General features: G+C 38.6%; 10 protein-coding genes, 1 non-coding gene and 1 pseudogene across 20 annotated transcripts; 7 read left to right on the top strand and 5 right to left on the bottom strand.

Annotated features, from left to right (window-relative positions):
* The first annotated feature begins 8,453 nt into the window (after positions 1–8,453).
* On the top strand, positions 8,454–24,927 carry LOC126803224 (callose synthase 2). 2 transcript variants are annotated; one of them, XM_050531002.1, is made up of 43 exons: positions 8,454–8,620; positions 8,740–8,946; positions 9,039–9,139; positions 9,442–9,560; positions 9,660–9,753; positions 9,856–9,969; positions 10,055–10,171; positions 10,260–10,352; positions 10,444–10,535; positions 10,769–10,895; positions 12,272–12,409; positions 12,506–12,582; positions 12,661–12,754; positions 13,536–13,658; positions 13,751–13,868; positions 14,385–14,719; positions 14,800–14,852; positions 14,954–15,014; positions 15,621–15,702; positions 15,791–15,840; positions 15,932–16,018; positions 16,648–16,785; positions 16,907–17,001; positions 17,088–17,172; positions 17,255–17,421; positions 17,545–17,668; positions 17,748–17,848; positions 17,936–18,065; positions 18,784–18,935; positions 19,239–19,348; positions 19,451–19,576; positions 19,668–19,736; positions 19,822–20,005; positions 20,635–20,794; positions 21,086–21,205; positions 21,785–21,900; positions 22,009–22,092; positions 22,421–22,533; positions 22,614–22,843; positions 22,930–23,724; positions 23,838–23,888; positions 24,108–24,293; positions 24,431–24,927. In XM_050531002.1, exons 2-43 carry the CDS (start codon positions 8,757–8,759, stop codon positions 24,677–24,679), a joined length of 5,850 nt encoding a protein of 1,949 aa, XP_050386959.1. In that variant the 5' UTR covers positions 8,454–8,620; positions 8,740–8,756; the 3' UTR covers positions 24,680–24,927. The 2 variants fall into 2 exon arrangements, with proteins under 2 accessions (XP_050386959.1, XP_050386960.1); XM_050531003.1 differs by lacking the exons at positions 22,614–22,843; positions 22,930–23,724; positions 23,838–23,888; positions 24,108–24,293; positions 24,431–24,927 and having other exon boundaries at positions 21,785–21,896.
* A 2,791-nt stretch (positions 24,928–27,718) lies between these two features.
* Positions 27,719–29,253, top strand: LOC126802733 (uncharacterized). The gene has a single exon (XM_050530416.1). The coding sequence runs from the start codon at positions 27,843–27,845 to the stop codon at positions 29,091–29,093; it is 1,251 nt and encodes a 416-aa protein (XP_050386373.1). The 5' UTR covers positions 27,719–27,842; the 3' UTR covers positions 29,094–29,253.
* Positions 29,254–45,918: 16,665 nt separating this feature from the next.
* Positions 45,919–48,493, top strand: LOC126802485 (uncharacterized). Of its 3 annotated transcripts, XR_007672962.1 has the most exons (3): positions 45,994–46,054; positions 46,370–47,902; positions 48,160–48,493. XR_007672962.1 is itself a non-coding variant. In XM_050530123.1 (2 exons), the coding sequence occupies exon 2, from the start codon at positions 46,398–46,400 to the stop codon at positions 47,664–47,666; it is 1,269 nt and encodes a 422-aa protein (XP_050386080.1). In that variant the 5' UTR covers positions 45,919–46,054; positions 46,355–46,397; the 3' UTR covers positions 47,667–48,072. The 3 variants fall into 3 exon arrangements, 2 of the variants coding, with proteins under 2 accessions (XP_050386080.1, XP_050386081.1); XM_050530123.1 differs by lacking the exon at positions 48,160–48,493 and having other exon boundaries at positions 45,919–46,054; positions 46,355–48,072; XM_050530124.1 differs by lacking the exon at positions 48,160–48,493 and having other exon boundaries at positions 46,370–48,072.
* Positions 48,494–48,689: 196 nt separating this feature from the next.
* On the bottom strand, positions 48,690–54,261 carry LOC126802837 (uncharacterized). Of its 2 annotated transcripts, none has more exons than XM_050530548.1 (7): positions 54,004–54,261; positions 53,842–53,885; positions 53,728–53,761; positions 53,479–53,556; positions 51,944–52,051; positions 49,756–49,835; positions 48,690–49,018 (listed from the first exon to the last, which is right to left on the bottom strand). In XM_050530548.1, exons 1-7 carry the CDS (start codon positions 54,220–54,222, stop codon positions 48,910–48,912), a joined length of 672 nt encoding a protein of 223 aa, XP_050386505.1. In that variant the 5' UTR covers positions 54,223–54,261; the 3' UTR covers positions 48,690–48,909. The 2 variants fall into 2 exon arrangements, with proteins under 2 accessions (XP_050386505.1, XP_050386504.1); XM_050530547.1 differs by having other exon boundaries at positions 53,959–54,261.
* Positions 54,262–54,405: 144 nt separating this feature from the next.
* LOC126803312 (protein N-terminal asparagine amidohydrolase) lies at positions 54,406–57,209 on the top strand. The gene is made up of 9 exons (XM_050531097.1): positions 54,406–54,462; positions 54,607–54,783; positions 54,961–55,025; positions 55,106–55,205; positions 55,312–55,350; positions 55,454–55,642; positions 56,074–56,252; positions 56,367–56,486; positions 56,914–57,209. Exons 1-9 carry the CDS (start codon positions 54,406–54,408, stop codon positions 57,032–57,034), a joined length of 1,047 nt encoding a protein of 348 aa, XP_050387054.1. The 3' UTR covers positions 57,035–57,209.
* A 587-nt stretch (positions 57,210–57,796) lies between these two features.
* LOC126803311 (uncharacterized) lies at positions 57,797–60,759 on the top strand. The gene is made up of 3 exons (XM_050531096.1): positions 57,797–58,397; positions 58,471–58,828; positions 59,413–60,759. The coding sequence occupies exons 1-3, from the start codon at positions 58,018–58,020 to the stop codon at positions 60,508–60,510; spliced, it is 1,836 nt and encodes a 611-aa protein (XP_050387053.1). The 5' UTR covers positions 57,797–58,017; the 3' UTR covers positions 60,511–60,759.
* A 436-nt stretch (positions 60,760–61,195) lies between these two features.
* On the bottom strand, positions 61,196–69,168 carry LOC126803308 (protein EMSY-LIKE 3). 5 transcript variants are annotated; one of them, XR_007673105.1, is made up of 10 exons: positions 66,149–66,299; positions 65,321–65,529; positions 65,115–65,224; positions 64,742–64,994; positions 64,432–64,653; positions 64,244–64,312; positions 62,200–62,442; positions 62,043–62,107; positions 61,865–61,928; positions 61,196–61,606 (listed from the first exon to the last, which is right to left on the bottom strand). XR_007673105.1 is itself a non-coding variant. In XM_050531092.1 (10 exons), exons 2-10 carry the CDS (start codon positions 65,423–65,425, stop codon positions 61,563–61,565), a joined length of 1,179 nt encoding a protein of 392 aa, XP_050387049.1. In that variant the 5' UTR covers positions 65,426–65,529; positions 66,596–66,737; the 3' UTR covers positions 61,196–61,562. The 5 variants fall into 5 exon arrangements, 3 of the variants coding, with proteins under 3 accessions (XP_050387049.1, XP_050387047.1, XP_050387048.1); XM_050531092.1 differs by lacking the exon at positions 66,149–66,299 and adding an exon at positions 66,596–66,737 and having other exon boundaries at positions 62,043–62,111; XM_050531090.1 differs by having other exon boundaries at positions 62,043–62,111.
* Positions 69,169–69,780: 612 nt separating this feature from the next.
* On the bottom strand, positions 69,781–73,394 carry LOC126803310 (uncharacterized). 2 transcript variants are annotated; one of them, XM_050531095.1, is made up of 8 exons: positions 73,255–73,394; positions 72,427–72,919; positions 72,136–72,301; positions 72,001–72,051; positions 71,720–71,902; positions 71,501–71,594; positions 70,528–71,234; positions 69,781–70,440 (listed from the first exon to the last, which is right to left on the bottom strand). In XM_050531095.1, exons 2-8 carry the CDS (start codon positions 72,888–72,890, stop codon positions 70,081–70,083), a joined length of 2,025 nt encoding a protein of 674 aa, XP_050387052.1. In that variant the 5' UTR covers positions 72,891–72,919; positions 73,255–73,394; the 3' UTR covers positions 69,781–70,080. The 2 variants fall into 2 exon arrangements, with proteins under 2 accessions (XP_050387052.1, XP_050387050.1); XM_050531093.1 differs by having other exon boundaries at positions 69,781–70,443.
* A 1,915-nt stretch (positions 73,395–75,309) lies between these two features.
* On the top strand, positions 75,310–77,306 carry LOC126802560 (protein FAR1-RELATED SEQUENCE 7-like). Its single transcript, XM_050530201.1, has 2 exons — positions 75,310–75,947; positions 76,349–77,306. The coding sequence occupies exons 1-2, from the start codon at positions 75,310–75,312 to the stop codon at positions 77,304–77,306; spliced, it is 1,596 nt and encodes a 531-aa protein (XP_050386158.1).
* An 8,725-nt stretch (positions 77,307–86,031) lies between these two features.
* LOC126803313 (uncharacterized) lies at positions 86,032–93,089 on the bottom strand. The gene is made up of 7 exons (XM_050531098.1): positions 92,468–93,089; positions 87,458–87,527; positions 87,290–87,361; positions 87,094–87,204; positions 86,850–86,990; positions 86,590–86,760; positions 86,032–86,474 (listed from the first exon to the last, which is right to left on the bottom strand). Exons 3-7 carry the CDS (start codon positions 87,347–87,349, stop codon positions 86,253–86,255), a joined length of 705 nt encoding a protein of 234 aa, XP_050387055.1. The 5' UTR covers positions 87,350–87,361; positions 87,458–87,527; positions 92,468–93,089; the 3' UTR covers positions 86,032–86,252.
* A 3,521-nt stretch (positions 93,090–96,610) lies between these two features.
* Positions 96,611–99,648, top strand: LOC126802564 (protein AGENET DOMAIN (AGD)-CONTAINING P1-like; annotated as a pseudogene).
* Positions 99,649–116,040: 16,392 nt separating this feature from the next.
* LOC126804285 (small nucleolar RNA R71) lies at positions 116,041–116,147 on the bottom strand. The gene has a single exon (XR_007673238.1). It is a non-coding gene; the product is annotated as a small nucleolar RNA R71 (small nucleolar RNA).
* Between the last annotated feature and the right edge of the window lie 3,963 nt (positions 116,148–120,110).

Here is a 120,110-nt window from a genome sequence, read left to right on the forward strand (position 1 = left end):
CTACAATCTTTATAGACAAAGTATTGTAAAAAATCAAAAACGAACAAACCCGTGGACTAGAGTTGCGAGAATCACACGTTGTAGGAACCTTGGAGGTGTGTCTTCAATGGTGATTTCGGTGGAGATGAAATTTGTATATGAGGGAGAATGGCTTGCTGTTTTGATGAAGGATGTTTGAGGTAGTATTTTGGTAGAGATTTGGCTCTTAAATGCAAAGGAGAAGTGATTTTATTTGAGAGATACAACCATGTATATATACATGAAAGAATGAGGGTAGTTGCATCTTTCCTCATATTATAATGTCATGCTTTAATCCCTTAAATCATGGCAAGTTTTATTCCCTAAAACATGCCATGTTTTATTTCCTAAAACATGCCATGTTTTATTCCCTAAATCATGTCATGTTTTATGCCTTTAATGATCATCTTTCATTTAATTGTTGCATGACTTGGCTCCATCTCTTTTTCTATAATTATCTCTTCAATCCAATCTGAAAAATAAGAAAATAAAATCATAAGTAAGAGATAATTAGTTTCAAAACCTAACAAGGATTCCTAGTCAAACTAGGACTATAGACCAATTATGCGTTTTAACTCATGTAAGCACAAAAATGCATCTAATACCGCCCAAGACTCTTACTACGACTCAATAACTCAATAGTACAACAATAAGGGCTAAGTAAAGTACAAATTAAGGTAAAAACATGTTAAGAACGTCGCACAAAGTGCTCCTATCAACTACCCGACACTTGGCTTTTGCTAGTCTCTTAGCAAAACAAAACTAAATAAGACACTATTGTCCCTAAATGATTGCCTCAGAATCTCAAAACACATAGCTTTCAAGTTTAAGCATTTGAATGTAAGCACATAAATTCCAAGTTTCATAAACATGCTTCATAGTATGAATAAGTCAGATACGAGATAATAAGCATTTAATATGTTTAGTCAATCCAATCCATCTCACAAGACATACTCTATTCTTTTCACTCAGATTCATGGTTATCATTCACACACAAGTATATGCAAGAGAAAAGATATTAAGGCATGAAATAACTTACATATTTCAAAAAATGAAAACACTTTGTGAATAATAGAGGAAAACCTCATTTAACAACTAAGTGCACAAATGGACCAAAACCATATGCTCAACTCTTGTGATCATCTCCACAAACTAAGATTTGCTCATTTTAAGAATCATTAGGATCATTAGATAAGGTAAATGTTTAGGCTTAGCTAAAGGCATGGAATATCAAGGAATCACAAAGATAATCCTATAGACTTAGCAAAGTAAACATCATCCTTATGACACAACACACCATCGGGGGCCGAATATAACAAGTTGGACACAATTATCATTCTAACCACAAAGTGAACATGGAAAAAGGTCAAGTAAAAATTTTAGACCTTCAATTACAACTCAACTCCAAATCACAAATGGAAGACAACATATAATTTTTTTTCTTTTCTTGCCAAGTTCATCATTCATTTATTTTCTTGTTTTTTTTCAAATGTGTTCCACCCCACACTTATTTCATGGATCATCATAACATCATCTGAACAAGAATTCTGCCAAGTCTATAGGATAATATAGATGTAACTATACTAAACATGGAGATAACATAGGTGATGAAGAAAAGGCTTAATATAGGCTCAAATGGGGTTCAACTAAGGGGTCCCAAACCTGGCACATAAAAGGATACATGGATGTTTGGCTAAAGTGGTGGTAATCTTAGAAATGATCCATAAATCCCTTTCAAAATCAGAGCATTTTATGACTTAAAAGTTTCAACAATCACAAAAGATGAGTTCTAGTAAATTTTAGAGTCCATTAAAAGCTATGGCACATAGTCATTGAATATGCAAAGAATAATGAGGTTAATGAAAACCACGAAATTAAACGAATAAACATGCTTTAATCCCTAAATCATGGCAAGTTTTATTCCCTAAATCATGCCATGTTTTATGCATTTAATGATCATCTTTCATTTAATTGTTACATGACTTGGCTCCATCACTTTTTCTTTAATTATCTCTTAAATCCAATCTGAAAAATAAGAAAATAAAATCATAAGTAAGAGATAATTAGTTTCAAAACCTAACAAGGATTCCTAGTCAAACAAGGACTCTAGACCAATTATGCGTTTTAACCCATGTAAGCACAAAAATGCATCTAATACCGCCCAAGACTCTTACTACGACTCAATGAATCAATAGTACAACAATAAGGGCTAAGTAAAGTACAAATTGAGGTAAAAACATGTTAAGAACGTCTCACAAAGTGCTCATATCACACCTCTTATGTTCTAGATTAACAAGTCTTGCATCGTGAAGAAAAAAGTCTGCATCTAGCGAGTCCAACGTCTGCTCTAGCTTCTGTTGTTCTTTCTTCAAGTTCTCAAGGGACTCAAGCATAGACTGACGCTGATCAAAAGTATTTTGTCGAATTTCTTGGGTGTCGTGATTTCGGACTCTGTCTCTGCTAATTTTTGGGCACTTGTGCCCATGGAGCATTTGTGAGTGCATGCAAGTCTTGCCGAGTCATACAGGGTAGCGCTTGTCATCAACTGCTCCAATTTGTTTTTTATTGTTGATGGGTCGACTTCATATTTGCTAAGTTCATTTGTCAACATATCAAACTCATTCTTCCTAACAATAATCATCTTCAGAGAATACGTCGCTATCAAGCCTTCTATCTTTGCACAAACTTCCGCAGCTGCTTACATGCGGATATCGTGGAGTCATTGACTTGTATCCACTACCTCAATATCGCACACAGAAGCTTTAGGAAATATTGTTCTTTCTGAAGGCTTTGTACTCCTCGTCGCCATGGACAAACCTGCATATATGAAGAAAAAAAAACTGGATGAGCATAAATTATTGAAGAAATAAGGGAAAATAGTATATAAATATATTCGCGTGTACCTCTCTGGTCAACTGGCTGTGGTTCACTCTCCTTTCGACGTACTTCTTTTTCTAAGAGAGTATTAGCTGCACACTCCTCAAAAGGAAATTCAACGCCGTCACCTGAGCAGACTTCATCAAAATAACTGATATCTTCAAGCTGGGAGGAACAAAATTGGATCAAGTCGGCAATAAGTGAACTGTTGAATATGATACATTCAACATGACTAAATGGGACAAGTACAAAAGCGAATACAATAATTTTTTTTAAGGGAATACCTCAACATGCGCGGGCACGAGTTTTGAAGGACCAGGAGCATCCACACGAAAATTGCCGCCAAGATCAAAATTGGCATTGGGATTGTAGTAAATAAGGACAAGATCAGCATCATCCCTCTTTTGACGTTTGAAGTGCACGTCAGTATGGGCACTACTGCTACTTCCGCTACGCCTTTTGGATGTAGCAACCTTCTCCTTCGGCTTGGGGTGAGAATCTGATGAATCTCCGATTCCTTCCAAAACTGGAGGTGGTGGAACCTAATCGTTATCAACCGGGGGCAAAGCTTCGGCGGAAACCAAAATTTAAAGAGGAGTTGTCGCACAGTCGTCTCCTTTAGCTTTTGGAGGCTCTTGTTGTGGCAAATTCACAATGGGTATCTTCATAGGCTTCATCAACGCACGATGATGAACTTTAAACCACCATTGGACGTAGTCCTGAGTAACCATAAACTTCGTGATGTCGCTTTTCATAGGCAGGATTGCCTCACCCTTTGTGCCAAGGTTCGTAAAACTATCCCAAAAATAGTATGTCTGAACCAAAGTTACAGCCCGACGATCTCCGTGGGAACCTCCGGGAACACCTTGAACATATCCGAATTGTCGGCTGAATCGTTGAGGACTATATGGTTCGACTACTCGCCAACTATCTTGCCGTAAGGACACAAATCCGGAGCGAAGACTAATGAGATATGCAGAATCCGAAGCGAAGACTAATGAGATATGCAGAATCCGAAGGAGAGGCTCCGTGGGTGTCAACGATCAGTTTGCACACACTTGAGACTTTGCCAAATCGTTCCATCTGCACAACATCACAAGCAGTGAACAAGGCACGAGCCTGCCCATCCTCGAAATGTCTTGCCAAAAATTCCCCTAAAATATGGACCATCAAGGACCTGAAGCTTTCTGGATGTCGAGAGAATAAATGGGTGCCGAAATATTCACCCAACCACCCATACAAGTAATGAAAAGGAAGCGCAGTTGGACAGCATCCTGGATCATTAGAGACAGATATGGCATTCAAACCCTAATATATATTCGCCAATACGGGAACCACCAGACAATAGTTTTGACCTCGGGACATTCTGCGAGCAATCTTAAAAACTCCCGGACGAATAAAACCTGCATCATTCTTCGGGAATAAGAATAAACAAAGCCAACACGCATAAAAGGCAGAAAGGTAAACATATTCCATGCTTGCTTCTTCTACGCCTAGATCCTCGAATGGTGAAAGGTCTTCCAGAGTTCGCTGGCGAATCCCCGGAATGGCGCCAGATGGATTGTGAGTACTAGTGGGTGCATCCCTCTTGTTTTGTGTACTCTTGGTGGGAGGTCTTTTGTATCTCATCTGGCCTTTATATCAATACCGTATTCCATTCTTTACTCTTTGCAGAAAACTCACCAATGGGTGGAACGACTTCGTCATAAAACCTTCAAAGGATAGGCAAGCCTCCAATATGCTCAAGGTCCAAAAGAGATATAGACATCTCCCCTTGCGATGTGTGCGAGTGTTTATAGCAGGGCACCAATATTCACAAAAAGCTCGCATCACGGGAGCAACACGATCATGGCTGAATAATGACACAAACACTGCTCAATAGAGGCATGCCTTCTTGATGTGGTCTTTGTTTCGGTTTAATACATCTTCTACCCACTCCCAGTAGCACTCTATATAGGTAAAGCCGCCGGTAGTTTTGAAACGCACCCCATTTCACGGAGTTGTTGGATATAGAGTCGTTGAGAAGCTTGAATGACATCGTAGGAGCATCTTTTTCACGATGTACAGACTTCAACATCAAAACGTCTGAACTTAGCTCCTTGTTGCTTGACTTGGGTGATTGGAAGCTGGCTTCTTGGCGATTCACTGCGTAAGTCCACTGCGAGACGGGAGTTAAGCTGCTATAGAATGGAGCTTTAAAGGCGAATGGCCCAGTGAGAGAGGGATATGTAGTTAAGGTGGTGTCGTCATGTTGCTCATCTTCAACATCGTCGAGGATAGTGATCGTCCCATCCTTCAAACTCCTGAAAGCCACCATGTTGAATGTGATGCGTAATGCGTAAAGCCTAAAACGCTTTTATTGAGTGCTGTCTAGTCTATGAATTGAGAGTAGTCAAGCGATTAGGTCGTTTACGTTCTTCAAACTCTTGAAAGCCGTCATGGTGAATGTGATGCGTAAAGTCTAAAACGCTTTTATTGAGTGTTGTCAAGTCTATGAAATGAGAACAGTCAAGCGATTAGGTCGTTTACGTTCTTCAAGTTTGCCAGAAATCAACGCGTTTCAAACGCAGTCAAATGGCTAGATCGACCGCGACTCTCAAATTGTTGTCAAAATCCTACAAAAAAAAATATAAAAAAGGGGTCAAAATCAGACCATGATACTCCTTCAAAAAAAGTGATGGCCTCATTGTCATGGGATGCAGCAGTTTCTAGGACAAAGAAATATTCTTTTGCCCAGACTAAACAAAAAAAAAGGTTATGAAATGAACTCATTGTGTTATGTGAAATGAGCTCATTATGTTCTACTTAAGTTTGATTTAGCAGCTTGGCAACCTTCATTTGCATCCGGCTCTTTTTCCGGACTATTTGTTCCACGACCCGATTCTTCACCCGACCAACGCCCGCGACGTCAGATGAAGAAGGACATGATCAGGGAGGAGATTCTTACGGCGCGGCGGCGGGTTCTCGAAGCCAAGGTCAGGAGAGAGCTCATGTTGGAGCGAGAGCTCGCCTTGAACAAAGTTGACGAAGACGGCGGCGATGGGCTCGGGTTTGAGGACTCGTTCGGGCCAGTCTTTCGACCCTCGCTTCGGGTTTAGCTCTTGGAGTAGTTCACCGTTGGCTATGTTGCCGCTGCTGCCGGAACCTGAGCTGGAGAAGGTGGAGGTCAACAAGGAGTTGACCCCGGCGGCTAGTTCTCCAGAGCCGAACAAGGAGAAGGAGGAGCTCAACAAGGGGAGGTTGATCATTCTGGCAAAACCGAACCCAAACCTTTCTGGACTGAAATGGAAATTACTGCCATCAGAGGGTCTTAATGAGTTACATCGATATACTATGAAAAAAAAAAAGATACGCGAGGAGCTACCTGAGGAACAATGGAGTTGTGCTCTATGTCAAATGACTGTAACAAATGAGAAAACATTTGAAGGTCATTTGAATGGCAGGAAGCGTAAGGCCAGCGAAAGACGGCTTGGATCTGAAAAACTAGGAAATAGCTCCAGTAACGCATCAAAATTAAAGAATGATAGTTCTGAGCTTAAAGTGCTAGAGACAACTTATGCTGCAAGCTCACAAATAGGGGGCCAAAGAAAGGTGTTTGCTCGACCCTAACAAAGCCGGTGATGGTTCAGACAAGAAGGGTACAATCTGTTTCCCTTTTGTGAACTTCTTACTGCGCGATAATGAAGCAATAAGGTTTGCATGATCTCCTTATTTTCAGTAAGCAAAGAGAAGTATTCCTAATAATTCCGGACACAACCATAGATCACAAGTCAAGGCAGGAGCTATCTTCATCAACGACCACGCAACAAGAGTCCAAGAGGGGTGTTGGCACGCCAGCGTCGACATCTTGTCTTCTTGAACACTAAAAAAGGGATAATTTGCATATGGTCCAAGTTGTTACACAATATCAAGGATAGCTATATAGTCATTAACAATAACACGACTCCAATAATCGTAAACCAGCTCGGCAACACATATCGATTAGCTTGACAAAGCTTCCTTATTGTCATATTGAACTAGCAGCTAGGTAGTCATTTTCGGTAATAAAGAGAGATGATAAACCCAGTTAGCTAAGTCTTGGTCATACATGGTACATGTAAATCGCATTGCCTCATTGTTTATCCTTTCCCTCTTATCTATTTTTCGATGGATTAATTAACTACACTCTTTAGTAGCTACTTTCGTGAGATGACAGACTTTATCTTGTTCATCACGTATAGCATACCTAACTTGGCTTTTGATTTTGCTTCATTTCATCAAATTAAAAACAAAATAAAAAATTCATCTGACGAAAAGATTCGATCATCCGACATCACTCTTTTATTATATCTTGATGACTCCACTCTGATCTTCTTTGTCCATGTACAGTAATACTATTTAACCAGTGACATAAAGATGTACTCGAAGCCTTAGGGTTGTTGTTGTTTTGAAAGAAAGAAAGAAAATAAAAAGGACGCGCAATTCCTTTTCTTTGCTGTTTGCTAGCTTTTTACGGTCACTATCCATCTTTGTTTGGCAGGCAGAAGTGCAGGATTAAAGTAAGTTCCTAGTGGAGGCTTTTAATTCATACTTGATTTGAGAACTAATTAGTTTGTTACAAGTCACTCTTAGGCTTTTCATTATTTTTCTTCTTCTATATTGTTTTGGTTGTTTTTGACAAACTCGTTAGGCAGTCAGTCGCCTGAATCATGAACTATCATTTTACACCTAGGTCAGGGTTTCCGGTTAAACCATTTCTTTGATCGTTGCCGCCGACCACAATGATCAAGTCGGTACGGTTTTGGTTTCATTAGTAGTTTCCTGGTCTTTTATTGCATATATTACCACAGGGTTTGGTTGGGAGGTTGTCACAGCATTAATATGATGACAATCCATATGCATTGCCATTGGCATGAAAGAAGAAAAACGTCCAGTTCATCCCTGCCCCAAGAAAGAATGAAAGTAAAGGAGCGATGCTGCAAAAAATATAGATTTGCAAATAGGACCAAGCTAGGGTGGTGGCCGGTTGTGGTCCAGATGCCACACATATTCGTTGATTGATAGTTAGTTTTAAATGTAGTTTCCCCCTTAGGATCGGAGGTAACGTCATCTTAGTACATATACTTTCAACTTCATCAAATAACCCTTTGAGCCCTCTAGCCAATAGTAGTTTTCAGTCCAATTTCGACGTTAATTTTGAATGATCTTTTTATGATATGTAAACTAACGTCCAATTTAAATTAAAAAACGAGTCACATTACCTGAATTAACTTCCAATTTAGACGGAGAATGAACATGATAGATTTGGCGGCAATTAAAGAGGAAACTAAAAATTTAGATGGGGTAATAGTACCCCAAACCTTAAGAAGACCCTTATTATCATTATAAGTTTACATTGATGGAAATGGTTTTCTGAGCTAAAACCAGAGCAAGTTCGCGATCTCCTCCACTGGATCAAAAACCCCGAAGAAAAGGAACGAGGAGCAGGCAGTCTTTTCTGATTGGCTGGTGCCTAGTTTTTCCAAGTGTGTGCAGTGCACGTGCATCTCTCCTATATACTTGTTTTATGTTGATTGGGTCTTCTTTGTAGTCTCGACCTTTTCTTCCGAAAGCTACAGAGACCCTTGCTTGCTCCTACTACCACCACCACCACCCAGATCACCTTCTCTCCTTCATTTCTAACCTCCCAGATCATCATCGTCATCATCATATGGCGAGGTGCGTCTCCATCTAACCCAACAGCCAGGTACGTATTTGAGTCAGTCTTGTAAACAAAACGCTCGGACCATACTGAGCTCGTGTGCTCACATTTCTCAGTACCAACCAAACTACTGCGTTTGATTTCATTGTTTTCATGGGTTAAAGACTTGCTTAGGGAAGACATGGCATATAGACGGGCTGGGTTCGACCAGCAGCAGCCGCAGAGGCGGATTCTGCGGACTCAGACTGCCGGAAGCTTCGGGGAGCCTATGCTCGACAGTGAGGTGGTGCCTTCTTCTCTCGTCGACATCGCCCCTATTCTCCGTGTTGCAAATGAAGTCGAATCTAGGAACGCCAGAGTTGCCTATCTCTGTGAGTTGCTAGCTTCTCTTTCTGTTTATCTTGTTACAGCGCATTTGTGTATGCAAATTCACACCTTTTGCATCTGTTGTGCTTGTGATTAGGTCGGTTTTATGCATTTGAGAAAGCTCACAGACTTGATCCCACATCTAGTGGCCGTGGTGTTCGCCAGTTTAAAACTGCACTTCTTCAACGTCTAGAGAGGGTATAACCTTCGATTTACCTATTCCTTATGCCTCATGTCTTCAATTAATTAACAAATGAACAAGGAGATAGACAAAATCTAGATGAGAAATGTCTAGTGTTCGGAAAAGTGAATGGATACATCTTTTAATGAGACTGTCCAAGGATAAGTGCCATCTTTCCGAGAAGAATACCTACCTCGTTCTATTCTTCTGCTTCTTTTTTCTTTTTTTTATCAATTTTGTTTTGATAGTTTTGATGGCAGAACTCTATCAGGATATTGGGTTTCAACAAAGATATTACCTATGATTTTGTTCTCTATAGGAAAATGAAACGACATTGGTAGGACGAGCAAAGAGTGATGCTCGTGAAATGCAGAGTTTTTATCGAGACTACTACACAAAATACATTCAAGCTTTGAATGCTGCTGATAAAGCTGATCGGTATGTTTGTAAGAGTGTTTCCGTGTGGGTATTCATGATTGAAAGTTGCTACGGTGCATTATACTTGGCTTTCTAAAGTATTTCAATGTCCTAATGCAGTGCACAACTGACAAAGGCATACCAAACTGCTGCTGTTTTATTTGAGGTTTTGAAGGCTGTCAATCAGACAGAGGCTGTTGAAGTTGCTGAGGAGGTGAATTTCCGTACTTATGATCTTTGTTTACTCGATACTAATCTTCCTTGGCACTTTCTTCCTTCCAAGTGAATAAAAATAATTAATTTGTTCCTACTGTAGATTTTGGAAGCTCACACTAAGGTTGAAGAAAAACAACAGATATATCTACCGTACAATATTCTTCCTCTTGATCCTGATAGTAAAAATCAGGAGGCAATCATGAAATATCCCGAGGTTTCAACCATCTTGATTTTGAAGGTCTATGCTCTATGTCTTTAGATTATAGGTGAAAAGCATCGTCTCTTTTATTTCTTTCCAGATTCATGCTACTGTTGCTGCACTCCGAAACACCAGGGGTCTACCCTGGCCGAAGGACTACAAAAAGAAAGTTGATGAAGACATTCTTGATTGGCTTCAGGCTATGTTTGGTTTTCAGGTGAGATTACTTACCAGACCAGTGGTGATATACTTATTAGATTCTCATGTTTAATCAACAAGCTTTGCGCAATTCATAAAATGTGCAGAAGGATAGTGTCGCCAATCAAAGGGAGCACTTGATTCTCTTGGTTGCTAATGTTCACATACGGCAATCACCAAAACTTGATCAGCCGCCCAAGGTTATTATTCTAACTCAGTTATATTTTCACTTTCTGATATTTTTCTTTACTTTTTGAGGCTAACTTACTCTAAATGGGCCGTGCTGCATAGTTGGATGATCGTGCATTAACGATAGTGATGAAGAAACTTTTCAAAAACTACAAAAAATGGTGCAAGTACTTGGGTCGCAAAAGCAGTCTTTGGTGAGGAATCATATTTGACATGAAGTAATTTAACATGATATATTAAAATATTCATTTAGAAACGGATAAATACTGTTCATATATGGCTTGAATATATTTGATCATTTAGCTATAGTCCTATAAGAAGGAGAATTGCCTTTCAAAAAAAAGAAGAAGAAGAAAGCTTGGGCTCTGATTGTTCAGTTGTGTTGTGTTTCATATTCGTAACTCAAAAGGCTAATTGTAACTGGCAGGTTGCCAACTATTCAGCAGGAAATACAGCAACGGAAATTACTATACATGGGTTTATATCTTCTTATATGGGGAGAGGCTGCCAACTTGAGATTCATGCCAGAATGCCTTTGCTACATTTATCATCATGTGAGTCTTAAGAAGTCTTTTTTTTTTTGGGTGAAATATAGGAATCACATTCACGGTTGAATCTTAGCACTCATACACACCTGATCATAGCATTCACTTACTAAGACTTTAAACTAAACACAGATGGTTACACCTTTTCTCTTCACACTGTTGTCATATATTATAACATAAGGCCCTTATGAAATTCTAGGAAATTTCTGACTTAACCTCCTTCTCAAACCCATATAAACTTTTTGTTTCTTTGAATCCAGTCAATAAAGGAAGGTCATGGTTTTCTCATCCTTCATGACTCTTTGTATTCAAGGTTTTTTAATATCAGTTGTTTAGATATTCTCATTTTGAGATTCTTAAGTTGATTAGCAATGTTCAATAGATATATCAATGTGGAAACATTAATGAAGTACCTAAAGTTGTAATTGTGAACATGGTAACTATATAGCTCTTTAAAGATTGGTCTACTGATCGCTGGGTAGCTTGTCTATGAGTGTGAATGAATGTCAAAGCCAAAGGTTTGTCATCACTTTTTGCTTATTCTATTTTGGTATCCGATCAATATTATCAAAAAAATTTCTTGTTTGGTCTGAAGGTATTATAGCTATGGAAATTACTGCGAAAGTATGAACAGGTTTGATGCATATTCCAAATTCAGTCAAAATATTGTCAAAGCCTCTTCTGTTAGTGGTATAGAACTATACATGTATGTAGGCATATGCATGTGCATGTGCATGCGCACGCACACACACGCGTTCTGCGTATTGATGTAAAGTTGTAAACTGACTAAACTCTGTACATTTCCTTTACTAGTCACGTATTCTACCTAGGGGTAGTCTTGGGAGAGATCAATGTATTGTTACAATGTCCAAACTTACAAGTTGTTAACTACTGTTAGTTGTGGGAAATGGGTAGGATAGACTGATGTAAGCATTATGGAGGTGTTGTTCGAAACCTCTTTCTACATTACTCATTCAGATTGGACTGGAGCCTTTCGTTGTCCATTGTAGTGGACATCTTGTCCTTGGTTTCTTGTGGTCTAATAAATTTACATATCAGAAATGAATGTTTGGGAAGGTAATAGTAAATTGTCCTCTAGTCTGTATTTTTGAAATTAATACCTCAGCATGTTCACAAGAATTTGCTTAACCAGTATCATAGATATCTCAAGCCAAACGCACACATGTGCTATAGACTTATTCAGTTCCAAAAGTAGAAATTATCAGTTTAGATCATGCATGTGTACTTATATATGTAGTGTAAAGCATACATTATTTCTGACCAAAGTGAAGATAAGCGTTTGTGATTCATCCAAGCCATTAATCTGATGAACCCTTGTTTAATTTTTTATCAATTTGTTTAATGTTGTTCCTTTCTCTTTGCAGATGGCATTTGAATTATACGGAATGCTAGCTGGGAGTGTTAGTCCAATGACAGGTGAGCACATAAAGCCAGCCTACGGTGGTGATAAGGAGGTCTTTTTGGAGAAAGTAGTAACTCCGATATATGATACTATAGCACAGGTGTGTGTTTTGCTACTTTGGCTAATAATGTAGTTCCTTACCTTTGACATTCTCTTACTTCAAAGCCTTGATATTTGCTCTGATTGTCCTTTGCAGGAGGCTAAAAGGAGCAAAGGAGGAAAATCAAAGCATTCTCAGTGGAGAAATTATGATGACTTGAATGAATACTTCTGGTACGTGATTTTCTGTGTTTTTGCTGGTGCCCCATACAAGACTAGATGCCACAATTTTTGGTTGGTGTTGAACTGCAGGTCAGTTGATTGTTTTAAGCTAGGTTGGCCTATGCGTGCTGATGCCGATTTCTTTTACCAGCCTAGTAAAGAGCCTGAACATGACAAAGAGAAGGTCTGTTTTAAACTTGTAATTGTAGATACTAAGTAATTGTTTTTTGACCTCCTTGTTGTTGATGATATTTATCACCATAGACTTCATGAACTCCAGTCCTCTTATATATATGGTCAAGTTATATACCTTCTACCAATTTTTTTATTAAATTTGGTTCACACATCTGCTTCAATAAAAGTTGGAACTTGGATTGGGTCATCTACATCTGACAGGTGTTTGAGGAATTATTCAAAGCCATAATTATTTTGTAGGCGTATATTTCAAATGTTGAGATACCATTTTGCATAATATCACCATTAGTTTGAGCTCTTTGAGATCTAGCAAAACAAGACTCTTATCTCTGTGGTATCCTTTGATGGAAAAAGAAAGAAAGAATGGAGGGATTGTTTCACCTACACTGTATCCCTTATTTGACATGACAAATTACGTCTACTTGTTGATTCCTATTCCCCAGCTTTTATTGACGTTCAATTTAAAAGTATATGTAGTTCTTAAGTATGCACTCCTAAAAATATGCATGTGGCTCACACTTTTGACAATTACTCATACTATATGATGTCACATATCAGAATTAATATTAACCAAATATCATATTTCTACTTGTTATCTAAAGAAAAAGTTCAGGTACTTTTATGTTGTAGTGTACTTTGGACCAAGTCAGTTGATGCAAAAAAAAAAGGGGGGGGGGGGGGAATAAAAAAACTCGAAAGATGAACATGTTATAGCCTATCTTTTTGTTTAGATTTTTGCTTTTTGATTTTGGAAAGTTTATGATTTTCAGAAAAACAAACCATACACTGGGCATCGATGGATTGGCAAAGTTAATTTTGTCGAAATTCGTTCATTTTGGCACATTTTCAGAAGTTTTGATAGAATGTGGAGCTTTTATATATTGAGTTTACAGGTATTTATTTAACTAGTTTTGTTATCCCAGTTGTTTCTCTGCTAATTTTTGTTAAATCTTGAGACTTACACAGAAAATATGATCTCTTTTAGGCAATGATCATAGTTGCTTGGAATGGGTCAGGGAACTTAAGTGCAGTCTTTGAGGGTGTTGTCTTTAAAAAAGTACTGAGTATCTTCATAACTGCGGCAATATTGAAGCTTGCACAAGGTATATAAATACATTCGACCTTACTCCACGCTCCTAGTCTCCTGCCCATACTGGATTTTTGTTTTTACTTGGGCAATGTATACTGAAATTTTAATTCCCCCTACATTTGATATTTAGTAATTATCTCAGTGTTGAAATATCATATTAGTTCTACATGTGCTAAAAAATCTCAACATTGTTGATTCCGACGGTTTAAGTAGTTGACAGATACAATATCAACTGAAATTTCTTGAAGAAAGTTGACAAATCTGCTCTGTAATGCCTGTTTCGATAACTCTGAATACGAGCTTTCTCATCAGTCATCAGATAGTTGTAAGGCTGTGAGGTTCCACACCATAAGAAATTTGATCCGTAACAAATTTAACCTGTGAGAGGTTCAATTGGTGTCTATTCTTATTTCACTAATGTGTTTACCTTTGATGAAAAGAAGATATTAACTAGGTTTTCTGCAGAATTGCTGCTATATACCAACTAATTTAACTTTCACTGTCCTGTCTTTACTGTCCATTTTTTCAGCTGTTCTCGATCTAATTCTGAGCTGGAAGGCTAGGCGAAGCATGTCACCTGTTGTCAGGCTAAGATATGTCCTCAAAGCTGTCTCAGCTGCAGCCTGGGTCATTGTTTTACCCGTGACTTATGCGTTTAGTTGGAAAAACCCAGGGGGTTTTGCACAGACCATTCGGGGTTGGTTTGGCAATGGTCCAACTTCATCTTCTTTGTTCATTTTGGCTATTGTTGTCTACTTATCTCCAAACATGCTCTCAACATTGTTGTTCATGTTTCCATTTCTTCGCCGGCATCTTGAAAGATCAAACTATAAGATTATGATGCTGATGATGTGGTGGTCTCAGGTATGAAAATATATATAAGTATCTATGTATTTTCCCTCGCTAAAGTCTGATGCATTCTTATTATATCTTAAATTCTGTAGCCTCGGCTTTATGTTGGAAGAGGAATGCATGAAAGTGCTTTTTCCCTTTTCAAGTAAGCAAATATGTTTTTATTTTCTGCCTACTGTATGGATGAATTTAGCTAAGATGCTGTGGCTGATGATTATTTTAGCTACTGATGGCTTTTGAATGTAGGTATACCCTATTTTGGGTTCTCCTGCTTGTTTCAAAATTAGCCTTTAGTTACTTTGTTGAGGTATTTTCTCTTATCCATGTTCAGTTTACAAGCATCAGCAGTTAGGCACCGCTGCTTCTGCAGTTTATAGAATTATATATTATTACTATACTCAGCTCTAAATGATTGCTCTAGTGATGCAATGATTATCGACACACTTCCCTGTTTGACTTTTAGTTTTGAGGATGTAATGCTAGTGATAATTAAAAAGCATTTTATTATCATGAAATTGTGTAAAACCATGTGTAACACCATTCATAAGGTAACCTGAATTTCTGAGTAATTGCCCGTAAAAAAAAATATTCCTGTATCCTTAAATCATGAAAGTACCCTTTATAAATGTGTCCCTTAATTGATTACCATCACCTGCCTTTCTTTCTTTTTTAAAATAAATCTTCTGCGTCACTAACTCTCATCTGGGAGTACTTTATGCCTAAAATAATATCAGAATATCAAATAATTAGAAAGCAATCATATAGAAAAGCTTACAACATTGTCGCATATCTTAGTTTTAAATCTGTGGGCTAAGTTGAGTTTTTACTGATGCTTCCAAATGGTCAGGTAATCTTATCTTGAATTGTTAGGATAATTAGTTTAATTAAATTTGTTTGTTTTTCTTTCTTGCAGATTAGGCCTCTGGTAAAACCAACTAAAGATATTATGAGAGTGCACATTCAGACCTATGAATGGCATGAGTTTTTTCCTCGAGGTAACTGCATGCATTAAGAAACTTCCTTATGCTCTTTACAAGTTAATGATGTCATCAGTTGACATTTTTCGGCATTTGACTTTTACAGCCAAGAATAACATTGGTGTAGTGGTTGCACTCTGGGCTCCAATTGTTCTTGTATGTCGGTGTTTATGTCATTATCAGTTCTGTCTTTCTTTGATTATTCTGTCAGACTAAGTTAACTGTTTTTTTTTTTCATTTTCATTAGGTCTACTTTATGGATACTCAAATTTGGTATGCCATCTTCTCCACAATATATGGAGGTTTATATGGTGCATTTCGCAGGCTTGGAGAGGTTAGTATACGGTTATTTCTTTTACATATCTGACTTGTCCATGTACTTGGTACACTGGTGAAAACATCTGTAGGAAGTTGATAACAGGAAATCAACAAGAGGCAATTATCATTTTTTTTAAAACGTCCCGGTGAGTTGAACAGAAAATTTTAACCTGGGTGCAAGTAGAAGCTTGAGTTATTTGTGCTGACGACCTATGGATTTGTTGTCCATACAATTACTCCTTTCCCATTGTATTTCTACATTATTCAATTTTATAGACGAGAGTCACGTGACGATGGTACATTGTCAATATATATTGTTTGAAGTGCTTACAAATGATTCAACATGGAAGTGAAACACCAGTAATCATGAAGAGTAGTGTGCATTCCTTTTGTACAAGCACATGACACTTTAAACTACTTTCTAAGTTATAATCTTATAGACAACTGAATAGGGTCTTTAATTTAATTTCTTTTATTCAACGCGGTGAAAGCAGATGATAGTTTCCTTCACTTTCCATATTTACACTAAATATTATGTGAAGTTGTTCTCTAGGCTAAGATATATTCTATAGTCTACTTTCATGCCTTGCCCAAAATGTAGGTTGTTTGAACTTACCTACATGACAAGATGTTTGTTTCTTTCAGATTCGGACTCTAGAGTTGTTGAGAAGCCGATTTGAATCACTGCCCGGTGCTTTTAATGATTCCTTGATTCCTAAGGAGAAAAAAGAGAATACTAAGAAGAAGGGACTAAAAGCCTTGTTCTTTCGTAAATTTGATAAGGTCTGTTACTGTTCTGCAGCAGAAGCCACAAATATTGTTAATGACTACCATTTTACAATTGTGCACGATTCTCTGTAGATCACTATATCATCAGTTGAATATAATTGGTTGATTGTTTCAGATCCCATCTAACAAGGAGAAGGCGGCCGCGAAATTTGCGCAGATGTGGAACGAAATAATCAGTAGTTTCAGAGCAGAGGATCTAATAAGTGATAGGTAAAATAATGCAGCATAAACACACATTTTCCTTAACTTTGATGTATGTTGAGTTATAATCTCTACTTGTTGGACTTTCTTTGCAGGGAAATGAACCTATTGCTTGTCCCATATGGGGCTGATCCAGACATGAACCTCATCCAGTGGCCTCCGTTTCTGCTTGCTAGCAAGGTCTATCTTATACTGAGTAAATTCCTATAATGAGTCTTACCAAGGAAAATATATATATTCACATTTTGTACTAGTTCTGCAGATCCCTATAGCACTTGATATGGCTAAAGACAGCAAAGATAAAGATAGTGAGCTGAAAAAGCGAATGAATACAGACAAGGACAGTTATATGCGTTGTGCTGTTAGAGAGTGCTATCTTTCTTGTAGAAGTATCATCAATGTTTTAGTTCGTGGAGAACGTGAAAAGATGTTAGTACAATACTACTTGGGTCCTACATTAATTCAGAAGAAAACAAAAAGGAAGTCATTGCCATAGTTGATATTTTTCATGATATTATAAATGATATTTTTCATGATATTTTTCTGGTACAGGATTATAAATGAAATCTATGCCATAGTTGATAATCATATAGAAAAAGGAACACTGACAAAGGAAGTTAAATTGAGTGCTCTCCCAAGCCTTCACGAACAATTTGTTCAGCTTATTAAATATCTGGTATTATTCTTTCATAGTTAACTTTGACATACTTCGTTCTATAACTTTATAGCCAACCATAATTTTCTGATGAGTACAGTTGGACAACAAAAGGGAGGACAAGGACCAGGTTGTAATTGTTTTGCTTAACATGTTAGAAGTTGTGACAAGGGACCTAATTGTTGATGATGAAATTCCCAGGTAAATGATTATGTTTTAACTTTCCATTTTATTAACGTATTGGTTGCCCAAACTTCTCATTCTTGTATTATTTTTCTTTCTTCATAGCTTGCTAGATTCAAACCATGGTGGATCCTATGGAAAAGAGGAGGGAATGAGGCCCCTTGATCAGCGAGATACATACTTCGGCACACTGAATTTCCCAGTGACTCCACAAACAGAGGCTTGGAAAGAAAAGGTGAGTCTATAAGTACAGAAAACAACAACTGTCTCGGATTTGCGTGTCCGATGTACTAGATGGTCTGATTGTGTTTCAGATGTGAACTTACACCCGATATTTCTATCCCAGTAGATCTTTTGTTTACATCTGTTTAGTCCCTTTCTTTTCTTAGAATAATATATTATCCCTAATTGTAGCACTATTTATGACTAATCTTATTTATGTTAGATAATAGAATCATGAATTAGAAAATCTAAGCCTTGTAAAGTCACATGTAAGATCCCGACCCTCACGACCTGTTACCTTTTGTTTTGGGTTGGATGGATTTGGTGACCCCTGATTTCATCCAATTGCATCCCAATGTGCCATTTGTTGATGTGTATGTGGCGCATGCGTGTATGCGATTGTATTGTGTCTATGACCTGATTTAGTCCGAGGAGGGAGGTTATTGCACTTGCAACCAGATGTGTAAACGTATATGAGGGAGAATATTGGAGAATAATCTCACATTGAAAGTCACAAAATGACGTATAAAAATTTGAGCCTCATCACCACCTAGTGCTGAACTGCTGATTGATTTTGGGTTGGATTGTTCCAACAATGTTTCTTGTGGTCCCAGCCTTTTATTTTTCAGAGATTATTTATCAGTCCTAAAAGCTTTTCTATTTGCTTTTTAATTTCTGATATATATTGTTGTGTGTAATTGTCTTGTTTATGTGAGTCCTTTCTTTTATAGATCCGAAGAGTTCATCTATTGCTTACGGAGAAGGAGTCTGCTATGGATGTTCCATCTAACTTGGAAGCAAGAAGGCGCATGTCTTTTTTTTCCAACTCGTTGTTTATGGACATGCCTGATGCACCCAAAGTTCGAAATATGCTTTCATTCTCGTAGGTTCTATCTCACTATTAAAAGTTTCTCATTATCTCAGTTCTCTTTTCACTGGCTACTGTCTTATGAAGATACTTCAGTATTTAATCAAATTGTACGTGCTCACATCCACCAATAAGAATAGATCAATCTTTTTTTTTTAATATTTTTTTAAATTGATGATCTGACTACTGGTTTTACAAAGGAAAAAAGTTTGTGCTAATTGTTGGTCTCATGTATATACTGCTTCATATGGCCGATTTGGGACAATCACTTTTCCCTTTTTAAACCCTGACATAATTTACTTGTAACTACTTGATTAGGGTATTGACACCGTACCATTCAGAAGAAGTTCTTTTCTCCATAAATCACCTGGAAGAGGAGAACGATGATGGTGTCTCTATTCTTTTCTATTTGCAAAAGATCTTTCCAGGTTAAATCTTGTCTATTTATCTCATTTTCATCAGTTCTATTCATTATTTTTATATCCTGTGTTTTGTGAAGAAAATAATCTTCAATCCATTATTTCTTACAGATGAATGGACTAACTTTCTTGAACGTGTCAAATGTAAACCTGAAGAGGATCTAAGAGGTAATGAAGACTTGGAAGAGCAACTCCGCCTATGGGCATCCTATCGAGGTCAAACATTGACCAAAACGGGTATAAGCAGATCCCCCTCCTTCTCATTGTAACTTGATTTGATTTCTATGTAAGATTATGAGTTTTGTTTTCTTTTGTTCTCTTCAATAAGTACGAGGTATGATGTATTACCGGAAAGCGCTAGAACTTCAGGCCTTCCTGGATATGGCAAAAGATGAAGGTACTAAGACTCGGATTGTTCTAAGTTCTTACGATCTTCTCATCTTTAGCTTTGTAAAACTTAATCTTGTTTCTTTATTATTCAGATCTAATGGAAGGGTATAAGGCTGCTGAATCGACAATTGAGGAACATTCAAAGGCCTCGCTGTTGCAACAATGTCAAGCAGTAGTTGACATGAAATTCTCATATGTTGTTTCCTGCCAACAGTATGGAATTCATAAGCGATCCGGAAATGCTCGTGCCAAAGACATTTTGAAACTCATGGCAACGTATGATCTTCAATTTTTATATTCCTTTTCATTTGAAATGTATGCTAATCAAGTCTTCATGCCAAGTGGTTATTGACTTATCATAGGGGTACCTTTTTCCTTAAGAGGCAAAGCTTCTTGTTTCACAAGTATTTATAACTATTTGACAAAAAAAGAGGATGAGTTAAAATGGTAGATGACAAAAAAAATTATTTATTTATTCTTTAGTCTTGCTTAATTTACTCAATTGTCAACATTGTACTTACAGATGCTAGTCCACACTCCTTTATGTGTTCCACATAAGGGCAGGTCTTGACAGTTCAATTTAGGAACGGAACACATATTTATCTGTAAAAGCATTGGGGTGTAGTGGATGACTTGTTTGTAGTACGGATGACAGCCCTTACTTTTATCCCTGTGTCATTATGAATTTAGTTTGTTAACTGGAACATACGTACTTAGTATATGACAGTCTTCCACTTGCTCTCCTCGTTACTGCCACCAAAAAGAAGAAAAAAAGTTTTTATCTTCATTTAATATAGTAAAATAGACTTTCTTGTTATTTAAGAATGCAAATAGCATGCTAGAAAAGAGTCTAATTGATTCTACAAGCAAAAGAGCAATTAAATGTCTTTGTGTTCCTGTTGCAGTTACCCGTCTCTTCGGGTAGCTTACATTGACGAGGTTGAGAAAACTAGTGAAGACAAATCCAAAAAAATGGTTAGGAAGGTCTACTATTCAGCTCTTGTAAAGGCGGCTCCTTCCACCAAGTCAATTGATTCTTCTGATCCAGTTCAGAGACTGGACCAGGTAATAATTCGAATTCTGTTTAATAATGAAGACTAAACAGTAGTTCAATACTTAAACTCTATATGTTAGATCTTGCTATTGCAAGTAATTTCTGTATTAGGAATTGTCCTTTAGCAGGACTACTATTGTGTTGTTCCTTTTTGGAAGATGTTATCCACTAAGATAATTTTTGCTTTACTCAGAGAAATAATTTATCCATATCAGTGCAATGATATACTATTCTAATATTGCAACCCTCTTTGGTAGACAACTGTTCATTTACAATAATTTTTTTTTAATCTCCTTGTGCAGGATATTTATCGGATAAAGCTTCCTGGACCGGCAATACTGGGAGAAGGAAAGCCAGAAAATCAAAATCATGCCATTATTTTCACACGTGGAGAAGGCTTGCAAACAATAGATATGAACCAGGTATACAATATCTTTCACACGACAATCACTACATTAGTTATATTTTTAGTTACAAGAAAAATGTAAATTCAATTACCAAATGTATGAAGCATGACTCATGAACTGTGTGTGACAATTGCATGGCTGAAACTAGTGGCTAATTGTTTTTGCCCCATACTATAGAAGCTTTATCATCATTTCAGTTCATGCTAAGTTCAGTACTTGTAGTAACTAGTTACGATGTAGTGACACATGCATGAGTATAAAGTTGTGACACAGGTCCATAATAGTGACACACTTGGCTATGAGTAGGGACTCTGTATGGTGTCCTAATGGGGTAACTCTGATGTATAATGTAATGCGAAGAAAGGTCGCTATTCTGGGATGGAATTGTAACTGATTTTTTCAAGTTTTATTTCCTCTTTGTCCAAATTCGAGCAAGTCAATGACTTTGTCTGTTAGGGGAAATGGGCATGATAATGAGGGGTTATTGGCAACAGTGTGTGTGTAGTTGAATGTATTGTCTGAGAAAGAGAAGATTTAGGGGCTGATAATGCCAGGTTTCCTTGCCTAACTAAATTGTTGTATTTAACTCAACAGGATAACTATTTGGAAGAAGCATTCAAAATGAGGAACTTGCTGGAAGAATTTCTCCAAGAACATGATGGTAGACCTCCAACGATACTTGGGCTTAGGGAGCATATATTTACAGGCAGGTCAGAATCTGAAGTGCTTGTTCATTAGGAACACCCCCCCCCCCCCTCCCGAACCCCCCAAAAAAAAAGTTTTGTGTTTTTTCTTATCATGTCCTTTCTTTGTTGCAGTGTGTCATCTCTTGCATGGTTTATGTCAAATCAGGAGACTAGTTTTGTAACTATTGGGCAGAGATTGTTGGCTAGCCCTCTGAGGTAAGAGTTCCTCAATTTTCCTGTCTGTATTATGTTCTGATATAAATGCTTCTTTTTCCACTGAAAACAAATGCATGAAATAATTATGGAGAGACATGAAGTTTTAGCTGTTGTAATCAATGGGTTCGTAGAACAAATTTACAGGCTCAGATTCTTTTTTTGGAAGGCAGTTAGTAAGTTCTATGCACGTTTTCCATACTCAAAATTCGGAACGGCATAACACAATGAAACTAAAATATTTTCTGCATTATATTACTATTCCATTGTCTGCATTTTTCTCAAAGCTTTGCCCTGTGCTGAATATCATCAATTTTGTTGCTATGTTCAGAGTTAGGTTCCATTATGGCCATCCAGATGTATTCGACAGACTGTTTCATCTTACCAGAGGGGGTGTGAGCAAAGCTTCTAGAGTGATCAACTTAAGCGAGGACATATTTGCAGGCATTCTCATTGCTCTGAGACTTTCAAGTCCTTATTTTTAGATTGACAATGTACCAATTTTTAAAATCTATGCTGTACAGGTTTCAATTCTACCTTACGTGATGGCAAAGTCACTCATAATGAATATATACAAGTTGGTAAAGGAAGGGATGTCGGCCTCAACCAGATCTCCATTTTTGAGGCAAAAATAGCTAATGGGAACGGTGAGCAGACACTGAGCCGTGACATCTACAGGCTTGGACACAGATTTGATTTCTTTCGAATGTTGTCTTGCTATTTCACCACAATTGGTTTCTACTTTAGCACCTTGGTATGCGTAAAATATCTCTTTTTCTTCATTTACAAAACAATATAATTCTTCCAGCGATCTGAAATATCTCTTTTATGGCTTAACAGTTGACGGTGCTTACGGTTTATGTGTTTCTCTACGGTCGCCTTTATCTGGTTCTGAGCGGACTGGAAAAAGCGCTGAGTACTCAAAAAGCTATTAGAGACAATAAGCCTCTTCAAGTGGCCCTTGCTTCTCAATCTGTAGTGCAAATTGGTTTTTTGATGGCCTTGCCTATGATTATGGAAATTGGATTGGAAAAGGGGTTCCGTACTGCACTAAGTGATTTTATATTGATGCAATTACAATTGGCCCCTGTATTTTTTACATTTTCACTTGGTACGAAGACCCACTATTACGGCAAGACTTTGCTTCATGGAGGTGCAGAGTACAGAGGAACTGGTCGTAGCTTTGTTGTATTTCACGCCAAATTTGCTGATAACTACAGACTCTACTCCCGAAGCCATTTTGTCAAGGGCATTGAGCTTTTGATTCTGCTTGTTGTGTACCATATATTTGGTCGTTCATATAGAAGTGGAGTTGTATATATTCTCATCACCATACAAATATGGTTTATGGTTGGAACGTGGCTTTTTGCTCCTTTCCTGTTCAACCCATCAGGGTTTGAGTGGCAAAAGATAGTCGATGACTGGACAGATTGGAAGAAGTGGATAAGCAATCATGGAGGGATCGGAGTATCTCCAGAAAAAAGTTGGGAATCCTGGTGGGAAAAGGAACATGAGCATCTTCGCTACTCTGGGATGCGTGGTATCATTACTGAGATATTGTTAGCATTGCGCTTCTTCATCTACCAGTTTGGGCTTGTATATCACCTCAACATTACAAAGAACAAAAGTATCCTGGTATATTTGAGTAGCTTTTATGCATTTTCACCTTTAAAAATAATGCTAACTATCTGTGTATAGTAATGATGTGGGTGGAAATATAATTTGCTTCTGAATGAGCATGCGCGCAGGTATATGGTGGTTCTTGGCTGGTGATCATCGCTGTTTTGTTTCTGATGAAGGTTAGTACTGGCAATTTAGTCCTCTTAATTTTCGATCTTGTCAACACACACACATGCATATAATATATATTTTATATTAGCACTAAACACAAAATTATTAAGAGATCAGGAAATGAAGACCTGTCATCATCTCGGCTTCATATGTTATGTTATGTTATGTCATGTTATGTTCAAATCTTTAACAATAAAATGTCATTTTATTATCTTAATAAATTTCAGGCTGTGTCTGCTGGAAGGCGAAGATTAAGTGCAGACTTTCAGCTTTTATTTCGACTTGTTAAGGGATGTATATTTATTATACTCGTATCAGTCTTTGTCATCTTAGTAGTGCTCACCCAAATGACGGTGAAGGATGCCATAGTCTGCATTCTGGCCTTTATGCCAACTGGATGGGGAATGCTTTTGGTCAGTAAATCATTTTGATTTAATTTGTTTTCATTGTCTTTGCCATTAAGTTATGCGTCCGTGTCAGAATTTTAATTTTTACCTTATTGTGTTCTTTCTCTTTGATTGTTCTTCTGATTCTTTTTCTTTTCTTACAGATTGCACAGGCTTGCAAGAAACCAATTAAACGAGCAGGATTTTGGCAATCGGTTCAAACAATTGCTCGTGGTTACGAAATTATCATGGGTTTACTTTTATTTACCCCAGTAGCATTCTTGGCCTGGTTCCCTTTTGTGTCTGAGTTCCAAACGCGAATGCTGTTCAACCAAGCATTCAGTAGAGGTTTACAGATTTCACGTATTCTTGGAGGTCCGAGGAAGGGTCCCAACGCCAGCAATAATGAATAGTAGCATAAAAAATTGCGGCGTCAATTATCTCAATGTACATATAAAATATCTCCAGTCCGGCATTGCTAACTCAGATTATTCATTCACAAATGGCTTTTGTCAAACAGTAATTTCTGTGTATTTAGAATGAATAGGTATAGGTATATGCATGTTAATCAAGCTCTAAACCTTCAGAACTTCAGTTGATTGATTGATTTGTGTGTGTGTGTGTGTATGCACGTACAAATAAGTAGTTTGTATTTGTTTCATTGTTGAATGAGTAGATGCATCGAAAGCTTAGTGGATGCTCATACGAAAGAAATTAAACTAACATCTCTCTAGATTACTTTACTGTGAACTTGCAGGCAATGGCAGTTATTTTGCATTATGGTGGTATTCGTTAATAGACTTGGGTGTTGTTTCTTGTTGCTTGCTTATATTTTCCTTTGGTAAGGTCTTGGTTCGGCTCCTCATCCCTTGATTCTTTGATTCCCTGTTTTGTTGATAAAATTGTGCTGTGAGTTTCTCGGCCTCCTCTCTTTCGTGATTGTGGATGGGTTGGCTTTCGCATATGAATTATCCTCAACTTGTGTAATACATAAAAGGTCGAGAAATAAAAAGTACAGTGTAAAAATAAAAGGAAGCAAGCATTATTAAGGAGTTCATAAATCATAAACCCTGGATTGATGAGCAACACATCAAACTGATTGTGATGGTGTTTAATCATTCATGTTGTCATGATGATCATCAGCTTGCCTTTCTTTTTTTATTGACTGGGTAAACAGAGCCGTGGGTTATTGCCTCATTGGCGTTCTGTATGTGATCCTGATATATGATTTGTTGACTATTTATACATGCATAATTCATCGAAACTTATTCCCCCACGGCTGTGGAGGTAATCTGGTCCTAAATAGACTTGATTTGAGGGCTGGATTAATTTGGTTGGTGTCTCATTTTTCGGTTTAGACTTGGGGCTGATGGAGTCAATCGAGGCATGATTGATCAAATATATCATTGATATGTTTTATGATATTATCCTTTTTTCGTCAACTAAATTCATTTGATTCTCAGCTTTGTTATAATTTTTTTGGAAATTAAATATGAAGATGTGAATGGGATTGGGATGTGAATATGATGTTTTTGGTTGATTAGGCGCGGACGTGAACGTCGTCAACGTCAATTTATGACATCCAGGCATCATGCCTTTCAGCCTTTCATTCATTTCATTTAACGCGCATTCCATCTCTTCCCTCGCCCAAAATGTTGACCGCCATTTCCATCACACATACAGTCCATTAGTCAAGGATTATATTCAGTTTACCCCATGAGGCTTTGAGTTTCGGGGTAACATTATGTTAGTATCCAAAATTTTAATTTCATCAGAATACCCCCCTGGATTTTCTAATTACAGTCAACTGTGTCCAATCCGTCCAAATGGGAAGCCAATTTAGGCAATGTGACTCATTTTCAAAGCTAAATTGGTGGTTAACTCGGACAATATATTATATGCATTTACCCCATTGCTCAGTATCATTTGGTTTAGTGGCATAATTGTTTTTATTAAGTAGGAGGTCGTGAGTTTGACTTACAACACTCGTTGACCATTTCAATCGTTTACCCGCTAAAAAATATATATTGTATGCATTTTTATATCATTAAATGATTATTTTAACCCTTAAAATGGGTCTTATTGTCAAAAGTTACAGTTGAAATTAGACAGAAAATGAGCAAATTAACATGATTGACTGAAATTAGAGAGCTCAAGAGTTAATTTGATGACATTGAAAGTATATGTACTAACATAATATTCCCTCCAATCCACAAAGGAGTAAACTGAATTTGATCCATTAGTTAATTACTTAAATCACATACGGTCTTGCCCTTAATAAAAAAGAACAAATGAAATTGCTGGTAAATCTGAGAATAAAGATAATATGGAAAACTTTGATTCACACTAAAAATTTTACTTCAAAAGTTTAATTACTATCATGGCTAACGCAGTGCTCGGTCTTCACTAAAAAAAAACGTAATATTCCGTTGTTGACGGGCGATGTCATTGCATGCTTCCTACTGGCATGGTCTCTCATTGTTAAGTGGAAAGTTGTGAGTTCAACTCATGAATAGTAAGTATCACAAGAATTTAATCACTACAAAAAATATTCACAAAACCCACATCTCTTCTTAATCGTGGGTGTAGCCCAATTAGCCACAAATATAGAGTAAAATCTCTATAAATTAATATGCTCGGAACTGAGAAAATTTATTATTTTAGCGATATATTAATATATCGATTAATTAATAACTTATTAATTTATCAATGTATAATAAATATTTTCTTTCATTTTTTCAAATGAAAAAGTTTTACTTTTTGTTCATGCACCATATTGTTGAATGTAACATAGATATTGTTCAAAATATTATATTGTTCGATATATTATTTTATTTTATTTGATGATAATTAAATCAATAAAAAATTTCAATGAAATCCTCATAAATGTAAAATTTATTATATAAACTATGTCATTATTAATTTATATATTCGATAGAGTCTATATGAATTCTCAAATTTCTATTATCTTAAAAATTTAGTGAAATATTAATTTAAATATTAATTTAACACGTTCGTCCCGAGTCGGGACCGATAAAAAATATTATTTTAATGAGGTTATTAATTAATTGAATATTAATTAACGAGGTTGTATTGTATATGGCCATTGGGGACCTCCACATTGTAGCTACATTTTCTCAATTCAGTCAATTGTGTTTGATACTGCCGCGGCCTTTGGTCCATTATCTCACATTTGCGGATGGTTCGAAAAATATATAAGCTCTACAGCTAGGTGATGATTGACTTGAAGTATGAAGTCTTGCCCCTTGGAGTCAAGCTAGGTTCATGCACGCATGTTCTTGGAAATTATTGGAAACAACTATATATTCCACCAGCCCCACTCCCCTCATTTTCCAAATTGACGAGGAAATATGTCACTAAAATTATACGTTGACTTGGTTAAGCATACCTAGGGTAAAATCATTTGCAGGCATACATAGGGTAATATATATCATTTGCAGGATATACATGCATGTCGAATATATATATAAAACTAGAGGTGAACCAGTTCAGACGTACGTCAGAGAGTCAGAGAGATCAGATTGATCAGAAAGAGGGGAGGAATAGGAGACATCGATGAAGACTGGTGCTCAAACTCACCATGTTCAACATTTCAGCCACCAACATCCCTTGAAGCTTTCGAATCACCCAAGCCATGTTGCAAGCTTATGTGCAGGTTGCAAGCTCATCTGTGCCGGCTCAGCTGGATCAATCTACACTTGCAGTGCTGGTTGCAATTACTTCCTCCACACGTCATGCGCGCAAATGCCTCAGCAAATGACACACCCGTTTGATCAAAACCATGTCCTCACTCTTCTTCCGATCCCTGCATACCCTGGAGGCGAATTCAGATGTAATGCTTGTTGGAAGGATGGCAGCGGGTTTTCCTACCACTGCGGACCTTGCGACATTGACCTCCACATGAACTGCGCTTCGATGCCGCTATCTCTTCCTCCCCATCAGCAGTTCCACCATCCTCACCAACTCAATCTCACCTTCTCGATGCAACCTGGTTCTCCCAACTCATTCATGTGTGATATATGCAACAACGCTGGGCACAAAGAGTGGTTCTACTGGTGCGTTCCTTGTGATTTCACTGCGCATTTGGGCTGTGCAAGGTCAAAACCAAGACCCAGTATTCCCGTCATGCCCAACTTTGCACCATCACCAACATATGCTGGGCAACCTCCTGTCGATGCCAGTATTCCCGTCATGCCCAACTTCGCACCATCAACAACATATGCTAGGCAACCTCCTGTCGATACCAGTATTCCCGTCATGCCCAACTTTGCACCATCAACAACATATGCTAGGCAACCTCCTGTCGATGCCAGTATTCCCGTCATGCCCAACTTTGCACCATCAACAACATATGCTAGGCAACCTCCTGTCCATGCCAGTATTCCCGTCATGCCCAACTTTGCACCATCAACAACATATGCTAGGCAACCTCCTGTCGTTGCCAGTATTTCCGTCATGCCCAACTTTGCACCATCAATAACATATGCTAAACAACCTCCTGCCCTTGGTAGAATTATAAATAATAGTTTTACGAACCTTCATGGTCAGGTAAATGGCTTAACCAAGACAGTCATCCAATCTTTGGTTGGTAGGGGAGGGGGTGATGGCTCCTCTTTTAGCATTCTTTTCGATGGTTCCGGCTTTCAGCAGGGAAATGGCTTAGACCAGACAGTAACGCCGGATATCTTCGATAGTGGCGGTAGCACCGGCTCTTCTGGTTTCGACTTTGGTACTACTGATTTTGGAAGCAGTGCAATTGGTGGATTAGGAGATCTAATTAGTAACAGTCTCGACTTGTTTGGATAAAACAAATATCTCAACTTCATGTTTTCATGACGGGTTCAGACAGAAACTATTAATTAAGCATGTAGTGTCTTTTTCACCGTTATATAATCATTAATATGCATGCAGTTTGTTTATCAGTTATGAACACGAATAATTTATATAAATATTTGAATTTGGATCACCACGCCATCTTGACACTAACGCGACCAACTCCATTCGGTTCGTCGCCTAAGATATTCTTATGCGACGGAAATAATAATTATTGCATGCATTCACAAATTCGTCGCTTTAGAGGATTTTAGGGGACGAATATATCACCATGTCGCTTAAGATAAACTTAGGCGACCAACATATGATCTCTTCGGTTAAGATAAACTTAGGCGACGAACGTTTCCTTTTTTGTCGCTTAAGTCTTTTAAGCTACTTTAAGAGGCTGGTCTTTAAAGCATAACTCAAAACTGGATATGAAAAATGTCAGAGAAATGCAGCTGCTATATTTACTGTTCACAGAGAGAAATTTTCGATTTGAGAGTTGAAAGCTTGTTCTTTTCTCTTCTCTCATTGAATTGAGTTAGGTTAGTATGAAATCTATATCTTTCTCCATCCTTTTTACCGTATTTGATGTTTATTAGAGGTTGCATTTTGTGTTTGGAAATTTAAGTATTCTTGAGGTTCATTGTAGAAAGCATTTTGTGATTTTGTATTAGCTTTAGTGTAAATAAGTCACTTTAATTTGTGTTAAAATTTGTGTTTGGTTCGTAAATATATGTTGGATTTAGTGTTGGAAGTGGGTTTATAAATTATAACTCTAAGTTTTGTGTTTTGAGTATGATTAATTTTGTATATGATTATGAATTTAGTTAATTAGATTTAGGGTTAGATTTCTTATTTGCTTTTAGATTTAATTAGTGTTGATTTATGTGTGAATGTGGTTTTCATGTGTTTTTGTTTTGAATTTATTTATTTTGTATGTATTTATTAATCGGATGAATATGTGTGAGTACATCAACTCTCACAATAATTCACCGGTTTGCTTTTAGCTTAAAATTCCCGTTCGAGAATCACTTGTACGACATTTGATTCTTGAATTGTCCCATTTTTGGACAGTTTGAGAGAACATGACTTTGTTGGGCAAGCTTGCACTTCATGTGGTTTCATTTTCGGTTATGGGTAAAGATTTCGGCAGGATCTCCCTATATTGTTCCCCGAGTGCAAACTAGGTTTATATATTTTTGCACTTGGGGAACTGTAGGGAGATGCTGTCGAAATTTTCCCAAAACCAAAAGCAAAACACATGAAGGCAAGAAGCTTAACAAAGAAAGTGTTCTTCCGAATGAGATATGACCCTAACTGGAGGCATAAGGTGAAGATGAACATCAAGTATTTTGTATATTGTATTGTTTCCTAACTTAGTGCGTTTGTATTATTTTTGTTATGACAGAAAAAATGGACAAGAGTTGGATGCAATATTGCTGCACTCACCCGAAGTACCTTGAGGGGATCCACCAATTTGTCAACTGGGTCATGGATACTGCTAATGGGAAGATGTTTCATAGTTGCCCGTGCACCGTTTGTCATAACAATCGAGATCCAGTTGATATTAACCATGTGTGCACACTTGTCTTATTACGATATGTCGCCTAATTATACAGTATGAGACAAACACGGTGAAATATCAAATGAGTCGAGAATTGATGAGCTTCAAAGACAAATCCTACCTAGAGTAAAGAGCATCTTCTAGTGGTGGTGTTGGTTCTTCCATGAATCCCACCATGGACATTTTGCATGATTTTTTTCCTTATTATGCTGGATACGAGCAAACTTTTGGTGATGACCCCAGTAATAATGGTAACCCTAATTTTGATAATATCGTAGATGATGATTACTAGAAGTTTTCCAGACTTTTTACAAGAAGAACAGATCCCATTGTATCCTGAGAGTACCAAGACTGTTTTGGGTGCTATCTTAAATGCAATGAAAATGAAAGTGGAAAATGGATGGTCAGATAAAAGTATTCACGACCTTTTTAATTATATTAGAGGTTTGCTTCCTCCTGAACACAATTATCCTCTTAATTTTGGAAGGATGAAAAATATTTGTAGGGACATTGGTCTGGGTTATGAGAGTATTGATGCATGTGAGTATAATTGTGTGTTGTTTTATAAAACATATGTTGAATATGATGAGTGTCCCATATGCCACACTTCAAGATGGATGCCACGTGAAGGTAGGAGGAACAATAAATTTTCAGGAAAGTCCTCCATTACTTTCCTTTGACTCCTAGGTTGAAGCATCTGCACATGTCGCCAAATACTGCAAAGGCAATGCGGTGGCATGAAGAGAGGAATGCAGATAATGACTGGCTGAAACATCCCTCAGATGGGGAGGCATGGCTACATTTTGACATAACATTTCCTGATTTTGCCAATGACGTGAGAAACGTGCAACTCAGACTAGCAACCAATGGTTTCAATCCTTTTGGAACAATGGGAACTTTACATAGCACCTGGCCTATTGTTGTAATGGCGTATAATTTACCTCCCTCAATGTGTATGAAGAAAGAATATAACATGCTGACTCTGTTGATCCTCAGTCCAAAGTCACCTGGAAAGTGTCTTAGTGTGTTCATGGAGCCTTTAATTGACGAGCTTCTAAAGTTATGGGAAACTGGAGTTCTTACTGTTGATAGACATGACCAATCTACTTTCATGATGAGAGCAGCCATTTTGTGAACCATTAGTGACTTTCCAGGTTTAGGGATGTTGGCAAGCTCACCGACCCATGGGTACAAGACGTGTCCTATTTGTTTGGATGATGTTAGCTTAGCTCATATATGTGGGAGGATGGCATACGAGGTCACCGTAGATGGCTACCCAAAACCATCCTTGGCGGTCCGCTGGCCAGGCATTCAATGGGTTTAGTGAGCATAGGCCAATACCCCGTTCTTTGTTCGGGGAGGAAATTTTGGCAAAAATCAACAGTCACAAGTACCCTACGCTTAACTTGCATGATGCATTCAAGACTCCTTATACTCTTAGGAACAGAGTATGTTGGAATCACAAGTGCATGTTTTGAAGGCTGCCTTATTGGAAATTAATTAAAGTTAGCTACATCTTCGATGTCATGCACATTGAAAAAAATGTGTGGGACAACATCATTGGAACTTCTTGGTATTGAAGGAAAGTCTAAGGACGGTCCAAAAGCTCGTGCTGCTTTAGAAAAAAGGGTTGTGCGGAAAAATCAGTGGGAAAGGGCCAATAGACTTCCTCATGCACCATTATTGGCGAAGCCAAAATTTAAAATGGAGATATTTGAATGGTTCCATGATCTGAAGTACCCTGATGGTTATGCCGGGAGTTTGAGGAGTAAAGTTAACTTACGTGACAAAAAGTTTCATGGATTGAAAACCCACGATTGCCATGTAATGCTTCACCATCTTCTTCTAATTGTTATTTGACCGTTATTACCAGAGAACGCCATCAAGCCTTTAGTAGCACTATCTAGATGGTTTCAAAAATTATGTGCTAGAGAGTTGAAAAAGGAAGATGCCAGGCTAATGGAATATGAGATAGTCCAGATTCTCTATTAGTTTGAGATGATTTTTCCTCCACATTTCTTTACATTCATGGTTCATGTCATGGTTCACCTTCCTGAACAAGTGTTGTTAAACGGTCATATGCATTTTACCTGAATGTTTCCCATAGAACGGTATGATGTTAATTTTTAAGAGTTTTATATAATGGACTAACTAATTCGATGTCATACTAAATATTTTCTTTTACATGCAACTTGGGACTTATAAAAAATCGGTTAATAATACATGTTACCCAGAAAAGTTGTATTTCTGAGCGATATATTACATGGGAGCTAGTGACCTACTACAATTGACACATGCTATCCAAAGGATTTCTAGAGGACGCAAATATTTCGAATGCACCCCAGAATAGTATTTCAGTTGTTTCTGAACTTGTGCTGCCGAATAACCCACTACATGACAGAACATAAAAAAAAAGGTTTAAGGAACGATATCCACTTCATGATGAGAAAGCACGTAGGAAGCATTTTCATTCTTATTTCCTCAAATGGGTATGCTATTAAGTTTTTTTGGACTTACAAAATTATGTGATCATTATGGTACAATCTAACTTACATTAAAAAAATCTCTGTTACAGGTCTCAAATCTATATGTCAGTGGGCATGAGTACTTAAAACCAGAGGTACTGAGATTAGCCCAAAGACCACAAAATCACCATGTTTATTCAGCATGTTATGTGAACGGGGTCAAGTTTATATCATGGCAAATTGATCAAAATTTGCAGACCCAAAATAGTGGAGTCATGGTAGAGACAGTGTTCGACAATCACTACTACTGAATTCTTGAGTATGTTGTCGAATTGCTATACACAGACCGGATGCCAGTTGTGTTGTTCAAATGTAAATGATACGACACTGACCCTAATAGTGGGAGCATTAAGTTAGATCATGGCTTGTTATCAGTGGATACAAACACTAGTTGGTATGAGGATTCGCCTTTTACTCTGGCAAGCACGGAAAAACAAGTGTTCTATGTAGACGATCTGAAGGCGGGTGAGGCTTGGAAGGTAGTTAATGTTATGTCACATAGAAATGTGTACAATGCTAGTATACTTGCAACACACAACGATGAGAGACCTCCTATCGGGAATCAAGTTGAATAACCTTATCAAGAGCCCGTCCTGCAAACAATTTCGCTATATAGTGGAGTTTTCAATCTTAGCATTGATCTGGATCGTTATAAAACACAAAATGGTGAAGAAAAAGAAGAAGCTGGTGATGATGATGATGATGACGAAAAACATTATATCGGATATGTATGTATAAACTAGATGAATGTGTGCTAATGTAATTTGAATTCTATCTTGCTTTAATTTGAGGTAACCAGACCTTATAAAAATTTGAGTGTGATGAAATTGTGCTTATAAATCCATTGGTAGTTCAATTCCATCACTAAACCTCACAAAGTCGTCGTCTCAATATTAAAGCCATGAATACATTATATACTCGCCGTTGCTCCTCTTTGCGCCAAAAATTCGTGAAATTTTGAAATAGTTCTACATAAGATGATGATGATGATGACGACAAAATTTTTATCAGATATGTATGTATAAACTAGATGAATGTGTGCTAATGTCATTTGAATTCTACTTTGCTTTAATTGAGGTAACCAGAACTTATAAAAATTTGAGTGTGATGAAATTGTGCTTATAAATCCTTTGGTAGTTTAATTCCATCACTAAACCTCACAAAGTCGTCGCCTCAATATTAAAGTCATGAATACATTATATACTCGCCGCTACTCTTCTTTGTGCCAAAAATTCGCGAAATGTTTAAATAGTTTTACATAAGGCGGCGAGATATTGCAGTTCTCGTTGCTTTAGTCTAAATAATTGCGCGCACACCAATCCGCCAAAAATTTCACAAATTATTTGAATGAATTTGGAAATTTAACTAGGCGACAATATTTTTCGTTATCACATCGCATTATAATTATCATATAAAGAGATAACCCTCAACAGTCCACACCCCTTCTCATTTCGCACCAGAATTCTATCTTACTTTAGATCCCCACACCCATCCTCAAATTCTCTCCGCCGCTTCCATATCCCCTCTCTCTTCTCATCTTCGCCGCTCCTATATCCCCTCTATCTTCTCATCTCTGTTGCCCCAATTAACATCGGCGATGGCTCGGGGTAAATCGAAGTGAGCAGCCGCCTCACAAGCTCGACTAGAAGATGTCGCATTAGAAGCTGAACTTGCCGCCTCCGATCTCCCACAAGCCGCCTTAACTGAGGAAGGAGCCGCTCTTTCTCTTCCACTGCCTCCACCACTTGGATTAGGGAACACCATCATTGGAACCATGCCTTCTCCTCCGCCGGCTTCGACAAGCCTAAAAACATTTGATCTAAAGATATAGGAGCTGCAATTGGTTTGAGATCCCCTTCTTTAACAATTTCTTTAATTTGCTTATGATATTCTAATTTTGATTGCGAGATGTTGTTTATGTTTTAGGGTTTAATCCCAGTTTGAGATTGTTGATTAATTTTGATTTTGATCAGTGTGTAAAGTTAGTGATTTGTTATATATATTGTTATTATGAGTTGGTGTTATTGCAGTGTTTCTATGTATATTGAGGAAATTGTTATCAAAGTAATCTGATGTTATATATAAGTGAATTGGCTTTTGACATTGATATATATAAATGTGTTTGACACATACTCTTTCAGCAGGGGCATGTTATTGGTGAATTTGTTCATGCTTATTAATGTTGTAGAGGCATGTATAAGTGGAACTGAACTTGTCTAACTCTCAGTACTAAATGTCATGTGCAGATGGCAATATTCGGAAACATGGAATTGTGGTGAGCAACAAGATGGAACACATAGTGAAGATTATGGGACACAGGCTCACGCTTCAATGGTCAAATTTCCACTCCGGACCTCACTTGAAAAATAACCGCAGCGTCCTCTCCCACGACATTGACTGTTGTGTCAAGGCACGTGTGATAATGCTTGCGCCGACATTTTTTGAGCTACAACGTCACCAAAGGAAAATGGTTGACAATTATTTGAAGGTCTGCCTTTTTAATTTCATTGTGTCTAGTCTCTCTGTAATTATATGGTTGGTACTAATGTGGATGTTTGTTGGTATTCTAGACTTATTATGATATACCGGCCTCGGATACGGAAATGTGGAACTTTATTGACAAGTTGGCCTATCAGAGGTACAAGGACTGGAAGCACGATTGCAAGAAGCATTTCAATCTCTCGAAGGATGAAGTTTCTCTAGAATTTGTGCATCGTCCAAATCAGTGGAGCTACTTGTGCCAACACTTCAGGGATCCTGATTTTTTGGTAATTTTATCTCACTAATTTCATTGAATTTTTTGAAAATTATTTTAAAACCTGAATTGTGTTCTAACTGCTTTAGTTTTTATTTTTTTAGGCTTTGTGCGCGCAGAACCAGGCTAATCAGACAAAGAACACCAACCCTATCAACCACTACTCAGGGTCGCTCCCTATGAGTTTTAGAGAAAGTGCCCACTTAGAGAAAGGACATCCGGCTGCGTACGTTGTGGGTTTTCTGGATTCTTACCTACCTAGTAAGAACGGAAAGGAAAAAATGGTGAGTGTTGTGATCTTGGTAGGCTTAAACACCAAAAGTGTGACTGTTTTGAATGTGATATTGGATTAAATTCAGTTCATATTTTAAGTTGATGAGGTGACTGTTTGAAAGGAAAAATATGAAAGACAAAAACATTTAAAGTTCATGATTTGTTTACATGTTGTATAATTAGTAAAATATTTATTTATGTCCGGAAAAAGTTAAGAGGAAGCTTGATGACCTTCTAGGAGCACTTGAAGAGGCAGCCCCGGGGACTGTTGAAAATGAGCCGATCCCTGATGACGAACAAGAGGACATGATCACGGAGGTCATGGGAAAATCGAAGGGGACAAGAATTATTGGTAATTATGTCTTTTGGGAATTTCAGGTTTTCACAAAGTTATTGCTTTTTTGTTTAATATATATTCTTCTCTAACATGTGATATCTGTTACTTAATGTTGGTTGCGCCCTGATTAGTTTAGATTTTGTTACTTAATATTTGTTATAATGATAGGAGTGGGAGCAGCCCTTAAACGGGCCCTAAAATGACGAGGGGGAGGATGGACGATGAAACTGAAGAGCGAGTGCAGTAGGCCGAAGAAAAAGCTAACCGGGCTGAACTGCAAAACCAAGAGACCATGGAGGAAATGGCAAGGCTAAAGGAGGAAAATCAAGGCTTCCGAGGCCGTCTTCAAGCGTTGGAGGCAATGATCGTGAGTATGCAAGCTTCACAAGTGCAAAATGGTTGAGGTAGCTGCTAATCAGTACGAGGTTGTGTTTTTCAGGCACTCTGTGATCTGTTATGAATGGATGTATGAGAATATGACTTTTATAATCTAATCCCTGAAACTAGCTATTTTGTTGGGAATATGACTTATGTATAAGCTTGACATTAATTGATGCAAGGAGTTTTATTTTATAACTTTGAGAATCTTGTTCAGTTGGATTGTTATGAAATGCATGTTATGATGTTTATATAATTATATCATGGTAATTTTTTTGACAACTAAAATTAACTAAGGCTACAGAAAAAACATGTTCCATCGCTTTAATTTTCAATAATTCTCGTCGCTTTAACATTAAGAGACAGACAATACCGGTTGCCTTAACTATGTTTTAAGAGATAAACTTTATTGTTTCGTCGCATAAGTCTTAAGAGATGAAGTTCGGTCATCGCATAAGTCTTACGAGATGAAGTTTGGTTCATCGCATTAGTTCCACTTACGCGACGTGTTTTGTTTAAGTCGTCGCATAAGTTCTTACGAGACGGTGATAAGGCGACGAGAAATTCGTTTCGTAAGTCTTAGGCGACGTATTCGGTGCCTAAGACGACCAACTGAGTTCGTCTTAAGATTGTAACTGGCGTAGTGGATTAGTACATCGATTTGATTCAGTTTGGTTCGTACCTTAACAATTTGTAATTGGGAATTAGAAGCACACGCATACATAGACATCCAACTTTGGATTTTTACGATACATTGAGATTAAAAGTTACTAGGTCCAACTATATATCACATTTTAGTGATTCTCATTAGAAACAGTCCCAACAAAATAAAGCTAATAACTTTAAACAAGATCAACGCTCCAACAAAACAAAGCTAATAACTTCAAATGATGATGGAAAAGATGTGTCTGCTAGAAATTCTTAGCCGTCCGCTGGCTCCTTTCGAAAGGAGGTGGTTGTGACTTCTAGTCACGTACATCTTCCTCATTGCAATGTTCTTCTTCGATCATTGCTTCTATTCCTTTCTTAATTTGGTTCTCGATCATCAAACGGCATATCCTTGGTCTAGATGACAGGATGTGCGATTCTACTCAGATGCGTATGCATGCTTTATGTTTTAAACCCTCCGCCAGTCCGCCCTAAGTCCCTAACCTTGCCTTAAGCCTAACGATTCGGTTTTGAATGGGCTTTGAAACAGAATGGGTCGTGCTTTGCCCCACAGGTCCACAAGACCAACATGTCGCCAAATAGGGTTCTAAGCCTTTTGGTGGTACAACTAACATAGTCCATACTCCATAGTAACACATATAGACCTAATCTGAACGTTGAGAGCATACCCTGCCTACCACGAGCTCAGGGACCTGATATTAGGACTGACGACCATAAACCACTATGATCCACCTAATACATGATCCTAGTAGCACAGTAAGCACACAACTTCCTTACATAGAGATATAAAGTTTATAAACAACGGGTTGGAACCAAGTTAGTATGTAGAAACCTTCAGCTGGACCTCACATCTGGACCATTAGGCATATAACATAAGTGATACAACTCTTGTTTCATAACAGAACAAGGTAAAACCTCCCATCTATCCCAACGCCCATCCAACCAGCAGAAGTTTGCGATAACCTCGATTTAGTTTTTTGGGGTTCTCGGAGCTCCATTGAAAGAACCTTTGAGAAACATCTTACTTGTGAACAATGTGGTACATGGAATTACCATTTACCTAATCCCCTCCTTTTTTTTTTTTTGCAAAAAATATTAAACTTGTTAGACAATGATTATTCATTAAGATGGAAAACGCCCATGAGCTCCAAATTTAGGGGAAACTTTTTTACTAGCTAGCAAGAGTTTGGAATTTCTCACCGGTCCTAAACATTGGCAAGCCTTATATTGATCAAATCATTAACATGGTATGGCCTTGTGATCTTCAACCAAATGGAACCATGCAATATAATACACAACTGTTTCTAATGCTAAAAACCCTAGGATGACAAACAAATTAGAACCAAACAATATTTACTAATACTAACTTTAGGGCCAGCCCTAATATTTTCGAGGCTCTAGGCGGCGGAAAGTTACATGGAGCTCCTAGGACTACTGTAATATTATTTTTATTTTCTATTTTAAAAAAATGGTCAAAAGATAATTGATATAAGTATCACTACTATATATAAATTTATGTAACTCTGCAAACAAATTGCAGCTAACGTGACTGTATTGACAATCGAAATCAACATTCTGTATGACATTTTGATAGCGAATAAAATACTTTAGAAGCTTGAATGTTGTTGAATTATGAGAGATTAAATTGATTCTTTATTATGGAAAATATTTTTATTTTTATTTGAACAAAGATTTTTTTGATTAAAAGTCAACAAAAAAAAAGGTTAAAATATAAAATAAGTAAAAAAAAACAAAACAATACTCAAAGTGCTCAATGTGGGATGTGACAGTGTAATGACATACAACAACTGGGTCCCATAATTATAAAACTATCTCTAAAGAAAAGTTATTAGACACTTTATAAATGTATGTATAATTAATTAATTATAAGATTAAACTATAGCCTAGAGCCAGTGCCTTTACAAATGGGGGCTCTAGGTAAGCCTATAGCCAGAGCCAGGTTTGCTGGCTAACTTATTAATGTCCATAAAATGTCGGAATCACCTCATATAGTAGGATCACTCACCTTAGACAGAGCTGTAATCAAAGGACCTAAAGCATTAGTAGGAACCAAAAACTTATCATTATATGCATCTTACATTTGCCCGGGACCTTCGAAAACCAAATTTGTTTTCAAACTTGTCCACCCCCAGTCATATCCGAACCAGACCCCCGATCCTAATTCAATTATCGAGCTAACAGATAAGCATACTTAGTAGTAAATCTGCCTTTCTTATCGTAATGCCAAACTAACTTATCCAGCTTAGACCACATACTCAATTTAATGGACAACACAACCTCTGTATCAAGGTAATCAAAAACCTCCTCCAACTTATATTTATACCAAACCGAAGAAGGCAAAATGAATTCACTAACCTTAGTATCCATAGAGGAAGAAAAGACCCGAACCGGCCTAAAATCACAGGGCCGTGGGAGCCATGGCTTAGAGAAGGCTCTAATAAAGCACCCATCCCCCACCTACCATCTAGTTGCATTGACTAGTAAGTCACGCGCGACAAAGATACCTTTCCAACTGCATGATTAGGAGCATTCCAATAATCACAAGAAGAAAAGTACCTTTCTTTCAACAAATAAGCCACAAAAGACCGAAATGTTTTCACAACCCGCCACCCTTTCTTAGCAAGCAGAGCCAAGTTATGAGCATACATATCCCGAAACCCTATACACCCCTCTTCCTTGGGCCGACACAACTAATTCCAAGACATCCAATGGATCTTCTTCTCATTCTATTTACTACTCTACCATAATTTAGCACACATCTAATTGAGAGAATGACATAAACCTTTTGATAATAAAAATCAACTCATAAAATAAGAAGGCAAGGCATGAGCTACAATTCCAATGAGAAGATCCCTACTAATGTGATTCCCGCAAGTATACAGGGTGGATGTAATATGGTATATGGAAGAGAGGGGTTGTCATTCCCACGAGGATATTAGCTTAATTCAAAGTATAAAAACTTAAATTACTCACTACTAAAAACACCAAAAACAAGAAACACACAAGAATAAAAGCAAACGAAGTGACTCGTAATAAAATTGTTCTTATGATTCGGGTTTTGAAAGACTTTAATATAACAAGAAAATAACTAAAAAAATAAAATTAACAAATGTGAAAACACAATAAATCTAAAAATCAGAAGTGATCATATTATGATGATGAACCTAGGGTGTCGGAATCAACCACAAGCAATCATATTTACGCTCAGGTGTAATTAATAGATTCTTTCTTTTCTCTAGATGACAACTATGTTAGGTTAATATTTACCTAGTAATGTTTGCCTTATTCTTATTCTTTTACTTTATCTTTTTGTATATTTATCTATTTCTTATTACGTTTCCTACTCATGTTAGGAAAATGTGCAAATGATTGGCAACACGTCAAAATGAGTGGATTTAGGGTATATTCTGGAATGAAAGTTTCAAGCCAAAAAGAGCAAATGTGGAGATTTCACAAGAAGACAAAACTCAACGCCGGAAATGCTGGTCAAACTCCGGCGATGAGAAGGTGGTTACCGGAAATGGTAGTGGCTAAAGCCAATAAGTCAATGGAGCATCGATTGTGGATTTAAATTTAAATTCAAATTCAAAATAGAAGAAGCAAATGAAGGAGACCATTTCAAGAACAAGATCCACAATTTTTACTTTTACCATTGTCCACCATATCTAGTCATTCATCCCATTACATCTCCGCACTTCATTTGTGACCCTAAGGCCTTTAAATACCATCCTTCTCCCAAAAAATGGACTGCACCCTTTACCATACTAAAACTTAATCAAAACTTCATCTTTTCCATAGTTTTAACATAGTTTTCTTAGGCCTAAGTCATAGATATCAAGTTGTGTAGAGAGACCTGTAAAGTGTCTTGGGTTTTCACAAAAAATCAAAGATAATTTACACCTTTGATCAATCACAAACTTGTTTCATAGATTTGGGTTGAAGTAAAGAGTTGTGATAGTGTGAGGGTTTTACCAAAACCATACTCACTTCACTTTCTTCATCTTCTACTCATAGTTATCCTCAACCCTTGTTCTTTGTTCCTAGATTGTGTAGGTAAAGTATGGTGTTCATAGAGTTCTTTCTTTGTTAGAACCCATTAATATCATACTTAGAAGCACTTTCTTTTTTATTATATCTTTGTGGGTAGTGAACTTTTAAAGGTACGATTTGATATCATTTGTACCAAACTCTTGGTAATCTCTTCTCTCTTTACTCTACTTCTCTTTTGATGTATTTTATTTTCAAGGGTTTGTTGTATTTAATGGGTTGTGAGTAGTTGGATTTGAGGCTAGGCTAGCCCTAGCCAAACTCATGTGCTAATGAATTCATTTTACTCTTAATTGATGTTGATGCATGTTGAATCTATGGGCTTCTACACTTAAAATGCTTACTAAATGTGTTGCTAGTTTTGTCACCTAGAAACATGTTTAGGTAATTAATGAATAGAAACTTGAACTTGACAACTTCTTGAATATGTGAGCATGGGTAACCTTTAGATGGTGGCTTAGTGTTTCTTACGGGAAATATTAAGTTGCTTGGATTTGTTACCTTGAACTTAATGCTTGTGTCATGAGTGTAATTACTCTAAGGGAGTGTTATGCTTGTGGTACATAGCCCACTTGTATTATAAGGTAATATAATTGGGACTAAGGTTGTGTGATTTAATTTAGCTCCAAAAGACTTTGTTAAATTGCATGATTAGTTGGTTTCTTGGTAGCTTCACCAAAGCACTAGGGGGAAGTTTGTCAAACATGTTCATGCATTAATCTTGAGTTACATTTGTGCATGAGTAAGGCTAGGTTCAATTCCTAAGTCTCTACTTCTCTTTTGATTTTATCTCTACATTTATCTTTCTCGTTGTTTTTGTGTAATAATTAGTTTGCTTAGTTTATTTCTAAAATCAACCACGCCGTTTCGCTACCACTTGTTAATATCATCTCCATTACTCTTAGCTTCCAAAGGGCTAAGGTTGTGAACTTGTAAAAAGTTAGAATGCATATTTTTCTAGTTTTTTTTTTTTGCGAAAATCTAGTTAGAGTTGAGTTTCCCCCAATCCTTGGGGTACGATACTCTACACTTTCTCTTACTAAAACTTGACTTCATATACTTGGGAGTAGGTAACTTCACACACAAATACACATAATCATACTTAAGTGATGCAACCAACAAACTCTTGTATCTATGTCGTTCTCAGGTACTCTAGACCATAGTTTTCCTTAAGTGTATGATGCTCTCCCTCTCTGGTAAATGTCGTATATCCTAGCTATGCAGTCTATCCTTCTTAGGTATAAATTTAACATGCAAGACTCATTACGATTTAGAAAACAAGAAAATCAAGCAAACCATCATTCTCTCTCAAGTAACAATGTAATTCACCACACTTAATCACAAGAAGCTACATAAATTATATTGCATCTCTGCTTCAAATTATCTTCGAATTACTATATGCAAAGCCCTAAGGTGATCAATAAAAGAACTTAAACATAAAACATACAATTCAAATAATGATCAAGCATTCATCTAAAAGAAATCAGAAACCCATCAATTAAACATCAAAGTCGTAAATCATCATGCTAGGACCTCATCCTCGCCCTAGAAAAGAAGTTTAGCTACTCATGTTCTTATAAAACATAGCAAAAATACTTAAAAACATAAAACAAATTTTATGAATGAAGATGGAAGGACGTTATTGTGGCAGCATCGCTTTGTCTTAGTTTGGTATGGAATGGTGTGGTCTGGGTGTCTTGTCAAAATCTTCTATATATATGCATAATTTCCTTCTTGCTTTAGGCTTTGAGAAATCTGACTCCAATAAGGTAATGTAGCACGTCTAAAACTCTATGGCAACATGATTTGGCTCTTAGGCAGTCCACAATAATGTCTTAATTTTCTTGGAATTTTGCCAAGTCATTCAAGCCTTCAAAACTCGAGCTCATGGAACACATAGCAGATTCACGCGTAACCTGAACTACTTGTACCCAAACTGCCATTTCTCGCTCTAGGAATATCGGAATCACGAATCGTAAAATTCTCCAGAAAGTAGACATATAAGCCTTTCGTTTGATATAAGACACGTTCTCTGGTTCCTTCTGGATTAGTAAGTTTAATCCTCAAAGTCAGCAGTTCCACATAGACTACTACTATTTCAGCATCATGAATTTTCTCTTCAATGTATTCCCTCTTGTTTTGCTACTTTTTCCTCATATTTTCTCTTCACACCTATAAGACACTAAGCTAAGTAAAATAACTAAAAACAAGAAGAACTAAACATGCATATCACAATTAAGAGGCATAAAAGCATAGCACATTATGAACATATCACCTACTTTTTTTCGCAATAACGATTTTTCTAATATATTTTTTTCAAACAAGGATGAATATTATTTAATTAAAATGTACATAGAGAGATGCAAAAACATCAAAGAAGACATAGTGAGATGCACAAACGCATCAAAGTTAACTGAAAGAGCGAAAACTCGTAACTAGATGGACAAACACATCAAGGGGTAAAAGTAACCGGAACCATGTGACTTGATGCACTAAGGCATCACTGCACATATGTCAAAAAAAAAACAGTGTAACCATAACCATAACCAAGGAGATCGGGAACCAATAAGAGTGACATAAACTCAAGTGTTAGAAATCGACCTATCAAGAATAGAACCAATCCAAAAACAATATGAGCAGTTGTTTTGGAAGCAAAGTCTAAACCCTAAACCCTAAAAATAGTGTAACCGTAACCGTAACCATAACCGTAACCATAACCAAGGAGATCGGGAACCAATAAGAGTGACATAAACTCAAGTATTAGAAATCGACCTATCAAGAATAGAACCAATCCCAAAACAATATGAGTAGCGGTTTCGGAAGCAAACTCTGAATACGGGTGCGTCTTGGATTCCAAATACGAATCCAAATTGACTCGAAAACAGGTGAAGAACCAGACGAGGCAAAACCATAATAGCCTCACACAAAGAACCTAGACAATTGGGCTTCCAAGAAATGGCACAAAGGAAAGTACTCAAGCCATCCCCACGGTTGGGCACTCGAGCATCTTTCCCGCACCGATTTTTCTGATCTTTATATTGCCATGTCTCAAAATCTGGGTTATAAGTGAAAGAGTTTTTTTCACCAACAGTCCCTCAACTCTGGTGTACCTACTAATGTGATACCTCAACTCTTAATCGTACCAATGTGATACCCAGACTCTAGTATTGCTATCATTGAAGTACTTCCGTCAGTTTTTTTCAACTTCTCCGTCATCTTGGTGACGTGGCAAGTACGTGAGGCCCATAAAGAGGGTTAAAAGACAAAATTAACCCCATCTAAGAGGAGCAATGTTTTTCCCGCCCTTTACCTTGAGAAAGACACCCAACAATTCCAATTTTGGCGCCAATTTTCCCTCCATACTCCTTAATTTGTGTCTCTTATCTAAACTAAATAACTACCGCCAACCAGTCGACCACAATCTGATAAAACCTAGACCAATCTCATTTTCTATTTTTACCCTAGCACTTATTAAACTAACAGAATAAATATAGAAATTTATATGGAACATCTCATTTCCACAATCTCATAAGAATATAGAAACACATAACTTAACGAAATTCAAATACATGTTTAAGTACCATTATTTCTTACAAGCAAAAATCATGGCAAATCAACATAAAAGGTGGCAACTAATGGTACTTAAACATGTATTTGAATTTCGTTAAGTTATGTGTTTCTATATTCTTATGAGATTGTGGAAATGAGATGTTCCATATAAATTTCTATATTTATTCTGTTAGTTTAACATGTGCTAGGGTAAAAATAGAAAATGAGATTGATCTAGGTTTGATCAGATTGTGGTCGACTGGTTGGCGGTAGTTATTTAGTTAGATAAGAGACACAAATTAAGGAGTAGGGTGGGAAAATTGGCGCCAAAATTGGAATTGTTGGGTGTCTTTCTCAAGGTAAAGGGCGTGAAAAATATTGCTCCTCTCAGATGGGGTTAATTTTGTCTTTTAACCCTCTTTATAGGCCTCACGTACTTGCCACGTCACCAAAGATGACGGAGAAGTTGAAAAAAACTGACGGAAGTACTTCAATGATAGCAATACTAGAGTCTGGGTATCACATTGGTACGATTAAGAGTTGAGGTATCACATTGGTAGGTACACCAGAATTGAGGGACTGTTGTTGATGAAAAAAACTCCAAGTGAAAAGATAATATTATGCTATCTTTAAAAAAAAAAAAAAAAAGATACGGCGTCCTATGATCTTGGCTGAGTTGGCTCCAGCAGCATATTCTCCAGTGACCGAGTCGCCTGTGCCCTTGGCGCCTCTCTTATAACGCATTTAACACAGCAGACGAAGAAGAAGAAGAAGCCACCTGAACACAGACTGGGCCGATCTGAACACCCATCTCCGTTTTCTGATGCCCAGGTTAATTCAATTCCTCCTTCTTTCTTTCTTTAATGCTTCCCTTTATCTATCTATGATATCCTAAATTCTACATAATCTCACTATGATAATTTGCGGGTGGAAATTTCTTGATTCTTGTTTGCCCTCAACTTTTCCATGCTTGTAATTTTCTTGTACTATTCGATTTAACACAACAGTATGAGCCTTCAGTTCTTCACGAATTTTTATTCTTATTTTTTCGGGTTGAGAAAAGAACAATTGGTACCCTAAATAAAATTGTGAATTCATTAGTAGTCTAAATTGAAAGACATTCCTTGGCAGGAATTTATTGATTAGATAGAGTAGATCACTGGATTGGTCTGCAATGGAGAATGAACAAGTTATGATCTTGGATTTGAACCAACAACCTCATGATTCTGCCACCGGCTTAGACTCCATACTGAATGAACTAGAATCTGCCCATGGACGCATTGAAGAGCGTATCAGACAGCTCGAAGCAGTCACCGTTAGGCAGCGTCGCCGGTGGAGACAATCCCTTGTTCCCCCTCAAGTTATCAATATCACTCCACCTGCTCCTACACCAAACCAACAGCACATTCAGACTGCGCTTCATGATGATGCCACAACAGGAGAGACCGCAAAAACCAACATACCTGAGAGTACCCATTTGATAGCCAAGGCACTCGCATCGGATACAAATCCTAAGAGGGTAGAGCCTTGTGTAGGGAGCTTCTTCGACTGTAATATATGCTTGGGTATGGCTACAGATCCTATTTTAACCTGCTGCGGTCATTTGTTTTGTTGGCCATGCTTCTATCAGTTGTCTTATGCCGATTCAATTGCAAAAGAATGCCCTGTCTGCAAAGGCGAAGTTTCAGACGCAAGTATTATTCCAGTTTATGGGCATGGTGATTGTAAGAGTTCCCGAAACTCGAAGGAATCTGTTTCTGTGGCCCCTCCTAGGCCCCGTGCAGCCAGGATTGAGGGTGTGAGGCAGCAGATCATCAGGCGAGGGCCATCTTCTATAATTGAGCACAGGATTCAGCTACTTAGAAACTTAGTTGCAATGGGGGAGGGAAGACAGACACAGGATCTTTTTGGTTCACATACCAATGCAATGGCTGAAAGAAATAGTGTCTTTCCCAGCCGGTATACATCACCCGCCGCAGAGGCATCAAGCACCCGGCAACATGATACACTTCAAGTTTCAAGATTATTGATGCATAGAGCTGCTTCAGTGTCTTCCCTTTCATCAGCACTGAATACTGCAATGGATTCTGCTGAAAGATTAGTTGAGGATCTCGAGGCATTTAGCAATGATCCCTGGATGAGAAGAAACCGCCAGCAATCTCCAAGTCATGATAATGGAGTTACATCTTCAAATATTGCTATAATTATACAACCAGAAAACCTGACATCTGATACAGCCACTGAAATCAATTCAGATGTGCTTCCAGCTGCTTCCTTTTTAAGGAGTTTTCCTGCCAGTGCGGGCTTGCAGGACCAGACACTGAATTCAGAAACAAGTTCAACAGTCCGATCTTCATCTTCGAGGAGAAGAAGTTTTCAGAGAGGCTCTGGTGTGATTATTAATCAGCATTCATCCGAACCTAGAAGGAGGAGGTTGAGATGAAGCAGTGATCCATCTCATTCGAAGGAGGAGGTTCCTTATGTTTTAGATACTTCTTCATACGGCTGTGCATGCCAAGTTGCCAACCATGTTGAAATTCTAACTGCTGTTAAAAGTAACTGTGAATACCTGTTGTATAAAGGATACTCCAATGTGATTATATCTCGGCTATTAATAACGGCAGAGTACTGTCCTCCTTTCCATTCCAAAGAATTGAAGCCATGTAACAGGTCATATAGGTAAAGCTTTATCTTCTAGTTTGATGTCTTTGTATGTGTCTTTTCAAGTCTTGGTATATCTAGGCAAGCTTTTTATAAATATGAGCTATGTAATCTCACTATATACTCGATTTTTGCTTATCATCACAAGTCCAAATTTTAAAGCTGTGGGCGAATCATTATCCTGGAAACTGCTTTGTCTATTTTCTTGAGGTGACTTGCTGCTTTTAAATGTTTTTTTAGAGATAATTTTTGAATTACTGTTGCTCTAACATCAGGCAGTGCTGCATAGACAAACCCGCAAGATCATTTGGATTAAGAAACAGAGAGACGTCGGACGTGCTGATGGGTATAATTACAGCGAGTCTAGGATTGCCAATATTCAACAAAGATGGCTCTCTCTCTATATATATGGTTATTATTCAGAGAATCATCGGCTGTTTAATGGTAAACATGATGAACTAACAAATTTGATAGTACCAGCTGGTATGCAAGACTGGTTCAGTACTTCAGTTGATTAGTTTGATGTGTATTCTTATCAGCACTACTTGTGTATTCCTTACTGCAGAGTGAATTAGTAGTGTAGTTGTGAATCAGACGTCCATATTTAATTCATGGATTCTGCTGAGTGAGTCGCATGTGCATACTCTGGCATCAGTATAAGTCTTTCGTTAGTAAAACCGCTTTGCTTTTCTGGATGCTTCCAGTTCACTTACGAAATGCTTTCGGTTACTTCCTCCAATGCACCACGCCCCCGCGCGCACCCCTATCTACAGTATTCGGGACTGATGACACTGGTATACGCCTTCAATCAAATTATACTCTTTAAGGCAGTTGACACAATGTTGCACCTGATCAGTTCTCAAGGTGCTGCCCAACACATTGAGATATCATTGTTCATGTTTAAGAGCATTACTGTTTCTATTACTCCAAAGTGAATACAACAAACCAAACAACAAAACAAATTTATACAGCGAAAGGCACAATCCTACTTAATGTTTAATGAAGTCTTATCAAGTTTGCATACATTAATTTCCAGCTGCTAGATCATGGCGGACCTGTTCTGCATGTGGAGGAAGAAGAAGAGCAAGCCTAGACTTGTACCTAGCAATGCGTCGCAAGCGTTCTTCTCTTAATCTGCAAGTAAAATACCAAATATACGTTCAGCATTTACATTATGTATTACCCGTGGAAATATATTCATGCATTTCCTTTCCAAAGCATTGCACAGCACAACTTTTTCCTTTTGACCAAGTGATAACAGGGTATCATATGTGCTCATATGGTACACAATATATGGATGTAGTGACGTTCCATACATATAAAGTTCTAAAAGGAATAAAGCATTCAGAGTCTGATAACATTGAATAACAAAAGATTTTGATTGTAAATTTGTAATTTACAACCTTAACAGGCGTCAGACCTTAGTGAATCGTTGAATAAGACACCATGCGAAAACTTTTCATTACTAAAAAAAGGCACAAGTGGGGGGCCCAAAGAAAACCTATATAAACTAACAGTCCATTTTTTTCTCACTTCACAAAGCCATCTAGGATGAGCTATTTCAATCGAAACTGGAAGTCAAGCATCAATTTAAAAAGCAACAACTCTCCCCCCTTCACTGTTTTTTTTTCCGTTGTGAAAGAAAAGAGTCTTTGCAATCAACAGAAGGACCCTACCGTTCACTGTTCTACGGCCCAAGATCTTGAATAGGAGAGGATATTAATTTATGCTTTGTAACCAGAAACATCATCAAAGGGACCTAGTTCAGTTAAGCTATGAACTTTTAAGTATGTCTATTTTTTAAGAAAAATTAATCAAATGATCAGCCATAAGTCAGCTTGTGTAAGAATCAGAGGGTATAAGACACTTACCGTGCTCGAACCTTTTTAGCACGTTTGACATGTCTTTTTAACAGATCTTCTGGTGATACATGTTCAAGGGATTCCTCATCCTGAAAGCACCAACAAGGAAACTTGTCTCACAAATAGATCTAATTGGTGTTAAAAAGTGCTATGGATGATGATACTAAAAATTCCTAAGTTATAGAATCTACCTTTTAATTATTTTGCCCTTTGGATATAAATTTCAATAGGTTCCCTATATTCCAGATATCCATTGTAAAACTCTTTTTATGGGTAAAGATGAACCAGATGTCATGCTGTCAAAAACTACAAGCAGAATCATGTAGCTTTAGCGCACTATCCTGTGAACCTTACCCAACTGGGGTGGGCAAATGGAAGAACTTACAACCCTCCCAACTTGACAAAAAAAAAACATTGAGATATGAATGCATTCATGTTAGCATATCTATCTGTATACCAATTTATATTTTTCATTCTCTTAGACAAGAAATTAACGTGGCATAGAGTACTTGAAACATTAATTCAAGATGTCAACAGATTTCATGTTTATATTAAACTCAGACATGAGCCAGAAAAGAATTGAGTTTCCAGCGGTTCTGAACAGTACCTTTAAATTAGAAGGTATTTACTAGGGGTGGACACGCAAACCCGAAAACCGAAAAAAACCACATCCAAACCCAAACCGAATCCGAAAAAACCGAAAAAAAAAACCGAACCGAACCGATTATGTTTGAATTGGGTTTTGAGTTCAGTCCTTCATAAACCGAACCGATCCAAATAACCCGAAGTCAACGGTCAATGTCATCATTTTGATATATTTTTACTTTTTAATTTAAAAATAGAACAAAACTAAAGTCAGCGTAAACCTAATTGACATAATCAATCTTGCCGCCTCTCTCGTCTCTCAGAAAAAAAAAAACTTATGACCCTCTCACTTTCTAAATTCTCACTCCTTAGTTTAACGCTCATACTACAAATTCACTTCAATCTGCAATACCAGTCCACATAGCTCCTCCCTCGACCTCTATCTCATGTCGCCTCTCTTTGTATCTTGACTCTATAATTGAATTTTTTGATCAATGATTCTGATAATGTTTCATATCCTGTAAGTTCGTCTCCGATTTTAACGCAATAGTGTTTTTTGTACTTGAGCTAAATATGGATTATGGAGATGTTAGAATTAATTAGACTTAGAATAATCAATTGGACCTTTTATTTTTGATATTGACGTTAAAATTTGTACTTCAAAATTAATGTTTGATATTACGTATTTTACGTACGGGTAAAACCGAAAAAAAAAACGAACCGAACTGAATTGTACGGGTTGGATTGTGGGTCACAATCTCTAAAATGAGGAAACCGAACCGAACTGAATTTAAAAATTGGGTTGGGTTATGGGTTTTGCCCAAAACCGAACCGCATTGACCAGTGTCCAACCCTAGTATTTACAAAGCAGAAAAAAGTTGCTTGATAAATTGACCTAGGGTTCTGATACTGAGATCAAAGGAGCACTAAGAAAGTGAGCAAAAATTTAACAGACCAACTCGGCATTTGGCTTATGCTGCTGGTCTAAAATCACTATTATTTAAATACTTATAATTTCAATATATATATATATATATATATATATATATATATATATATTGTCCTAAATTTAAGGGCCATCAAATTCAAATGTTTCAAGAAATCAATTCAGGTTGGACAAGTTCTTGACTAAGTTTGGAGAAACCTTTACATGCACTTGTAACAGTTATGCAAGACCAATGTCCCAAGGGTTAATAAGAGTCTGCAACTAAATTTTGAATACTAAATTCATCCAGCATTCATCATCATTACTCATCAAACATAAGTGTCCTAAACCCTTTTAATACACTTAATATATTTTCTAAGGCTTCAGGGAAAAAAGTACTGTAAAAGAACATACGTGTATGTTGCTAGTTTGATTTTTTTTTCCCGAAAAAAAACTCATTCAGTTTGATATTGTGCAATAACATTGGCTAAAGTATTTTAATAAAAGGACACTGATGAATTAAAATAATTAATGAAAAATGTGTAATATCATATTTGAAAGTGCTAAACTAAAATCATGCAAAGCTGTTAAGGTCTACCTTGATCTCATACCCTTTTTAATTCTTTTTGCTATTTTGTATCAGTTCAAAAACTATCACTTGATAAAAGAAAGTCATAAGAATCCAACCTTGGCTTCATTGTCTTCTTTTTTATCTTCCTTCTTTTCCTGAGTAGCACTTGCCATAGATATGGGTAAAGGTTTTGGAAGAGACCTCGTAGCATCTCCATACTGTGTCTGCGAACACATTTAACATCCTTACAGAATTAAGGGAAAAGCCTTGATAAAGAAAAATAAAGAGGTAAATTAAAAATTAAAAAAAAAACAAAAAGAATAATGATAGTCCCCACATTTATAAGTCTGAAATGCAAAGTGAAAGCCCAAAGCAGATTGATATCCCATATATTACAATAAGAGCTACAAGACAGGAAAGCATGACTCTTATAACAATTTAGAGATTTGAGTAAACTTTTCAGTTGATATCACACAACCCTCTACAATTTGAAACATCTGTTATGAAGGGTGGGCATATAGTGTAGACACCCCTAGATCTTACTTGATACTTTTATGATATAAGCAAAGCTTATAGATGAACTTGAAAACAGAAACACAGTACACATAGCAATTTATAGAGACTCAGCAATGCTTACGTCCTTTGTGTGATCCCTCCTGAGAATCACTAGCACTAAGGAGCATAACAACTTTATTACAAGTACTTATTTAAAGGGGCTGCTGATACAACATGGTTTACGAATCCTAAACCTAATAGACTAAGTCTATTCTACAAATTCTAATAGAACCTTAAAAAGACCAACTTTCCTAGAACTTATAGAAAAACTGCAGAGCTGTCCTCTTTCTATTCTAAACTCGGATTAGCCTACTGAATCCTACTGTTCCAGATTTTATCAATGAACCATAAACACAACAGAGCATTTTTATTTCCCATTCGTGGTAAAAATATATCCTACTTTTGCATAACAAACATCTGCTTCATATGACCTGAAGTGGTGGCGTAAAGCACGCTTGCATCAAAGTATTGTGAATCAATAAAGGAAAAAGAACAAATAAATGGAGGAAACAAAACAAAACACAAAAGAACAGAGAAATGACAAGTTTCACTACAGGTGGCTTGGGTTCTAAGAATCAAATAATAGAGGACGGTGATGATAATATATTTGGGTGATCCCATCAAGTTTCAGATACAAGTTCAATTAGACAAATGCGCATTTGAGTTGGTTATATCTTGTGATCTAATGCGCACCCGCATTGTACACCTCCCAGATGGAAGTATATGGTTATCTGCCAACCGCTTCATGCATAAGCCCATCACGCTATTGCCTCTGGAAACATTGCTTATGACATAGATACTATTTCTTAAGATTGGATTACTAATTCTTGGGGAGTTAGCATGGTATTAGACTGGGAATTCAAAAGATGACATGAGAAAGTGTTATTTCATTGAACATTCATCTTTAAACCTAATATATTTGCAAAGCCTATCTTAAGTTGTACTAGTGGTTTAAGTTTTACTGAGTGTTGGTTTAAAATAAACACAAATTTCAGGCTGTTGAAGATCAATGAGTGTTAGACTCACTAGCAAAAAGGCAATCTACAAACTAGAGCATGCAACTGAAATTGACTTTTTTAGTAAATAGGACACCAACCTGACTTTCTTCAGGAGTACCATTCCTCAACCACGACCGACAAAGCATATACAGAGAAGCTCCATCCGTTATCCTGACCTGCAAACATAATTCAATGCAATGACCAAAGGAAAGTCCTATTATCCACATAATATCGATTACTTGTGCCTACGAAGTCAAACTGATTAATCTCAGGGAGATATAAAGCAGGGATGATTACACTACCAACCTAGCAATCGTTAAAAAGAAAAAAGAGAGTGTGTTGCTTACTTTGCGGTCTTGAATGACGAACTGACTGTCATCCCTGGAAAAGAAAACAAGTTAGGTCAGTAAATATAAATATAAATCATGCAACAGACATATGCACAATCGAAAGCAGAAAACCTAATGATGCCGTTGGTGTCGGGAACCGAAGAGGGAGGAGCAACCTGATCAGCCGAAAGAGAGAGGCATGAGTTCAGTGAATGAATAAATCAGGAAAAAAAGAAGAGAGAAAAGTACCGGGAGGCCGGAGAAGCGAAGCTCGGGAGTGGAAGAGAGCTTAACTGGAGGCGGCGGAAGAGGAGATTGGAACGCGGCAGGGTGAGGAGGACGAGGACGAGGATGAGGCTGAAAATTGAGGGGAGGGCGGCCAGAGGGGTAGAAAAGTGCGCCAGGTGAAGACTGCGCCCGAATTGGGACTGTGTACATGTGAGCAGGACCCGGCGGGGCAGGAGCTATGGGTCTCAGCGGCCGCCCGGCGGCGTGGTTGGGATCTACAGCCATGCTTTTCGTCGCTCACTGCCGGGGAATTGCTTGGGAATGTAATTGGGGTTTTAGGCTAAAAGGGAGAGCTAGATTTTTTTAATATATGGTCGGCCATTTATGGGCTGAAATATTCGGGTTTAGGCCCAATGAGGTTATCAGATATGGAAAACCCGAGTCAGATACTGCTGCTAACTCTGAATCATGATCTTGGTAGGTGGACTGCCTTTCCCTTCCGAACCATCTTCTTCATCGCCTCAGGTACTGCCTCTCTCTCTCTCTCTCTCTCTTTCTTCCAGATTCCCAGCTGCCCATCTCAAAGCTGCAGTGGTTTATTATGTTTGTGTTGCTTTGCTGAGAGAGAATGAGTGATGCTTGTTGTGGTTTGGATGTCTAACTTGGTAGGGATGGGACGGCCTCCAAGCTTTGTTGGATGACCCGTCCTTGGAATCTGCCTCCAATGCATTCAAGGCCATCCCAGAAAGGAAGTTCTCTAAGCCTCAAGATGATTCTGATGCAGAGAGGAGATGGGTCTATGTCTTCCAAAGAGAATATGCAACTGTTGACCCTGCACATGTCCATGTATTGTGCTAATTAGTAAACTCATTTCTGTTTCTATTTTTTTTTTAATCTATGTGACTCTGCATTTAGCTTGCTGCTTTGTGGTAGTTGAACTTGTTGAATAAGAGATGATTCTAAATCGTTATCTTTCACTTCACTGACATACAAGAATTTCTTGTCAATCTTCTGCACGGAAAGTTTGTTGGCACTGATGAAGCAACAACCTGTATTGGTCTTGCCATCCGTAACCCGGATAATGGAATGTAAGTATTACAGATATAATGTACTTACATTCGACCTACTTCAGACACTTCTTTCTCATTTTCTCATCTTTTGTCTGCAGGACATCGGTTGCACATTTGGACTCTCCAACAGTTGTGGATACAGGTCTCGATCAGATGATGTCGCTACTTGTGCAACACAATAAGGACGTGGAGTTGGATGTATTCTCTATCTCCAAGAGTGTTTTGCGTCAATGATATATATTCTCGGGTTGGTCTTATACCATGTATCACAGATTAACAAATTTCGCATGTCTAAAAATTGCAGGTGCATCTAGTCGGTGGATTTGAAGATGTTTCACCTAATGTTTGGCCCGACATCCTCTACTTTGTTATTGATTTTCCTGCGATGTAGTTTTCGACACTGAGAGACCATAGTTGAAGCTGAAATGTTTTGAACTTTTGTGCAGCATGGTAACTGTACTAGATCAGAAAATCAGGAAAAGTTGGATGGCTATTCATTTCCTTTAGGTGCCAAAATTATTGAAACATTATGGAAGAGACTGGAGAAATTTCACATTCGAACTCTGTGCATTCTTCGGCATAACACTAGAAGGGATCCTCAGGGAAATGCATACCCAATTTTCCATGGGTTCACGGTAAGCTTCAGTTTCCTGATCTGCTTTATAATTAGTGTAGAGTACTTGTACAATTGAGATATTTTGAATATAGATGAATTATTTAGGTTTATGAAGCAATCTTCTGCTTTCGTCTTTAGGGTGTATATACAGCAAGGTGTATTATAATTGTTTAGAAAATTGAACTCCCTGCATTTATGAACATATCTATGTATATATGTGCATAGTGTTTACGTATAATTCATATTCAGCTGGGGTTCGCCAGCATTGATTATTGAATGTGCCAACTGCTTATGATGTTCTCAATATCCCATTATATATGTGTATATAAGTAAAATATATATATACACACACCACACGCACGCACGCGCGCGCGTATATTTGTGTGCGAGTGTGTGTCAAGTTCTATTTAATTTCCTATGTTTCTTCATCAACTTCTTGCTCCTTTTCAGATTAGCACTTCCACTGGATCCATTATTCCTGCTAGCTTTGACGAAACCTCAAGATGTCCTGATGAAATTGTCAGGAGAATTAGAGTCTCTGCATGTTATGAGGACTCCAGATGGAAAGGAAGGTTATTGGAAACATATGAAACTCAAACTGATCGGTTTAAAATAGTTCCATGCTGCTGGTAAGGAGTTCTTACTCTAGGAGCTGTATAAGTTTTGCATCATGCTGAAGTGTGTGGTCATCCTTGACATAATGCACTCATGATTTCCCCATCTTTTTTTCTCTATAAATGTAGGACCCTGCATCAGTCACATATTGCATCGAATCTACAAAATTATTCAGATTTGGAAATCCTCCTTATGTGTTCTACTTCACCCTTTGCTGAGGCACCAGATTTTGTGAAAAATCTCAGAAGGTAAGTACTCCCAAGATTGGTGCTGCTTTTCAGTTTTATGGTCTTCAGTCTTCTCTTATCCAAGTTTGAAATTTACACGTGCAAAACAAGCAGATATTTAGTACTGCACCATAGGAGAAAAAACAAGAAAACAAGGAAGATGTGTGTCTCTCCAAATCAATAATAGATTACAAATAGGGGTTGGGTACTAACTCTGCAGCATTGTAGGCTACAAGTGTAGTATTGATGCTCTTCAGTTATATGAGTTACTCCAAGTTTAATCATTTTATTATCTGCTTGTGGCAATATGGTGTGGTAGTCTATAAATTCCCCCTCGTAAGCATATTTCAACCCATCTAGAGTTTTAGATGTTGGTGTAGTTTGGAAATGAAGTTGTACAGTGGATGGAGAGCTACAATTCAACACGTCTTTTGTTTATGTTCTTCAGGGGGTGGGACTACTTGAAAGAGTACCCAGATTGGAGAGAAACCTTTCCTATGAAGCAGCCACGCATATTTGAGAGGACTGCTGAGGGAGGCTGGAAAAGCCAAAAGTTGCAGATACCATGAAGCTTAATGCTCAACAGGAGCAGCATTTCAGTTTCAGCTGCTTAATTAAGTTCTGTTCGTCAGACGTGACACAAAAACAAAATCTGGATAGCAAGTATGTATAAATTCAATTGCAGCATTGGAGTTATGAACCTGATGGCAAATATGTATGATTCAATTGCAGCATTCGTCAGTAGTTTAGGCGCATTTTATCTTTTTTTTTTTGCTTTTTCTTTTTTGGTTAGTAGGAGCATTTTATCAATGTCAAGAATATAGACGGTTCAAAGATGTGGACACCACGGTTCAAATCCCAGCAGCTCCCTTTCATTACCAGAAGAAATATGTGGACACCAAGAGCGAACTACAACTAGTCCCAAGACATGGGTCTAACATTCCAAGTGCTCGCAGTAGCAATATAATCGCTACCACCAGGGTCCATGGACCCATGGGCCAACAAGTGGGAGCCCAGTATATATCCAGGTTGAATATGGGTTCATTATTCACAAAAAGTACACGTTTTGGGCCAGATCCGACCCGACCCGCGGCCGGCCTTGTTTAGCCCCAATTCTTACCTGAGTGGCTGATTATGGTATAAATAATAAATAAATAAATAAAGTTCAGATATAGACCGGGGTAGTAGGGGTAATATGGTCAGTTAGTATTTAGGGAGTACACAGTTGCGTGCTGGGGATCAGTTATCTAGGCGTGCCTACATGATCTCTATCCATCCCTCTCTATATATAACCATCAGAATAGAAACAGTAGAATTGCACAAACACAAGTACACAACCCACCCAATCCAAGGGGGAGGAGAAGAACGAAATCGGCTCATCTGTGTATTAGTTATATTAGTAGTATCATAAGGTAGGTAGGAGGTGCTTATTTGATAGTTAAATCCAAAAGGAACAAAAGAAAAGAAAAGAAAATAAAAGAAAAGAGAAAGGAGAAAGCAGAGACTATTATTTGAAAGCAGAAAATGGAGGGATGAGAATTAGACTCGTCGGATGGAACAATATCAACAGCAACAACACGGAGGAGCTGACATATCGTCGATGCTGATGAAAGGTGGCGGCACTAGTGGCAGTGGTGGAGGAGGAGAGAAGGAGTCGTGGGGGACGTGGGAGGAGCTTTTGCTAGCATGCGCGGTGAAGCGTCACGGCGTCGACGACTGGGAGTCGGTGGCGATGGAAGTCCAAGGGAAGACGTCTCTCCCTCAACTCCACACCACCGCCTACAACTGCAAGCGAAAGTATCACGACCTCCAACGCCGCTTCCACCAAGCCGACGACGATCCTGATCCTACTATCCCCTGGCTCCCCCACCTCAAAAACCTACGCCTCGCTCAGCTTCGTCAGGACCTCCATCGCTACGACGTCTCTATCATGTCTGTGTTCTTTAATTATTACTTTCGGTTTTCACGTAAGGGTTTCAGATCTGATTCGATTTTGGAATGTCAGGTCGTTGCAGTTGAAGGTCAAGAGGTTAGAGGAAGGAGAGAAAGTCGATGAAGACCCCAAACCAGATCTGGAGGAACAGGACTCCAAACGACGCCCCAAGGGCCACTCTGGCTCCGACTCGGACAAGGGAAGCTGCGAGACCGTCGCCAAGAAGCGGCGGCGGCAAGAGAGAGGTGAGTCCGGAAGTAGTGAGGCGCAAAGTTCGGCGAGCTTGACGCGGAAACGACGTCGCGAATTGGAGTCGCAAGATCAACCTAACGAACAAGTTACGGAGAAATCAGAGCCGTTGGCTGCCATTCTGCAGATGATCCGAGCGCATCAGCATGGCTCTTTGTTCGAGCGGCGGCTTACAAGCCAGGTTAGCTTCTTTTTTTTATTTCGTGGATTTAAAATAAACTGCGACACTGCATGGGCACCAAACAAACAAAATCCCTTTAACATCGTAAGAAATTACAATATTGTTTTCATTTTTACAGACTAGATTGTTGCTCTGAGCAAGGACGCGTCGTTTTTATTTTTTAATCTTCAAACGTAAAGGGTAAGAAAGAAAAGAAAACGAAAAGACCGACTTGGTTTAGCACCCACCACGTGTTCATGATGTTGCCCAATTTATGAGACCCCACTTGAAAATGGCCCTTCTTGTTCCTAAATATTAAGTTGCATGGTAGGTCTTGTTCGTTCCCAGGTATTAAGTTGCATGCACAACCCTCGTTAGTGTGCACCTCAATTACCGTTGGTCACATAAGTAGTGTCAGTTTGGTAGCTATGGATTTTGTATGCTACTCTTGGAGCACAACAGGATTTTTTTATTTTCTCAAGGGTATTTCCCCAAGTGGTATAAGAGTACGTACAAGACTAATAAACGAAAAATTAGAATCTGTTAAAAAAAAAACTTGATGCGCGTATGAAAGTATTTGAGAACAAATGGACGGACGTGTGCAGGAGAGTGACGAGTACAATAGTTTAGTTCAACAGCATGTGGACCTAGAAACAGTACAAGCAAAGCTCCAAAGCCAAAAGGATTCCTCATCCTACAACTCTAGTTCTACGCTCACATTCTACCGAGATCTCCTCCTCCTTTTCACCAACGCCGTCGTTTTCTTCCCCAAATCCTCCATTCAATCCGTCGCTGCGCACCAGCTCCGCCGCCTTGTGTTGAGCGAGATGAAGAAGAGTAATCTTATCACGCCTGACCCTTCATCTGGGCGGTCAGACTCCATGCCCTCCCAAGCAACAGTGCCAACTGTTGCCGGAGCCCCGTTACCGAAACACGAGCTTGAGAGATCAGACTCGCTGCTTGCTAAACACAAGTCAACAACACCCATCATTGTCTGCCGCAAACGAAGCTCTATCTCATCAAAGCCTTCTACCGTTGCTCGTAAGGCTAGTGCCACCACTGATCACCCAGCAACAGAAGCGCCACCAAATAACAGTAAGAAGCCCTCCGATTCAAATAATACCGAGGAAGATAATAGATTGGCTGCTGCTGCTACAACAAAAGAGAAGCCTGTAACTGGAACCAGAAGCTCAAGAAGGACAACAACTACTCATCGTGACAATAATGCCAACGCTTCCTCCGCCAAGAAAAAAGATTCGAGCCCTGCACAAACTCCCAAAGCAGCTAAGAAGAGGAAAACCCCTGAGCCAGCGACAGCCTCAGATAAAAAGAGAAGTGGAGCTGCAGCAGCAGCCGATTTCCTGAAAAGAATAAAGCGTAATTCTCCTGCGCAGCAGAAATCAAAAGCCAAGAGTGGGACTGGCACCAGTACAAGTAGTAGAGGTGCAGAGCAGAAGAAGAGAGGAGGTAATAAGGCTGACAATGTTAAGGAAAGGGTGTCAAGGCAAAGTGGTGGTGAAAATAAGAAACAAGCGAAAGAAGAAAGCAGCCCATCCAAGCGAAGTGTAGGAAGACCGTCCAAGAAGGCAGCCGAGACGTCAGCCGCTGCCGATGTAGTTTCACCAAAGCGATCCAGGGAAAATGGGGGGAAGCAGCAGCAGCAAGAAGCGTCTAAGCAGCCCAAAAAACGATCTAGAAGATAAACTGGCCAGAAAAGAGAAACGTTCGTCATGCATGCATGGCTATTTCGCAGTCTTGTGTATACTGTACAACATTAGTGATTCCAAGATAGGAATATATGATAGCTTAGTGTATTCCTAGTTTTGTTACTTTTGGCACTAGAATAGCAATTGTATGACTTGAAACGTCCTTTTTCTTGTAGCTACGCTTCGCTTTTGCCCTCATCTGTGTGTGTAAACCATGTACAATAGTGTTCTTGTTTATAATTATGACGGTAACCGTGTAGGCGTGTATTGTGTACACACTGGTTTTAAACCAATTTAACAGAATGAAAAACTCAACAAACATGACTACACAAATGACGTTCGTATATGAGGAAGCAAAGTAATTCAAACAACATTTTCATTCATTGCTCATTGCTGCTCTAGCTGGCTGATTTGCGATACACACCCAAGTACCTAACATGTTCATCGTCAGACCTTCCCCTCCAGAAACTTGATTAATAACATTTGCATCATAAGTTTACTTGTAATCGAAGAAACAAATTTACTCCAGAAAAAAAAAACGGAGCTCTGCTGTCCTCAAAGTTGGTTAAAATGGACAGTTTAAGCAAAAGCTCCAAATTGGTCCACTGGAAAAAAATTGTAGTCACTTCAAAGAATCCCGGAAATATTGCTTATGCAATGTATGCGATTATGTTCATGAGTGTGCAAGAAAAGAAGGGAGGGTCGTAGATTATTTATACAAGAACAATCACAGCAAGCACACTGATCGATCACTAATAATGAAATAATGTTACACGAGCATCAGCCTTTACCTAGGTTGTTAATTCCTCCTGCTATTCCTATAAAATCAACTACTATTACCCAATCTACAGTACCTCATTCTACAATATTGCCTGTATATCCTGACGACGCCTGAGCCCAGAGTTCTTACATGTTGGGGTGATTGTAATAATAACAACAAAAGAGTGGACCTTCAAACCCGACCGCTTTCTTTCGCTTCTGGCATCCTTGTAATTTGCTTCTTACTAACAATAATATGCACTTTGCAGCTTCAACCTTTTCTATCATTCTCAATCCATTGGTTGCCCACGTAAGAATTGGTGGCTACCCTCAGCTGTATATAGGCAAAAGTCCAAGATGAGGCATCAAGTACGGGGTAAAGTTTTTTTTTTTTTTTTTTTGAATAGGGGGAAAAGTAAGTTATAAAAACAAAGTGTGCTAATTACTAATAGATGTGGTTGACTCGTTTTTGGGCACGCACAAGCGCACAGATTGATAGAATATCTTTCTCAACATACTATAATTGGTGGATAATTATATATTATATGCAGCAAGGTAGCTCAGAAGAAGAAAACGAGACAAGCATAGTTACCACTTTCACCATCAGAAATATCTGTGAGCTTTGCAATTGCATCAATAAGGGCTTGCTCATGTTCCTGCTCAGTCAGTTAAGAGGTCAGTTGTGAAAATAAGGAGTGTGATGAATAAATATGAACCTAAGGAGTGTGATGAATAAATATGAACCTAAGGGGTACTGAAATCATCCTTACTTTCAAAACTTTCTTTGCCTTTTCAATCTCAACAGGGTCTGGATGATTTGCACCAAAGACTCTCTCTACCTGTCCAAATTTTTGCACAAAATGAAATTTCTGGCAATGAAACCAACAGATGCATTGACCATAAAGGGATACACCTGTTTCCACTAACCTCCTTTATCAAAGTATCTGTGTTTAGTAACTGTATATCATCTGGCACCTTCTTTCCAATGCCATTATGTGATGGGAGAAAATCTTTTCTTGATTGTCCCTTTCGGATTCCTCTACCTCTTCCAGAACCTGGAACACTGTCACGGCCCGCAGCTCTATTCATCCCATGCCCTGATCCACCATAACCCCCACGTTGAGAGATACCAGGATCATCGTCTACCCATTGAATATCCTCAGGGGATATCTGCAATCGAAGTTATAGCCAAATTAAAGAAGCATGTAAAAGTTCTGGAATTAATCTCATAATAATGGAGAAACTAAATTTCACGCAAGGCACAAGCAAATAATTTCTGCCTTATTGGCTAGGTGAGGATAATAACACTAGGGAGCAACATCTCAGCAAGAAACAATCAATAACATAGACATAAAAGCTGTATGATTAGGCAGGAATGATCTATTTGAGTGCTGGGCTAAGTACTCCCAAAGAAACTCTTTATACGCTATTGGAAATTCAACGAGAAAGCTGTCTACAAAGACTCCAAAGATAGCTAGATATACTAGGCTACAACCATCCTAATAAAAGCATAGATAAATGATAATAAAGACCCAAAACAGCAGGAATATACAAAGACACAATACAGCAGTATGTGATAATAAACCCCTAATTCAATTTAGCAGTTTTATTCTTTTTTGGTTCCTGCATCAAAATTATTATCACTAAAACATGGTACAAGTTGTCAGGACTTCTATAAAGTTGTCATGAGAATGAACAATATTGAAAGCAAAATAGTTTAATCATGGTAGGTGTTATATATGGATGAATCCAATGAGTACACATTGTTTGGGAATCATTCTTCAAACATGTTGAAACACAAGAGCTGAAAATACCCAAAAACAGCTAAAGAAATAAAAAGACAACAGCATATCCCCAAGTAAGGCTTGCATAAATGATTGTGGTTTTATGGGGTTCGAAAGGCAAAAACATATAGCAAGGTGTTTTTGCTCTTGCAGGCAAATGCCTTTTGCAGCATGATTACTAGTAAAAATATGATGAAAATTATGGACAGCAGCAGGGATCTACCAAAGAGTGGTGAGAGGCAGACTGAATGTTCATGGTTTGAACAGCACTGGGTTTAAATATGAAACTAACCAAAAAAGTGGTGCGTATTAGAAAGGTCGGTTTTCTTATTTTATTAAATTTTTCATAACAGAACACCACTACCTTCCATTTCATAAAAAAAGAGCACCACTACCCAGACAATACAGGGTTAGAAGAATTTCAGGTCGATGGCTTGCTTCAATGTGATCTGAGGTTTGAACGCCCTAACCATACCTACCTAGCTATTTGGTAGAGTTTCCTTGTCTCCTCAAGATTCTAGATTTCAGCAAATTTTCAGGCCCAGGTTGTGAAGTGTGTTTGGTGGTCCGAGGTATTAAATAAAACGTTGCATATGGCCAGGGTTCCATATCTAAAGTAAAAAAGAAAAATTCAAGTAAAAGGAGTTAAAGATTACAGAGAACAAGACACCTCAACAAACATATTTCCCTGTAGTGAATATTCTTGTCCCCAGACCCTAATGTGCGCCCCAAACTTCCTTGTCATTGATCTTTACTAGTTGGTTGCTTTGATTATATTAGGGTTTTCTCTATTGTGTAAGCAATTTTGGATGACCAATACAGAACTACAGATGTTGATGGAATTGTTGGACTGAATATTCTTCAAAATTCTGATAAAGAGGAGAGATTCTTGAGAGGTGTATGTGAATTAGATTTAACTCCAATTAGAGAGAAGTGAGCCGTAAAGGTTAAAAGAGAGATAGAGAACCAACATGGTGGGGATATTTTGGATAGACTTAAATTATTAAGAAAATACAAGGGGTGTGTCAATAACACCACCCAAATATATAGGCCGTATTCTGAAATAACTTGCGGCTACATGAATTGTAGCTTTAATGCGAAATTGCATAGTATGTAATTAATATGACACAATGGGATGAAAGAAATATATTACTTCAGACCCCACTTGGACAAAGAAGCAAACATACCTCTGATAGATTAACCCATTCAAACGATTCAGTAGCAGAATTCAAATCGTAGACTAGTGCATGCAATCCCTGACAAAGGATTATAAATGAAGGAGGATTAAAAAACAAAAAAGTCAGGTATGTGACTTTACACAACTTCATAACAGCTGAACTATTTTCTCAACAAGAACTATAAAAGCCAAACATACCTCAGCTGCATTATAGTCAGTTATAACAGCTTCATAAAAGCTGTTGTCCGCAGGCCACCGAGTCCTAACTTTTTTCCCAATGAAAGGATTAAGTGTCCCTCCTTCCACATGCTCATTCCTAATTGCACCAGAAGAGACTCTATTAGAAACTTGACCCCTTCCTGAAGAAGGGTGCGGCTTTATTGAAGAAGCACCAGGTAAAATTTGACCCTGCAAACAATACTTGACATAAGCAAAACAACCTATTACATACATAACTTCAAAAAGAAAAGTTATGTTTAACTCCAGTTATAAATAATCTTTAACTCACAGATTTATGTTTCTTGCCCTTGGCTACTGGGGCTGGGACTGGGACAGATCCTCTCTTAGATGGCTGGTGGGATGTTGTTGATGGCTGTGGAAGAAATGGTGGTGAAGGGGCTACAAAGGATTGTGAATGTATTGATTGTGTCGTCTTCTGTTTCTTCCGAGATGCAGAAACAGTAGGACTCGGCAATGGATCATGAACACCTTGTACAGTATTAAGCATGCCCAGTTGAGCCCCACCTCCCTGTCTCCACTCCCTGGTGAGGTCACCAAAAACATCACCAATTAAACGGCAAAAGAAACCAAGTAACAAAATATTAAGAGATGTCTGAAATTTAACTTAAATAACCAAAGCTAGATTCATATATTTATCAAACCTTATCCGCTGTAGAACATCATCTGCATTAACCCGTCCCAGAAGCTCTCTGTGCTCCTCATTCGACAACCTCAACTCCTTTCTAAGTTCTGTTATCAAACTTTCCTTTTCCTACAGAAAATACATTTCATGCAGAAATCATTATAAACCTGATCAAACATATAAAAGTTCTTAGACCAATGAAAAAAAAGAGAACGAAAAAAGTACCCAAGTAATTTGATCAGCTTGAGCTTTAAAGGCTCTTAGAAGGGAACTGTATGCTTCTTTCTCAAGCTGATGAATTTGTGCTTCCATGCTAGTTTCACCATACATCCTAGAATACGGAACTGAACCGACAGCAGATCTTCCATTCCCTGCAACACGACCCCCTCTAGGAATTCTATTTTGATGTGATGGAGGAAGATCGTCATCAGTTCCTGTATATAATTTTTTAAGGCAACATACGATCAATAATAAATCATCGAAATAGACTTCCTACGTTACTGTACTTATCTACACTGTTTGCTAGGCATGGCAAACCAACGATCCGGTTGTACATAAAATGAATGCAACCCATATGTACTGTATTGTCCTTAGTACAAATGTAGATGGTAAGAAGTTAAATGACGCACAAGACTTGTAGAACTAGATGTACAAATTCTGGGAAAGACAAGAAGTAACAGAATTGGCAACGGCAACTAAACTGAACATAACCAGCACATTTCGAGGTTCAATCTTGGATCATAACTAGCTCACCTTGTTATTTTCAGCTTCTGATTTCTCTGTTTCTTTTACTCAAAGAAAAGAAGAACAAAATGATTACTGTGTAAAGCCAACTAAACCCTACTAAACGAAAGCAGAAATGCAGATTTGAAACCCCTACATCCTCTTGAGAAACGCAAAAGAGCACGAATTGGGCATATCAGGAAGGAATCTAGGAATCAAACAAGAAGTGAACCGCAGCCTCCCAAACTCAAGAAATGGAAACCCTAAAATTAGAAAATCGTCAAAAGGTGGAGGGGCAGAAACCCAATGAATGGGAACAAGTGAACTCACCGCTGCTATCGTAAGGCTGGTGGTCCATGGGCAGTTGCGGTACCCAAATCCAAACTGAGGAAGGAAGGAAGGAAGGAAGGAAAAAGTTTATTTATTTTTGGTTGCGGAGAGTTACAGTTTTTTACCGGAAAAGATCTCGACTGATGATTTCTATCTACTGCTATTGAATGCTTCTTTCTATTCAATTTTGCTTCTTGTTTTTTGATGAGTTTGTTCTTGGATACAGTTGACAGGATATTTTCTCGTCTTAGTTTAAATTGTGTCACTTAATTTTTATCAAGTTTCGAATTCCAACAAAATGAAGCCATTTGAAACACATGCTCATAACGAAATAATAAAATCAGCGAGTAACGAACTTATCACGGCTCATTCGTTAGATTTCATTGAATGAGTAGATGATTTTTGTTTGCATAATTAATATTTAGAAATTAATTTAATATCCAATACCTGGATGCGCGCGTAAAACAAATAGTTTGGACCTAAATTTTTCCCGTCGGTAAACTTAATACATTGCGGTGAAGAAACAACTACGAAATACGGTAAATTTCAGCATCTTGAACTAAAAGGAGAGGGACTTGGAGGTACGGACACATCAACCACTCCTTCAAGCATTTGTGTAACCTTCTTCATGGTGGGTCTCAAAGATGGATCCTCTTGTATGCACCAAATTGCCACCATTACCAGCCTCTCCAGCCTTTTCATGTCATTTCTGGCCTCCTCATCGTCCTCCATCAACTCGTTTAATCTCCTTTGCTTGTAGCAATCGTAAACCCAGTCCGTAAGTATCACTTCTTCTTCATTTTCCCTTTCCATTTCAAAGCCCCTCCTGCAACAGATAATCTCCAACAGCATCACCCCATAACTGTAAACATCGACCTTTGCAGTAACTGGAGTATTTCTGAACCATTCTGGTGCAACATACCCTTTGGTCCCTCTGATGACTGTATGAGTCAGTGTTTGATCACTCAGCAGAAGCTTGGCCAAGCCGAAGTCCGAAATCCTTGCTGTAAATGAATCGTCGAGAAGTATGTTGGGGGGTTTGATATCACAGTGGATGATCTGAGTGCTACACTCGTCGTGTAAGTACATTAGTCCTCTAGCAATACCAAACGCAATTTGGATTCTCTTGTTCCAATCAGGCCTTGATATCCCAAACAGAAAGCTAGCCAGTGTTCCATTGCTCATAAACTCATAGACCAAGAGTTTATTTGCCCCTTCATCACAGAAGCCAAGCAATCTGACGAGGTTTTTGTGATGCGTCCTGGCTATTGCCCCCGCTTCTGTTTTGAATTCCTTTTCCTTGTCACCTTCTTGTGCCATCTTGTCCAACTTCTTGATTGCCACATAGTTTGTTGAGTTCAGATAGGATATGACTCCCTTATACACAGTACCAAAAGCCCCTCTTCCAAGTTCTTCTCTGAAACCATCAGTGGCATCCTCGAGCTCTTTGTAAGTGAAAGCTCGTAGATTTGCTTCCATAATACTGGATGTTCCAGGAGTAACCCTATGTGCCTTGCGGTATGCATAGAAAAGAAGCAAAGCAATTGCTGCGACAAATAGAAAGTTGAGAAACACAGAGCTACCTAGAAGGAGTGCTACTACTAAGACAAGAGTTTTCTGATCTTTCTTATCTGTATTTGATCCTTGAGATGCAGGATTTTCAGACAAAGCATCAGTTTTTGGTAACTTGATGAGCGCCTTGCCGTACTTACTCCAGTCTTGCCTTCCATTCGAGAGTGGCAGCTTCTTTTTAATGCAGTTGCCGTCGAATATAACAGCCACAACACAGTTACAGTCCTCGAGGCATGACCTGCGACACTCATCTTCACCAAATGGCTGCAATACGTCATAGTTTGCAGAATCAGGCCAGAACGTATTTGCAACCTCACGGATCACATACACATCTTGTAGCTTTGAGTCATCTAGTTCACAACTCTGCGCTCTATCTTGTCTGCAGCCCCACATCTTATTATTGGGATCTATAGCAGAAAAGCCGGGAATGCATTCACAAATTGGCCTTGTGTTGAGGTCAAGTCTGCAGTAAGTGTTATATCCGCATGGCCCCCCGCCCAAATCGCGAGCAATCGACGAGAAGCAAATGTTGCTTGGGATAGACCACAAAGTTGACCAGGATCCCCAACTCCCATTTTTTGGATGAGCATATTGAGTAAAAAGGCCATCCCAGTCTAGTGTTGCTCTGAAGTAGTAATCTCTTGATGGGGATGTCAGATTGTCTGAGAAGGTTACTACATTTCCATTCTTCAAAACAACACCGATTCGACCCGACTCATTGAAGGCTAGATGATGACCAGTGTTGTTTCCATGATGTACTTCAGATGTTTCGCTGATGAAGTATTGTGGATATGCGTAGTCCGTAGGCAAGGCTATGGTATACAGCTCAAGCGTACCGGCTGGTCTAAACTGGAGTTGAAACTTGCCCCTTGCGTATCTACTTGGACTCTGCCTAGAGGTGAGCTTGTCACCTATTTCCAACACTTGTGTTGGTAAAATGGTGTCTCTGAGGTCTTTGAAGCTCTGCCACAAAGGAGCCGACTTCTGATCAGCAAGAACAAAGTTACCTGAGTCGAGCATGGCAGCATAAGCGACTCCACTGATAACCGACGGGGGCCAGATTTCTTCTTTCTTAGGGCCGGTGAGCTTGAACTCACCATCCTTTGTGAGCTCCACTATGGATCCTTTTGGTGCTGGATTGTCTCCATTTGCATACCAAACAATGGTCTTTTCTGGAATCTTGTTATACCAAATGGCAAGCAAGAAGAGGTCCTGATCACCAAGGCGGCGAAATCCAAACGCAAACTCCCCGGAGGGCGATTGCCGCGACACAGACTCGTCTGATGCAATAAGGGACCATCCCAAGCTAATATTTGCAGTTTGAGCTGCAGCTACAGAAAACTGTTGGACGATCAGGTAAAGGCCAAGTAGGTGGAGAAAGGAGAGGGCCATCTGAGCTTAGGCGATGCAAAATGGTAATCTTGTTTGACAACAAGGGAACTATAAGACGCTACTAGCTCACAGCATGACCTAGTTTGAAAATTACTAGCCAATTACTTATAATTTTGCAAGTTGTCTGTCTGGATATGAATCAGTCAAAAACTCTTAACAGTCTGTGTGGTTTGAACACGCGTATTGACTATTGCGTATTTGATCACGGTCTTCTGAGCTCTTTTAAAATTCCAACTGTACAGACTAGAGAGGCATTTATGTTTAGTTCTACTCTTCCAGAATCCAGACACGAATAACACGCAAGACTTGCTTGTGTTTCGATGGAGGGTGTAATGTTGGTTGCGTCTCCTTCGTGCCATAGATGGTGACTTCCAAAGCCATAATTTTTTTTTTACCAACACAACGTTTAAGAAGGTCCAGAATTTTGGAGTAGCTGTGTCGCTTGTCAATTGGTGACAGCATCAAAATCACAACAGAGAATTCTATTTGCAACTCTAACAGAATATCAAGTGGTATGTTATTAGTGTACCTGTCAATAGTAAGAGCCATTAAGGATTATGTATGAACCATTACAGACTAATAAAATGTTCTTATGAAATTAACTGAAACCCACATATCCGCTAACTCAAGTTTTGACAAAAGAATTACAGCTATCAGGCAAATATATATTCATCAGAGATGGGAACCTATAAAACAGATTATTGTCATAGCCAACAATTCACATATGCAGCTTAGTATACACTTGAAGTCTGTTACTTGGTCCAGATAAACATGTGTACATGTTCTACAACAGAAGAGGTATCACAAATTCTATAAAACACAGAGCACTCAAAAGCACAACTCAAATTCAAATCAAAGGCATGCACCACTTTGCTTTCCACCCTCACTTGCCTCCGGGAATGTTGCAACAACAAATGTCAGGGTTGTCATCAAACCTCCTGACAGAAAGTACACCAGATGGCTCTCTATTAGAAACCAGCCCATCCAGCAGGTTGAGAAGCTGGCTTGCTCTCCATAGCCTTAGCGTCACCAAAACGCTGAGACATATTTCCTTCACCCATAGGTCTTGATATCTGAGCACTTCCAGTGGGCACAGCAGAAAAGCTCTCTGTTCCAAAACCCCACGACTCAACACCAGTATTTACTTGAGTCGTAGCTTGCTTGTTCTGCTGACCATTTCTTGTCCTGACAGATTTGACACTGTTGTCTGATGAAGAAGCCTGTGGTGGTTCTGCAAACGGCTGCCATGACTTTGCTTCTGGACTCGGAGTTTTCCTGTCAGATTTATTCTGCTGGAGTTCATAAATGGTTCCTTCTATCTCCTTCCTCTGCTGCAAGCATGATACTTTTGATTAAATAGGTAATCATGCAATAGACAGGATACCATAAAAAGTCAAATCAGTTGAAAACAATACCGGTGGGGTTGCAGATGACTGAATGCCAGGTGAGGTTTGATTTCTCAAAGCATCTTTATTCGGTGACGGTGTTCTAGCTGCAAGCATCTGCTTAAGCTCCTGCAACTCTTGCCTTTGAGATCGGCAGATGGCTGATAGCTTTTCAAATTTGGAAGTTATTTCAGCCTTTTCTAAGTTGGCTTGGCTCAGCTTCTCCTTCAATCTCTCTACTGCAGTTCCTAAGGCTTCTTCTTTTCCTGATTTACTATTACCAGTTCCAATGCTGAGTTTAGTAGTATCAAAATCAGCAACAAAGGAGCTAAATGCATCATCTTGAAAACTAGTTGCATTTTCAGGCTTGGATGCCTTCGGCCTCTCAGCACCATGGTTGGTATCCTTCTGGAAGAAATTTATTTCAATGTCCTTTGGAATTCCATCTTCATGCTTGTGCGGTGCAGCATATGGTGGAGTATTTTCCACTTTTGCACGAGAACCATTCTTGGGTGAAGGATGAGTAGAATCATCAAACTTAGGTATACTCTTTTCTTCAGTAACAAGCAACTCCTCAGCATGCTGAGTGGACCAGAATGCACCAAGTGGCCCTCCACCTCCCGCCTTGGCCATATTTGACAGTTGTGATGGATTTCTAGCTGATTCTCCCACCGCAGGTGGTGGGGGTGGGCTTCTGCGAGGCATTTCCGGGGACTTGTTTGCGGGCCTTGAAGAACCTGCAGATTTGAGGTGAAATTGTCACTTCTGAACAGAAAGCTTCAAATATATTAATAATTTCTTTGGTTGCAATTAGTATTTTAATGTAATTTTAGTGTAAAGTATCAAGACACGAAAAAAATAAACCCAGGTTTTCTTAGAAACCGGAAAGGCTAGATGTAAGGTCTACACTTCATTTCAAGTACTTAGAGGAGCAAAAAGCAAATCCATACCAACGAGAGAAGTTGTAGCTGCATATATGGCTAACAAGTGATGCTATGCTCACCTTCATGTTTTCCAGAACAAAGCATTTCAGGTTGCACATCAGGTAACGGCTTCTGTAAACCCACTGGTAACAGCTCATTAACACGAAACCACACCTGTCACAGAACAAGGAATCAGTAAACAGTATTAGAATCTCCACACCTATTGTTGCATGGACTCGATTGATCTAAAACTAACCTAAAGTCATGGAGATGAATGGCCAATCAAGCAAAGCGCTTGCCTGCGTGATGTCTGGTCTGTCGTCTGGTGATGCCTGAAGCATGTCTTTGATGAGATCTGTAATCGATGAGCTGTATTTAGGTAACTCCGGAATGCGATAGTTTCCATTTAAGATCTGCAGCTTTGACTCTCCATCGAATGCACTTTTGAAGTAGCAAATGCGGAAGAGAAGGCAGCCAAGAGCCTGCAAATGGTGGTGTTGTGTCGGCTCCAGTTAACATCATAATGTAAGTGTCAAACTATTCAGAATCACTACAGAGCTGGAGGACCCAATCAACTTACCCATATGTCCACTTTCTCATTGATGAGTTCTCTCCGAAATAGATCCCACATCTAATTGAAAAGGTGGAAAAAATCAATACAACATTTAAAAATTATAAGTGACTATGAAACATTGAAAATCAAGGCATACTCCACCTCAGGGGCCCTGTAGGCAGGTGTTGTGTGCTTTCTGATAATGTCTTCTTCAATACCCATTTCTTCAGGCTTCTCGAAGCGCTTGTGGTTGGTGGAAGTGCTTCCAAAATCACACAATTTCCATAGTCCATCTGACCCCAACAGAAGATTTTCTGCTTTTAAATCCCTGAAAATGCATATCGATCATTAGATACCAACTGTTAAGAGTTCACAGGAATTACATGAACATAAACTTAAAATAGACTATAGTGGGAAAAGGAAAGTAGGAAGATACAAGTCGTAACATGGTACCTATGAGCAATGGGAGGGGACTGCATGTGCATTGCAAAAACTGCGGTACACACATCTCTGAAGATAGAGAGGACCTGATTCTCATCAAAAAACCCAGCTCCTCGGTTATCCAGTACAGTAACCAGAGACTTGTCACAATATTCCATGACAAGTAGGGCCTCCTTAGTGCGGCCCGAATCCATGATGGCGTGGGCATAGAGAGTGACAACATTGGGATGTCCTCTGAGCACCTTCATGACGGAGATTTCCTTCATGACCAAGTCGAGCAGCTCTTCGTCATTACAAATGATGTGCTTCAAAGCATACTGCTTTGAGGTATGGACAAGGTCCCGGGCCAAGTAAACGCAAGAGAACCCTCCTTCAGCAATGACATTCCTCACATGAATCTTGAGTGTCCCAACGTCGAGAGAGCGGCCTTCAAGACCAGCTGGCTCCTTGTGCATAAAAGGCTTGAACCTCCACATTGCGGGTGGTTGGAACAGAATGAAACGCTCTGAAGGAAACAAGCAATAGTGTACACATGATGAACCCAGTGACAATGCAATTCTTAGAGCATCTAAAGTTGTGATCTTGATTGCAGAAAACCAATAAGAATGTAAAGCCAATCACTGTTTGATACAGATTCTCAATATCAACAATCTTTCTACATAAAAGATGAGACCTTGAAACCTAACAAGAATCGATTTTGATTATTACATACATCAAAAGGCCCTGAAAAGCTAGATAGTTTGAATCAAAGTAATAGACAAATGTACGGATCTGTTTGTAACCAACAAGAGGAAAGAAAAAGAAGCAGATCTGGAAGATGAAGGAATTGCAAGATTGTACCTTGGAAGTAGAAATGGAAGCAGAAGGTGCAGAGAGAGATCTATGAGAATGTGAGACAGATTACGTGCTGATCCAGACTCTCTTCTTCTTCTTTGAAACGAAGAAACAGAGAAAGAGCCTTTTCTCCAACCCAAAAATCCCAATAGTTTAATAATGAAGGATTAAATATATGTGAAAATGGAGAGGGGAGAGAATAAGGTGGGACGGCAAATGGAGATGGCTGCTCTCACTGGGCCTATCTCTCTCTGTCTGGGCTGGACAGATGAATATTATTGTATTTTCTGTTGTTCCTTCATGGTGTAGCTCCTTTTGACAATGGCCTGCCGCTCTTCTTTTGACACTAGCTTTGTGCTTTGTACACGTGCAATGCAGATGTTTAGGGTAATCTTCTTGTGTAATTTTATTTAGGAACATTCTGTCGCCCTACCTCCGAGAGCCGAAGTCGTACCTCCGAGAGCCGGAGCAAATTTTTAATACGCGGCAAAGGGTCATTCGAGAAAACAATCGTGGTGGAACCCAGGTCGTTAACCTGCATACGTTAATAAGGGTGGGTGTGGTGCACGTGGTTTGGGTAAATGAAAGGGGGGTAATTCTCATGTTAGTCTGACTTTGACTTTGACCAAGATGAATATGTCTGACCATGATTTAGTCAACGGTCCACACGTGCTAAGTCTTTTGCTGTTTAGGTATAGGTAACGAGTTTTTTAAAAGGCAGCCGCAAAGCACCATGTACTGTTTATGGGGATCAGATTGATGTTTAGGTATAGTGTTTGAATATACTGGAAATGCTCATTTCTCACATTTCTCCTTCATTTATGGGGATCAGATTGTTTTGATTTCCCGAGCATTATCCGATTGTTGTTAGGGCCTGAAAAATTTACTGGTTTCCTCGTATCCGCCATGGACAAGAGAGGTTAGTATGATATAAATTCCCATTTTGGTTGAGAACTCGTGGTTCTGCAAATTAAGTTTGAATATATGATTTTGTAGTTGTTTAGAAATTGTAGTTATATCATAGTAGTTATTGATTTTATGGAAATTAAATGTGCATTTGTGAATTTAGAATTGTATAGTTATGCGGGAGGTGATGGAGGAGGTTGGTGATGGAAGTCTTCGTTTTAACGAAGAGGGATACTTCACTCCACTGTTCTTAGACGACGAGGACAATGACGGTGGAAATGTGGTGGAGGATATGAAAAGTGTCGAGCAGGATGAATCTGAATGTACCGGTAATGAAGATAGCGATTGTGCTAGAGACGAGGGAGGGAAACAAACCAAAGATGGGTATCACGAAAGATATGTCAGGTGTGATGACCCTGAAGAGTTGGAAGAAATCGGGCGGAAATTAGCCAAAGAACTCCTTAATTCGGAGATTTCGTTTGAAGATCTATGCCCATTGATATCAGATAGCATGTGGTGTTCAAGTCTGAAGGGTAGGGATGTGAAGACGCTGAGTATGCGTGACTTTGATGACATAAGTTTTCCAATTGTGAAGGAGGCTGAAAAATTCTTCTACTACTACGCTTTCATGATTGGTTTCAGCGTGAAGAGGTTCAGAAGGGAAAAACGCGTTGTTGATGAGTGTGAAACAACATGGAGAAGGAGCTGGGCATGTTCTAAAGAGGGGCACTGCAATAGCAAGAAGAAACCAAAGCATGTTGTTGTTGGTCTGATCCCATACAACGGTGATGAAGCTTCAGAAGATGAGGACACTTACTTTGTCGGGAAGAAGAAGAAAAAGAAGGGGGTGCCAAGGGGAACCAAGTATACTAGGACCAACTGTAAAGCCATCTTCATCGTGAAGCTGGATGTGGAGACCAAACAATACCGTGTTTTTAGATTTGATACTACTCATAACCATGGGCTTGCAGCTGTATCAGAGAGACATTTTCTTCGCTCATTCCGGGAAGTATCTAGTGAGGACTTACTTGAGGTGCAAGCGCTGCAGTCTACTGATTTGGGTGTTAGTTCCGCGTTTGATTTTATGGTGGGGGTAGGCCATTAGTTGGATATTTGATCAAGGACTTGTATAACAAACTGGACCGGTATAGGAGAATGAATTCAGAACTTGGTGATGCAGAGGCTGCAATGAACTGGTTACGGATTAAAGGCAGGGAAGATCCCAACTTTTTCTGCAGGTATAGCAAAGACGGAGAGGGCAGACTAGCCACACTGTTTTGGAGGGTCAATGCTTCTTATTTAGACTACAAAGCATTCAGTGATGTTTTGATCATAGATAGCACCTATAAAACAAACATATATGAGATGCCTCTTGTTTTGTTCGTAGGCATCAATAACCACCGAGGAAGTGTGATATTTGGTTGTGGTCTTCTGTGCAATGAGAAGGAGCATACGTTCAGCTGGTTGATTGAGAGATTCATGTCATCGATGGATAATGTGGCTCCGATAACAGTTGTTGTAGACGATGATGAAAGGCTACACAAGGCACTGCACACGCACATGCCATCCGCGAGGCAAATGCTGTGTTCCTGGCACATAGGCCGGAATGTGGGTCAAAATGTCAAGAACCTGAAAGTGCAGAAAGTTCTTGGAAAACTCATATATGCATCATATAGTATTGAAGAATGGGATCTGATATGGGATAACTTGATAGCGGAACATGGGTTGGCGGACAACGAATGGTTTAAATCATTGCATGGTAGGCGCGAGAGATGGGCTGAGGCATTTTTCAGGTAAATATTAATCAATGCGGATATATTTCTTGTTTGAATTGACCTAGTTGGATTAATGATTGTTGTAGTAACAGAAGGTTGTTTGTTAAATATTGTAGGAAGAGAATGTTGGCATAGTTAATTTAGAAATAGGAAGAGAGTGTGAAGTTTAAATGTAATGGAATTTTGAAATTGATTACATTAAAAGTTAGAATGCACAAGTTTTATAATCCTGTATTTTGATAGCATGTAAATAAGCAGAAATCAGATTTCGCAATAAGGTGCATATAGAATTAGGAACTATTAGTATACTAAGGTAAGGTGACTTGTTAGAAAATGAATAATTTGATTTTTGTTTGAATTTAATGACTATTCTTCCGAGTGAGTATATTTTATTGGAGACATAAATCATATTTTTGCAGGGCACATCATTGTGCCGAAGTGTGCAGCACACAACGCTGTGAGGGTATGAACAATAAGATCATGACGAAAGTCGGTCAATTCACAAAGCTCGTGGAGTTTGTACCAAGGTTATACCATAGTTTTGGCCGACTGAGAGACCGTTATTTGTTGGATGACTTCAAGTCCCGAAACCACCTCAGACAATTTGAGCTTACCATGAAGGGTATAGAGGAACAAGTATTTAATATCTTCACCGATGATATTTATCTTGTGATTAGGGGGCAGATGGTTTTTGAGAATCAATTCATTGTATCCAGCCGTATTGATTACGAGGATTCAAGAAATCTGACTCTTTATGTAACACAGTACGGTGTGGAGGATAGGTGTTGGTTAGTTACCTACGTTGGCCGGCCAGAGGATGAAGATGGGGATAATTATACATGTTCATGCCAACTGTTTGAATCAGATGGAATACCATGTTGCCACATTTTCTGTGTTTTTAAATGGGAGGGTGTTCAGAATTATCCTAAATCTCTGATTTGCCAAAGGTGGAAAAAAGACGCAGGAAAGAAGGCATGTATTGATAAGGTGGTGATGGATAATGAATTTGGTGAATCTCAGGCATGTAGGTATGCGAAGTTAATTGGCATAGCTAAAAGAGCTTGTTACAATATGTCACTGACAAATGAAGGTTTTGAGACCGGTGTTGGTGAGTTGAACAGTCTTGTAGGGAAACATTATGCTGCAACCCGTGTGAAAAAAGCAAGGCTTAACCCTGACGACAATGAGAATGTTGTGATGGATCCTGTTGTATCTAGAACCAAAGGCACGCATGGCCACAAAGCAGCAGAAGGTAATGTGAACAGAAATGAGGGAGTCGGGGAGGGTCCTAGATGCGGTGAGTGCCATAATCATGGTCATAATAGGCGCACATGTCCTGATATTGTGAAGGGGGATGCAAGCAAAGGTCGAGGATGAAGGGCACAAACTAAATCTGCGACTATGTCGCAGCCATGTACTGACACAGAAACAGGAGGGCTCTCAGAATCAAACGTTCAACAGTCTGTTTTGAATGGTAACAATATGGAACGTCCCCGTACAGGTCAGAATTCTCAGATGTCATCACAATCTCGGCTGCACTCTGATGGTGTGGGAGGGATTGGTTATGCAAACTTCCCTAATGTGAACTCGCAGGCTAGCGATTCACACAATGGTAATCCATATTTGGGGTGATGAGGTTGTCCTTCATTTAATTTTTTGTGATCACATAGCGACGAGGGGGCGTTGGTGTGTTGAATATTGTTGTGTGAAACATGTGTTTTGTTTATGTCTCCTCTGTCATTGGTTGTACTATTAGTTAGTTAGGCAGTTAGGTGAGCTGTAACTGTTATTACTTCCCCTCCAGTTGGGATGGCCGGATTCAAGTATGGTACATTTAGGAGCCATTTAGGAACTCATCCTCGTCATTATTTCCGCAATTTGATTATGTATCTGCAGTATGTCGTACCCTGCTTCCTTGTCATTATCTCAGATGAATGTTTGTGTTTTCACATCCCATTCCAGAGTTCAGGAGGTCTTAAGTAGTTGTTATTTCATCCCTCCTTATTTGGTATGCTCCCATGTCTGCAATGAAGTCTTGGTCGGTTAAGGGAGCTCTTTAGACATGATTTATGCCGTGTAGTAAAGTGGTGCAATATTGGTACCACATATTTGGGACCTCTGTAGACATTCATATTGTTATCTTACTCTTGACTGAAAAATATATCATGGAAGCAACATGCTTAGATAGACAGGTCAGACGCAACTTTACTTGAAAATACAATGATGTTTGAATGCAGGAATACACATAAGTAACAACCACAGTTTAGAGAGCTAACATGACATTCTTCTTGCTCCAAATCCTTCCTTGCTCCACATGAGCATACGGTGTTGTAGGCAGCCCGGGAAAAACATCTCCTGTTAGGCTGTCGAACTACAAAATAACAACACTCTCTGCTCACTGGAGTCATACATGATTACCAATTGGAATAGTGTTCAAAATAAGCAAACCTAGGTTTCTAAGTTTTAGAACTACATAATAAGAAGCAGGCACTGCAAAAGTGAGGACCACATGTCCAAATCCATCCACTCATGCCCAATTTATCAATTCATGCCCTCCCACCCCCTGTAGTGTGAGAAAAATGAAATTCGTTCGCCATCTGGGCGACAAGATCATGTATACTACTTGCAGGTGACTTCATGCACTGCAATAGAAGAGAGGCTCTGTGTTCCTCCAAGTTGTACTATCAGCACAATAATCCACCGTTAGGAGTTATGAAATTCCACAAGCACAGTAATAAGACAATAACTACAAATGACAGGAAACGTATGAAGGGAGATTGTAATACCGGATTCCACCACTCAGTTCCATAAAATTGCATATGTCCAATCACAAACATCCCACACTCTGCCTTCCCCTCCTGTGATGGAGCAATTTCAGGGAACATTATTTCAAATACCTGAAAGTCTGGTCGACAGTATTCCCCCGTCCTCCTTGAAGTCATGAATATCGTGGAGGTAATATGGCTCAGCTAAACACCAGGAAAAAAAACAATTTATACTATTTATGTAGGTTAGTTATCCCCAATAACCACATCTAACAAGATTTTAGCCTTACTAACCACATTCCTAGCCATCTCTATCGATGTCTCCTCACTGAGGAATCCTCTAACGCTGTCCCATATCTCCGCCACCTTCCTTCTGATGTCTACTACCACCAGCCACCAATGCCCCCCTCTTTTCCGCAAGGTGCATTGGGATAAAAATCTACTTTAAAATAAGAGTTGAAGTAGTAAGTGAACAATGTTCCATTTTCAGTCGACATATAATTCTTAACACATGGAACATACTAACCAGATCACAACTGTCTATGCGATTGTCAAACCTAAACAAGTTGCACACTGCCCTTGTTTCCATTGCCAAATCCAAGTACTCCTCATTGGTCTGACGCACTTGGTTTGCTTGCAGCTGTGCACACCGAGATGTTCAATTAGGATCAATCCAATATTACAACCATTTTTCATTTAATAGGTTTGAATTACATACCCAGAAATATGTAGGCAGGTACCAAGCGCGCGGGTTTGTCCTGTGACATGAAATCAGCTGCGAAGTTTATGACCTGCAAACATGGAAGTAACAATCCTTAACAAACTCCAAGCACAGACAAGGTCTCCCACATGGCCTCCCACAGACCACAACAATAAACAACACTTATTGAAAAATCAGCAACTTACTTCCATGCGAACACATGTTTTTGGAGCCAGACACGTCAGGTCCTTCCTCAGTAAAATTTCCCTCCCTTCACCACACTCTGCCATTGGAATCCTGCATATGGAGTGTATGTAGATATGATTCATTCTGAACATCATAATATAAATAATTTATATTTTAATTAGGGTTGTTGCTCACTTGTCCTCCTCTGGGGTTGTTAGTTTGTCATTCATGAATACATAATTGACCAATCGTAAGTCTGTTTGTGGGAGGGGCGGTTGAGTTTGTAAGGCCCGGCTCTGAAGCGGTTGATAACTATTCCAGTGTCATACCTAGGTACTTGAGTTGAAACTTGCACCGGACTTGTTCTCCTATTAGGTGCCCCAAACATTGCACTGTTGTACATCATTCTCACATGTCCTCTTGGAATTGGAACCACCACCCTCTCAACAACATCCTTTTTTTTAGCCAATGTTTCCCCCAGTTCTTGGTATCCCAGCGGAGTACTTGATGTTTCTGATAAAGCTTGGCAAGATTTGGGCGGTGTTGGTGCTCCTTTTGCACAATCCAGCTGCAAATAATGTCAGAAACAATAGGCCCACTTACAAGGTGATAAATACATGATAATTCAGAAAAAATGCACCTCGTTTGCAGCATAGTTAGGAATAAATATATGGAGTGTCAATAGAAAATGATGTTCAATTAGGAAAAATACTGACCGAAAGTCTCCTCGCACAATTTGGTTTAGAGGTGGCCGCTCCACTTTCTCCATGTTTTCCTTTACCCCCCTTCACAGCATCCATCTTTCCCTCAATCCGTCCTTCATTCACACCATTGTTGTTTCCACATTTTGGGACTTTGTCGGTTTCACAGGTCTTTCGTTTCCTTTTAGAAAGTTCATTCCTTCCATTCTCATCTTCCTCTAACAGACTCTTCAATACCCTGCTCACACATTCATCGCGAATTTGGTCTATATCTGCATCCCACATTTGAACAGCCTCTCTCACTTCACGGCATTCAGGCAAGTATTGTTCAAACAGTTCAGCCATCCTCATCACAGTCTCCCTGACTTCAGACATTTCTCTCTTTGTCTCATAAATATCTTCGTGCAACGCCGGCCTAATCCCAATTCCATACCCTATTTCAGAGGAGTCTGGTTCATATGTGAGGTTTGCAGCTATTGTTTTTTCTTCACGACAATTGGGGCACTAAATCCACCGTGCTCTCTCACTCGTCCAACAACTTCTTCAAGATCAACTATTGTCCAGGCTGCAATTGGAACAATGCCTCTGTACAACTTCCCAAATCCCCTCCCAACGATATCGAGATACAATAGTTGGAAAAAGAGCATGCAGCCAGACACGAACTCTGCTTCATCGTTCCTATACAGGGCAACCCTTCAAATATGCATTGCAACGCATATGATGCCCAGTTTTTGTCTCGAATTTTATCAGTTAGTTCGAGGCAGGTGACCAGCGAAGTATTGACTTTGTCATCAATGTTGGGACACAGAATTGTTGTAATTGCAAACAGAGCGTATGCTAGTTGAAATAAGGCATCGACGCTGGCCTTGTTAAGGATAATGTAGATTAGCCCTTCAAGCCCCAGATTTCCATCAGAATCACAATATTGGCTAGAGAATATTTCGTTGGTGTAGTCAGCCTCAACTGGCTCAACAGGGCTTCCTCCATCCACAATGCCCATGACTCTGCTGAACTGAGCAGCATTCAAACTGTAGTCGACATCACAAATTTTCACCGTCCTATTTTTAAGGTCCACTGCTTTGAAGCAATGCGTCCACATTGGTTGATTCAGTACATCCATTTTGATATCCTGCAGGTGGCCCATTCCGATGTGGTTGATGGCTTCAATCTTGTACACAAGTAAACGAGATACGACGGCGATAAACTTTCCGGGGTCGCAACGGGTTTTAAGCACCAGTGCTTCCTGTTAAACGAAAAAATGAAAACTTAATAAGTCAGCGACTTTGAAGGTTTTTGAAAAGATTCAAACAACAAACCCGCCAAAATTTATAATATACTTCCCACCCGCATAAAACCGGCCCATTTTGGGCCAAACATCGATGTAGCCCAACGAATAATAGGGGGCCTTAAAAGTTTTAGGCCTGACCTTCTTCATGCACTCGATGCCATAGGATCTTGTAGGCCTGCATACAACAATAAGTTAGTTCAAATAATTTGTGGGCCTTCACGTAACCAAAGACCACAACAAAAGTTTCTGATTAACTATCTCAGCATTTGAGTTCACACTAACCTTGGAACTTCGACTGGAATTAATCGATCAGCCACATAACCCATATAATCGCTCCCCTCACTCATCTTCAGATCAATGGTTTCTGCATGTCATACACAATTAATTAGTCAACGAAATAATTAGTTTCTGATAAAGAATGTAAATCCTAATACCATCATTCAGCCCAACCAACCAACCCTCCCCCACCCCACCCCCCAAAAATAGTAGTGTTATTATCCTCGTCCCCTAACAATGATAAAACCCTAACCACGATTTGTGACAAAACCCTATCGTTGACAACTACCATGTACACAGATCTGTAATGAGTTGGGACTTGGGAGAATATATTCTATTTTCCTTTTAAGTAAAAGTAGGATACGAAGAAGACGACACAATCCAATAGCAGCTTGCTATTAGATAATCTCCATTGCGAGGACAATCACCCTCATGACCCAACTGGAGGGAGAAGATTGATCAGAGCCCTATTTCTACAACCCCCTCCCCGTGACTCTTTTCTTCTGACTGAACAAATATATGCAGATGTTCCACCCTACACTCATTCACTCTTTCCTCCCACCTCTGCAGCTACAACCAACCAAAGCAATACGATAGAACATGAATGACTAATCAGAAAGAAAGTTTGAGGGTTCCAAGATTGAGGCAGCCTATAAGCTAAAATCGTTTGAATTGTATTTTGGAATCCGGATTCAATGGAGACCTGCCACGTGTTATTAGGGTAACTCCATCCAAGGGAAGCGGTTCATTCCCGCTGAAAAATGTTACCACCCTCCCACTTGATTCCAGTAAATCAAATCATGCCCAGCTGATTGATGTTCAAAACTGGATCTCTGGAACATGGTTAGAATCCGATAATCTAAGGGAACCAGGTGAATTCTAGTTCTTTCACGGGGTATAAGGGAATCCCTTTATTCCCGATGCATACTCCCCCCTATCGGGGTCCACCCCTCGTCCACTAGTGTCATTGTCAAACCAAATCAAATGACGTCGAAGGACTGTCATTTGCACAGGAAGAGACATTGAATGCTTTACGCTTTGCGGTCTGCAGTTCCCCTTTGCATGTCGTTGTCGTTATACAAGGGAATATATATTTCACTTGCAGGAGAGAGGGGGTGTCTTTGAAGGATATGGACGCATTATTAGAGGGAGGGTGGGGATTGGGACGCTATAAGTTCGACATCTTTAAACGCCAGCACCCTCCTCAGTTGAAGGTCCATCAAAGGCATTTCCTTTGCCATATTAACGTCTGAGTCATCCACAACTCTGCTCTTAAATAGCGGGAATTCATAACACCTCAACTACTATGTTTCGATCCTAACTTCCCCTCATCAACAGGTACGAAATATAACAATTGTAACCGTAGTTTGTGGACGCTCTTTTGTGCCTCCCTCTTCGGAGCCTTTTATAGTCTTATTCAACTGTCTCCTCTTATTATCCTTAAAGTCATAAGGATATGGCCCTCAACTGTAAGGCGGTTCATATTTCTAAATTTTTTTTAGGAAATGGTGTTTGCATACTACGTCGTTTGGGTTGGAAAGAAACCGGGTATTTACAATACGTGGGGTGAATGCAAGCGTAACACGGACGGGTTTGTCAGGCCGATTTACAAGGGTTACAATATTTTAGATGAAGCATTGGTGGCAATAAGATCACCACCACCACATGCCGCATACGTGCGTCCACCAAATTGGCCCTTCTCTGTTCCCATAGAGGCGGCATAACTAATTGAATGCAACTTCAAACGGGATCAAACTTCAAATACATCTGCCTCTTCCTCGACAGTGAAGGCAACCTATGAAGGAAATGGGAAGAAAGTAACCATGGAGGGAAGTGCTAGCGATGTCTCCTTGCTTATGAAACAACTAAAATTGTGAAAAATGTACGCGGTTATATATATGTTGTTGTTTGATACTTTAATGTCTTAGTTGATATGGTACCACATATTTACTTCTAAATCTGGAGTTCATCTATATGTATATATATATATATTCTTAATTATTCCTAAATTAAAATAGGCGGGCCGTTGTGATTCTACCATATGATTGAAAAATCTGAGTCATTTTGGGCTGGGGATAAACATATTCTAAATGGATAAGTTAATTCAACAAGTCCCAACCGGAATCGAATGGTTCAAAAATGGGTTTATATGTTGAATGAACCGCGTATAAACGGAACTGACCGAATATATTTATACGTATTCAAAATAATTTATAAATTAACAAAAATATAATAAATATATTGTTTACATGTAATATAACAAGTTCTTAGTTTGCTACATTGGTACCTTACATTGTCGGCCTTTGAGAGATAGGGGTTCGACTCCCGCCTCATGCAAATTTTAAGCAAAATTTAAAATTTTCAAGCAATTGGGTCGAATTGTACACATGTGTACTTGGGCTGGGGCTATTTGGGAACAAGTTTCAACATCGGAGAGTATGATAATAAAAAAATAACACTAATGCGTCCTATGGCGGAAGCCAATTTCGGGATGCATGTGCCGAACCCATTCACATTAACATGCGACATCATTATGGAGAACCACTTACTACGCTCTCATATCGTACCCCGTTTCCAGAGGGCCCGATCAATGGTTTTATCTAATAGGAAAAAAATGTATTTAGATTCAATTTCAACGCACTTTCAAATCAGCTTCTCCCAATGGTCCAAAGGTGACCAATTTTTTTACCAGGTGCATCAAAATATGCATCAATCACATCTAACGGTTCTATTGAAAATCATCAGAGGTTAGGTAAGTTCATCACCAAGGTCTCACAACTAACATGTCATAACATTGAACTCATGTTAAGTACCGTTAAGTATCAAGGTCGCCCTTTGTGAATTGGGACTATGAGAGAAAAAAATATATATATAATTGGGACTATGTGGGACAATTACGATTAACAATCTAACACTCGGATGTCATCCATACATGTATTTAGACATTTGGTTAAAATTTATCTTATTTTGAGATAACTTTGGGCCCATGAAATTACACAAATTTCACTTACGCAATAAAATTGTATACACATGTCTTAACTTTGAATTTATTGAAACAATATATTACCTCAATTGTATACCATAAAATTGCTTTGATTCTATACAATTTAATATTAAATGATAAAACAATTACTGTAATAATAATAAATCTCTAAATAACTTATTTTTAATAATAATAATTAAAATACATAAACCAAAAGTTCATTATTAGTGTATTTTGTTAACTACATTAAATTGTTCATTCTAAAAAAAACTACATTAATTAAGTTCTATATTATATAGACTTCAATTATTTGTTGTTCATGCATGAGTTCGGCCCACATCTTACAGAATCCATCATAATTCAGGGCCAATCCGTTAAAAACACTTGCACTGACAGGGTGTATCCCACTCCTCCCACTTCCGCCAAACAACTCCCCTCTCTAACAACCTAATAACCACTCTGACCATGGGTTCCAAGCGGATGGCGGGTAAAAGGGGCCGGACGTGTTTTCACTGACAGGAAACTACACTATGGGGACGGCCAACAAGGGGATCAATATCCAGAGAAAGAGTAGGCCGGTTCAAGAGGAACAATTGGTAGAAGATGGAACGCCGGATTCTAAACGAATGAAGTGTCATAACGATGACGACGACTTCACCGAACAATCATTGACAGAGTTTTATAACCAGAATGGGGGGAGGCCTTTAAAGTGGCTGCAAACGTCATTGTCTTTTGATACTAAGAAAATTCTGCAAGTTGTAAGTGGTGTGAGCCTAATTCATGGTCTTTTCAAGATCTCACCTTATCGAGTTAATTAGGGTGCAATCAGAGACGGGCATGTGGGTGGTAAACAAAAACAATGGGACGAGATGGTTGACTGAAACGAGAAACTACAGCTTTGCTTCAGCTCCCGACTCTGGGTTGTGCAAAGTCATAAAATTTCCTTCGGAACGCTCCTTCGTTGTGAGGTACGGAGGCTATTAGTTTGGGCCATGTGTTCGACCCGTTTGTTGTTTTAGGGCCTATGTAAATCAGGTTTATGTATTATGAATGCAATATTGCAATTGACGGCCCATATTAATGGAGCCCAAGCCCATTACTGAAAACGCATCCAATTTCAATCTACCGTCATAATACTATCAAAGTTCTTATGTCGCTCGCTCCACGGCCTCGCTCTACATCTAATAAGTGGCAACATTAATCCACCATAACCACACACTGAATTAAGCCATTTATTCATACAAACTTGTGTCTGCAGGGTTTTCATACATACTAACGTTCAAGTTTTGATCATAGTACAAAAGAGGAAAACCACATAATAGTATAACAGTTTCAGTTGTCTACCTCCGGGACAATTCAAACATCTGACAACCATATTATGTTACGCCAGTTTATAATCAACATGGATTGGTGGTTGCAAATAGTCACCATCGCGCTGGAACACGAGGTTTGAACTTTTTTGACAATGGAGGAATTCTACCACCCTCCCCACCCCCTGTTGATACTTTGTCATGGGGAGCAATTGCTTCAGCCGCCCTCTCCTTTTGTTCCTTGTACAGATTAGCCCATACAGATCCAACATATTCATTCAACGGGTGGCCAACTATTTCAAGAGCTATCCTAACCCTCTGATCACCGGGGTTGAACTGAAAAAGGAAATTCCAAACTACCTAAGTTAAAAACAGAACACAGGACAACTGAACAACAATAACTCCCAAAGTAACAAAACAACACTTATACCAACTTCATAAGAACACTCACCCCGTCATACCACCGCTTCCCGTAGTGCTGCATATTCCTAATCACATATATGCCCGACTCCTCCTTCTTCCTCTGAATTGGGCAGCTGGTCGGGTATTGGAAGACAAAGACAGACGGCAGATCAGGACTTCTATTAAAGTCCTCCGCGAAGATTTGTCGAAACAGATCAATCTGCATTTTTTTATAACATTGAGACTTTTAAGATCAAAGGTAACAAAAGGCGTTGGACTAAGGAAAAGTGGCCATGCAAATAATCATACAGTGCATTTTGCATATTCCTCTTGCCGCTTCTTCATCGATAAATCAATGTTGCTGTCCCATATTTCACATTCACCTTCAGCGACATTCAGAACCGCAAGATACCAGTGGTCCTCCACTTTATCATGGATGGGAATGAATACCTTCATGTAATAAAATGGATACTATGAATTATATACCATCTAATATACAATAAAATAATGAACATGATCAATCACTCCTTATAACCAAAAACACACTTCCTACCTTTTTGCATTCATGAAGACGTCCTCTGAACCTCTGCATACTGGGTATGTCAGTCATCGAGGCCACATGGCCGTCAAAAATTGTCTGCCTACCAAGGCTGGTTGCATGATCCTGCGTCATAAGTGCCATTTATTCATTTTGCGTAGGACGCAATTTCAATAGGAACAAGGAATGCCAAATATAAAATTTTACAAACTGAATATGAGGTTGGGAGAAACCAACAATCCGTGCTGTTTGCATATGACATGGCCCCCATTAGATTAATTATCTACATCAGTTGAAAATAATAGGTCAAAATCATTTCACATTGTACCCGCTTTACCTACACCGGTTACCGCAATCATAATACTAACTTAGACGTTACCTGACTATTGATCGAGTGTTCAGGACATAAGCATTTCAAATCTTGCCCGCAGACACTAAATTCACCACACCTGCTATTGTAGCATGGTTCTCAGCATGGTTCTATGTATGGTCTGATTGATTCATAGATTCATGGATCTGTTTTACTTTAGTTGGTTCACCTGCTGTTTACTGTGCAAGCATGGGTTTAATTTCTGCCCGTTAGCTTTAGTTTAGGAGAAATAGTGTTCTTTGCTTGTATATAAATATTGTTCATTGTATATCCAGTTTTGCATCTTAATACAACAAAGAGAAAATTGCTCCATATGCCTTTGTTCATGCTTATGGATTTCAACATGGTATCAGAACATGAACTTTAAGTATCCTGCCTCTGCATATCCTCTTCTTCTTCTCCTAAGTGTATTTGCAAGTTCCCTTATTTCTCCAGTTTCAAATGACAGAAAGTTCTTCATTTTCGGAAGAAAATCCATTTGCTTCTCTCAACAACTCCATTTCAAACATGACTGATGTTGGAGACAATACAAATCTCAGATTGTGTTCGACCTTGCTGTCCGAACATAACTATATTTCCTGGTCTAGAGCTATTATATTAGCTCTTGGGGGAAAACGCAAGCTTGGTTATGTCCTTGGCACTATTACTGTGCCAGAAGAAGGTTCTGCAAGTTATGATGATTGGTTGGCTAAAGATAGATTAGTGATGTCCTGGGTTCTTAACTCAATGGAGCCCCAATTAGCTCAAATATTCAATTATTCAGAGTCTTCCATGCATCTTTGGACTAATGTTAAGGAGATGTATGGAAACTTGAATAACTCTGTTAGGGTTTTCCAATTAAAAAGGGATATTGCTAACTTGCAACAAGATGACCTCTATGTGGAATGAGTTGGATCTGTATCGACCTCATACTACAGATACAACAACTTTGGTCAAGAGAGCTGAAGAGGATAAGATTTTTCAACTGTTGGCAAATCTGAGTCCAGACTATGAGGATTTAAGGAGCCATATTCTCATGAATCCAGAGTTACCTTCATTTAGAGCTGTTTGTTCTACAGTGCAGAGAGAGGAACTTCGAAGGAAAGTGATGAACTCTGAAATCAACAACAATCTTGCACATTCAAGGGCGTATGCTGTCTCTCAAAAATACAATGGAGTGAAATCATACAAAGGAAAACGCAGTGAGCTGAAATGCACTCATTGTGATGCCACTAACCATGCTAAGGAAACATGTTGGATCCTACATCCTGAGCTGAAGGTAAAATTCAACAAGGACAGAGAAAATAGAAAGAATCCGAAAGGGTGGAACACCAATTTTTCCAAAGCAAATCTTGCTACTACTGATGTGGCCTCTTCTTCATCAACTCATTCGAATGGTCTGTTGAATTTTACATCCAACCCTACTGCACTCATCAATGATTTTGCATCATTCTTGCAACAAAAACAAACCTTGGTATCTCAAGGAGCTTCTTCTTCTGGAAATGGTTCCCATACTGCCTTGCTTGGGAAGTTTGCAGGATTTCTAGCTGATTCTGACAGTGTCAAGGATGATAGTATTCCAGGTATTATGTCTGCCTTTAAAACTGCACTTGATGTGAATATTGAGCATGAATATTGGGTTATTGATTCTGGAGCCACAAATCACATGACTAATCATCTTGAAAGCCTACATGATTTTGAAAAAGTGTCCTCATCTGTATCTGTTGCTAATGGCAAAGGTAGGAAAAGGAAAAATTCACTTGTTTTCTAATCACATCAAATCTGATGCTTTATACATCCCCTCTTTTCCCTTCCAATTATTGTCTGTTGGAAAGATTACTAGAGCCTTAAACTGTCTAGCCATTTTTTCACCTAATGGTGTCTTTTTCAGGATATTACCACCAAGAAGAAGATTGGTGAAGGTTTTTTCTTAAATGGCCTGTATTACATATCTACGAAAATACAGGCCTTCCAAGTCAGTGCTTGTAGTGTCTCTAGTCATCAACTGTGGCATCAACGTCTAACTCATCCTTTTGAAAAAGTGATGTCCATTTTGTTCCCTGCCTTGAACCAAGAAAGCAAGCATTGTGAAGTTTGTCATATGTCCAAAATTTCTAGATTACCTTTTAGTTCCTCTGTGTCTAGATCTTGTAATCCATTTGAAATCATCCACTCTGATATTTGGGGACCTATCATGCAATCCTTTGATGGATATACGTATTTTGTAACCTTCATTGATGATTTTACAAGGATTACTTGGGGGTATTTGCTTAAACACAAGAGTGAAGTATACGACTTTTTCAAGAATTTCCATAATCTTGTTAGTACTCAATTTTCATCAAAAATTAAAATTCATTGATCTGATAATGGCTCAGAATACATGTCTCATAAAATGTCCAATTTTTTGGAGCAATTTGGCATCATTCATCAAACAAGCTGTGTTGGCACTCCTCAACAAAATGGCACTGCAGAAAGGAAAAATAGAGATTTACTGGAAAAAACTCGAGCTATTATGTTTCATGCTAATGTTCCCAAGAAGTACTGGTCTCAAGCTGTGCTCACTACCACATATTTGATAAATCGGTTGCCAAGTAGAGTGTTAGGCTCTAAGTCACCTTTGGAAGTCTTGAAAAATCAGAAAATTGATCTATCTCATCTAAAAGTGTTTGGTTGTGTCTGTTATGTGCATGTTCAAGATACACATCGAGGAAAAATTGGACCCTAGAGCAATTAAGTGCCTTTTTCTAGGGTACTCATCAACTCAGAAGGGTTATTATTGTTACAACTTGGCCACAAGAAAAATGATTGTTTCCCGAGATGTAAAATTTGATGAGTCAGTGAACTATTTTACAGAGAAATTGGGAGTTCATGGACAGGGGGAGTTCTATCAAGATTTATTTCCTTCAATTAATATTTCTACAGAAACTAATGCTCTCACAGATTCTGCAATTGAAATTAATGCAGTTAATCATAATGGAGATGTTCAAGCCACTAACCATGAGCAAGTTCATCATGATGAATTTGCAGATCAAGTTGAACTCGTTGTTAATGAGGATTCCCCTCCTCCTGTGTTTCATGCTGGTCCTAGGAGAAATCCCATCAGAACTAGAAATGCACCTGCTAAATTCAAGGATTATGTTGCATATACTTCCAAATATCATGTTTCAGATTTTGTGAATTATGACAAGTTGTCCCCTACCTATGCAGCCTTTCTCAGTTCCTTGGACAAATTTCATGAGCCTTGAAATTTTCAAGAAGCTGTTGAACATGAAAATTAGCAGAAAGCTATGCAAGATGAGTTAACTGCCCTTGAAAACAACAAGACCTGGAGCATTGTGAAGCTTCCTGAGGGAAAAAAAGCTGTTGGCAGCAGATGGATCTACAAGAACAAACTTCATGCTGATGGAACCTTGGAGAGGCATAAAGCACGACTAGTAGCTCGTGGTTTCACTCAAACATATGGAGTGGACTACAAGGAAACCTTTGCACCAGTTGCAAAGATGAATACAGTGAGAGTTTTGTTGTCTGTTGCAGTTAATAAAAATTGGTCTTTACATCAAATGGATGTAAAGAATGCTTTTTTGAATGGTGAATTACAAGAAGAGGTGTATATGAGATTGCCTCCTGGACATCCACAAGCTACTGATCCAAGCTTGGTCTGCAGACTGCATAAAGCTATTTATGGCTTGAAACAGTCACCTAGAGCATGGTATGCAAAGCTCAGTTCAGTTCTTGAAGGAGTAGGGTTTTCTAGAAGCAATGCAGACTCTTCATTGTTCATTCGAGATGGTTTACATGGAAAGCTGATGGTTCTTATATATGTGGATGATTTGATTATTACTGGTGATAATTGTGATGCAATTTTATCTCTCAAGCAGTCACTTCAAGAAAAATTTGCAATGAAAGACTTGGGAGTTCTCAAGTATTTCCTTGGTATTGAAATGGCATCTTCTCACAAGGGTTTATTTCTTAATCAGCGAAAGTATGTGCTAGATCTTCTTGCTGAAGCAGATGTTCTTGATTGCAAACCAGCTAGAACCCCCCTTGCAAGCAAACTCATTCTTGACTCTCCTGGAAATTCTCTCTCTAACTTGCAGGATTATCAAAGGTTAGTTGGAAAACTCATTTACCTTACAATTACTCGTCCTGATATCTCCTATGTTGTGAGCATTGTTAGCCAATTCATGCATGCCCCAACTGACCACCATTTGAGAATTGTGAAACGCATTCTAAGATATTTGAAAGGCTCCATTGGTAGAGGAATTATTCTCAGGTGCAATGATCATACATATATAGTTGGTTTTGTTGATGCTGATTGGGCAGGGAATGCACTTGATCGAAAAAGTACTACTGGCTTCTGCACCTTTGTAGGTGGAAATTTAGTAACATGGAGAAGCAAGAAGCAGGGTGTTGTAGCTCGATCCAGTGCAGAGGCCGAATATAGAGCAATGGCATCTGCAGCTTGTGAATTAATTTGGTTAAAAGGTCTCCTAGCTGATTTAGGTTTTCCTACTTGCAAGCATATCTCTCTTCATTGTGATAATCAAGCTGCCATGCATATAGCATCCAATCCAGTGTTTCATGAGCGCTTAAACATATTGAAGTTGACTGCCACTATATTAGAAATTAGGTACAAGCTCAAGTAATTGAAACTAGATATACTCGCAGTAAAGAACAACTAGCTGACATTTTCACCAAGTCCTTGCCTTCTGATCAATATCAGCTCATCTTAAGCAAGCTTGGCTCAATTAATATCTTTGAGCCAGCTTGAGGGGGAGTATTGCAGCATGGTTCTCAGCATGGTTCTATGTATGGTCTGATTGATTCATAGATTCATGGATCTGTTTTACTTTAGTTGGTTCACCTGCTGTTTATTGTGTAGGCATGGGTTTAATTTCTGCCTGTTAGCTTTAGTTTAGGAGAAATAGTGTTCTTTGCTTGTATATAAATATTGTTCATTGTATATCCAGTTTTGCATCTTAATACAACAAAGAGAAAATTGCTCTATATGCTTTTGTTCATGCCTATGGATTTCTACACCAGCCTATCTCATGACTGAAAACAAAACCAACAATTAACTAATATAAGGATAATGTTATTCACACCTTACACGAAATCACGTGAAGGGTTATAGATGCAACAAGGCAATCAGAGGAACGTTATATGGAAGTACACAAAATAAATAACACAAACATCATATACATGTTAATAATCAGTACTGGTCCTCATAACGTCTCCCGACATAGTATACTAACATTAAAACCCTTTACGCACAACAAATTAACACTGGGTCAGTAACATATTATACTGAAAAAAATACCCTTAACTCTAAAATTACTTAACTATACTCAGTGACTTACATGGTGATTCAAGTAATAACAAATTTAGTTAATACACTATTGCATGCATCGTTACAAGTTAATTTCATCAAATCAACCACACAGCTAGACATTCTCACAATTAATAGACATACCTGGCTGAAGCCCCCAGCTCCACGCCCTTTTCTGCCAAATAGGTACGCCAGCAGCTCCCTGGTTTTGGGTGAAAGATCGTTTATACCGCGAATCAATCTGCTTCCCGGGAGTTTAATGTGCTCCGCCGTCACTTTCCCATAACCAGACCTCGAAAATTCTTCTCTACACCTCTTCTATTAACGCACTTTCTCCCGACCTTGGTGCTCGTCAGCCTACAAGAAATTACATTTTTCATCATTATGCTCTGCCAAAACATTGAGCAGACATCGGATAACTCAGGTCACCACTGCATGTTATACATCTTCCTTTATAATTAGTTTAAATGAAAAAACAAATTTAACTTACAGCGCCTATGTCGGCAGACTCATCAACTGGACTTCCACATCGTCCAGTACTGGCACCATTTTGCTTCTCGACAACGACAGTCTTCACTTTCCTTACTAGATCACTCATCCCTTCCTCTGTCCTCAAATTACAAACAGTGCTCCTCATGGATTTCAAGAAGTCGGCCATTTTAACAATTTCTGGAAGTACATCGTACAAAATTGTTTCCAAACTTCCAACTGCAGTTTGTACATCCCCCATCTCGGACTTCAATTCGCCCATGTCGTCAACAACATTAGTTTTCAAACCAGTACTGTAATCCACAGAACCGGAATATTCACACGATCTGCCTCCACAGTGTCTGCGGCTCACCCAAACACCCTCAGTCGCATAAAATCCACCAGCTTCTTCTATCCTCTGGTACATTCTCTCACACTCATATTGGCCCCAGGACAAAACAGGTAGACAAATTGTGGGAATAACCAACGTTCTCTCACCAAGTACACTGAGGTAGAAAAGCTGCAGAAAAATCAAACAACCACCTACGTGAATTGGTTCACCACTCTGATACGCACTCACTCCCTCAACCAACTTTGAAAATACAAACCCTGCCTAGTTATGGGTCCTAATCAGACCTGGATTCTTCAATGGCACCATCAGTCTACGATCTACATAACCTGGTCTTGAGGGACAGAACACAGTGGCAAGGGCATAAAGCGCAAAACAAACCTTCCACAACTCTTCGTCATCATAAGTGAACAAAACCATACCCCTCAATTTCTTCAAAGATATATCAGTATCATCGCCGCACATCCTTCTCTTCAAATCAGATAAAACCTCATCATCACTTGAGCAGTTCATATCCACTTCGGTGCCCCTACACCGCAGTCCCATCACGTGTTTCACGTCCTTGGCATTGATGGAAAGGTTGCGCCCATGTATCTTAACCGTCGAATTCGTAACGTCAAAATTTGACAATAACATTTTGCATAGTTCAACGTTCAGCTTAATACTTCTCACTATGTGAACCGGTCTGAAACCCATCTCTTCGATTTCAAGAATCATGTAGTTCGGTATGCGGGCAACTACGCGTTCAAACTCTTGTAGATCACAACATGAGATTATTGGAATGTCGGACTCACATGGATGCCCTTCACTCCCCTTCCCGCCCAACAATACTTCATTCGACACATCTTCGGACAACCATATCTGCATAAACACATAAAAAAAATCAACTGATTTCACAATCCGGCTAAATCATTTTGTTCCCATTTAACAGTTCTCAAAATCCACTTTCATATACCTCTTCTTCTAATGGAGAATGTACCTCCTCATACCTGCGTTGATCTGAACCCACAGACCTGCAATAGTTTTCACGTGCAAAATCAATTATAATACCCAAAATCGACACTTTACTCACACAAATTGGGAATTGCAGATTCCGACTTACCACCCACTTCCGCCTCGACACTGCCTTTCATAAGAGCTTTCACAGCGCGGTCTCTTTCCTTCCGTATCTCGAATCGAAACATCTGAATCGCAATTATTTCGCCACATTACTTTGTAATCCAGATCTGGGTTTGAGTTCCACTTCTATCTCTATCTAAATGGGATACTTCGGGTTAGGGTTCCCTTCGACGATCCCACGTGCGGGAAAAAAACGTGCGCAGTGCGTGATTGTTTTTTCAGTTTCGACAAAGTAACTGATGAGGTTTCACCCCAGTTACTGTTGCTAACTGACACATTGACGCCGTCCACTAAAAACACTTGGGCTCTCAGAGGTCAGGCCTATTCCAGAACGCACCTTTTATTTAATACCAAAGATATTTCTGGCAAAATATGTTGTTGAAGCATTTGAGTTTGTATCTAATTGTTCCTCTATCTATTTTTGAGAGCAAGATAACAGCTGGGCGGATTTTCCAGTTCTTAATTTGGTGAATTTGTGAGATGCTGATTTTATAATAGTAGAGCCGAGCGTTGTGCAATCTTAATTTTTCTCGTACAAAACGAATAAAGATGAATTGTTTGTTCTCAAACATCTGATTATTATGTGCTCAGCAAAACAGTTGAACCAATGACGTTAGGTCATTAACCGTATTGCGTTCTCTTACTTGTCATGTTAAGAGAAATGTCGGTATCGACTTAACTATATTCCCAATTACTTGATCTCTGAAATGTCGATATCTAGACCAAAATAATTAAAATCATGAAGTTCTAAGAACTTTTGAGTAACAACAAATAACCTAAGGTCAATGTTGGTAGCCTTAGATTACTAAGGAATCACTTCACACAAATACCTGCAAAGAACTTGTTATCTCTCACAGAATATGCAACGATATGTCGGTCATATACATATTCAAGATAATATAATCCTAAAACATGCATCAAAGTATCAACCCAATGAGACATGCAATAGAATTATCAATGAACAATCAGTGAAGAAATTCTCATCTAAAATTATATAAATCAATTGGAGTTTGAAATCGAAGACATATCTAGAGATTAAATTAGTCCATAACTATGAAGGAATTTAGTTACACATCATCACGAATAAAAGCATCAAAGAATACATGAGAGATGAATTAAAGGAGAAGAGACCGAATTTCCTTTTTCTTGTGGAGGCTTGATGCGATTTTAGCACCTTGAGGAGATGTGTATTGTAGCTTGAGGAGATTGAAGGTGACTTCGCTTCGGCTCTCCATGTCCGTCTTCTCTCATTTTTCTTCTTTTCTCTCTCTTTCTCTTGGTTGGTTGTGGAAAAATGGTGTGTATGAAGATGGTGGTGATGGATGTTTTTATAGATAAGAATGACGGTGGAAAAAGTAGAGAAAAGTGAGAAATAATGATGTAGTGATTGAGGTGAGTGATCATGGAAAGAAGTAGGTGATAAAAGAGGAAATGAGTGATAATGGAGAAGTGAATGATGACTAGGTAATGATGGACCTATAGGTGATGATTACACCCAAAATCAAATTAGATTTTTGCATAATATATGTGTGGATTTATGGATAATGGAGAGCCATGATTTTTGTGAGAAATAGAGAACAATGGTGTGGTTAAATCTCAACTAAAAAAATGAGATCTAGTTGTGATAGAACAATATGGTGCTCGGAAAATTACTGAAATTTCACATTTTTTCTCTTTTTATCAAGATATTCGAGTTAGGAATTTAATTTCCCTATCTTTCTTCTCTCTTCTTCTTTATTCCACTTCATAATATCTAAAAACAAATAAATTTAATTAAAAATATAAAAAATTATAATAATTAAATAAAAATAATAATTAACATAAATATGTGACTACCTCCAACGAGAAAAAAATGTCAACTTGAGTTCAGAACATTACAAAACTGAAAAAAAAAAACAATTGATTAATGATTCAAATCATGAGCATTACAAAACTGCTGTTCGTAAAACATGTCAACTAGACTTCAGAAACATCCGCAGCAGTACATAACCCCACTCTTCTACTCGCCGGAACATAAAAAAGCCCAATTTCCGGCAAAATGAGGAAGCTGAAGCAGGCGATCGCCCTCTCTCTCTTGTGCCCATTTCAGCCGCGGCTCGAAAGTCGAGGTTCGCCAAGATCAAGGTGCATGGTTTCCCTCTCAAATCGTCGTCCCGGTCTCGAACCCATCGACGCTTCAAATCCTGAGGCTCGTGTTCTGCTGCAGTACGACACTACTCTGGTCTCCAAAGCCGCCGACGGAGGACAATGCCGATCAGGGGTTTGAGAAGCCTGACGTGGTCGACGCATTTTATGTGGAGGGGTGGTGATGACTGATGAATGTTGATGGAAACAAGTATACGGTGGGGTTTAAGAGCCCGGCGGATTTGCTAGAGGTTGGGCGCGTGGAGCTGCGGCGGCATTGGGATTGCTATGGCGGCGAGTGGGTGAGGGCGGAGAAGGAGGTAGGTGAATTGGGTTTGGTTTGATTTTGGTAATGCATGTAGGATTTGGGGTTGATCTTGGGGTTTATGCATATGCATGTCCTCTAATTTGGGTTTATTTTTGGTTTTTATTTATGTTGATCATATGTTTAAGCTTTTGTGATGAGTTTAAGAACCCAGATGCTAGTCATGCTACCGTGCTGGATTAGCATTTTTAACATTTCTTGGTAAATATGATTGATGATTTGATGAAGCACACTTGTGATTCTGTTACAGTGAGCTTTGATTAATGATGTAATAGTCGGAAAAAAATTTCGATGTGCCATGTTTGTTTATTTTAATTGGTTTGTGATTTGTAAGGAAAGATGATCAACTATAGTTGGATTAGCAGTTGGCATGAGTGTCTTGGATCAACTATAGATTGGTGTACCAAATTCGGGATTTTACTCGGTGCGGATTGAATGATGATGGGATGGTAGAAATTAGTGTTTAATGTCATGTTTATTTATCAATTTCACTAATTGTGTAGATGATGCTGCAATTGCATGTCAGCCCCGGGGATGATGTTGAAGTGAACCTGTCTTAAGACCCTTTATGGGGTGCTTGGATACCGGCAAATTATGTAGGTCCATTAGGGGGGGGGGGGATTCTTTCTTGGTCCGTTGCGAGAGTGCAAATAACGGTGATGGAAATGGCTTTATTAAAAAGCAGTTGTATCCCACTATCAGATTCGACCTCCCCCTCCACAGCAAGCGGATAGAGCTTTTGAGTTGATGTCACTAGTGGATGCATACCATGGAATGAGTTGGTGGGTTGGAGATATTACAAAAGTTCTTACATGGGGAAGTTTGTTGTCAAATTCAGATACACAAAGCAGGAGAAGGGATTCAGTCCATCGGACCTGAGACACCACAGGGAACGGACTGGTAACAAATGGCTGACTGACACTAATTAAGGCATATATGTTTGTTTTCCCTCGATTCATATGGGGATTCATGGCTGTGTTTATTATATCTGAAACACTCTTTCTGACCCTAGTTTTTTGGACAAAGGGAAGGATGATGCCAATGATATCTGTCAGTTCATCATTTCAGCCTTTTCTTTTGGGTTAGCATCATCATGCAATGTGATTCATGAAGTTCAGCACTTGAAGAACGTAATTTTTAGGATCAAATTGCAAAACCAAAGACTGAAGTGTGGAGAGGTAAGTTAACTTCAAAACCAAAACTGTGTTGTTATTTAGGATCAAATTCCTGAATGTTCTTTTAGGTTTATACAAAGTCAAAAGTTAAATCCTGCCCTCCTAAACTTCATTAATTTTCCCATTTCATGAATTTATAACTTGATGGTATGTTCCTTTTGCAGAAAAACAACAGGTCGGGCAACTGGATGGTGAAGGTCATGAAACAATCAGTTTTGTAAAAAAAACGGGTAGACGACAAAAATCAAAAGTTGATAGCCCACCGAAATTGCATGGTAAAATGTCCAAAATCCCTCATTTCGTGACTGACTGACCGTATGTGAAATTCTCTCTCTCTCTCTCTCTCTCTCTCTCTCTGTATATATATACATTCAAACATACTTAGGCGTGCTGTAGTTCATAAGATAAAACTTTGTATGTTTAATTTTTCAGTCCAGAAGAGCAGTGCAATTGACAATGGACAGATTCTTGAAGTTAACGGAATTGAATCTTCTGGAATTGGGTCAGAAAATGAAGTAATGGGGGGATCACATGCTAGAAGCTCATGTCTGATTGCTATGGAGGCAAGTCAATGTTTCACGTAACCAGAGATATAGAATACAGGAGAGCATTCTTTTACAACCTAATAGGCCATCAGTAGAGCTGAAATTAGAATCACAAAAAGTATAGGAAAGGGAAAACAAAAGCTGCTATTTTTTTTCACTGTTTGTGATGTTTGATCTTTACTCATGCAGGACAAGCAACAACATAAAGAAGATGGAGTATAATAGTGAAGATAAACCTGCCTTAGTTGCCAAACACTCAAAACATCGAACAACAGGTTTGTAATTAATGCCGGAGCTACATAATCCTCGCTAAATGAGTATACATGTAGAGAGTTTCAATCTCTACTTCACATTCTTTCTCAAACTTTCAGGTTCTGAAGAATCAGTAAGAAATGGCGTAGCTGTTGCTTCTGCGAAAGTTCAGCTGGCTGTGTCTGGAAAACCTGCAAAGGCACCTGATCATGATCAGGCTTTGTTTATAAAGAAAGGGGATTCTACAATTACCATTGAGGGATCAAGTAAGATATTTTTAACTTTATATAGATTTCTTTATCGTTACTTATTTATGTACTAACATCATATTTGGTTACCCTGATGGCACTCCCACTGCGAAAATGCAGTAGGTGGAAGAGAGACTCAAACTGGAGTTAAAGGTAAGGTGGATCAAGAAGACGATCCAAATTTGTCTAATGTGAAAAGTATTCCGCTTTGGGCAAATATTGAACTCGAGAACGGGAGCAAGCTTGTGAGCCTTGGATTGATTCGAAAGCTGGCCACTTATAGGTAGGGGAAATTGTTTTTAAACAATTGGGGCTCTGTTTTTCTTAAAGTAAATTCATTTGTTGGTTTTACCAAACGCAGAATTTTTAACTTTCTGAACCTATTGATTCCTTTAACCATTTGCATGGTTTTCTATGTTTATTTGAGTTTAAGAGGCTGATTTATTTGAGATTTTTGTTGGCAAAGGATGGTTATTTCTTTTGTTAAACGAAAATTATGTATGCTATGTTTTCATGTCTACATAAATGACTGCTTTATTTTTTTTTAATTTTAAAAGAATAAGGAAAATTACTGGCTTGTATTTGTTGGTTTAAGAAAAAGGAAGAGGCAAGTATGTAGCTTAAATTATGATTGTGGAATGAGAAAGGTCGGGCACAATGACCCGTTAACTTTGAGATGAATGGGGATAATGGCCCAAATTCCCCGAGGAAGCCCTTTGTGCGGGCGTGAATGATGATGAACTATTGAATAAAAAATTTATGCTACACTCTGTTAATGTTTGAGGTTTGTGATTTACGTTTTATCTGAACTTGAGTTAAAATAAGTTACTTAACATTCTATTGCTACTGTTCTGCCAAGTTGGAGCTGGAAATGAGTTTTATTTATAAGTGAAAATTTTAAGAATAGTATATAAAATATTACTGAATTAAGGTTACCTAACTTTCGATACTATCACAATGCTACGTGAACTATAGAAAGAGTTGGTTTATACAGAAATTGACTTGGTTTACATACAGGCAGTTAACTCCTTGTTTACGGAGTATGCCATTATCATCTAAGTGAAGGGTAAGCACGTATTTTGGCATTCCTAACTCATTATTCTCCTCCTCCACCGTTTAGTTCTGCTACTCTGACCAAGCATCCTCTCAGGCAGAGATCGAGCCCCCAGTCATATCCTCCGACACCCAACCGTGATCCTCTTCAAAACTTTAGCCTCACCCACACCAACCGCGTGACCATTCACGACTCCATCTTCGTACATCACCGCTAAGGTCGCAGACACCGAGTCCCCTTGAATTGTATTTTGTTTCTTGTTCAAGATATAACGGAACCCCACCCTACGTCTTTGATTCCGCTTCGTGGTCTACCTATGCAATCTCTGATCTCTCTCTTCATTTGATATTGTTGCGTTCTTTTGCTTTACAGATTGGGGATGTGGAGCAAGAGAGGAAGATACAACACCCATCCTGAGTAGCTTTGGAATCTACATGAAGGATGTTGTCTATTGGATCATTGGATGATTGGGTAAACTACTAATTGGAAGGTAGGACGACTATGGAGGTGTAATCATCCATATGGATGATGAGTCTATGCACTCTAATTGTTTCATCTCTAACCTTTGCAATTGCAATTTGTAAATTTAACAGCTTCAGGGATCACTATGATATTTCAAACCATAATTCTAAAATTATGATGCAGTATATGAATTCTAGTGGTGGTAGTACATGTCTGTAGTTCCCTCCCTTTTGTTAATTGTTATACTTCCATCCAATGTTCTAAATATCCCGATATATCATCGATATATTCCTGATACTAAGAAAACGATACGATAAGTTGCTTATCGGTCTATTATATCGGTCAACTTGAAATTTTTTTTTTTAAAAACCATGTCGTTTTGAAAAAATAATTTAAAGAAAATGAAAGTTTTGTCGATAGCATTCGATGACGAGAGAGTTTATGATAAATGATCACCTCTATTTTTATTAATTAATACTATTTATGTATTTTAATTGTCAAAATAATCAAATATTTTTTTATGAATTTTATTTAGTATATTTACTTCTATAAGTTTTAATTTTTCAAGTTTATTTAGTATATTTTGATGTATATGTTTATAAATATATTAAATTTAATTAAAAATTAGCAAAAATGATAAATCCGATATATCTCGATATATCCCCGTTATATAATTATTTTACAAAATTGATACGATGCCGATAACCGCTATTTAGACCATTGCTTCAATCCTTTCTTATTCTACAACTGGAAACCGATGAATAGGGGGATTGCAGCCAATATTACTAGAATCTCATGCGAGACTGTATATACTCTCACTGAGAATGCCACATACAATTCAAAATTGGTGTTTCCTAAATCTCTCCTAATCAACCAAAACAGAGAGACTGGGTTCGGGACTACTTTTACATGGAAATCCTCATTGAAGAGACGAAGAGACGAGTATACCCCTAGAAAATATGACGGAAAACATATAAACAGATGGAAAATATAGAAACTGACAGAAAAGTTAACAGATGTACATATATTGGGTCTAGTTTTAAACTTCACGTATTATTGTGATAGTTTTAAAAATCAAGTAATCTCAATTCTCAGCAATCAATACTTTATATATTATTCTTAAAATTTTCTCTATTTATAATGTTTTGGTGTAACTTAATGTCACACTCCGGGATCATTTCCGGGACCGAAATGCAACAGTATTCGCCGTAGCCCCGAATTATTAAGTAACCAATAAACTTTTATGTATCACTATACCAAAATCAGCAATACAAAGGCAAAATAAGAGGATTTACTACCTCAGTGACCTATGGAAGGCAGACTGCGCAACACTTCCCGACGTCGTCCCGAGCTGTTGTTCCTCCTCCAAAGCCTCCCCGGAGGTCTGCTATTGCCCAGGAGTTCCATCTCCTCCCCAAGCTCAGAGATAAATTGTCAAAGAGACGAGGTCGACAAAAGGAGTCCGAGAGGCTCTCCGGAGCTCGAAATATCGCCGGAATCCTTAAGATCACACCGACTGTCCTCCCCTCAATTCGTTCTCAATCGATTTCAAATCTCACATACAATTTAGGGGTTTTGTAGAGGAAAGGGAGAGGAATATTTTGGTGTTGGAACGCCAACCCAGTTCGCCCGGAAGGCGGCGGCGCACGGCGGCAAAGCCGCTGTGGTTTTTAGGTTGAAGGGGAAGAGGGAGAGACCGAGTGGAGAGAGAGAGAGAGAGAGAGAGAGAGAGAGAGAGAGGAAGAAGCGAAAAAAAAAGGGCTGAGGCCTCTTTAAATGAAAATGGACGGCCAAGATTAATTCACCTAAAACCAACGGTCTTGATATAAAAACAGAAATAAAGGGAAATTTGCAAATACAATTTAATAGTCGAGTGTCGAAAAAATATTTTCTAAATACTCTCGCGCTCGTGTCGACGTGTAACTTAAACAAAAATATTTAACTACAAATTTGATATCGCGAAAAAATGTCGGTTAGCGTAGTCTATATATCGGAAAATGACGAAAATTTTCAGAAGCTCACACTCTACCCCCCCTTAAAAAAACTTTCGTCCCGAAATTTCCCCAAAAGTAGGAAAAATGAGGTACTCTCCTTGAACTCAAGCTCCAAGTAATCGCTTGTAGGTTGCATCTCTAAACTTCCACTAGTGCGTTTACGCGACTTGTTTAGAGAAAGTGCTCTGCTATCTATCTCAAACAAAAGCATGTGGCATTTACCGCGTAATACTCTTGTGGTACCCTGACCCGGATTAATAGAGATTAATAGGAATCAAGGTGTTCAAATGTACTACGGTGTCAGACACGAGCTTCACCGTAATATAAATTACAGTGCCAAACACGGGCATCATCGTAATGATAAATATAAACTACGGTGTCAGACATGATCTTCACCGTAATATAAACTACGGCTACGGTGCTAGACACGGACATCACCGTAATGATAAATATAAACTACGGTGCCAGACACGGGTTTCACCGTAAATATAAACCATGGTGCTAGACAAGGGCATCACCGTAATGATAAATATAAACTACGGTGCCAAACACGGGATTCACCGTAATGATAAATATAAACTACGGTGCAAGACACAGGCTTCATCGTAAATATAAACCACGGTGCCAGACACGGGTTTCACCGTAAATATAAACCATGGTGCTAGATAAGGGCATCACCGTAATGATAAATATAAACTACGGTGCCAAACACGGGCTTCACCGTAAAAATAAACTACGGTGCCAGGCACAGGCTTCACCGTTTTTTTGTGACATTTCAAGTAAATTATTCAACCAATAAATTGCACTATATGTGATATTACACATATTATTCTATAAGGTGAGGAGTTGTAACTTAATACATTATCTATACAGTTATATGATCTTTGTCATACCTGACAAAGAAGTAAAGTCTCATACTAAAGCTTACCAATTGTTACCTTATTGGTTGTAGCATCCCCCACACAGAACACCCAAGGAATAGGAAAGGTCTTGGATACCCAAAAGCAGCTAACATACCCTTTCTGCTCGACCAAGCTAAAATAGCAGCAAAAGGAATGCAAAAATATGACAAATAATTTACTTACGCAGAATCAAATACATGACAGTTCACTTACTATAGTACATGGGTGCACTTAATTACAATATCAACTATTCATATACAACTGAAATACCTTCCGGTAGTTGTAAACTTAATTCCACAAAAGCAATAAACCAAGTTTGTAATACCGAAACATAGAGCAGCAAAAACACAGTTTACTGAACACATATGGTACACAACTGATATCATCTTCCCAGTCCTATGCAAATTACGCAGAACCTTGAATTAAGGACTTACCAATAAAGATCATACCTATGAAGAACCCTATAGCTTTGCAGACTTGGATCCAGGCTTTTAATATGATGGTTACTGCAAAATTCTACAGAGTATAGGTTTCTTCTAAAGGTAAGATAATCTAAGCAGACTATCTACATACACAAATATTAACCAATTAACCAACCAAGAGTATATTAACACAGTAACGGCTATGAAAGTGAAGTAGAAATCAAATATTAATGACAATTTGTAGAGCAAAATTGTCTGGTACAATGCACAGTAGGCATTTACTAGCTAGCTTATACCACCAATGTGCTCCTTAGCTTTGTTTAAGCCACGTTGTTTCAAAATAGAAGCCCTGAAACACTACATGGTTTGAGTGAACTTGGTATGTAGTTATCTCACAACATAAATGTTAAATGATCCGAAACTCATCACACAAAATCATGAGCAAAGTGAAGGCAACTGACTTAGGTAAAGACAGAATAAATCGCATACTCATCATTTCAAACAAGAAACTTCAAACATCAAACATATATAAATCCACTTTTTCTTTCCTGTAAGCCATCAAGATGATTAGAACATAGTGTATCGAGTTCAATCACAGAACTATGGTATCGACCATGACAAGGAATAGCTATACAACATATCAAGAACACCAATTAGATATATGGGTAGCTATAGAGTTAACTCTCTTTAATTGTCCTTTGATTAACAATAGAAAGAAGTCAATTACTCATTTTGTTCCCTGGCCAAGCTTTAATTGACCATGTCCAATACCTCAAACTAAAGTTCCAATAGCTTAATCTTAATACCTAAAACTGATTGTCAAAATTTGACATCAAACCTGATAAAAAAGGAAATTGCATACTACAATCAATAGAACACATACCATAAATGCATATCCTAGCCTCCGTACTTGATAACCACAAACATACTGTAGACACATGAAATTTAATGAAGTAAATTATCTTCGTTAAATAATTAAATCGACCAAGAGCCCGACAAAATTGCACACGTGGCCAAAAAGTCAACAAAGTTTGTGCAGATCCAAATAAAACTCGTGTCAGCACATAAACGGATGATCGTAATTGAAGCTACGTGATTCTGTTTTGCATCAGAAAATTGAATGTTATTGACGATTCGAAATGGTAATCGGACATTTAATTAAATTAATAAATTCCTTAACGGTCATAATTAAATCAATTATTTTTTGTTTGATTTAGTTATGAGAATAACTAATTTTAAATTAATCGGAAAATACATATTGATTTAATTATACAATTAAAGAATTTATTATTTTAGTGTCATTAAAATATTATACAAAATAGAAACTTTGACACTATAAATAGCCCTTCAACATGAAGAGGACGAGGAGGATTTTTGAGACTTGAGAAGAGGAGAGAAAATCACTTGAGCAAGCTCACTCTCGACAAATCCTGAAGTCTCTCAAGTCCACGAAGATTATCAAATCCACGAAGAATCGTCAAGCCACCAAATCGCTCGTTCTTCATCAAATCCAAATCCAACCTCAAGTCCACGAAGAATCATCAAGCGGCCAAATCGCTCGTTCTTCATCAAATCCAAATCCAACCTCAAGTCCACGAAGAATCATTAAGCGGCCAAATCGCTCGTTCTTCATCAAATCCAAATCCAATCCAAACTCAAGTCCACGAAGAATCATCAAGCGGCCAAATCGCTCGTTCTTCATCAAATCAAATCCAAATCAAACTCAAATCCTCAAGATCAAGTGCATGTCACCCTTGAGCCAAATCACATACGGAGATAGAATCAGAGGAGTTCACCAAAGATTGTAACCCCGCGCTTGATATTCAATAAATTACATTTTATTTGTACACGTGTCTGCATTCTTGTTTGTTTTCAGATTCGCGTTCTACACATACAATACCAATATCAGAGAACAGAAACTGAAAACAGAAAATTCAACATCCTTACAGCCCTCTCAATTGTTGCAATTACGTCTCTGCTAGATTACATGAATACACACATAATAGTCCTCTCTGCAAAGTCTCTTTGTCATCAAGAAAATCATACAGACAATAATCTTTCTCACAAGGACAAAAGTATCAGGGGCAAGATAATAAACCAAAATAGATGATTGATAGATTGGAATCAAATTTCAAAGTCAAGGCCCCAACTAGCTAGCAAACCAAAATACTGCTAACAAGATCATATCGATATACCTAAACTCCATACATGCATGCAGGTATCCAACACCCAAATGCTCAAACTCCCAATGAATCAAAAACAAAAGAAAGCTATCACTCATCAATTTGAATCACACAATACTCCCAAAACACAAACTAAGAAAAAAACAACATGGTCCGAGGGGTGAACCCGCTCTGATACCAAGTAAATACTGTCACACCCCCGGACCATTTCCAGGACCAAAATGCAACAGTTTTCGCCGTAGCCCCGAATTATTAAGCAACCAACAAACTTTTATGCATCACCATATACCAAAATCAGCAACACAAAGACAAAATAAGAGGATTTACTACCTCAGTGACCTATGGAAGGCAGACTGCGCAACACTTCCCGACGTTGTCCCGAGATACTGTTCGTCCTCCAAAGCCTCCCCGGAGGTCTGCTACTACCCATGAGTTCCATCTCCTCCCCAAGCTCAGAGATAAATTATCAGAGAGACGAGGTCGACAAAAGGAGTCCGAGAGGCTCTCCGAAACTCGAAATCTCGCCGAAATCCTTAAGATCACACCGACTGTCCTCCCCTCAATTTGTTCTCAATCGATCTCAAATCTCACATGCAAATTAGGGGTTTTGTAGAGGAAAGGGAGAGGAATATTTTGGTGGTGGCGCGCCGACCCAGTTCGGCTGGAAGGCGGCAAAGCCGCTGTAGTTTCTGGGTTGAAGGGGAAGAGGGAGAGACCGAGCGGAGAGAGAGCGAGAGGAAGAAGCGAAAAAAAATGGACTGAGGCCTCTTTAAATGAAAATGGATGGCCCAGATTAATCCACCTAAAACCAACGGTCTTGATATAAAAACTTAAATAAAGAGAAAACTGCAAATACGATTTAATAGTCATTAACTTCTCAAATGCGTAGAAAGTTAACCGAGTGTCGAAAAAATATTATGTGAATACTCTCGTGCTCATGTTAACATGTAACTTAAACAAAAATATTATACTACAAATTTGATATCGCGAAAAAATGTCGGTTAGCGTGTTCTATATATCGGAAAATGACGAAACATTTCAGGGGCTCACACGTAATGATCGAGATTTTTGGAAGGGTCGATCATCAAGAGATTTGATTATGGTTCTTATTGTTTGCTTCTTTTTATGATCTTTGGATATGGTATTGGAATTTTAAATTTCTAGAGCTTTCAAGCATGCACTGTCGCATTGTTTTTTATTTTTAGAATCGACGATTTTGTCATATATAAAAAAGTATGAGGTAAGATGAACATGGAACACCCTCTAAGATTTCAAAACAATTGAACCATGCGAGCTAAATAAGAAAATACATCTAACTCAATGCTACAGATCATCAATGAGAAGGCACCAGAACCAGTAACTAAATGGCCAAATCAACTAAATGTGAGACTACTCACTTATTATCATATTAGGGCCATCCTGCTCAGAGGAGATAACCTGGCAAGATCTAACAAGAACCCTCCCTACAATGAGGGGGAGTCCCTTGCAAGGACCGTAGAACAGACCTCTCCAGGGTCTTCAATATTCCCATCCTCCGAAAGCATGGACCTAATCTCAATCTCACTTGTACGAGCCCAATCCCAACTCGAAGTTGCCATCACAAGGAAATCAACCACCACCGTAGTCAACCCCGAGGCTCCAACCAAATCGCCAAGATTTGAAAGCACGCGAGCCGGCTCTGCATCTAGAAAACTCATTGACATTCTTATCGCGCCTTTAAAACCCCAAATCCCATCGGTTGGATCAGGATCTTGCTGAAGCATCCATGTTAGCCGCCCAAACACAGAAGCAACTTTGTTCGAATCGGGATATGCCTCCACCTCCATGACCGTGGCCTGGAGAGAGGAAGAAGAAGAGAGGAGGAGGTTGCCACCCTTCCGATGCTAGAATCCAGCCAAAGCTATCATCACTATAATCGTTGCCACCATCGCTGACCCAAAACCCGTTACCACCACCAAAGAAAAGGAGAGCGGCTAGGGTTAGGGAGAGATAAAGCCTCATGATTTCTTAAGGAATATTTTGTTAATCAAACACTGACACATTGTTATTATCATCGTTTACCTTAAAAAAATTTGAGTATTAGATTTTGATTTCCCTTTTCTTATTCCCTTTCTTTATTGTTGAACTATGTTGGTTGTTTATCTAGCAATCAAAAGGTAGCTAAATACAACAAGTTAAACCCTGCAAGTGTACATATCCAGGCATAATATAGCAAATAAGCAGGGGTCGAATCCACAGAGACTTCGTATCAATTGTGCTAATCAATTGTAATAACTAACCAAACAACTAACTTAACGCGCGCACACACACAATCTGGGGTGTTTTGGTTTGAGTTCTTGAAACTAAAAACAAAATAATAAATCAAATGAACAAATTCAACTGTGAGACAAACAATAAAGTGAATTAGCTAGGACTTCTATCCACCACCAAACTTGTAATTAGTCACAATAAGAATGAAAAAATCAAAACATATATTTATGGTGAAAACATTCACAACCAAGTCATGACATCTAACTATAGTTACTTTATTCTCTCTTGCTTCCTACATTCCGTGTATGACATTGTATACCTCAAAATGATAAAAATTCGAACTCGAAAATTCAAATGATAAAAATTCGAATTCGAAGCCATGAAAACTCTAAAACAATCTCAAATATATTGAAATCATCTTATAAGCACAATGTATCGAAACTGAGTACACAGTACGACTCAATCGACTTGAATAATAGATAACCAGTTTATACCTCAGTATTATAACCAATGGAAATGTAAAACTCACTCAATCCTCACCACAAACAGAAGAAAGAAATCTTCAGAGTAAGCCCTCAAAATCTGCTAATCCCCACCTGCATAACTATCCCCTACACCATCGAATTGGTGCACCGGGATTGTAAACACAAACCCGGTAAGCTTTTCAGCCCGTATGAGTAAATCAACAGTATAACACACGTTGCATACAAAAGAAAATACTGATGACATTTAAAGATAAATGTACTCGTAAAACATTGAACGACCCATCTGATTGTCCAATAACATATGAAAATATAGGTACTCATGAAACATTGGGCAATCCATCTGTTTACCCAAATTACGTTTAAAATAAGGGTACTCATGAGACCGAGGTACTCATCTGTTGCCCCTCATGCAGTACGCCGACAGATAATGGGCAACTAATCTGTTACCCAATATCACACAAAAAATATGGGTACTCATGAGACCCAGGCAACCCATCGGTTACCCCTCATGCAGTACACCGACAGACAGACTAGAGCTCTAACTGAATCGTAACAGACACCCGGCCAAGGCTCGGTTCCGACTACTGCCACCAACATTCGAAGACCAGAAAACATTTTAACAAGACTCAATGTTAAAACTGCGTACAATATAACAATCAACACATGTTTATTGTACTACAACCAAGCAACTCTTGCTCAATAATATAAATATAGTTGCCACAGTACAAACTCATTTGGAAGTAAGAACGTAACAATATATAATATAGCAACACATATATATGTATCATAATTACCATTTTATACACATACACAACCACTATATTATATACATGTCATAGTTCGATCTTTTAAGAAAACATAAATGTGACTCACCGCCAAGGGTAGACTCGTCATAGTGAGATTTACTCACATTCACCATAGTCCATAATCGCTAAAATATTTTTAAAATCATTTATTAAAATAGCGTTTCACTTACCCATTAACCGTGGACGATCAAGTTTTCCGACCACCACCAATGACCACCAAATTTTACCAGGTTTCACTAAGTTCACTGTTCACAATTATTGTTCATGTGCCACCACCATTTTCGGACCATCACCAATGACCACCAAATTTCACCACCACAATCTAAATGACATTCCTAACAACTTTCTAGTTCAACACAAAGTCCAATTCCGAGCCTAAACACTTCAATTTAAAAAAAAAAAACTAAAAACCCCCATTTTAAAACCTAGGATTTCTTTTTCTTCGATTCTCCTAGCACAAAATAATTTGGGTTAAATATTTTGGACGGTTTGTAGTATGGAATGAGACCTTCAAAATGAGACAATAATCTCACCGATTGGTGGCCGGAGGAGGGTGATCCGGCGATGTGAAGCTCAGCAAACTGTGCACTTTCGGGGGAACTTTCAGAGAACGCAATCAACAGAGAACGCAACAACTTTTCAAACGGGACAAGTGCGCCGGTCTATGGTGGCCGGACGGCGGAGATCTGGCAGCCCAAAGTCGGTCGCTCGGGAAGAAATTTCTGGATTTTCGGGTGAACAGTACCGATCATAATTTCTGATTTTTCTCCCTTTTTTCTCTTTAATTCCCCTATTTATACTATTTTCCAAAAATTTCCAAATACCTTTTGATTCGTAACTTCTTCATACGAACTCTGATTTAGGCGTGCCGCGTGTCCACGAATTCGTATTGACGAACTCTACGATTTTCATGAGTGAAGTTTTCTGAGATTCATAACGGATAAAAGTCAACTCTTGAACCGTCACGGTAACGTTTATGTGTATAAATCGATCGAACACTTTCGTTTTCTCCCTCGTACTATATAATTGGATCACCACCAATTTAAATATCTCCAAAAAATAATTAGAAAATAATTATAAATTTATGGGATATTACAGACATCTACAACATAATTTATATCTTCAAATGCAACTTAGCATGGCATCTACTCAAGCTATCAAATGAAAACTCATTAAGCTCTAAGAGAATCTGAATGTCACAAGAACCCCAATACATGATTACTGTAATTGAAATACAAGAATTGATTTCCCAATGAATACTACAAACAATTCAATTGTTGCGGAATAGAGCATAATAACATGATTAATTAGTTATACTCTTCAACATATTAATCTAATTCAAGCTTCTAAGATGCGCCCATACATAGAAACACAAACAAGATTGCAATTTAATTAAGAGAAATCAAAATCACCAAACAAATATAAAACTGAAATTCATCTTAATTATGAATTGAAAACATGTCTGGGGCAGTAAAGCCCTAACTACAAACGAGTTTAGCTACTCATGACTAAATGAAATTTAGAAACATGAATCTAAAGTAAAGAAATTGAAAGATGAGCAGAATATAAGAACCTGGAATCCTTGAAGCATTTATTTTTCTTCTCTTCAGTTTTTTCTTCTTCTCTTTCTCTCCCAAAACTCTGATTATATAGAAGAAGTGGAGTAATTGCAATTGAACTTTTTCCCATTCATTCATCATGAAAGTTTTAGTTTTCCTTTTCAATTTCGTCAGTTTCGGTTTCTTGTAACTCTTGTCTTCAATTCCTTATCAATTATCTAAGTTGGAAACCCACCCAATTGCCCCACTCTATCTAATTGATCAAAACTTTAAGTGAAAGATTGATTGTTGTGGCTATTTCTGAGAAGAGAAAAGAAGAAGCAAAGTTTGGTTTGATGGCTGCAGAGGAGATGAACAGAAGAGAAGGAAAAATGTTTCTCTCCTCTTTCTGTTGAATAATTACCAATGAGTTGGCTGCACCATTTGGACTTAAAAGTCCAACTTAATAACCCTACTCCAACTTCAATCAGCCCATTATTATCCAATTTCGTAACTCTTCTGGCAGCTGATCTCCAAGTGATTAAAATGCCATAACTCTTCCTCTACGAAACTCCAAATCAGGAACCATAAAATACTCTAGAAAGTTAACATCGGTATCTTTGTAATTGTATAAGGCTCATTTGCTGATTCCATCTTGACTTCTCACAGTAATTCGGCAAAGTTGACTGTTCAGAAAGGGTAGATTCTCACAAATGCTTTTTTTTTTTTGCTCTTTTTCATTCTATGACTACATAAACACTAAATACCATTAAAACACAATAAAATGCTTAAGAACATGCACATGTCCAAGAATTAGAGTATCTAAATGTGTCAAATAATGAACACATCAAACTCATCTTATCAAATCTTATCTGCACAAATGGATCTCTGATTATCATTATCCATTACAAGTCCCTTGTCAAACACTGGAAATAACTCTTCCACTTGTAAAGTATTCTTCGAGGCAAAGTCTATTGTGTCATTCATTGTTGAAGAAACAAAGTTTATGGTTTAGTTTGGTTAGCTCAGTTGACTTAGTTTGGTAGTTACTAGCCTTTGAGTTTTAGCTGTCAGATGTGATGTTCTCTTTTTCATCCAATCAGCTTCTGTTTTTTATGTCTGCAGAGTCCCCATGCTGCCTCCTGCCTTAATCTTGGCACCCATGTGTGGTGCCTTTCTAGCTTCTAGTTTTAGTGTTGTAGCTTGTACATTGTGTTATTTATACACATACTCTCTCAATTGTAAATCATCAAGAATATATCAGAAAAAGATATTTTCTCTGCATCATTTCTGTTCTTGCTCTCAATTTCTTCATTCATCAACAGCTTTATTGAAAAATTATCTACAAGGAAGCGTAACCCCTCTCTTTCTGTTTTACAAGATTGGTTACAGGAAAGAAAACCCTCCCTTCTCTAAATTTACTTTCTCTAGCTTAATGAAAATAAAAGTCTATATGATGCTCCTTTTATTCTCTCTCTACCATGTCTTACTCACAGTGAATGAACCTTTTACTTCAACCAAATACCATCTGCATTTTGCTGAACATAAAGACCTTGTTCTTTCTTTTTATTTATCTTCCTACCAAGTTTTAATCTCAGTTAATCATCCTTACATTTGACGTTTAGTTACCCCGTGTTGAGTGATCTAGCGGCGACTAATATATCTATTATTTTCTGTTCATTCTCCTCAAATGAAAGGATCCTGAAATTTTGGTAATGATAGGAGCACAAAGTGTGACGGTCTTAATGTTTATATGTCATATTCTTATGCTTTGTTACTTCTTATTTAGTTGTTTTAGGTTCATATTTGTCATTTGTATGTTCTAAGTAGAGCTGTGCCGAAATTGAATGAATTGATGATGAAATTGTGCTAAGTGTTAGAAATCCTTATTGAGCTAGGATTCCTTACTCGACTAGGACTCTACTTTTCTATTCCTTAATCGTCGATTTTTTTCAGGAAAGACAAATCATACTTGGAAATGAAGTAGTGATGCCGTGATGCATTCCTAGTGAGACAAGAAAATCATATCCGAGTTGAAGAAGGAGAAGAAGAGGCCGGCCTAACTATTCCTAGTTGAACAAAGAGAGATGCCGTGCAGCCCATATGTGTTCTCCCTATTGGATTTGGTTTCCCACATCAAGTTGGATTTAGAGTACATGAATCAAAGTCCATAACAAATAAGATTTCAGCTTCCCAATTGGATTCTACCTCTTTAAGGGACGGCAAGAGGGCTTCATTGACTCCTATTTATAGAGGCTCGGCCTCCCCTCATCCACCAAGAAATCCTAAAACCGAAATTCATCCTTTTTCCATCCTTTGGATTCGAAGCAAGTAGCCTAGGATCTTCGTTTGCTTGGAATAAACCCCGTAGGATTATTTCAAAGTGTAACTCTATGATCTTCATGTTTTATTTCGGTTTTATATGTTCTTGTTCTTGGATGATTTCTGTTTTTGTTTTGTTAAAGTTTAATTCAATCTTGTCTATGAGATAGTTGTGACTTTCGAATTGTGTAATGATATGAAGATTTCGATTTCTCTTCAATGATTTCTGTTATGATGTCGTGCGTTCTTGTTCTATGTTCTTGATTAAATTTCGGTGTGTTTTTATATTGCATGTGTGATTAAGATAAGTAGTTGATGTTGCATATGTTAATCATTTAAAGTTAGTAACGATTATGATACAAGTAGTGGATTAATTGTTCTTTGGTTTTTCGACCGAATTTGATTCTAAGTTCGGCATTGGATAGGTACTTAAAACATGTTGATTTCTCTATGTGATATGTAATTGCATGATGAATTGATATGTTAGATTTCGTAGCAAGACAAGTAGTTAAGCTCGAATGTATCCATGTATTAGGAAACAAGTAGGAACTTGACGCATGATCGAACTTAGTTTGAACCTTGATACCTACGGCATGAACATGATTGAGAATAAAATTCGATGGCTTTGTTCTTACATGATTTGTTTGGTGATTGCTTATGTGTTGGTTGGTTGATCACATGTATATATTAGTTTAGGTTTTATTCTCTGTTTTTATCTTTCAATCCGATCATATAAATCAAATCCTTTATATCTTTATGATTCGTGTTAATTGATGTGATCCTAAGCCCTGGCTGGATCTCCGGTTTGTGAACGATACCCTCTTGCTTTATACTACTAATGATGCGTACAAGGTTAAATATTGATGTCGAGTAATCGAGCAATCCATCAAATGGCGCCGTTGCCGGGGATCCATAGAGATGGATCCCTAACTTTTAATTTCGAATTCATTGTTTATAGTGTACAATTGTATATTCTTATCTTGTTTCGTTGTACATATAGTAAATATATCTTAGGTTTTTGTTTTGGTGCTTGAGTGAATGATTGTTGTAGGTTGTAAATCGAACGGAATAGGTAAAGTCCCTTTTGTTAATATTAGCCTTAACCCTTCATGCTAGCTCTCGGGTTTGCATGAGGTTGAAGACGGGTTTTATTAACACTTGGATATTTTTCTAACACACAAGGTTAAGTCCAGCTGAGTAAGGGGCACACTGTCTTATTACTCTGGTGCATGGGACCAAAATTGGATCTCAGAGAACTATTGACTGACATACATCTCGGTGATGGAGTCGATAGGGAGTTCGCTCTCCGTAGTTCAACAAAAGAGTCCTACCATGTTCACTATCTCTAATTGAGCTACACGGCCTTTTGAAACAAAGACTTGATCTTGTGTCTAGGCATCCATACTTAGGCCGCACGTCCACCTTGGTTTACAACTTAGAATCAATCGATCATTCAATCATTGAAACAGCAAAAAGAACTTGTGAATTGTATGAACTTTTGTGAACGTAAAGAACTAACTCTTTGTAAACTTGACAATATAGTACTGTGCCTCTTCCATAAGTGTGTGTGTGTGTGTGTGTGTGTGTATGACTAAGGGAAGGCACAATTTGTATGTGTTCATTGTGTATTCTTCAATGCTAACTCTTTAACTTTCGTGTCACAGGAACTATGCATGTCCGAAATATCTAAGAAAACACAAGAGCTTAAAGATCGAATTCAAGCACTTAGAGATTTAAACAACTCTTTCACGAGTGGACCCTAGGATTTTGAAACATCTCCAAGCAATTCAATCTTAAACTCTTAACCTAGATCAGAAGAAGAGGAGGATCTTTCCTTCCCCTTTATCTTCAATTTAGAGCTAGACACAATTGTGGACCGTGACATAATTCATGTTGGTGCTCCAATGGCACTCAAGAATGCGTTCATTCCCACCACCCCTGAATCACCTTCATGCATTGCTTTCACTCCACCTGATGAAGCTAACTTCTCCATTCCAGTTCAATTGCTCGGGCAGCTACCTAAGTACTCTAGTTCCTCAATGGAAGACCCTAATGTTCACCTTAGGGAGTTCTTGGACATTTTCAAGCTCCGATCGATTCATCATTTTTCTCAAGAAGGCTTGAGGTTGCTTTTGTTTCCATTTACCCTTAAGGATGATGCTAAGCGTTGGTTGTACTCTTTGCCTGCAAGAATCATAACCACATGGGACGAAATGACTAGGAGGTTCTTGAAGCAATTCTTCCCTGCTCAACTCACGAAAAGACTTAGGAGGGAGATTCAGAACTTCACTAAAAAGGATGGTGATTCACTCTATAAGGCATGGGAGGAATTTTAGGAACTACAAAGGAAGTGCCCTCACCATGGTATTTCATTGGATGACTTGGTGCAATTCTTCTATGAAGGACTCGACACCATCAATAAGAGCATGGTAGATTCGGCATGTGGCTGCACATTCATGAACAAGACCGGTCAAGAAGCTTACACCTTGATTGATGACTTGGCCGACAACAATCGCCAATTTAGTTCCAAGGAGAAGAGAGGAAGCAAGAGCCGTGGGGTGTATGATGTTGATACAAGAAATCAGATGGCTACTTTAGAAAGGAAGCTTGACGTTTTAGTCAAGACATTCAATGGTTCGAGCATCAACACTCAAGCATGTGGCATTTGTTCTTTCAAAGATCACACGACGGAAAATTGTCCAAATGGTGCAATGACTGAAGAAGAGTTGAACTTCATGGGGCAACAAAGGCCTAGGTACGATTCATACTCGAACACATACAATCCTGGACTTATAGATCATCCAAATTTTCGTTGGAACAACAATGCTCAACCGTCCAATGCTCAAGGTCAAGGACCTCGTCCTTCAAGTTTGTTTGTGAGGCCTCAGGTACCTCAAGGTTCTGTTTCCTTTAACTCTAATGTTCATGGTTCGAATAATGCATCTTCACCTAACTATCATGAACTTTTGAAGTCTCTTGCTCAAGGGCAACAAAATCTAAACTCTGCTACTCAAGCTTTAGTTACAAGTCAACAAGCTCATTCTAAGGACATAACCGAGCTTAAGGAGCAGATGTGACAAGTGATCAACTTTATGGGCAAGATCCATGAAGGAGGAAAGTTGCCGAGCCAAACTGAGCCTAATCCTAATGTGAAGGCCATGATTACAAGAAGTGGGAGGATCTTGGATGCTCCATTGCAGCAAAACAAGAAGGCCGTGCCTTCTAAAGGACAAGAGACCGAGAGTTTCAATGTCAAGGACTTAGAGAAGGACCCTGCCTCCTCTAAGGCAAATGATGCCGTGCCTCTACCCCAAGGAGATCATGCCGTGCATGACAAAGGTAAGGATCCTAACTCTAGTGGTTTGGTTTCAACTAATGATCTTCCTCGTGTTCCCTTCCCTAGTAGATTTGCAAAGCAAAAAAAGGATTACTCTGATCAAGCCATGCTCGACATCTTCAAGAAGGTGGAAGTGAACATGCCTCTTATTGAATGCATACAACAAAATCCTAGGTATGATAAGTTTTTGAATTATGCACCAATAAGAGGATGACTCGAGAGAATGAGGTTGTCACAATGAGTGAGACGGTTTCTGTCGTGCTCCAAAGGAAGCTACCACCAAAGCTTAAGGATCCAGGGAGTTTTTCTATTCCTTGTACAATCGGAAACATGATATTTGAAAAGATAATGCTAGACTTAGGTGCATCTATCAATGTAATGCCGTACTATATCTATGAGGACCTAGGTCTAGGTGATTTGAAATGTGATAATGTTGTGATTCGATTGGCTGATTGTTCCAACAAAGTCCCTTTGGGCTATGTTGAAGATATTCTTGTGCAGGTTTCAAACTTAATTGTCCCTGCAAACTTCTATGTCATTGACATGGAACCAACTGAGGCAGATGACAAGGAGGTCTCCATTTTGTTGGGTCGTCCGTTCATGAGGACTGCATGAACAAAAATTGATGTGTTTAGTAGATCACTCACCTTTGAATTCAATGGTGAAGTGATTAGCTTCAACATCTTTGAAGCTATGAGGTATCCCCTTTCAGAATTAAGTGATTTTTTTTTCAGTTGACATTCTTGATTCCCTTGCAGATAACTATCTAGATACCTTGGCACATGACGAGTTGGCATTCACTATTGCCCAATGGGCCGGATTTACAAGTAATGGTTCTAACGTTTTTGAGTTAGAAGCTAATGATGTCGTGCCACTCTTTGTTCTAGAGAACGTGACCTCTCTTGAGGTTACACGTGAGGTAAGCTATGTCTCTCCTAGTCCAATTCTCTTAACTACTAACAAGAATCTTCCTTCCGTGGTGCAAGCTCCAAAGCTTGATCTTAAGGTTCTTCCGGACCACTTGAAGTATGCGTTTTTGGGAGATGAGGATACATTGCCCGTGATATTTCATCTGCACTCAACAATGAACAAGAGGAGAGATTGATTGAAGTGCTGAAGAGACACAAGATGGAAATAGGATGGACCCTAGCCGACATCAAAGGAATTAGCCCTACCATGTGTGTGCACCGCATTTTGCTTGAAGATGGTGCCAAACCAACCAAGAAAGGTCAGAGACGCCTTCACCCACCAATGAAATCACTAAGTTGCACGATTGTGGCGTGATCTACCCCATCTCTGATAGTAGGTGGATCTCTCCCATTCAAGTTATGCCAAAGAAGTTAGGAATCACGGTGGTGAACAACAAAGATAACGAGTTGGTGCCTCAAAGGATAATGTGTATCGACTATAGGAAGCTAAATGTTACAACAAGGAAGGACCATATGCCATCGCCATTCATTAATCAAATGCTTGAGAGGCTAGCTGGTTATTCTTTCTATTGTTTCCTTGATGGATATAGTGGATACAATCAAATTAGTGTTGCGGAGGAAGATCAAGAAAAGACCACGTTCACATGCCCTTTTGGTACGTTTGCTTATCGTCGCATGCCTTTTGGTTTATGCAATGCTCCAGGTATGTTTCAACGTTGCATGTATCACATTTTCTCTGAGTATATTGGTTCTAAAATTGAAGTTATCATGGATGATTTTTCTGTTTATAGTGAAAATTTCGAAATATGCCTAAGAGAATGTTGAACTTGTGCTTAAACGTTGTGAAGAAACTAACTTGGTTTTGAATTGGGAAAAATGTCATTTCATGGTTACGCAAGGCATTGTCTTAGGTCATATTGTTTCATCTAGAGGAATTGAGGTTGATAAGTCTAAAATAGATCTTGTGCGTCACTTACCCATCCCCACAAATGTGAGGGATGTTCGATCGGTTCTTAGACATGCAGGTTTCTATCGTAGGTTTATCAAGGACTTTTCCAAGATTGCGAGACCAATGAGTTCATTGCTTCAAAAGGACGTTCCCTTTCACTTTGATGATAATTGCAAGCATGCATTTGAGACTTTGAAGAAGCTCTTAACGTCAGCACCAATCATGGCACCGCCGGATTGGTCCTTGCCATTTGAGTTGATGTGTGATACCTCCGACTATGTAGTGGGAGCCATGCTAGGGCAGAGGAAGGATAAGCAGCCCTATGCCATCTATTATGCCTCACGAACACTCAATGATGCTCAACAAAACTATACCACAACTGAAAAAGAACTTCTTGCCGTGATCTTTGCTCTAGATAAGTTTCGTTCTTATTTACTTCAATCCAAAGTTATTGTTTACACTGATCATGCAGCTTTGAGGTACTTAATGACGAAGAAGGATGCCAAACCAAGATTGATTCGATGGATTCTTTTACTTCAAGAGTTCGACCTCGAGATCAAGGACAAGAAGGGAAGTGACAATGTATTGGCGGATCACTTGAGTCGTTTGGTGAGAGATGCCAAGCCCTTGACTATCCAAGAGAGTTTTCCGGATGAGTAGCTCTTTCTAATTGAGGTAAGTGAGGCATGGTATGTAGATATTATGAATTATCTTGTTTCTAAGCAATTTCCGGATACTTTATCGTATGCTCAAAAGAATAGACTCAAGGCATTAGCTAAGTATTATGTTTGGGATGAACCATACTTGTGGAAACGTTGTGTTGATCAAATCATTAGGAGGTGTGTCCCAGAATCTGAACATCATTCTATACTTACTTTTTGGCATTATGAATCTTGTCGAGGGCATTTTGGTTCACGTAGGACTGCTCTTAAGGTGTTAGAATGTGGTTTTTGGCCTACGATTTTCAAAGATGCATATCATTTTTGCATGACTTGTGATAGATGCCAACGCATGGGAAACTTAGGATCTAGGGATCAAATGCCTATGACACCGATTATATAAGTTGAAATATTTGATTGTTGGGGTATTGATTTCATGGGACCTTTTCTTAGCTCA

The sequence above is a fragment of the Argentina anserina genome, chromosome 7 (assembly GCF_933775445.1).
Source record: "Argentina anserina chromosome 7, drPotAnse1.1, whole genome shotgun sequence".
Classification (NCBI taxonomy): Eukaryota; Viridiplantae; Streptophyta; class Magnoliopsida; order Rosales; family Rosaceae; genus Argentina; species Argentina anserina.

Excerpts from the sequence above, each read along its gene's own strand:
- LOC126803313 (XM_050531098.1), bottom strand. The coding sequence starts at position 87,349 with ATGGGGGCCATGTCATATGCAAACAGCACGGATTGTTGGTTTCTCCCA. Across the intron at positions 86,761-86,849 it reads AGGAATATGCAAAATGCACT|ATTGATCTGTTTCGACAAAT; the intron begins GTATGATTATTT and ends AAAAAAATGCAG. Across the intron at positions 86,475-86,589 it reads GGAAGCGGTGGTATGACGGG|TTCAACCCCGGTGATCAGAG; the intron begins GTGAGTGTTCTT and ends TTCCTTTTTCAG.
- LOC126803310 (XM_050531093.1), bottom strand. The coding sequence starts at position 72,890 with ATGTGGAGGTTCAAGCCTTTTATGCACAAGGAGCCAGCTGGTCTTGAA. Across the intron at positions 72,302-72,426 it reads TCCCCTCCCATTGCTCATAG|GGATTTAAAAGCAGAAAATC; the intron begins GTACCATGTTAC and ends ATGCATTTTCAG. Across the intron at positions 70,444-70,527 it reads AGTCATCTGCAACCCCACCG|CAGAGGAAGGAGATAGAAGG; the intron begins GTATTGTTTTCA and ends TCATGCTTGCAG.
- LOC126803311 (XM_050531096.1), top strand. The coding sequence starts at position 58,018 with ATGGAACAATATCAACAGCAACAACACGGAGGAGCTGACATATCGTCG. Across the intron at positions 58,398-58,470 it reads CGCTACGACGTCTCTATCAT|GTCGTTGCAGTTGAAGGTCA; the intron begins GTCTGTGTTCTT and ends TTGGAATGTCAG. Across the intron at positions 58,829-59,412 it reads AGCGGCGGCTTACAAGCCAG|GAGAGTGACGAGTACAATAG; the intron begins GTTAGCTTCTTT and ends GGACGTGTGCAG.
- LOC126803312 (XM_050531097.1), top strand. The coding sequence starts at position 54,406 with ATGATCTTGGTAGGTGGACTGCCTTTCCCTTCCGAACCATCTTCTTCA. Across the intron at positions 54,463-54,606 it reads CATCTTCTTCATCGCCTCAG|GGATGGGACGGCCTCCAAGC; the intron begins GTACTGCCTCTC and ends CTAACTTGGTAG. Across the intron at positions 55,643-56,073 it reads CAATTTTCCATGGGTTCACG|ATTAGCACTTCCACTGGATC; the intron begins GTAAGCTTCAGT and ends GCTCCTTTTCAG.
- LOC126803308 (XM_050531090.1), bottom strand. The coding sequence starts at position 66,176 with ATGGACCACCAGCCTTACGATAGCAGCG. Across the intron at positions 64,995-65,114 it reads GATGTTCTACAGCGGATAAG|GGAGTGGAGACAGGGAGGTG; the intron begins GTTTGATAAATA and ends TGACCTCACCAG. Across the intron at positions 61,607-61,864 it reads TATTTCTGATGGTGAAAGTG|CTGAGGGTAGCCACCAATTC; the intron begins GTAACTATGCTT and ends GCCTATATACAG.
- LOC126802837 (XM_050530547.1), bottom strand. The coding sequence starts at position 54,222 with ATGGCTGTAGATCCCAACCACGCCGCCGGGCGGCCGCTGAGACCCATA. Across the intron at positions 53,886-53,958 it reads TTCGCTTCTCCGGCCTCCCG|GTTGCTCCTCCCTCTTCGGT; the intron begins GTACTTTTCTCT and ends TCGGCTGATCAG. Across the intron at positions 53,557-53,727 it reads TCGTCATTCAAGACCGCAAA|GTCAGGATAACGGATGGAGC; the intron begins GTAAGCAACACA and ends TTATGTTTGCAG.
- LOC126802485 (XM_050530123.1), top strand. The coding sequence starts at position 46,398 with ATGGAGAATGAACAAGTTATGATCTTGGATTTGAACCAACAACCTCAT.
- LOC126802733 (XM_050530416.1), top strand. The coding sequence starts at position 27,843 with ATGAAGACTGGTGCTCAAACTCACCATGTTCAACATTTCAGCCACCAA.
- LOC126803224 (XM_050531002.1), top strand. The coding sequence starts at position 8,757 with ATGGCATATAGACGGGCTGGGTTCGACCAGCAGCAGCCGCAGAGGCGG. Across the intron at positions 14,720-14,799 it reads TGATGATGTGGTGGTCTCAG|CCTCGGCTTTATGTTGGAAG; the intron begins GTATGAAAATAT and ends TAAATTCTGTAG. Across the intron at positions 24,294-24,430 it reads CTGGATGGGGAATGCTTTTG|ATTGCACAGGCTTGCAAGAA; the intron begins GTCAGTAAATCA and ends CTTTTCTTACAG.
- LOC126802560 (XM_050530201.1), top strand. The coding sequence starts at position 75,310 with ATGAATTCAGAACTTGGTGATGCAGAGGCTGCAATGAACTGGTTACGG. Across the intron at positions 75,948-76,348 it reads TGGGCTGAGGCATTTTTCAG|GGCACATCATTGTGCCGAAG; the intron begins GTAAATATTAAT and ends ATATTTTTGCAG.